The sequence below is a fragment of the Oncorhynchus tshawytscha genome, linkage group LG18 (assembly GCF_018296145.1).
Source record: "Oncorhynchus tshawytscha isolate Ot180627B linkage group LG18, Otsh_v2.0, whole genome shotgun sequence".
Taxonomy (NCBI): Eukaryota; Metazoa; Chordata; class Actinopteri; order Salmoniformes; family Salmonidae; genus Oncorhynchus; species Oncorhynchus tshawytscha.
The window spans coordinates 22,480,709-22,624,887 of record NC_056446.1 but is presented as its reverse complement, the minus strand read 5'-3'; the positions used below and the strand labels follow the sequence as shown (position 1 = coordinate 22,624,887).

Here is a 144,179-nt window from a genome sequence, read left to right as displayed (position 1 = left end):
CTTAAGTGGAACTGACCCTCATTCTACACAGAAGGAAACACCTGTAGTCTGAGAGTCCAACTCAAACAAATAGAAACCTCCACCGAGGCAGAAAGAGGGACAAACTGCTGAAATAAAAAAGAGCCAGCTGACTCAGAGAAAAGCTTTTTTTATTTTTAGTCAAACCCATTCTCATCCCACAGAATCAACCAAGGGGATGAAACATCTGAGAGACACAGAAAGTCTGGCCAAGTTCAACAGACACACACACACACCCACACACAGCTGGTCATATCTCAAAGCTACGTGAGTCAACTACTATACTTAAACCACCAAAAATGAGACACGCCCACTTTCACATATTGTCTAGCCTGGGTTTTGGTGGAAACACTTGTTGGTTACTTATTCTTGTTTTAACAAGCAACTCTTGCTTGCACTGAACACACCTCTCAAAATCAACAAATAGGAGCCGTCACCCTAGAGCAACAGCACTTCACCACAGCACTTTTCCACAGGTAAAGAATGAAAGCCCATTCTAATGCCTCTGTGCCATGCCATCCTCAGCAACATGCTGTAACAGGACTTGTACCAGGGCTTAAGTCCTGGAGATCAACAATACTCTGCTCTATAGAATCATATTCATAATTCCATCCACTGGCTCTGAAAATCCCCACTTAAGGCCTGGAAGGGCCCAGCTAAAGGATCTCACATATGGCCTACAAAAAAAACCAAGCTGTAGGGTAGCGCTGTGTGATTGACTTTGTAGACCCAACCTTCAGTGCACAATGAGGGAAAACATTTCCATTGTAGAGAAAGAACCATTTCGCTCCTGCCTATTATGAATATGAACCAGCTAGCAGCATACACTTAACGGGTTATTATGATACAATAGACTTGAGACATTTTGGGAGTTATGACATGGATCGCTGCATATGCAATGTGAGTTATTACGACGCGGTCCTGCTCTGTAAACGCTGTGTGTGTGTGTGTGTGTGTGTGTGTGTGTGTGTGTGTGTGCGCGCGCGTTAGCCACGTCAGTTCAGTATTATAACCACTATTTTCTCCTCTGCGGTTCTAAGCCTACACGGTCCTTTATGGTCCCTTCATGTTTAATAAACTGCATCACAACCATAAACGTTCTCCGCTTACATCCTATAAAGTCCTGTTTCTGTGTGTCGTTGGCATTACAGGGAGCAGCAGGTGGTTTGGATTTTCCTCTTTCTCTCCACACTCATCAACGACGTGTTGCTCGGTAGAGTTACGCGCCAGACACCAGGGCCTTAGCGGCAGAGAAGAGATTCACAGTGAGTATGTTACACACTCAGTAATTAGAGAAACTTCTAAACAAATACATTCAGTCATCTTCTAGCCATTTGGGCATGCAAGTAAAGGCAGAACGAAGAGTTCTCTCTCTCTCGTGTGGTTGTTGTAAAGAACAGGACAGGGGAAGCCTGAGAATAACGGAAGAAATGAAAGAAGAGAGACAACGAGAGCGAGCAAGAAAGAGAGAGGATAGTGAACATCTGGTTGCAGTAAAGAGCAGTGCTTGGATAGGGCGGACTGACAGACATCTGCTTTCATCGTCACGTCACTCAGTCAGTAAACCCCTGCAGAGGAATGACCACTGATCTGGGGCCAGTTATGACAGCCAGACCTGCCAGAGACATGACATAACCATGGTCACAGACCAGCTCCTACAGACACACATGCCAAACATAATGTAACACACTGGTCAATCCTGCCAGATTGTTAGGAGCTCAACAAGTCAAGCACATGGAAATCAAAACAAATCTCCAGATTTAATCAGACCGTTTTCTCTCTATTGTTGAGGTCAAGCTGTTTCTGGCTAAACATGCCAACAGGTCACAATCATTCCTCTAGGTTTAAGCAGACTTCTTTTCGGTGCGTCGATGGGTTAGCTGCCAACGTCACGAAAGCAATGTGCATGCTTCCATGGGGCAGAAGTCGGAGTGTTGTTGTGATTCTTGATGGCCAGATTACTAGCAAGATGGTATCAAGAACAAGATGAAACAATGTCTTCTTTTCAGTTGTTGACCTTGTTTTCAGGTGTTCTTGTCAATGCTAAAATGGCTCAAAATCACTAGCTAGCTAACCAACAACAGTAACAATCTACTCATTGTGCAAATGTATTTTTGTTGTCAATGAAAAAATTGGAGACAAAATATAGTTTACATGTCAACAATTTAAGCCAACCCCGTCTGTTTAGCCCCATAGCTGCGCACGCCTCGGTTTTGTTGCTAAACAACCAACCCGTCTATGAGCAAGGTACAGATTTGGCATTGACAGAATGGTGCACTGTGTCAGTGGAGTTGTAGAGAGAGACAGAGAGCTGGGTATGATACATGGGAAACAGACAAGAAGCAGAGATTCCTGTGTAGAGTATGTCATATAGCCCTATTCTCTCAGCAGAGATACGAGGTAATACACACTGGAGCGCACAGAGTTCTCAGTGTTCTGGGGGGGGCATGATGGACGACAGGGACAGTTTCTGCCTCAGGCCAAGGAATTATCAACAAAAGAGTTGGAAACAAGTAGTGTTTGACTCTATAGAGTGCAGTCAAAGCATACTGCAAACGGGATGGTTCGAGCCCTCAATGCCGATTGGCTGACAGCCATGGTATATATTTTTTTTACATTACATTTTTTATGTTCACCTTTATTTAACTAGGTAAGTCAGTTAAGAAAATACACCGGCCAAACCCGGATGACGCTGGGCCAATTGTGCACCGCCCTATGGGATTCCCAATCACGGCCGGTTGTGATACAGCCTGGATTCGAACTAGGGTGTCTGTAGGTACGCCTCTAGCACTGAGATGCAGTGCCTTAGACCGCTGCGCCACTCGGGAGCCCAGTTTAATAAACCCTATACCACGGGTAATGAAGTGTGCCTGTGAGATCTTGTGGTTTAACTTCAACTATTGATTAGCAGCACTTTAACATAGCAGCTTAATCTATCCTGTTCTATATTGTCACCAATTTTACTGTTCCATCCTCTCCTAGGCCACAACAGCATCCAGCTGCAGTCAAAGAGCTCCAAACAAAACACACTCCTCAACCCCTCCAGTACAACACACAGGCAATGAAAAAGAGAGGGGCCAGTGAGATGGAAGAGAGAGAGAACAGAGGGAAACACTCACATAAAACAACACAGCAGAGAGAGAGAGAGAGGGAAACAGAGGACAAGCTAGTATTTTATTTTTAGTCCAACCCATCCTGATCCCATAGAATAGAAAGCAAGGGAATAAAAAGGTCAGAGACAGAAAGACAGGAACTGGCCAACAGAAATGCTGAAAGGGATCTCTCAAACGTTATCTCGCTCAAAACACACACACACACACACAGCTGTCTTCTGTGTCAGAGAGGACCTCCGGAGGACGTTTTCCAGGAAGGCTTGATAGTCAGTGAAGATGCGTTGCAGAGCTGCCAATACAAACCTATTACAATCCCTTTTAGTTCCACTCACTCCAGTCCTCCTCAGCCCTATAACACATTACTAACCCCATTGTATAACATTACAATTAATACAATTACATCTACATTACAATGCGTTACTGCTCAAATGACCCAGTCCATGACGACACGATAGCCTACTCATCACTTTAGTGAATGAGAATTCATGACATGCACTGTTAACACAAAAGCAGGATCCCATAAAGCTCTAGAGCCCTCAGCCCAATGCTGGTTTATGGTGTGAGGGCTGGCCTACTACTCTTCCTAACATCATGGCTGACCTGGAGAAGTGAAGGCATTCAGATCACACTGGGTGTTGTCCTGGTTGACACACAACCGTTTGGTGTGGGGACTGTTTAACACACACACAGGTCTGGGAGAACACTCCACAACTAATAACCCCCTGGCACTGACTCATCATGTCATGTCACTACACGGGGAAAAGGAGGAGGTTATAATGGTACCCTCTCCCTCTGTGGCCAAAGGGACCCATCTGACCCACTCATTGACAAGTCAGCGAGAGCTCAAATACCGAAGTTACGAGAGGTGGAAAAACATACATTTTCAACCAGGAAGTTGATCACAGCTGAACCAATTCAGTAATACCAACCGAACACTGGAGCTCAAGCTCCAATGAAGTGAAGACTGAAGACTAAAGCATCGTTCAATAACGTGTACTAGAGGAGGAAGTGGCCTTACAGCCTGTCCATAGACTGTGGTGTATGTAATGGTATTTCCTCTGACAGAGCACAGTAGGACGAGGCCCACTACAGTGTGTTTATACAGGCTCGAATGCAAATCATGAGGATATGTCTCTCTGTGTGTGTGTGTGTGTGTGTGTCAGAGTTTGAGGGAAAAAGGGAAGGAGGGGTCATAGCACTAGAGACAGATGTGGCAGAAAATCCCTGTTTATTTATCCTGAGCCAGTCCTCATTGAGCAGTGTGTGTGGATTGTCACGATACCAGTGTCCCGATACTACAATCCCAGATTTTCCTTGGCAAAGCAGACTTAACTTTATGATCCTTTGAAAACCTACTTTATGTCAAATATTGTAGAGTTATACCTTGCAAAGGTAGCCTAGCGGTTAGAGGCGAGCCAGAAACCGAAGGGCTGCCTGCTCAAATCCCGGGTCTGATGGGAAAGATCTGGTGTTGCTGCTATCAAATCCTAGATGCCATTGCGCCCTTGAACAAGGCACTTAATCCCCCACAACTACGGCTCCACAGGCGCCCTGTGTGGCAGCCCACTGCTCCAACCTGTACATGTGGGCGTGTCTTTCAGAGGGGTTGGGACAAAGCTGTAGTCAAACTTCAGTTGGACCTTGTTTACAATTGAAGAATAAAGTGATCTTAAATAAGGCCCAAAGCAGACATTTTTATATCAATATAAAAATATTTTATGGGTAACAATTAAGTACCTTACTGTAATACGTTTCATTAAAATGGGCAAAAACAGTTTTTTAGCTCAAATAAACTTTCTCAAGCAAGAATTTAGCTAGGACTGTTTGGGAGTGGTCAGAGGGGCGAAGGGAAAACTGAAAATGAGCTGTTATTGGCAGAGAGGTTTGGAACTCTTTGTTTTTGGTCTATTAACCAATTGACTGCATGGAGATATCGCCATGGAAAGCCCAAACTCCCACCCATGCAAACCTGCTGATCTGATCAGGTCCTGTGTAGATTGTATTATTTTATACCAGCAACTATCAGGAAATAACACTGATCAAATGTTTTCACACTTTTACAGTGTTGTTTCATGAGCGGTTGTACAATATCCCACAAAAGACAAGGATAGGGAATTGCCTGCACTGGGCCTGAAATCTGAATAATAAACTAAATGTGACCACAGAAGGACTGTTTAGGACCTTCCTTACATCTCAATACTGGTATTGTGCCAACCCTAGTGTGTGTGGGGTGTACAGTAAGTTCCCTTGTACATAAAAGCTGTAAAGTATAGAAGCTGGATGACAACAATAAGATTTGTGTTTCTGTAAAATGAGTTTCCACCTGTGTGTGTGTGTGTGTGAGAGAGAGAGAGAGATCAATCACAGCAGGGTGTGGTCAGAGTCGAACCGTGTTTGCTCTTATGTAAAGGGTAACTTTATTAATAGCAGGGTAAGCACTTAGAGAGATAACACACAGACAGGACTACAGGTGCCAGTGTTTGGACTTCTGAGAGCACCGTTCACCTCCATGTGGTCAGCCTCTAACATGAACACAGGGAAACCCTGGAGAAATGAGCTCCATCAGCAGTAGTGGGTATGGACAGAGGCACACGCAAGATGAAATGTCACAACACGACAACGCTGTGTGGTCACTAATGGAGCAGCAATCCTCTGCGTGATCCCATTATCAGCTGTCAGTCTTGTTGTGGCTCTCTGTTTAATGTCAAATGTTATTATTCATGTGACTGAACATGTTGTCGAGGAAACAGTACTTCTGTTATTTAGCTGCTTAGCAACAAAATAATGAAATTCCTATTTTCTGAACAGAGTAGTTGGCAGGACAATAATGTTTTCTGTACAAACCAATGATACATATACACACACACACACACACACACACACACACAGAGACTTGTTGCTTTATCAGTGTATCATTTCCCTGATCCACTTGTCTATTCAAGGGTGACAATCCTTTATCATACCTCATGTATTATGTACAGACCCTGGCCGTGACCCTACTCTCCGACGGTGTCTCTGGGGGAGTTGGGACATGCAAGAAACACATTTCCAATTCACACATGCTTTTTAATACCTACTTGTACATGTGTAAAATCGGACAAATACTATACCAAGAAGTGGCCTTCTCTGCGAGCCAGTGGAAAACCTCCCTGGTCTTTGTGGTTAAACCTGTGTTTGCAATTCACTGCTCGACTGAGGGACCTTTTAGATAATTGTGTGGGGCACAGAGATGGGTAAGTCATTTAAGAATCCTGTTAAAACCCCATTAAATAAACACAGAGTGAGTCCATGTAAGTTGTGACTTAAGCATATTCTTACTCCTGAACTTATTTAGGCTTGCCATAACAAAGGGGTTGAACAGGTACTGACTCAAGCCCTTTCAGCTTTTCATTTTTTATTACATTTGTAAAAATGTCTAAAAACATGACAATATGGGTTATTGTGTGTAGGCCAATGATACAACATCTACATGTAATCCATTTTAAATACAGGCTGTAACACAACACAATGTGGAAAAAGTCCAGGTGTGTGAATACTTCCTGGAGGTACCGTTACAGAGCACAATAATGAATGAGTGAGCCCTGAGTCTAGGCACCAATCAGCATCCCTCAACACCTTGAGACAGGTCGCTGGTCCAGAAGAGAGCTCAGGGTCACAGCTATGGAAAAACCCACTCGTGTTGTCTTTGAGGGGAAATAAAAAAATGGAGGAACGTGGGCGAGTTTCAGCTGTAAAACAGTCGGTCACAATAGCCAGGGTTAAGAGGTGCTGAAACACATGCTGGTGGAGACAGGCAAACACACACACACACCTATAGAACCTTTCCTGCTACCAAACGTCCACACCTGACAAACAAACAGCACCTGGCACAGAGAGAAAGAGAGAGGAAGAGAGAGAAAGAGGGAGAAACAGTACATTCAGTGCCTGAACAGATGAAGGGGGGGAAAGAGTGTCCTGTTGTTGTGTCTTTGTAGTGGCCAGAGTGGCTGTACCAGTTCTGACGTCAACGCTGCAGGCAGAGGGAGGGATGGACAGACAAAGCTGAGACAGGCCTGGAAGCCATATGAAAAAACAGGGTGAGGGGAAGAGAGGCTTCAAAACAGATCTGGATAGAGTAGAGAATAAATTAGAGTTATTGAGGATTGATGCACTTAAAAAAAAAAAAAAGGACACCACTGAAGAAAAGGAGAGTGTGTTACACACATTATACACTGTTGACGAACAACAGTCAAAATAATGTATTTACGGGAACAGCAGAGCAGTTGTGTAATACAGCCAGCTATACACTTGAAACAATGTTCTTTCTACATTCTGGTATTTGTTTGTTTGTTTCTGTCTTCATCCCAAATGGTATCAATTTGAACATCTGGACATTTAGGTTTTTCTACTTGTGTCTTTCACGAAAAGACAATAGAGTTCTAGAAAAGCGATAAGAGAACAAAGTAGCCTGAACCCTTGCTGAACTAACACAAACCCTTCAATGAGCGGTGTGTGTGTGTGACAGTGAGTATGATAAACAAGAGAGAGAACAGTGACACTGTAGTGATTGTGGAGACATCAACATGTTAATCATTTAGCAGACGCTCTTATCCAGAGTGACTTACAGTAATGAGTTCATACATTTTCATACTGGTCCCCCGTGGGAATTGAACCCACAACCCTGGTGTTGCAAGCTCCATGCTCTACCAACTGAGCTACACGGGACTAGATGGAAGTAGACCGACTCCCTCACTGGCTCCTACCCCAGGGACAGGCCATCCTAGAGGGGATTAAATCGTGCTCATCTCCCCTGGGCTGGGTAAAGCCCCAGATTACACACTGGTCAGCATCCCTTCTAGGTCTGTCAGCCTGGCTCTGGTACTCCAACCACGGATAGAACCAGGGATGAGTGAGTGTGCGTGTGTGTGTCCCTGCCGGATGATGACACAATGTTGGTGTGCCCGCATCTGGACTGGATGATGGCAGAACACTTTGTTAAACCTTGTGTATTATCCATACAATGTGTGTAGGTACTACGTAGTCTCACCGTAAAAGACCATCTCCCCACTGACAGAGTTTGACAAGACAGACATGGATTCAGAAAAGACACAGGGGAGAGAATGTTCACGAGAGAGAATGTTCAGGAGAGAGAATGTTCAGGAGAGAGAATGTTCAGGAGAGAGAATGTTCAGGAGAGAGAATGTTCAGGAGAGAGAATGTTCAGGAGAGAGAATGTTCAGGAGAGAGAATGTTCAGGAGAGAGAATGTTCAGGAGAGAGAATGTTCAGGAGAGAGAATGTTCAGGAGAGAGAATGTTCAGGAGAGAGAATGTTCAGGAGAGAGAATGTTCAGGAGAGAGAATGTTCAGGAGAGAGAATGTTCAGGAGAGAGAATGTTCAGGAGAGAGAATGTTCAGGAGAATGTTCAGGAGAATGTTCAGGAGAGAGAATGTTCAGGAGAGAGAATGTTCAGGAGAAACAGGGATAGAAAGACATAGGCAAGGCACCCTCACTCTCTACAACTATACATGTTTAGATCCAACCCTTAATCCTACAGCTCTCACAGGCTTATACCACTAGACTGGTTCTACTGGACTGTCTCCAAACACACACACACACTAGGATTTAATACTTACATCAATAGAAAAGGGGGGAAACGGCTTTCCGTTTACTTTAAGTCTTACAATACAGTACAGCGTCACGGTTCAGCCATCCTACGTCAGCTTAAAATCAATTTCCGATGAGACAGATTAGGAGTTTTTTCCCGTTAGGAACAGGAAATGTCACATGACAAAGTCAAAAGATTAGCATGGAAGTGAGAGAAAAAGTCATTGGGGTCACTTCTCCCTTTTACCAGTGGTGACGGTTGGGTTTCTTTTCCACATTGTGACCCATTGTACACACACACACACACACACACACACACACACACACACACACACACACAGCTCTTTCTAACTCCATGTCTCCTGGCCTCACTTCACTCCATGCTGTCATTGCCATCTCTAAAGGGACAAAAGACAGTCAGGACGTTTTGAGAATACACAAATCCTTTCCCACCAATGGAAGCAGCCCGACGGGGTTCTAATATGCAACCAGGGTCCAATGACAGAATGGAGGGAGCAGCAGAGCCATGGATCTGGGGGGCAATGGGAGAAAGAGTCCATGTGGGCATCTCACACTACCTCAGACCCCCCAGGGTGGGTGAGAGGGGGATCCAGAACATGCCTGGGCACAGAGGGGTGAGAGGGGCATCCAGGCCATGCCAGGGTACAGAGGGGTCCAGCCCATGCCAGGGCACAGAGGGGTGAGAGGGGGATCCAGGCCATGCCAGGGTACAGAGGGGTGAGAGGGGGATCCAGGCCATGCCAGGGTACAGAGGGATCCAGGCCATGCCAGAGTACAGAGGGGTGAGAGGGGGATCCAGGCCATGCCAGGGTACAGAGGGATCCAGGCCATGCCAGGGTACAGAGGGGTGAGAGGGGGATCCAGGCCATGCCAGGGTACAGAGGGATGAGAGGGGGATCCAGGCCATGCCAGGGTACAGAGGGATCCAGGCCATGCCAGGGTACAGAGGGATCCAGGACATGCCAGGGTACAGAGGGGTGAGAGGGGGATCCAGGCCATGCCAGGGTACAGAGGGATCCAGGCCATGCCAGGGTACAGAGGGGTGAGAGGGGGATCCAGGCCATGCCAGGGTACAGAGGGATCCAGGCCATGCCAGGGTACAGAGGGGTGAGAGGGGGATCCAGGCCATGCCAGGGTACAGAGGGATCCAGGCCATGCCAGGGTACAGAGGGGTGAAAGAGGGATAACACCACGTTACCTCGTTTTCCCACTACTGTAGGTCAACAGGACGAGAGAAGGAGCCCCTTAACCCTCGTTCTGGTCCGTGTGTGTGTGCGTGTGTCGTTGGAATGTGAAACCAGTTGGACAGATGGGCGTACAGGACTAAGAAAACAAAGGTTCACAACATGAACAACAAATTAGAGCCACATCAGTGTTCCTCCCTACTATGTTATAACCATTACTTTAGAGAGCACTTTCATCTCAATCTATCAAAAACACTTAAGTTATCATTACCATTAGGCAGGTTTGTGTGTACTATAGGCCACAGTGTGCACACAGTAGAGACGCAGTACAGTAGCTGTCTAAACTTAGACTGAACCCAGACCTGCTGTCATGTCCTTCAGCAAGAGTGATTCCATGACAAGAATCAGACACACAAAGGTCCTTGAGAAGCACACAGGCAGAGACACGCACTCCACATGACAGCGTGTGAGAGATGAGAGGGGCGAACAGGCAAAGACATACACATCTATAAATATCAGAGAGGGATAAGGGGAGGAATGTGACCGCTTTGGTGTGTGTGTGTGTGTGTGTGTGTGTGAGAGAGAGAGATAGTGGCGATCAGCAGGGCATCTGAATGTGTGTGTGTGTGTCTAGGCAGTCTTGTAGTGTGTGTGTGTCCTAAGCTTTCTGAAAAGGGAGGCCCCAACACTGCCTACACTCCAATTAACCTTCAATACGGTTTGACACACTTTCCATATTAAAATAGCCCACACAACTCCCTACTCAAAGACAAATCCTCTACATCCGTTTCTAACAAATGACAGAAATTGGCTTATTATGTGGTAGACTTAAAGGAGCTAGATGTAGCATTTTTGCATTGTAATTTCAGAAAACAACCATAATATATCTGGAGTCATAGTAGAATTATTTTCTCACAAACAAAAAATATTTTGGACCAATGCACAATCACAATCTGAAAATTAAGACTTTTGATTTGACAACAAAGGCCATGCCAGCTTCTGTTACCAAGATGGGAAAACTGCACCCCCCCTCTATAACATGGGCTTCACTAAAAGGCCTGGTCATGTCCTAATCGAGCACACCGAACAATGGCAGACCGGCGCAAGCGGCCAATGTAGATATCGCGCTGTCATTTCCTGGTTGCTAAAATTCTACACGCCTCGCTCAATTTCACTTTATGTGAGAAAACATGCACGGAATAGTGTTGGGAATAATTGCACCATCTAAATCGATGCGAAATAACAATAACAACAAATATTGTTTATATTCAACTTAAGTGTTCTTCAAATTTCCCTAGCTCCCACATGGGTGAGACATTCTACATGTAGCGCCTTGAAAGAAATAGTTCTCCCTTAAATCACACTCAGAAGTCTCCATAAAAAGTAGTCTACGGTTAAGAGGAGTCCATTTCCCACGCCATCTGTGGTGTCGTTGATCTAGCTAGATGCATGAGGAGAATGAATGGGAAAGATAGGCACTATTTAATTCCATCTAATTACATGGTGCCAATTTCAGCATAGCTCCAAAATAATTCCATGTTCATTAAGCAGATTATTTTATCTTTACCCAACTTGGGCCTATAGACAACACATCATTGAATATAGCCCATGTGGGAATTAATCCAACAACTCTGGTATTGACAGCATCCTGTTCCATGCCTACTGAGCCATCAGAAGCGACAGACGTTGTTATTGAGTTGGTTGAAGTTCAGGCGTGGCAGTGACCTGTTTTTGAGGGCTGAAGTGCTAACAGGGATAAACTACTTGACTTTGCTTCAACCTAACTCTTGATTCACTCGGGTGTTTCCCTCCAGAAAGAGAGAAAGGCTGACCACTGACCATGCCACTACAATGAACTCTGACCCTCAGACAAACTCAGGAGCATGTGTCCGCACGCACATACAAACACACCTGCCCTTCCCTAAATGTCAAGCACCAAGCAGCTAGGGGCTCCTCTTGTTGCCATTCTATTGCGCCTGACGAGTAACATGATTCATTCCCCATACAGAGATTCTGTACGCAGACCTGCACCCAGAGCAGGGTATGGGCTAGCTTTAGCATAGCAACAGTGGCTTTGTGTCTTTACAAAATCATTCTCGTAGCATAAATGCCTACCTCAGCACTAAATGACCCTAGACTTGCTTAGTGAGAGCACAGAATATGCTCAACTTTATTCAGTCTAATATGTCAATAATAAGAACTGTCATAACGAGCCTATTTTAATATATGATCAAAGTGTTTGTATATGTATGTATGTGTGTGTGTGTGTGTGTGGGGGGGGTTATAGAACCTAAGGCAGGCATTTAAAACATGCCAGTGCTTCTCTTGGACACTAAAGCTCCCCTGTGTAACCACATTCCAGTCTTCTCTATCACAGCTTGTCTGGAACTTCCTGGCTCAAACTAGAAAAGACCTGCACTGGCTTCACTAACCTCTTAGTTGGGCTTAAACACCACCACAGATAGACTGATGTAGGGCCAGGTGTTTTCCCATTAGGAGCGGCAGGTAGCTTTGACTAGTGTTTCCTAACTCCAGACCTCCAGTGCCCCCAACAACACACGTTGTTGATGTAGCTCTGGACAAGCTCAGCTGATTCACTGCAGGACCGGAGTTGGGAAACAATAGACTGAGGGATGGAAATGGAGAGGCTGGCCAGCAACTGGAGGTGTTGCCAGACCCGGTTGGAATCCCAGGTTCTATGGGAAAATCTGTTGGGGACTATAAGCCTCCACCCTGGGAGAATGAGGTTGGGTTATAACTATAAGCCTCCACCCTGGGAGAATGAGGTTGGGTTATAACTATAAGCCTCCACCCTGGGAGAATGAGGTTGTGTTATAACTATAAGCCTCCACCCTGGGAGAATGAGGTTGGGTAATAACAGTTTGGGCTACACGGTGGTATTTAGTATCATGTGGTATCTGAGGTTTATTAAAACTGTCTCTCTGGTGTATTGCCTCAACCAGTGAGTAGAGTATGTGGCATCACAGGCTGTGTAAAGAGTTAATAAGGTGGGGTATCCGATAGAGGTTTAATTAAGCGGGCTTTCTGATAACAAGTTGAATCTGGTCTTTGGTATTAGGGAGTGAATTTGCTTTATGTCAAGTAGCAGACCTATACCAGCTGGAGCACTTGCCTTTCAGTATCATTATGATGACTGATTCCATCAAGGTCAGTATGAAACCTACTGTCTGTTACTCATCATACATACTCTATATACTGTCTAACTCGTGTGTGGTGTATGTGTGTTACACTGGGGCGCAGGACACAGCAGAGAATTTTGAGGGGAAGAACTAGGCTACAGTCATTCTACAGCTGTTGGTGAATAAGTCCTCCTCAAAAGGAACGTGGTCATGATGTCTGGTGTTTTAGTAGATGAAGTCAGACAAAGAAAAGATTGTTAAACTGTACTTCCTCTTGACTAAGTTTTACACTGCTGGGAGGAAATTGAATTAGGATTCACCCGGGATTTTGGCATGGGATGTAGATTCAAACAAAAAGAGTTGTGTGGTGTGTAAAAGCCAGGAGGAAATTCATCAACCTGACAAGGAATGTTTCCTGAAGTGGTCAACTCTGTTTCCCCAACAAGCTGCTGAAGAAATGTAAATTAATCCAAATATTTGCCTTTTGGTAAAATAATATCAATACAAAACGGGGATACAGTTCCCTGGCAGATTCTAAAACATTGACACACTACTAGTAGGCAAACAATAAGGTAGTTTGCTGTGATTAAAAAGTTAGTGTTATAGCAGTTTGTTTACTCAGTGGATTTCCTCCATATCGGTGCAGCAGGAGGGCAAGTATCTTTGCAATCGTGACGTAGCTGCCTGGCTGGCACAAGGCAGCAAAACATGCCAAAGTGAAAGACAAGCATCAGCACGAAAAGGTACAAACATGTATGCATGCACTCACTCAGTACCCTAAAAGTCGCTCTGGATACGAGCATATGCTATTTAAAAAATAAATAATCGAAGATACAATTGTCAGCTTCAACATACATCCCTACCCTCAAAATAAGATAGTGTGTGGGTTGTGGAGAGTCAACAATTAGGCTATCAAAAAGGGAATTGATTTCACGTTCATCTTTGAGGACTAGAGACAGAAGGATTCGGCTTGTGTGAAGGTTAGTCGTTGCCGCTCCAGCCCCGAGGTCCAAATGTCGTTATGAAGCATGCTTTGAAGCCCCCACGCCACAGACGCCACAGGCGCCCCAGCTCGCGCAGATGGTCAGTGCGTTGCTGGAAATCGATCACATATGACAGGACTCACGCCCGTAGAATAACCGTATTAGCATAACTTCAAACCTAACTCAAACACACGCCATGTGTTTACTCGACAGTGGCTCCTCTTGTTTTTACCAATACTATGTGACAATCTGTTATGAATTAATTCAAATATGAACAAACCCGTTAGCTATCTTCAAGTAGCTTACTGCGTTGAGTTTAAAGTAACACTTTCTCATGATTAATTAAAATACCTCGTTTTATTAATGGCTGCATTTTGTTACAAAACTTATGATGATGCTGTACACACAGCATAAGGATACACGTATTACTTTTGAACAATTAACCTAACTACTATATACAAAGACTGACCAACGATTTATAAACATCATTAGGACTGACTGGGGAGACAAAACAAATAAATGCTTCAACGAAAATGCCAAATCAAAGTAGTGTCAAATGCACGACAACCAAAAAAAAACATCACAATCACAACTTACGGATTTTGATTTTCTTGTGATCGAACTTGATGACAGCATTGTGTAAAGTTTCCAGGCGCACTTGAATCCTGCAGGATCTTTGAAATACCATTCCAGCCTCCATCTCAATCCCCAGAAATATGTCGCTTGCATTTCGTGATAGGTCAGAAAGTTGATGAAGTATGTTTATCATTGTATGAGAGCAAACCTCATCCAAGGCTGTAAATAAAACAGGCTTCCGAAGTTTGCGTCCATCCACCACTATGAAAGACCCATCTTCTTCACCCAAAGTTTTGCCATCCCTCCTGGGCAACCGAGACAAATGCCGCGGCTCCACTATTCTTTGGTGGAACGGCATTTTTTACGAATTCCAGGGAAGACAAAACAATAAAACTTCGGTCACAAGGTCTCTACATTAAACCTCAAGAAACAGATGCAATGCCGCTATTGTTTGTGAAGCTACATGATCCTGACATCCCGCCATATTTTTCAAAGATGCGAAATTCCGCTGTACTGAGACGTTGCTCCCAAAGTCTATTCAAATCCAACGAGAACCAGCATAGAAAAACAACTCGCGGAGCAAAGTAGGGGGAAAGTACGAGTAAAACACGGAAAAGTACAACCACCTGTGGCAACTGGAGTCTGATTTCTGTATCTGGAAGATGTGGAAGAAACGTTTACCTGCCTCCCCTGCTGCCAAGGCAGAACGGAATATCCGGACTGGATTCCCTGTACAATGTGAAGTACAACAGTATTTATTTTCCACGGAAATGTGCATAGGTTTTTGCCCGTTTCAAAGATGAATGTGAAGATCGACATTGGACACTATAAAAACTGTAAACATTCTCGGAACATTGTTTCACTCACATACTGTATGTCCAGGGCTATTGTAGGCAATATTCCTACCATTGCACAATCTGGTTTCCCTAGAAGGTTGGACCGCAAACTCACATCCAACAATAATTCCAAGGCTATTGTTGATAAGAGTCATTCAGATTTGTCTGAGTCCACAGAAGAAGTCAAATATCTGGGCTGACTTTAGACAGGCAGCCCATTTCTGATATTTTTTTCCCACTAATTGGTCTTTAAACCAATCATATCAGATTTTCTTCATATCAGATTTTTTTCAGTGCAGATCTGATTGGTCAAAAGACCAATTAGTGGGAAAAAAAATCATAATTGGGCTTCCGGAGTAAACGCAGCCTATACTGAGGAGCGCAATGTCCAGTTGGCAGTTGGCAATCATTCCTATCACTATTTAAACTTGAGTTGTGTCCACCTCATCCGCCCCCTTGTGGTTTCAAGCAAACATAACAGCATAGTGAACCATCTTATTTTTGACTGGCACTATGGTAGATCAAGTTGCCATACTTGTTCATGGTATATTGCCAAATGTCGACTTTAATTCTAAATCAACCAACAAACAATGTTCAATGCTATGTATTCAACATCAACATGACTAATTGTGCAAAAGTTGCCAACCCAACAAGACAGGATTTCACAGGAGGCTTACTCTGCACTTCTCTTTCCTGGTGACATTTCTATCTATGTAGCAATTTCCTAGTTGAATATGGAAAGAATGCCTGAATGGCTCTAATGTTAGTCACTTCCCCTCCTGTATCCTCCCTACGGTAAAGGAGGTTTAGCTGGAATACAGAATGTGGATGACGCATCTGTCACCAGACCAGAAACATGCTCCAAGGCCAAATCCAATGAGCGCCATAAAATACCAATGTACTGGGTGACAATAACACAACTCCGGTGTCCTCGTTTATACCCAATGAGTAAATTTAATACAACATATCTGCGTGCGCCATTTCTGTAAAAAAAACTGCGCAACCACAAAATACCCATGTTTACCATTATAAATCAGAGCTGTCGTAAAACTGCGCGAGTGAACGAGCATTATAACTCTGCCTGATAAAAGTTGAATGATCGGCGTTTATGGTGACAATAACGCCCTTATTTGCTGTATACTTTGGAAGTATTGGAATTAGGCCAAGACAGTATCTAAAGGATGGTGAACTTGATCAAATATCTGTGGAGGTGTTTGGGAGAATGTTCTTTTGCAGTGACATTTGCTGTATCTGAAAGACAAAATCAATTGCAGATTGTCGTTGGACCTGTGAACAGATCGATTGAATGCAATGTTTTGCATTCACTTTTTCCAGAACCTAAATATGCTGCACAATCTGAAACATTGTCTACTAATATATAAATTTAAATCAGAAAATAAACAGAAATGGCATTGACAAAATTATTGGCACCCTAGACTTAATATTTGGTAGCAGTCTTTGGTCAAAATAACTGCAATCCAGTGCTTCCTATAGCCATTGATGGGCTTTCTGCACCTCTTTACTGGCATTTTGGCCCACTCCTCTTGTGCAAACTGCTCCAGTTCTCCTATTTTTGAAGGGTGCCTTCTCCCAACTGCCGTTCTCAGATCTCTCCACAAATTTTCAATGGGATTTGGATCTGGACTCACTGCTGGCTACTTCAGAACAGTCCAGCATTTTATCTTGAACCATTCCTGGGTGCTTTTTGAAGTGTGTTTGGGGTCATTGACCTGCTGAAAGACCCATGACCATCGATGGAGAACAAGCTTTCCAACATTGTGCTCCTAAAATCTAATTACAAAATCAAATGTATTTATATAGCCCTTCTTACATCAGCTGATATATCAAAGTGCTGTACCGAAACCCAGCCTAAAACCCCAAACAGCAAGCAATGCAGGTGTAGAAGCACGGTGGCTAGGAGAAACTCCCTAGAAAGGCCTAAACCTAGGAAGAAACCTAGGGAGGAACCAGGCTATGAGGGGTGGCCAGTCCTCTTCTGGCTGTGCCGAGTGGAGGTTATAACAGAACATGGCCAAGATGTTCAAATGTTCATAAATGACCAGCATGGTCAAATAGTAATAATCACAGTAGTTGTCGAGGGTGCAACAAGTCAGCACCTCAGGAGTAAATGTCAGTTGGCTTTTCATAGCCAATCATTCAGAGTATCTCTACCACTCCTGCGGGCTCTAGAGAGTTGAAAACAGCAGGTCTGGGACAGGTAGCACATCCGGTGAACAGGTCATGGTTCCATAGCCGCAGGCAGAACAGTTGAAACTGGAGCAGCAACACAGCCAGGTGGACTGGGGACAGCAAGGAGTCATCATGCCAGGTAGTCCTGAGGCATGGTCCTAGGGCTCAGGTCCTCAGAGAGAACGAAAGAGAGAATTAGAGAGAGCATACTGTAACGGTTTTGACTTGAGGTTATTATTTATAGGGGTGCCAGGTAGGTTGTGCCTACCAGAGAAAACATTGGTTTCTCCTTTTAGTTTGGGTGGGAATGAGTCCCATCTGGTCCGTCAAGTCTACACCAATACAAAGGACTTATGTAAAAGTCAGGATGGAAATAAACTTTTCATAAACCCTTAAAACATTGGAAATAACTTCAAAAACAACTATATTCTTTTGCGTGGGTTGTATTAGCAACAACAATGATTACACACATATAATAATATCACAATGAGTTCTGGTTCCTCCAGAAATGTCCTGTACCTCGGGCCTAAAAAGAGTCCAGCCCGGTAAAGGAGTTCAGTGAACTCAAGTGACTTTTGTCACGCAATGTTTGTCCGTTCATTCCGTGTAGCGTAAACCCAGTATTAAACATACAATCAATATAACAATTATTTTACCACAGAACTTTAAAGCGTATCAACTCTTACTAAGTCCTCAACTACAACTAACTACATAAATCACAGTATACATCAAAACAAATGAAATACCGTATACAAAAAGGTGGTAGTCAGTCGGTCAGTCAGACAATCCAATCCGCCAATAGATCTCCAGCGGAGAAAGGCCACGAAGAACGGAGAGGTGTAGTCCACGGACGCAAAGAGTGGATCCGATCCTGGGTAAACTCTATTAGGCTACAAAACACACGTTTAACGGCAACAAAACAAACGGAATAGAGAAGCTCCGGAACTGAGGGTTGAACACGTCCTCATTCACGTCTCCATCACAACCCCCCTTTTGCTCAGCTGATGCTGGCTATTTAATTGGGAATTAAAGGGAAAGCGCCCTATTGGAAGGAGCTGCACTGAGACGGTTCAGAATAATTCAGGGCCGTCACAATACTTAAATTCACACAGGACACCGGATAAGACAGGAGAAATACTCCAGATATAACAGACTGGCCCTAGCCCCCCAACACATAAACTACTGCAGCATAAATACTGGAGGCTGAGACAGGAGGGGTCAGGAGAGAATGTGTCCCCATCCGATGATACCCCCAGACAGGGCCAAACAGGCAGGATATAACCCCACCCACTTTGCCAAAGCACAGCCCCCACACCACTAGAGGGGTATCTTCAACCACCAACTTACCATCCTGAGACAAGGCCGAGTATAGCCCACAAAGATCTCCTCCACGGCACAACCCAAGGGGGGGTGCCAACCCCCTTGGTATTCCCCTGATTTCATGATGCCATTCACACTTTCAAGGCACCCAGTGACAGAGGAAGCAAAGCAACTCCAAAACATCACTGAACTGCCTCCATGTTTGACTGTAGGGAAGGTGTTCTTTTCTTTACAGAAAACCAAATGAAGCCTTTAAACATAGAGATGGTGTGCTTTACAAAAAGCTCTATTTTGGTCTCATCTGTCCACAGGAAATTCTCCCAGAAGGATTTTGGTATGTTCAAGTGTGTTTTGGCAAATTGCAGTCAGGCTTTCTTATGTCTCTCTCTCTGCAGTGGGGTCCTCCTGGGTCTCCTACCATATAACTCCCTTTCATTGAGTTGGCAACGGATGGTGCGAGTTGAAACGATCATACCTTCTGTCTGAAGGGCAGCTTGAATCTGTGTGGTAGTTGATCGCGGTGCTTTCTCCACCATTCCAACGATCCTTCGGTACAATCTTCCATCAAGTTCTCTCTTGCGGCCACGTCCAGTGCGGCTGGCTACAGCAGCTTGGGCCTTAAACTTCTTGATAACATTACGTACGGTGGAAACAGGAACACCAAGGTCTCTGGTGATGGACTTGTTGCCTTGAGATTGTCCAGGCTTGGCTACAATCTTGTGTCTGACCTCCTCAGATAATCCTCGAGTTTTCTTTCTTCCTCCATGCTCATTGAAGTACACAGTGACACAAAACAGGAGAAGGAGTCCTTTTCTCTGTTCAAATGAGTGATGTTTATATTGCAGGCACCAACTCACAATAAGTGAGTTCAATTCCAAAGTAAAGAAGAATCACCTGCTTAAAATCTAATTATTTCTAACTACTTCTAGAAGGTGCCAATAATATTGTCTGGGCCGTTTTAGGATTTCTTTGTGGAATAAGCTAACATTTAGTCAGTTATTCCTATTTGTTTTGTTTAACTGCAAATCTAAGGCATGTTTAATTTCAAGCAGGCTTTCAATTTCAACAGTTCTGGAAGAAATGGGGCATTTATTTGAAAAAAAGTGCAAGGGTGTCAATATTGTTGGCCACGACTATGTATTTATGCATATAAATGAAGAAATGTCACATTACGTTACTCAGATGTAGCCTACAAATGTCAATGGAAAAGCTGAACCGTCTGTTCTACCATTAAACTGCACATAGAGCAAAAAACCTTTTTAAAAGCCTGCTTGTAATAGCTCATCTATTTACTGTGAAGTGGGTCACTTAAATGAGAGATCGGATACCATTTTTCCGAACTTGTAGACTATTTTCTAAAGTAGCCTATGAAACCATCTCAGTCAGAAAAGGTGAGGAATTTATTCTGCAACGATCATGGAAATTAGGAAATAATTCGAATTATTTTTGAATGCAAAGATAACTCCACTCTTCTCACTGATAGCATGTTATTATATTTAGCTAGGCCTGCCTGTTCTTTTATTATGAAAAGGAGTTTCATCCTGAATTCCCCATTTGCACAAGACTACTTTTGCCTTGTTGCAATGCAAGACTTTGGGAGGGAGGATAAGCACATTCTCAACTCAGATTTCATTTTTATAAATGACACATTTTGCATGAAAACTGGCACACATGTTTTGGGACAGTGTACACAACGTTTATAAAATGATAATTCTAAAAGATTGCAAAAGAAACATCTGTAATGAGACTGATGAAGGTCTACTACATAATCTTACCACCTGGACTGTAACAAAAAGTAGAACAACATTTACCTCAATTTAACATTTACATTGTAAAAATAAAAACACATAAGAAATTCAGGTAATAGAGAGGAGCATAAATGTAATCGAGGTTAAATATATGCCATGATTCTTCAAACTCATACAAATCATACAGTCAAAGCAATACAAACATGGATGAGCATTTTTCCACATTTCATTGTCTTTCAGTTTACACTTGAGTTAGACTTTTTGGGGTAACAATATACATAATCTCATTCACCATACTACAGTGCATCACTTCTCAACCAACCCCCCGCATCTCTCGAACCCAGACTTAAAATCCATTTATAATTATTTACATACAAGGCTTGAACAATCTGTATCATTAGGCTACTAGTTGGTGAGCAAAAGTACTTTAAACAAATGAACAAAACAACAAGGAGGAACATCCAACTGGGAGAGGAGTCGTGATTAGAATCAGGCCTACCGATAAGCCAAAGTCTGACCCGTGTTGACACTGTACAACTCATTTGAAAGGAGACTTGGTCATCCATCAGAAACCAAACAGTAGGATTCATCGAAAAGTCTTTCAAAAGAAGAACAACTCATCAACAAACCCTGGTGGCCATCTGACTTCAAGTGAAACACAAAGCATGCAGATGTAAGGTAGGTGAACAGTCTGAACAATACCAAATAATGCCAGCAAAATAAACTCAGAAATCATGAGTTAAACACTGAGCTCAGTCTGAGCTCAATAACCGATTACTCTCAGAGACATGAACGACCAGAGAGCATTACTCTCAACCAGAGACATGAACGACCAGAGAGCATTACTCTCAACCAGAGACATGAACGACCAGAGAGCATTACTCTCAACCAGAGACATGAACGACCAGAGAGCATTACTCTCAACCAGAGACATGAACGACCAGAGAGCATTACTCTCAACCAGAGACATGAACGACCAGAGAGCATTACTCTCAACCAGAGACATGAACGACCAGAGAGCATTACTCTCAACCAGAGACATGAACGACCAGAGAGCATTACTCTCAACCAGAGACATGAGACGACCAGAGAGCATTATTCTTACAACCAGAGACATGAACGACCAGAGAGCATTACTCTCAACCAGAGACATGAACGACCAGAGAGCATTACTCTCAACCAGAGACATGAACGACCAGAGAGCATTACTCTCAACCAGAGACATGAACGACAAGAGAGTATTACTCTCAACCAGAGACATGAACGACCAGAGAGCATTACTCTCAACCAGAGACATGAACGACAAGAGAGTATTACTGTCAACCAGAGACATGAACGACCAGAGAGCTAGACGAGAGTAATGCTCTCTGGTCACAACCAGAGACATGAACGACCAGAGAGTATTACTGTCAACCAGAGACATGAACAACCAGAGAGCATTACTCTCAACCAGAGACATGAACGACAAGAGAGTATTACTGTCAACCAGAGACATGAACGACAAGAGAGCTAGACGAGAGTAATGCTCTCTGGTCACAACCAGAGACATGAACGACCAGAGAGCTAGATGTGACCAGAGAGCATTACTGTCAACCAGAGACATGAACGACCAGAGAGCTAGATGTGACCAGAGAGCATTACTGTCAACCAGAGACATGAATGACCAGTTTATTAGCGATAGTTCAAAGCCATATTTGAGATGACAAATCTGAATCAATCCATCAAATGATGACATAAATACAGCCAATATTGTGCTTGGCTGTGGACTTCTGAAAGATAAAATGCTATCGAGATGTAACAGTGAAATGACGAAAACAAAAGGCAAAAATCTTCTTGGATTGTTAGCTGTCAACGCGTATGTATGAGTCAAATCAAATTAGTGACAAACTCAACACACAATTGCCAATAGAGGACAGTGTCCAGTCTCCCTCTGAACAGACATGTGGTATGTCCCAATACTCTTTACTGGCTTGCTTTCCTTGCCCTCTTATAGGGATAGACCGATAGGTGAAAACGATAAGGATAGAAACCTGTCATGTCCTGAGACCAGCGGCCATAAAGAAAAGCAAGCATCTAAAGCAGGGTCCATTACATTCAGCCATGTGACCAGTTCTCCTTGAGCGGATAGTCGGGAGGCCGAACAATTATAATTTGTACACTGCAAATTGACTGCAAGAATCCAAAACAGATAAAGCATTTGACAAAAACAGAATAATTTTAAACCTTGATTACATTGGCATATGTGATCGTATCCCTTTTTATTTCTGTGTGGGAATACTTGGCAACAGATTTCCTAAATTAAAAATCACTTTGAGCTGATTTCCTGTTGATTTTAGTCTTCTGTCCTACACCAGAAAAACTTAGGGGACCAAATTTTTTTTTTTTTTTTTTTTTTTTTTAAATCACCTGCAGGCCACCGATTTGGGAACCCTGATCTAACGACGAAAGAGACATGTCTCCTGAAGCAGGGAGGCCACTGGAGATGAAATACACCCAAATATTATAGACACAAAAATGATCCTACTCTACAAGGGCAAATAAATATTTATTAAATCCTTTTTAGACAATCACCTTTTTTCAGCATTCCATTTCGAGATGCCCAAATTTACAAGGCCTCAACCATACTTTCCAATGTACATGTCATATCCCCTCTTTCACCACCAATAACCCTTCCCCACTTCTCAAGTGTGTTACTCAGTGTTGGTCTATAAGGGACTCCTGCTATAGTACAAAGGCATGGTGCTGTAGTGTAGTGTGTCACTCTGTTTGGACTCTGTCCAGGATTTCTCTCATTGGACAAAACCCTGTATGAACTTCAGCTCTGTGTTGACCCATGGTGGGCTTGAAAAATGTAAACTCCGGTTAAGAAGCGTCTCAGTCAGATAGAAGCACAGCCATAACAATGACATGACATGACAGAACATAGACTGTGGGTTAGATGACCTTTGTGCAGGGAAGAAAGACATTAATACAACAGAGTCCTAGAGGTGGTCTCAGAGAGAAAATACAGGTCGGCGAATAGACTACAGCGTTAACTTCCCCCCCAACTCCGACGAGGTGTATGCACACACACAAACAGATAGAAGTTCCCATCTCCAAACTGAGTCTGACATTTCTGTCACCCTCTGGTGGTCTTGTCCAGAACAGATCCTCTCACCCCCCCTCCCCCTCTCTTAACGTACAGACACAAGCCACCCTCCCCCAGTCCATCTCCAGGCTTATCTGGTGTAGTAGACTCTGTAGTAGACGCTCTTGGACCTCCAGAGAGAGTAGGAGTTGTCGAACTTGAGCAGGTAGACTCCACGGCCAGGGTATTGGTGACTGCCAGCGTAGACCTCCTCGTGACAGTCCCGCCGGTACACCGGCACTATCTCATCCACCTGGGGCTTCCCTGCCCCCTTCTTAAGCTTCACCCCCTCCCTGGGAGGTTCCCCTGAAGATGGAGGGAACACAGACCGTCAGGAGGGCTGTCTGTAGCTACTGAATATTCATCATGTCTGAGGTAGCATTCAAGATGTGTGAAAGGACCGTACACATCAACAGTAAGGAGGAAATATGCAAAAAGAACATCAGCCGTAACAAACAAGCAGGAATAACCCCATTAAGGTGAGGACTAACTAAATGGTTAAATTAAGCTAGGACAGTCATCTCAGTAGAAATGCATCCTGGGTCTCACTAAACAACACGTGACATCCTATTAGAACACAAGCAGCCTATCTAACAGTGCTCCACCTCACCTTCCTCATCATCGTCTTCGTCGCTTGACTCGCTGACGTGCACGCTGACCGAGGCGTTGGTGGCATCAGTCCACTCGAAGAGGACCCCGAAGCCGATGTCGTAGTGGTCCGTGGCGAACTCCCAGAAAAGGTAGGAGCCCTCCTCGTGGGTGGGCACGCGCACCGTCACCACCTCGCCACGCCCCACCGTGATCACACTGTCCACGTCCTGTCGGATCTTCTCCTTGAAGTCCTTGATCTGGGGCCGCGTCCACATGGAGGGAGCCGCGATGACCGGGGAAGAGTCTGCTGGACGGAGAAGGGAAAGTGGGGGGAGGAAAGTATCAGAGGGGTGTGTAACTTTAACAGGCAGATTGGGCACCACGTACATAATTTCTACCTGAGAAATGTTTCAGAAAAAGACAAATCTGATTCAGTGAGGATAAAAACATATTTAGTTTGAAAATACTGCTTTTGAGTACTTTCAAATAAAACTTCCTTTCTCAATTAGAGTGGCATCTTAAGAAACTCGATGAGGCAGTAATGGCTTTCGGGCAACACTGGCATACTGTCTCCTTGTTCTATCCCGCATGAACAGAATAGAAAGAGATACTCTGCTGTTACAGATTAATGAATTCCATGGCTTGATTCCAAACCAGAAATTGGCCTCCTCTGTCCTTGAGAACTCCCTCATCAGAGACCTGAAAGAACTGTATCAATGAGTGCACAATGGGCAGGAACTCCTCTTAGCCAATCGGAGGGTTAGGGTGGAGTCATTCACCTATCACTTACACCTATGCATCCCTTTCTGACACCCAAGGCCAGAGTGTAAGGTATCACACATTCACAGGTTGAATGCAGCTATACCAGTTGGAATGCAGCTATACCGGTTGGTCTGTGGGTTGTGAGTGCTATGCAAGGACAACACCAGGAAGTTCCAACCACACCTCACCCCTATCCACACTGCACCAAAATATGTGGCTTCCGCATCGGCCTTTACAGCCATCTGAAGAACCACAAATAGAAAAACGCATTGAGGACAATCATACTCGACTCGAGTGATCGCTGATGATACCTGGCCGGTGTGTGTGTGCACGTGTGTGTTGGTACCTGGTCGATGCGTGCGTGTACCCATGGGTCCATTTTCAGTGGCCTCGTCGGCAGGCTCGAGGGGTTCTGGCTCTTTGTCCATGCTCTCAGAGTGGGAGTCTGACTGGCCGTTGAGCATGGGGACCTCCTCTCTAGCCGGGGGCACTGCAGCTGAAGGCTCAGTTGTGACCTCCAGGGTAGTCTGCACCACCGCATCCTCCTGCTGCTTCTGTAAGGCTGCCTGGAGGGGAAGGATGACGGTCAATGACTTGGAAGACAACATGATTAATACATTTCTGTATAATCGCCACATTGTATTCTCCTCATGAAAATAAAAAAGGTACGCCCTGGTTGACATCTCTAATGAGAGACTTAAAGGAGCAACAACTTAATGAACATTTAAAATGGCTTAGTACTGCTTATTACCTTATATCTGAAAAAGATGTGTTGAGTGCATAGGACATTGTGGGGGGTGTGTACCTGTTGCTGAGCCAGCTGGACTTGGTAGAGCTGCTGCATGTACTGTTGGTAGTGTTGTTCCTGCAGCTGGCGTATGAGACCCAGCTGCTGCTCAGGGCTCTCTGGATACTGTTGGGCAGCATATTGCTGAAACTGCACCGCTGTCTGGGCATTCAATGCTGCCATGATCTGCTGTCTGCAGACAGGGAGGGGGAGGATGGAGGAGACCGTCAATGCAGCACCATTCTATGAATACTGGGATACCATAAAAAGCTTCCTACACACAGTAGATAGAGGTAAAGCTGAAGCTAGAGATCTAGATCATGAGACTTATCACACACAGTACTCACTTATGCTGCTCCACCCGTAGCCTCTCCTCATCCAACTGTCTCCTTTCCTCCTCCTCCCTCTTCAGCCTCTCCTCCTCCTCAAGCCTCCGCCTCTCCTCCTCCTGTCTCTGTCGTTCCCGCTCTTCATCCTCCCGGTGCTGTCGTTCCTCCTCCTCCCTCCTGAGGTGAGATGGAAGGAAAGAGACAAAAACAAGAAACTTGAGAATTCCCTAAATCCTAAACTAGGGTAAAGTTCCCATCATGTTGCTCTAATGGGCAGAAATGTCTGTCTGTTTGTCCTCCTGGGCATCTTACCGTTTCCTTTCCTGCTCCTTCTTCTCTATTTGGTGGGAGGTGACGTAAGGAGCGAATAAATTACAGCATTTGTTCAACAGCTTGACAAACTCCACCATGGCCTCCTCCTTCTCCATGTTACCCAGAGCAGCCCACTCTTTCCTACAGAAGGAAGAGAGGTGGCGGCAATAGGACAATGACTTAGGACAAATAACAAGAACAAAAGTTCAGTCCAAGGTTTGCTTACGTGGTCTGCAGTAAGGGGTAAAGAGTTCAACCACTGAGCATCAGCATGGGCCATCAATTGGTGCACATTTAAGGTAAAGGCAGTAGATAAGTGTGTGTTGAGCTGTGAAAAACCTTGATAAACTGTTGGGAGGAAAAGCTCTGTTCCACAATCTGTTCCCTCATATTTCCTGTTTACTGGAACACAGCAGCAGCACTAGGGCTGGAGCTGCTGCTGGAGTTCAAAGGTCATATACACACAATGGTGAGGGGGAGGTTGGGGGTTACCTGCGGTCATTGCCCAGGACGTCAAAGAAGCCCACCTCTGGAGAGGCGTCGAGGTTGTATGGCCCCAGTAACACCTGCTTGTGGAGGGCCACCAGACGAAGCTTCTCCTCATAGGTGGGGTGAAAGGCCTTCCCATCCTTATCTGAGAACAAACTAAGAGTCTAGATTCCATACTGCAATACACTAGCAAGGCAAATACGTCATCTGTTGATCATTTAACCAATTATTCATTGCTAGACACTTAGGCCTATATTGGAAATGGCACTCTATAAAATGGGTCATTAAAAATGAATGTTCTGTTTTCCTCGTTCCAGAATAGATTGTTGCTTGGTGTGTTGCTGGCGAATGATGACTGACATAAATGTCCCTTTTATTGTGTACAGTCAGCGAAGGAGCTACTTAGCCATGTCTGGGCTTGGTCATAAAGCATGTTTCTCCCTTCTCAGCCCCTTATATTGCAAATGCATGGAGAAATCAACAATGCATGCAATGCACAACTTCATGGAAGAATAGGAGTCGTCCCATTTTAGAACCAGTTTGCACAATGCCCAGTCACCTGGAGGGCTCTCACAATAATCCAGCTGTAAAAATGGATTGGATGTTTGAAGTGGTGGATGCAAAAATGTTTACTTAGCGAACACACCCATGTGTGAGAAATAAACTACTCCTTCAATGTTTCCTTATTCTCTCTCTTCCCTCTACATATCTAGGCTGAATTTCATTCCAGAAATGTATCCCATCCTCTCTGCCATTGTTCACTCCACAAGCGTAGATCTGAGATGATTGAGTAGGTGTGTACCTTGTCACCTTGTTTCAGCCACACTTCTTTTAGCTATTCAGTCCTGTCAGAGGAGCAGTGATTCAGGGCAGAATGCATTCATGTGTGCTTTAAAAATGTCAAGTTAGTGTTACTCTATTGAAGGTGTACATCTGAAGTGATGGTGATGGCATTTGCACAGACTCATTTCCAAGCTAATCCATTGGCTGTGAAATGCGTGTGTAGTCCGCATTCAATGGCCCATTAAAGGAAACCTAAGCACTTTATTTTGATGGAGCCAAGTGCAGTTAATGCATGTGAATTCTGAAGATTGGAAGGCAGTCATCCTACAATTAAGCAGTACAAGTAAGTAAACTGCTTGCAAGCTGTCTACTTTAGCTGATGCCTGAATGACTAGTCTTGTCTGCTTTAGTTCAGTAATCAATAATTCAAGATCTCAGAAATGACAGGTGTCAACATGTGTGTATGCTGATCGCAATGTTTATTTAGTATGAATCACTAGCATTATGTAGTATTTTAACGTCTACAAATCTGTGTCTATGAGCTGTATGCAAATCTGACTCCCTGCACGTAGCGAGAATATATGTATTAATAACAGGGTGTGTGCCACATACCAGTCAAACTAGCTAGTTACTGGGTTGTCATTCACTAGAGTAACGTTAAACTGGCAGTTAGTAGCTACGTGGAGGAACCACATGATCACATCGACACATGACATGTCAAGTTAAATGTCGCCTCATCTAAACTAGATATAGCTACGCCGTTATTCTTTCGATGTCTGAATAACTATTCTGCCAACGAGAGACAACCTGAAAGAACATCCAGCAATCATGCAGATACATTATTCCGAGATTCTGTTGAAAAATCTTCAAGTTGCTGTGGCATTTTGACAGCTAGCTAGGCATCATAGTTAAGCAAGTGGCTAGCGTGCTAATGTACAGCACACACAAAAATAAACTGGGATGAAACAGCTAGCTAGCCACATCATGTAATTCCAAATCACAATTTCAATTCCATTGTTAGCATCAAATACGAATAAATACAAAATACCTTTGAAGAATTTCAATGCTAGTCCGTATAGCTCCAGCAAACCAAAGCCCCATTTCCTCTCTATCGTGGTTTTGGCAGACTCGCCTTCCTGCCCATCGTCGGTGGCTTCGGCGGTGCTCTGGTCCCCGGTCTCCTGCTCCGCGGGCACGGGGTCCGGTTCAAAGACTTGCTCCTGCTCGCCCTCGGGATCCGGGCTAAGGGTGAGGCCATCGATTGAGACTTCGAGCCGGCTAGAACTGCCATTGTTGAGGTCGCCGCTCTGAACCTCTGTCGCCATCATGCAGAATATGAGCTGCCTGAAGCGGCCACGTACTTACTTCCGATTTAATTTAGCGGAAGTTCCGGGAGATTCTGGGTCGTCACTAGTTACCACAGACACAAAGTTATAAACCCCGCCCATTTCTTCAATTTCTCTTCTTAAAATGTGATTTTAAACATAACCCTAAAATTAACCACACTGCTAACCTTATGCCTTACCTTAAAGTAAGACCAAAAAGCTCATTTTTGTTTTCAGGAATGTTTACTATATAGCCATGTTTTACTTTGTGGCTGTGGTAAATGGTGGAAAGAGATTCTCCCTTACGAAAAAAATATTGCAGAAAGAGTGCAGTGTAACTGCAGTATGCTGCAAATATTGCGTCCAATATTTGGACGGGGGATTCGTAGGACTGGAAATATATATTATATATATTATATATATATATATATATATATATATATATATATATAAAACTGCAATCTTTTTGTAAGGGCTTTTAGAAGATTTCTACCTGGGAACCTTGGGGCTATGAATTCGATTTCCCGCAACCAGACCTCCCAAATGTCCATCTCCATTCAAACTGGAAAGCGTAAACGACACAACACACACTTCCAGTCCTACGAATCCCCCGCCCCCCTACCCCAAAAAGCAATAGGCATCCAAATTAACCCCATTCAAGAACTTTTGGATAAAATTACATCAACTGTCCTCTTTTGGTTGTACTGTTTTAGATCAAGAATTGCAGTGGCTACGAATCCTATCATCCTATGTCATCACCCACAGGTTTACAGGCCTAAATAGAATAGACAACAGAACATCAAGATGCTTGACATTTCCTTGTAAATCTCTGTGGTCCATTTCCCAGTCTGTCTGATGACAGGGTGTTAATGGGTCTATCAACAAAGGCTGCCTCCTATCACAGCTCAGCTGATCACTGCCTTGAGCATGATGCTCTGACCAGCCAGCCGCTCTCTGCTGTTTGATGTTTGAAAGAAAAAAGAGTTAATCAACTTTCTCCAGCCTTTAATCTAATTTAACAGATCTTATCAGCAGTAGGGTCAGTGTCAGTCTTTGACTATGCTAGACATACAGTCAACAAGAAAGAACACAATGTTATATCTCCCTTCATGGTCCTCCTTTTTTTTCTCATTACGAAACACTTTCACAACCTAATTAATGTATGACAGTTAGGTCTGTTGTGAATAGTTAGCCTACATACGGCTGTGTGGTCTACATCTGCATCAAAAGCAGACAAAGTATTCTAGCCTTGGGGTGTCTGACTCTTGCATGATGCAGAACACCAATTTTGTAATGTCTTGTGTAGGTAAATTTTTGGGTATCTGAAATTTGAATTATTCAAAGATTTGCAAGCAAAAGAAACATGATCTGAGATGTTTTGAAACATCTGAGATATGTCCCTCACGAAGACTTTAGGTTATGCACAAGAAGAAGCCTGAGAACATTGACCCAGGCCATTACACAAGATCAGGAACCTCAACAGCCCAATGTTAGCATAACACTCTAGAGGCTCACAGACAGACAGTAACCAAATGGAGTTGTAAACTCTCAGACAAAGCCTGGCTTGTGAAGTGCCGCAATATATATAGGACTCGATCACAAGCACATTTGAATCCAATGTCAAATCAATGTCTTGTCTGGGGGCCCAAGTGAAATGGATCGATAAATACATTTCAGAATTCATGCAGAATTATTTCAGATTTAGGGTAACTGCATTTGTAACAAAGTTGTTAAAAACGTTCAATCATCTATTTCTGTACTGGTACACATACATGGATGAGTGTGAGTTTGATGTTGACTTGACCTCCTATTGCCCATGTGGAGGCAGGCCATTCACCTCAAACATACCCTCATGACCACCTTTGATCTGGGTTTGTGTATTGACATGCTCTTTGTTGATAGTTAGAGGTATGATTCATCATTATCATTCATAAGACCCACTGGGTCAACAAAAAGTAGGCCTACACATTTTACTATAGTGTATATTTCCATGTAGGTCTGGTTTGAAACTGCCTCCATCACCATATCTCAATCTCTTCATTCAAAGACTCAATCATGGACATTCTTTGCGTGATGTATTGTCTCTACCTTTGTGCTGTTGTCTGTGCTCAATAATGTTTGTACCCTGTTTTGTGCTGCTACCATGTTGTCTTGTTGCTACCATTCTGTGTTCTCATGTGTTGCTGCAATGCTGTTGTCTTAGGTCTCTCTTTATGTAGTGTTGTGTTGTCTCTCTTGTCATGTGTGTATTGTCCTATAATTTTATTTTTCATTTGTTCTTAACTGACTTGCCTAGTTAAATGAAGGTAAAATATATTTTTCTGAAATTCTATGTAATTCTCAGCATGGTGGAAGCCTTTCACATCCTCTCTTTGGTGACTACTGCTTCAGAAGGGGACCACCATTTCTTCAAAAAGCATATAAATGCTTTCTCAAGTTGTGTATTGGACATGTAGAACTTTTCAAGCGACCTTGTGCACACTACCGTTCAGGGTGTCGCAGATTCACACCTTTCTCCAGCCATCAGACGCGCTAGGAACAATGTTCGTCTCCAGTGCCAGCCGCCGCTAACTGCCCGCGTAGTTCACACATTCCGACGTCACCTTTGATCACAAGGAGATGAGGGCGGATATAAAACCGGGGATCAGGCGGTTGTGGTCAGTCAGATTCTGGGAATAGAGTAGTAATATGTCAGCCGTCCACGGAAAACTGAGGGTAGGAGACCTAACTCAATTCCCGATGTACCCGGAAGGACACATGGAGAGGAATAGCATGCCGCATTCAGGTTGGTTACAGTGTAATTACGCACAGGTTAAGCGCAATCTCTCTGTAAATCTTACTGTCTACCTTCGTTACATTTTACATTCATTGCATCGCTCTTGTTTTTGACAGATTATGGTGCTGCGGATAGGGCAAACTACTTCAACTCCCCAAACGCCACCTTACAGAGAGCGGACAGCATGACCCATCGAAGGAAGAGAACCAACTTCACCCAGCAGCAGATTGGGGTGCTGGAGAAAGTATACTCCGACACCAAATACCCTGACATATTCCTTCGCGAGAGACTTGAGGCTCTCACCGGCCTACCAGAGTCCAGAATTCAGGTAAGGCACCAGATTTACAAGTTGGCTAAGACACAAAACGGAGTTTCCATGATAAATCTTGGCAAACTGCTATGGGCAAAATGTTCTAGGCCTACCCATAAAAAAATAACTTGAAATGCGAAGAAAACGTTAAAGAACGTTATCTCCCACAGGTGTGGTTCCAGAACCGACGCGCAAAATCCCGTCGCCTGGAAGGGTCGTCCATGTCTATGAAGCTCAATGGTGTTGCCGCCAGCGCCCCCGTGACCCCGTTCGCGCAACTCCATCACCGAATGCCCAACTTCAGACCACCACTCCACAGCCGGACGGAAGAAACGCAAGCCAAGACTACACTACCCACGAAAACTGGTAACTACGAACACTCAACTATCCCGTATGTTGACGATGCATCCATAAATGGGAATACAAGAAAAATTGAGCAAATCGAACGAGATGAGTTGAGCGTTGCGGTTCCGTGCAACGTTCATCCGTATCACAAGGGAAATGGACTTTACATCAAGTCCCAGAGCAACATAAGCGGTAGTGAAGGTACAAAACATGTCCTGGTTGAATATGACAACTTTCCCCCAAACAAGACCATAGGTCCCGAGATGAAAGTTGTTATCCCTCCTATTCCTTCACAGAACAATTTAGGCAGGTCCTCTCCAAAGCATATCGCATGCCAGGTACAGCATCCTCAGGTTAAGACCAGACCTGATAACTTTGGCCACTTCTCTCCCATTCGTGCCAGCAAGGCTCAAGAGTTTTCTGATTCGGATTCAGAGTGGGAAAACGGTGCCATGTCTGGCTTTGGTGACTTCATGTGAATTTTCTGTCAATGTGAAATTGACTGATGGGTTCATCACTTCAAAATTAACAGATGTAAGTTTGTTATAAAGATACTTATTTATTGTATATTATTTTGATTGTCTTCGTTTTCAAACAGGCTACCAAATAAAATATTATATTTAATCTACCCCCGCTGTGTCATTTTTCCTCCCACTGATCCGTATCAATTGTCACAAAATCATGAGTTTTCTTGGCTATATGTTTAATATAAAATGAGAGCAAGGAATATGTACAAATTCCCATATACAGATTTACAAAACAAAAAGTGAACTGGAGAAATTCTGGAAACAAACATTTATCACCTTAGTATTGTTTGAATTTGGGTTACATGTCAGTCTGATGCATCAACAATGCCTTATTCGAGGCTGCCAATCAATTTGAGTCAACTGCATCAAAAACCAGAGTTCTCATTTTACAAAAATACAAAAAAATCTCTTCAGTGCACACAATTACAAAAGCCATCTCTGAGTAGGTTACAGAAATGTTAACGATAAATCAGAGTACTCAAAGGTATTGTACAAATATCTACAATAAACAATTTCACAAAACATTCTTTAGCCTACCCTGTGCTTACTACCAGTGGAGTAAAGGAACACAAAACATTGACTCACAAAGGGAAGCTCCAAATGGTAAATCTTGTTTTATCACCAACTCTTAAAAATAAATATGGATTATAATAGAAACTGCTTTAAGTACTGTTTGGCACATGAGACCATAGAATAAATCTACAACAGAAATTGTGTTGTGAATTCTTGCAGTGACCAAAGTCTAGTCTATAGACCAGGGTAGGTTTGACATGACATTTTGTCTGTGTTCATTACAGTAAACAAGTCATTTTCAAAGACATATATACAATAAAATCAAACGTGGATGACAGACAGCTGTGAGAAAAGTAAGGATATTTCCCCACAACCTCAGAAACAGCCTACATGTTGAGCCAGATCATTTCAGTTGGGGCTTTTTGTTTGAAAGTCAGGGGAGCCACAAACCGACCTCTTCTTTCACAGTCACTCGAGATAGTGTGCATGTTCCACTTAGTTGATGCTGACCAGGCCGCTCTCTTTGTGTGTGTTCAGACTGTGTTGGTGTTGTTGGCTGCAAAGGCGTGTAGGTTTCCCAGCTGACTCAGACCACTCTGGATATGGGCTACGTGAATCTCTACGTTGTTCTGGAAGCAACTGCACAGGCAAGACAAACATTAAGACGAGGTGAACATGCACCCACCATCTTCTATCCCTTCCTCTGAAGTCTTTCACCACAGTCATCCATCTCCTCGCATAGCGCTAAATAGGATGAAATATTGGGCAGATTGGATGTGAACTGTAGAGGCACTCACCTGAGGTTGGAGGGGTCGATTGAGCTCTTTATGTCATTCAGAGAGTCAGTGAGTGATTTAAATTCAAAGGAGTTCAGATCTCCTCCCTCAGCCAGACACTGAAACAAACAAACAAATACATGCTCAGGCAAACAAATAGAGTAGTGCTGTGATGCTGTGTGCGTGCACCATACACTAACCTTGATCTGCAGCAGTAAGGCAGTGAGGCCTGAGATGAGGTGAGTGAGGCTGGCGTTGGAGACGCACTGCTGGTCGTCACGGAGGGTGTTGGTCTGTTGCACCATCTCCTTGGCCTCCTCCTCACAGCGCTGACGCAGCTCTGTGGGCCGGTCCGCAGGAGCCATGCCCTGATCTGGGGCCAGCTGGAGAGGACAGAGGGACATGTGTCTATTCATATTCTTGTATAAACTGTTCTGGGACCAGCCAAAGATAAAGATGCTCATTTAAGCTTTGGAAACAAATATGCAATTTATCAGTATATCGTCATTAGACACCCTTCATTGATGATAATCTAAAAATGACTATTGGTGATGTTTTGCTCGTCTCATGCCTTCTTGCTAAATACACTCGGAGGTAAGGCGATCTGTTACACGTCTAGCTGCAAGACAATCAAATATAGCCCCTTTACTGAGATTAGACCGAAAGATGTGCCAGTGTGTCGTCACCTCGTAGCAGAACTGCTGGACCTCGTGCAGCACCTTGTTCAGGTCTTTATTGAGCTGCTCCAGCTCCAGTACTGTGGTGGCATAACGCTTCTGGAACTCTAGGCCTATAGGCATCGAGCACGACTTCTACAAAACACACAGCACAATTTAATGTTAAGTTGTATATATTTACCATTTCTACGATGGAATAAACTGTTAGGAACATATTCTGTCATAATACGGATTTAGTCTTTTCTGAGACTCTACCAGTTTTTCAGCTTCTGCGTTCATATCCTTCAAGTGCTTGACGTGTTCTTTCTTGATCATGAGGATCTTGGAGAGCCTCGTCTAGGAGGGAGAGATTCTTAGTGGGACATTTACCTTCACATTATGCTATATTATCCTAGAAGCAGAGTCAAGATAGGAAGACTGACCACTTGGACGAGGAACTTGACAGGGAACCCTCCAAGCGTGTCCCCATCCGCTCCAGGGAGTTTGTTTTTCCATGGAGACTGGCTGATGAGGGGATCATTGTCCTGTCACAGGAATATGTGTAAATTCCAATGGCAAATAAGCAAAGCAATATTGAATTAAATTGAGAGACAAAGGGTCAGTCATAAACATGTTATAGCAATAAAAGTACATGTAACATTCACAGTGATCTCAAATTATCACAAATAACACTGTAAAGATAATACCTAACCAGTATCCCAGATGACATCATTCAGAAATGAATGATTAGAAGTGATGAAACTACAGTACCAGTCAAAAGTTTGGACACACCTACTCATCCAAGGGTTTTTCTTTATTTTTACTATTTTCTACATTGTAGAATAATAGTGAAGACATCGAACTATGAAATAACACATGTGGAATCATGTAGTAACCAAAAAAAAGTATTTAACAAAATCAAAAGTATTAAAAAATGTTTTTATTTCACCTTTATTTAAACCAGGTAGGCTAGTTGAGAACAAGTTCTCATTTGCAACTGCGACCTGGCCAAGATAAAGCAAAGCAGTTCGGACACATACAGAGTTACATATGGAATAAACAAACATACAATCAATAATACAGTGGAAAAGGTCTATATACAGCATGTGCAAATGAGGTAGGATAAGGGAGGTAAGGCAATAAATAGGCCATGGTGGCGAAGTAATTACAATTTAGCAATTAAACACAAATGGTAAGAAGTGCAGAAGATGAATGTGCAAGTAGAGATACTGGGGTGCAAACGAGCAAGATAAATAAATATAGTATTGGGATGAGGTAGTTGGAAGGGCTATTTACAGATGAGCTATGTACAGGTGCAGTGATCTGTGAGCTGCTCTGACCGCTGGTGCTTAAAGCTAGTGAGGGAGATATGAGTCTCCAGCCTCAGTGTTTTTTTGCAGTTCGTTCCAGTCATTGGCAGCAGAGAACTGGAAGGAAAGGCGGCCAAAGGAAGAATTGGCTTTGGGGGTGACCAGTGGGATACACCTGCTGGAGCGCATGCTACGGGTGGGTGCTGCTATGGTGACCAGTGATGTTAGATAAGGCAGGGCTTTCCCTAGCATAGACTGGTAGATAAACTGGAGCCAGTGGGTTTGGTGACGAGTATGAAGCGAGGGCCTGCCAACGAGAGCATACAGGTCGCAGTGGTGGGTAGTATATGGGGCTTTGGTGACAAAACGGATGGCACTGCGATAACAAACTGGATGCAGTCTGAGTAGAGTGTTGGAGGCTATTTTGTAAATGACATCGCCAAAGTCTAGGATCGTCAGTTTTACCAGGGTGTTTGGCAGCATGAGTGAAGGATGCTTTGTTGCGAAATAGGAAGCGGATTCTAGATTTAATTTTGGATTGGAGATGTTTAATGTGAATCTGGAAGGAGAGTTCAGTCTTAACCAGACACCTAGGTATTTGTAGTTGTCCACATAATCTAAGTCAGAACTGTCCAGAGTAGTGATGCTGGACGGATGGGCAGCGATCGGTTGAAGAAGAGCATGCATTTAGTTTTACTTGCATTTAAGAGCAGCTGGAGGCCACGGAAGGAGAGTTGTATGGCATTGAAGTTCGTCTGGAGGTTAGTTAACACAGTGTCCAAAGAAGGGCCAGAGGTATACAGAATTGTGTCATCTGCGTAGAGGTGGATTAAAGAATCACCAGCAGCAAGAGCGACATCATTGATGTATACAGAGAAGAGTCGGCCCGAGAAATGAACCCTGTGGCACCCCCATAGAGACTGCCAGAGGTCCGGACAACAGGCCCTCCGATGTGACACACTGAACTCTGTCTGCAAAGTAGTTGGTGAACCAGGCAAGGCAATCATTTGAGTAAACAAGGCATTTAAACAATCATTTGAGTCTGCCAATAAGAATGTTGTGATTGACAGAGTCGAAAGCCTTAGGCAGGTTGATGAATACTGCTGCACAGTAAGGTCTCTTATCGATGGCGTTTATATAGTTTAGGACCTTGAGCGTGGCTGAGGTTCACCCATGACCAAATCAAAATATATTTTATATTCTTCAAAGTAGCCACCCTTTTCCTTGATGACTGCATTGCATTCTCTCAACCAGCCTCATGAGGAATGCTTTTCCAACAGTCTTGAAGGAATTCCCACATATGCTGAGCACTTGTTGGCTGCTTTTCCTTCACTCTGCATTCCAACTCATCACATTTTGGTTGAGGCCAGGTGATTGTGGAGGCCATGTCATATGATGCAGCACTCCATCACCCTCATTCTTGGTCAAATAGCCCTTACATTGCCTGGAGGTGTGTTGGGTCATTGTCCTGTTGAAAAACAAATGATAGTCCCACTGAGTGCAAACCAGATGGGATGGCGTATTGCTGCAGAATGCTTTGGAGCCATGGTGGTTAAGTGTGCCTTGAATTCTAAATTAAATCAGTGTCACCAGCAAAGCACCCCACACCATAACATCTCCTCCTCTATGCTTTACGGTGGGAAATACACATGAGATCTGTTCACCCACACCACATCTCACGAAGAAACGTGGATTCCAGACCCAAGGATAATTTTTTACCTGTCTAATGTCAATTGCTCGTGTTTCTTGGACCAAGCAAGTATCTTCTTATTGCTGTCCTTCAGTGGTGATTTCTCTGCAGCAATTCCACCACAAAGGCCTGATTCACAGTCTCCTCTGAACAGTTGATGTTGAGATCTCTCTGTTACTTGAACTCTCAAGCATTTATTTGGGCTGCAATTTCTGAGGCTAGTAACTAATGAACGTATCCTCTGCAGCAAAGGTAACTCAGGGTCTTCCTTTCCTGTGGCGGTCCTCATGCAAGTCAGTTTTCATCACAGCGCTTGGTTTTTGTGACTGCACTTGAAGAAACTTTTAAAAGTTTTTGACATTTTCCGGATTGACTGATCTTCACGTCTTAAGGTAATGATGGACTGTCGTTTCTCTTTGCTTATTTGAACTGTTCTTGCCATAATATGGATTTGGTATTTACCAAATAGGGCTATCTTATGTATACCACCCCTACCTTGTCACAACAACTGATTGGGTCAAACGCATTAAGGGAAGAAATTCCACAAATTAACTTTTATATGGCACACCTGTTAATTGAAAAGCATTCCAGGTGACAACCTCATGAACAGGGATGCAAACTGGTGAGGGCCCAAAAAAGCAACTTTTTTTGTTGTACTGAAACTTGCAAAAAAAAGAAAATCCCTGCTAAGGGGAAACGCAGGTTTTAACTAATTAAACAACCAAGAATAGGATCTACATGATCAGTCTCTGTGTGTAAAATAAAGTGGTTAACGTGAACCTAACTCACAGCTACATTTTTTTTTTAGAAAGCAATCCAATGTTATTTGTTGCGTAGACTGCAAATGACACTCAAGTCTTGAGAAAAAAAACTATACACTAATATTGCAGTTAGCCATGACAGTCTTTATAATAGAACGCTTGTGACCACACACACCTAAATATTGCACTTGTTTTTTCCCACATCTTAATCTGTTTAGGATAGGGGGCAGCATTTTCACTTTTGGATGAAAAGCATGCCCAGAGTAAACTTCCTCCAACTCAGTTCCAGATGCTAATATATGCATATTATTAGAAGTATTGGATAGAAAACACTGACGTTTCTAAAACTGTTTGAATGATGTCTAAGTATAACAGAACTCATATGGCAGGCGAAAACCTGAGAAAAATCCAACCAGGAAGTGGAAAATCTGAGGTTTGTAGTTTTTCAAAGCTTGGCCTACCGAATACAGTGTCTATGAGGTCAAATTGCACTTCCTAAGGCTTCCACTAGATGTCAACTGTCTTTAGAAACTTGTTTCAGGCATCTACTGTAAAGGAGGGGCTCATAAGGGCTCTTTGAGTCAGTGGTCGGGCAGAGTGCCACAGGCTCGTGATGCTCGTTCATGTGAGAGGTAGCTCTCATTCCATTGCTTTTCTACAGACAATGGAATTCTCCGGTTGGAACATTATTGAAGTTATGTTAAAAACATCCTAAACATCCATACGTCATTTGACATGTTTCTACGAACTGTAACGGAACTTTTCGACTTTGTCTGGACCTAGTGCTCGCGTCTCATGAAGATGGATTACTGGGCTGAACGCGCGAACAAGTGGCTATTTAGACATAAATTATGGACTTTATGTAACAAATCAAACATTTGTCGAACTGGGATTCCTGGGAGTGCAATCTGATGAAGATCAAAGGTAAGTGAATATTTATAATGCCATTTCTGACTTTGTTGACTCCAACATGGCGGATATTTCTTTGGCTGGATTGGGCTCTGAGCGCCATGCTCAGATTATGCTTTTTCCGTAAAGTTCTTGAAATCTGACACAGCGGTTGCATTAAGGAGAAGTATATCTTTAATTCTGTGAATAACAATTGTATCTTTTATCAATGTTTATTATGAGTATTTCTGGGATTTGATGTGGCTATCTGCAAAATCACCAGATGTTTTGGAAGAAAAACATTACTGCACGTAATGCGCCAACGTAAACAGATTTTTTGATATAAATATGCACATTATAGAACAAAACATACATGTATTGTGTAACATGATGTCCTATGAGTGTCCTCTGATGAAGATCATCAAAAGGTTAGTGATTCATTTGATCTATATTTATTTTTGTGACTCCTATCTTTGGCTGGAAAAATGGCTGTGTGTGTTTTTGTGACTTGGCTCTGACCTAACAATCATATGTTGTGCTTTCGCTGTAAAGCCTTTTTGAAATCGGACACGATGGGTAGATTAACAAGAAGTTTCTTTCATTTGGTGTATTGGACTTGTTAATGTGTGAAAGTTATATATTTCTAAAAATATATTTTAGAATTTTGCGCGCTGCCTTTTCAGCAGAATGTTGTTGAGACCTAGCCATAAGAAGTTAAGGTGGGAATAGAATGGAATTCTATTTTTGCTCTATTATAGTTGCAACTATAGTAGATGTCGATCAAGTGCACAAGGCTACATGTGTGCAAAAATAATGTTCACTGAGTAAAACATTTAATCATCCCCCCTCACTCACGTGTTACTGCTAAGTTCAACACAACAAAAACATATTTGGGCTACAATGCACATTACGTCATACACTTTCTGCCTTTGGACATTATTCTACAATGTGCCAGAAGAGCAAGATACCCTTTGTTGGCATAATTGACATCTTTCAGGCAGAGTACACCTGGCATACCCCTTTTAATCCACTGTATTGAAAAAGTGAGAAAGAGGGAAAGTGTTTGGGGTTCCTTTCAACTCTATAGTGGCATCCAGCTTAAGCCAGTCCCAGCTCCACTTCATCAGTGAATCCACTTGTTTAACAAGCAACGCCTCATTTTCAACTAATTCTCTAATTCTGAAAATTAACCACATACTGTAGAGGGAAAAACAGTTTACAGATAGTTCGCTGACATGACCAAGTTTCATACAGATTGCCAGGGTCCAGTATGCAACTAACACGTTATGAAGGTGTTGGGCCGAAAATCTCCCCCAGCCTACATTTTACTCCCTCCTCTGTTTAATATAACACACACATTAGTTATTAATTTTGGTTGCCTATCCTGACGTGAAGTTTGTTCTATAGAAAGTATTTGACTCTGATGTGTGCCACAGAACTGTGGTTAGAAAATTAAGGAAATTAGAAGGGGGGGGGACTTCGGCAAGGCTATTTTCTTGCATGCCGAAATCCCCCCTTTCCATCTTGGGACTGCAAGGCACACTTCATTACCATTTTGGTAGCTGAAATGACAACGGAGTGAAGAGCAGAATTCTCAACTAGCAAGCAAGTCGCAGCAATGAAGAGGGGGGGTTCGGCACATCGGCAAGGGGTTGTATACCAGTTAATACTATAGCGAATGGTTAGGTTACAACATCAGACAAGCTAACGTTAGCTGCCCTGACCTTATTAGCCAGCTAATTTTCACACCATAAACTCAATTATGTGACCAGTTGAGTTGGCTAATATTGCTCAACATTTCTCTGAATAGCCAACGTCAACTTCGATCGAGCTACTGTAGCAATATACATAACAATACTTGTCCCAAAACGAGACCTTTTTCAAGGTCAGTCTCGCAAAAACAAACTACCCGCTATTCAAAGTGCTCTGAACAAACATTGGCACACTCTAAGATCCGATGATGGTCTGAAAACACATTACCGATACTTTCCCTTGGTCGTATTCTCACGGGGCAGAAATCTCACAATTGGTAAACTCTGATTTACCACCCCAAGATATCTCTGCACAATGTCTATTTGCGCCCCTAATGGACGGAAACTACAAGTGTAATGGCTGTGCTCAATGTAATGACACTTATAAATGTAGATCCTTCAAACACCCCCCAAACAGGGAAACAGATCCCAATCAAAGGTGTCATCACGTGCTCCACTAAGGGTGCTATTTATCTTATAACTTGTCCTTGTGGTAAACATTGTGTGGATAAAACAAAGCGCAAATTAAAAGTACGTATCTCGGAGCATCGTAGCACCATTAGCTGCAAAAACTCAACTTACCCAGTTGTGGCCAACCTTTTGGAAGAAAACCACTCGATTTTGTCTCTACGTTATATTGGCACCGAACATGTCCCCCTCCGTAGAAGGGGGTGACCTCGACAAGTTATTGTTAAAACGGGAGGCTGCTTGGATCTTTAATTTAAAGACCCTTTCTCCTTTCGGTCTCATTGTAGACTTTGATCTGTAGTCATTCTTGTGATTTTGCTATTGTAAATGTTTGTAGGCGTATGTAGCCAAATTGTATCTATGATCGTACGCTATCCATTTATGTTTTTTGTATGTTATTTTAATATGAGGATGAACCAATGATATCAGACCACACCCGGCCATGATTACGGGCACCTGTGTGTCTTGACACTATATAAATGAGTCATCCCGCAGTGTTTGTCATTATACCCCGATGATGACAGCTTGTCTGTCGAAACGCTGGGCATAAATATTTTTGCACCTGAGCTCCTAGAGTGTGCGGCTCTCCTTTATTTTTGTAAGCATTCCCCTCCGCTAGCCAGCACCTCGCCTAAATAGGTGTTTCTTTCACCTCTAAACACTACTTGTTCCGCCACACTTTCTCCCCCAGCTCAAACTTTCCAAATGCCAGGTGTTTTTCGGTTACAGCACATGAAGTGCGGTTCATCACCTTTTCACCCCCATCTTGGTGGTCAGGCTTCACTCCTACCTCTTATCTTTCAGGGGACACCCTGCTGTAATTGGTAAATTGCCATTCCACTCTCCACTCTTTCAGCATACGCTGATGCCGTAACTAGCACATTGGTTGTCGTGTCTCTCTTCAGTAGCGTGCTACATTCTATTGTTATGTGAACGATTGGCTGAACCTTGGATACAGCCAGTATTGCTCCAAAGGCGCATCACTCGTTCACTTACAGCCAGTAGTGATCCAAAGCACCTCTGCACAAACCTTTCTCATCGGATCTACACGAATCACGTAGGTCACCTATTTTGAGGCGAATTTCACCGAAAGGTAACTAGTTTGCATCCCTGCATGAAGCAAGTTGAGAGAATGCCAAGAGTGTGAAAATCTGTCATGAAGGCAAAGGGTGGCAATTTGAATTCTCTCAAATAAAATGTTTTGATTTGTTAAACACCTTTTGGTTAGTACAGTATTCCATATGTATTATTTGATCGTTTTGATGTCTTCACTATTCTATAATGTAGAAAATAGTAAAAATGAAGAAAAACCCTGTATTGAGTAGGTGTGTCAAATTTTGACTGGTACTGTACAATGTGCACCGTTTCCTTCTTACCATGAGGACTGGTGTGGTGGCGGAGGCGTAGGTCACTCTGGGAGGGGTCATGAAGTTTTGGAAGCGGGAGGGTCTCAGTTTCTGTGCGAAGGTTGAGATGGGCATGGTCTCGTTGGGCTCATTACTCTGGAGGGGGGAAAAACAACAGATTTAAATCAACCATATCGTTGGTAATACAGCAGGAAGTAATTTATTGCATCATCTTTTTCTTGTTCCCTTGTGATTTCCATGTAGCGTGTGTGATTGAAGGATTTTTCTAAATGTTTTGCTTTTTAAGTTGACAACAGCACTGCTGGTAATGGACAGACTCCGGTTTCTCTGTGTGTTTGATGTTTGCCGAGGTCAGAATCTCTCATTCTAACATGTCAATGCTGAATGAGTAATGAAGACCAGGCGTACCAGCACTTCGTAATCAGGCACGGTGTGTGTGCCCAGCCCATTCCGGTCAAAGGTCACACGGTAAGTGGCAGCGCCCGTATCCACGGCATCGATCTGCCCAGTGAACAGGCCGTCATGGACTCCCCTAAGACGAGCTGGAACACACAGAATCCATCTAATCTGGAGATTTAAAGGGGACTTTGGGTGCTATGACTACAGGTTTGCTGATAGCTACTTTTAAGGTAGGGGCTGCTGGTATTTAACAAGTCATTTTGGTTGCCATCACTACAGTGTTTTACCGGTGACTTTGGTTCCTATGACGAGCGGCAAGGGGATCTCGTCGGGGAGGTCTTTGCAGTGTGCCACGTCGAAAAACTTCCTCTGCTGCAGCATACGCATCTTCTGCCTCTTCTGCCTCAGCGCAGTCCGCTCCTCAGCAAAGAACGCAGACGAACACCTAAAGGGGAACATTTAACTAAGTCAATTATACACAAACAGTTGGTATTCTTGGTGTGCGTGAAAGAAAACCAAGGAAGGTTTCTTTAATTAACATTCCAGGATATTTCCCTGAAAATCCATGGTGTCCATAAGATGTATCATTGGCTATTCGAAAAAACAAAAAAAACAAAGGGATATTCATGGGGACAATCTACTTACTTCAAAAGGAAACAGAAAAATAAATAAATGCAAACCAGATTTGGAAGGTCAGTCTTTAAAAAGAGAATGTGCTGTAATAATGAACAATACCGTCTGGGTTTCCCCATCAGTCTCCTGATTGTACCCCACTCCACACGGGTCAACTTCCTGGTCTTCAGGTTGGGGAAGGATTCTTTCAGGCACAGGCAGAAGTCATTGTCACCTTCAAATAAAGGTCTGGGTGGACGAAAAGGTGTCAGAGGTCAAAGGAATTACACACTGGGTGTGTGTTTAAGTTATACAGCTGTCGTGGTAGTGTAGCTTACCCATCTATGTTAGAATAGAACCACTCGTAGATGCACCATTTGTGTGCTTTAGGAAGTTTGAGAAGGTTTCTCAACCTCAGCCCGATTCTCTGAGACACTTTCTTATCTGGGGTCGTCACATTAGCAAACTTCTGAAAGAAAACAATCAAAACAAATGAACAATAATGAAGTCACCAAATAGTTTACAAAAGCACATCTGGGTTATCCTGAGCTATAGTAGTTGATCTATAGGAGGCAATGCTGTCACCTCTGAGTTGAAAGAAGGTAGTGTATTTGCAAAGAGGGGGACAGGACAACGATGCTGGCCAAAAGCAAGGCATTTATTTTACAGAAGCAACAGGGTTTTCTTTGCCCAGCTGTGTGAGCCGGAGCTATACCTGGGGTACAGAGGTGACCCTCTGGCTCCTTCTAGGGGATCTGGATGGGAGGCGCTGCTCCTCCTCCTCTCTGAACAGTCTACTCCTCTTGGAGCTCCGTGTGGGCTAGACACAGGGACAGGAGGGTCAGCATATCAGTGAGAATAATGTCAATGCTTAATAAAAATGTTTTTCAAATGTGCAGATAGTATTGCTTATGGCACACGCCTACCCCATCTATGATGAAACAGGGGCACTGATTTGTTGAGAACAAAAATGAAGTTTCAAGGTAGAACTGATCGTGCAAATCAGAACATTGAGGGTAACTTGGACAAACTGCTAATGGGAAGTGCTGATAAGACTATCAGTGTCCACTTAATTAACAGTGATTAAGTCACCAGATAAAACAATAGGAGACCTAGAGTTTCAAAGGATAGATGTGATGAAGTGCTAGATTGGCCATCTCACCGTTTCCATGGACACCAAGGTGTGTCTTCCTCTTGTGTTGTGAGCTTTTGTTTGCTTCTCGTTCAAAGTATTTGACAGACTGCCCTCTGGAGATGCACAAAATGTGGCGTTATCAAAAATAGATTAAACTTGCATCTTACAACTCACCACTGCTCTCTCAATGTCTGTTTCACAAAACTCTGAAATGTCTTCCTTTCCTAGTATCCTTACTTCATGACCATACAGGGCTCAAAATTACACTAGTCCCCTTGCCCAGGAAAAGTGATTAAATTGTCAGACAAAAAGAATGCAATAAGGTTGTCCAAATGGACAAGTAAAAAATCCAAAAATTAGAAAAAAAAATCTAATGTGGCTACTTCAATCAGAATTGGATCCGTATCCTCTGGATGCAATGTGTTGCACACTGTCCTCCCAATCTCTGCAAATTGCATCGGAGTATGATTACTGTAGGCCTGCCTACATTGACAGGCATGGGCGGTCTTTCAATCATGCAGTCGCGAAATGCATTTTTGAGATCAAAGCGAGCCACGTGTGCACATTTGTTGATATTCATTGCTAATTAGTGAGTTATTTGCCCAGTTATAGCACATTTTTGGTCAGCAATGAAAATCCTGGTTGCGCCAGCAGGCAGTTGCCAGAGGAGAGGGAGATACATTTGTGCAGCAGGTAAAATAATGACATATAGACTAACTAGATGGCCAATTCAAAACATATTGTATAGTTGGTTCTCACTAGTTAACTATTAGCATGCATTAATGTCATTGTCATGTCCGATATCCTAAAATAACTTTCCTCCGGCACTCGTGTATATCCGCAAACGGCAGACAGACAGTTGATGAAACCATTGCTTCTTACTCCAGTTGTAAAACTGCCCCTCAAGCACTCAAAATTGGCAATGATTCTCCTCTATTCAATACCGACCATGTAATTCTGGAAAAGTATTGTTCGTGGCTTAAAATGCCCCACATTTATTCTTAAGTCCTCTCTGGACTTCAATATTTACCAAGCATCCGCTATGGGGATTCCTTAGTAACGTTACTTGTTAGCATTTTGTAAAATTTCTGTTAAGTTACATTTTTGGGTCTTTATTTACATTTTCAAAAATATTTTCAAAATAGCACCCCTATGGTGTTACTACCATTAATACCGTATATCCCAGGGTGGCAACAGGCACAGTATGAAGGTATGGATAGTGCCCAACCCTATTGACAAGTAACTCATTTTATAAAATACATAAAAAGTAATGTTGCAGGGTGACCAACCATCCTCCAAGAGATTCCAGGAGAGCTACTGGGTGTGCAGGCTTTTACGCCAAATGTTTTAAATCAGCTGCTCAACAGGACTTTGATAAGCTGACTGGTGTGTTTTGAGTAGGGTTGGAGCCAAAGCCTGCACACCTGGTAGCTCTCCAGATGGAGGGTTGACAGCTTATCAGTGCAGTATCTTATGGGGGGAGGAGGTTACGCGCTTTGCTCAAGGACACATAACCAGGAGATACTGTATTATATATGGGATCAGTGACCAGCAGCCTTCCATTGTCAATAATAATGAATGTTATTGTGAAGTGGTTCCTTGTATCATACAACACAATTTTCTGTCACCTGTTTGACCCATGGTGTGACTTGAGGTTTCGGACAAGTAAAAAACAAAATCAGTCATATTTGTCCAAAGGACAAGTGGCAAAAAAAAGTTAATGTCAAGCCCTGCCATAGCTGAAAGGACTGGTTTCCACGTTATTTATTTCTCCTATTAAGTATTCTGCAATCAGTAGTCTTACAGGAAAGGAGAGTTAACTACTTAGAACTACATACTTACCACATCAGACAATGACATCAGTGAATAAAGCACATTGATGGTCTAAGACTATAACAATTGACAAGTTAAGAGTTCAAATGGGCTTAGTTCCAAGTCTGACATCACCTGTGTGTTGCATTTTTAAGCTTGTAATTAGAGACTTTGAAAGACTAATCCAACGAGGGACTGACATCTCCAACCTTTTGGGAAAAACAGTCAACGTGGGCACGCAGTATATGCAATACATAGGTTACATACACAGACAGGGATAATAAATGCAATGTGTTAAGCTACAGTACCTTTCAGACTGACTAGCGCCTCTGCTGAAGAGCCTGCAATCAAGAGAAGAGGGGAATGATCCAAGACTGACATGGAATTTGTCTTCCACTTAAACAAAATCCTGCATTCTTATTCATCCTTTCTCTCATTTGATGGTGTTTGAGGATTGAGTGACTTTACTCATGATTTTGGATTTACATACTCAGTGGCCATTCACAAAAATGGTTCACTCCTACAGACAGTGAGTCAGGTGGCCATGGCTTGCTATATACAGCAGGCAGACAGGCATCCAGTTACTGTTTGGTTGAACGTTACAAATGGGCTAAACGAGTGACTTAGACTGAGCGTGTAGTGGTCAGTTGCAGGTTCCAGTACATCAGAAATGGCTGGCCTCTGGGCTTTTCACGCACGACAGTGTCTAGGGTTTACAGAGAATGGTGCGACAATCAAAAAACCTCCAGTCAGCGGCAGTCTTGTGGACGAAAACAGCATGTTGATGAGCAAGGTCGAAGAAGGGCAAGAATCTTGCAAGCTAACAGGCGGGCGACAAACAGGCATATAACGGCGCAGTATGGCATCTCAGAACGCACAACTCACCGTTCCTTGTCTCGGATGGCTATTGCAGCTGAAACCCACACCGGGTTCCATTCCTATCAGCTAAAAAGTAGAAGCAGCTCAAGTGGGCACATGAGCAACACAATTGAGTGGAAAAACATTGCCTGGTCCAACAAATCCCATTGTGGCATGATGATGGCAGGATTTGGCGTAAGCAGCATGAGTCCACGGCCCCATCCTAAATGGTGTCGACAGTACAGGCTGGTAGCGATGGTGTAATCATGTGGGAAAAATGTCTGCCACACGTTAGGTCCCTTGATACCAACTGAGAAACATTTGAACGTCATACTTTGTAGAATCCATTCCCAGAAGAATTCTAGCTGATCTGGAGGCAACGAGGGGTCCGACCCAGCACTAGATGGGTGTTCCCAATAAACCGAATGTACAGTGCCTATGGAAAGTCTAAACCCCTTGAACTTGACATTTTTTTCTGTCAGTGCCTAGATTTGGCGATATTTGACTATTCTTTACAAAACGGTTCAAGCTCTGTCAAGTTCATTAGGACAGCAATCGAAGTCATGCCACACATTTTCGATTGGATTTAGGTCCGGACTCTGACTGGGACATTTACCTTTTTATTCCACTATAGCTTTGGCTGTGTGAATCAGGTCATTGTGATGTCATGCTGAAAAGGTGAACTTCCATCCCAGTTTCAACTTTCTTGCAGAGGGCAGCAGGTTTTCCCTCAAGGACTTTTCTGTACATTGCTCGATTAATTTTCCCTTTCATACTGATAAACGTAACACTTTGCATTTCAATTGTAGTTTCATCAGACCACAACACTTTGACACATGGCTTTTTAAAATATTTTTTATATATACTTCAAAACAGGATTCAAGGTGGGTTTTCTTGAGTAATGGCTTCCTTCTTGCCACCCCGCACCTCTCTGATTCAGAGGAGTTTAAATTGTGTTCGACACATTTCGGTTGAATGCATTATGCAACTGACGAGGGTATCCCCTTCCCCACCCCCCCTTTTTTTACAGACTTTGACCAGTCTTGGCCATAAAAGCCTGTAGCTCTTTCAAAGTTGCCTTTGGACTCTTGTCAGCCTCTCTGATCAGTCTCCTACTTGCTCAGTCATCCAGTTTAGAAGGAAAGCCTGATCTAGGTCGGGTCTTGGCGATGCCATACACCTTCCACTTAATAAAATCATATTGACCATGCTCCAAGGGATATTTTAGGACTTTTAAAAATATTTTTATACCTATCCCCTGATCTGTGCCTTTCAACAACTCTGTCCTGGAGTTCTTTTCAAAGCTTATTGGTTCTCATGGTTAAGTGTTTGCTCTGCAATGTCCAACCCAGCAGAGGGAACATACAGGAACTGCTGAATTTATCCTGAAATCATCATGAAATCACATGAATAACTACACAGGTGGAGGCTAAATAACCTGGTGTGTGATTTTTAAGGTGATTGGTTACACCTGAGCTAATTTAAGATTTATATTAAAAGGGGGTGGACACCTATCCAACCCCTTTGATTTTCTAAAACATTACAGGATATTTCTCACTTGGAAGTTGCGTGGTAGGATGTGTAGATCAATGGGGGTGGAAATGTATTTATTCCGGCTATAAATCAACAAAAGGTATACATTTTATTTTGAAAGGGAGGGGAGGGGTAGGCTTTCTACAGGCACTATATAAAGAAAACCCATAGGTCAATAAAATGTCATATTTATGAGAATCCAAAATGTGGTGTCATAGTGAGGAGGAGATGAGCTCCAGTCAGCAGTCCCCATATAGCCCAGGGGCATCTGTATATGCAAATACTAAGTGTTGTGACAAAATAATGCTTTTTAGAGAGAATGTATCTTTATTAACCCAATAACCCAAGGTCAATTATTGACAAAGGTAGTTAGCTAGGTACAAATAGAAAGAATAGCAGGTGGTCTGACTGTAGAGATAAAATATAAACTATCGATGTTTGTTAAATACCGAGGAAATTGGCAGTTTGTGGCTAGAACAGTTACTAGACATATGACAACTAGCCAGCAGTATGACCCCTCACATCACCCCTTAGAGGGCTGTTCTGTCAGTGTCTTGACAGATAAAACTGCTGAATAGGGGATTTGTTTTTAGATATTTAAACAGCAAGACACTTATACGAATGATTTATTTTAGGGAACAGTGTTTAATGTATGTAACTCGTTAACAGTTAGCTAAATGTAGCTAAGTAAGTTAGATACAAATACTCAAATCAAGTAAGCAAACAAAGCTCAGCTAACTAACGTTAGATTTCTGGGTTGTTAGCTAACGGGCAACAAACAAGCCTGCAAACCTTTAGTTAGCCATAATGACAATCGCCTAATTATTTTTAGAGCAGCTAGCTAGCGTACTAATGTGAGCTAACGCTTGTTAGCTCGGTAAGCAGCTAGCTTCCCAAGCTAACTTGCTAACAAGCGTTAGCTCACTAGCTTTTGCGTCTAGAAAACTAGTTTACAAACGCTTCAGGAAAAAAGTGCGACAAGTATTCAGTTAATAACAGTTAGACATACAAGGTTCTAAAGTAAACATTTCCTCACATAATTATATTGGTAGTTTAAAAGTCTTGTTAAATTCGTGTTATTACTTACTCTCGTCTAGCTGGTCCATCTCCGCCATCTTGAATTAGCCGCGCTGCTTTTTTCAAAGACCATATTGTCAAGATGCATTCTGGGACAGTGTGTCTGCAGGGCAATTTTTTATGGACTGAATTTATGTTCACACCTAGATAAACAGTAACATTATTATTATCATGTAAACTGTTTATGTAAAGGGGTGCTTAAATTGGGTAGCAATCAAATACATGCATTTAGTTATCTAAGCCAATATGGCATGGAAATGGTAGAGGGTGAGGGTAGGAAACAACACATCCAATCATGCTGACCCTCAACACTGGTGCCCTCAGGGGTGCGTGCTTAGTCCCCTCCTGTACTCCCTGTTCACCCACAACTGCGTGGCAGCACATGACTAACACTCATTCCACATAGCTATTATGCTGCATGAGGCAAGTGCCTGGCCCTGGCCAAATGCTCTGTTTAAATGCAAATCCATCTCACATGAGCAATATATATATATATTTTAATACAAAATATACACTTACTGTATGCAGTTTATCAAAGTTGCACCAGGAAATATTGAATGGAATGGTAGAATGGAAATGCAAGGGCAAGATGAGGATGTATCGTAGCTGTTTCAAAACAAATCCTGGTGCAACTTTGCTAAACTGTGTACAAGTACACTAAGTTTGTCTTTGTATTTGAAATATTTGTTCCCACTTCTATAAAAGTAACATTCCAAAGGTTTCCAAAACTGTATCGCAAGTGATGATTAATAACGTTTCTAAATGTTAAACAGAGCGTCAAGATTGTAGTTCACATGGAGCCAGCTGTGGTCCATACCTTCAGCTGAGAACCCAAGAGGGGACCTGGCTGTAAGCCCCCTTGGAGTTCTCCAAAGCTAACCTTAAACATGCTGTCCGAAGGAAGAAAAAAACTCCATAGATATACCTTGACAAGACAACGATACATTGCTGAGAGGGCTTCATGAGTTACTGGACCATGCAGAAGCTCATCAACCATAGCTGCGGGAAGTAGGGATGCTTAGGGTGCTGCAGCACCCTGAAAAATCAGAATAAAAAAATACAAATGTAAAAAAATATATATTTTTCACAAAAGTAGTGCACTGTGCCTTTACTAGTATTGGCCAGTGGTGTAAAGTACTTAAGTAAAACATACTTTAAAGTACTACTTAAGCAGTTTTTTGGGGTATCTGTACATTACTATTTATATTTTGGGCAACATTTACTTTACTTTATTCCTAAAAAAAAGAACACACTTTTCACTCCCTACATTTTCCGACACCCAAAAGTTACATTTTGAATGCTTAGCAGGACAGGAAAATGGTCCATTTCACACATCAAAATAAAATCCCTTGTCAGCCCTACTGCCTCTGAACTGACAGACATGTCTGAGTGTTGGAGTGTGCCCCTAGCTATCTGTACATTTTAAAAACAAGAAAATGGTGCCATCTGCTTTGCTTAATTGAAGTAATTTGAAATAACTTTTACTTTTGATACTTAAGTATATTTAGAAACAAATTCTTTGACTTTTACTCAAGTAGTATTTTACTGGTTGACTTACCTTAATAGAAAATGACTCAAGTAAAAGTGTATCTATACTTTTACTCAAGTATGACAACTGGGTACTTTTTCCACCACTGGTATTAGCGGACCAATATAGAAGTCAGTAGTGCAGGCCAAAAAAATCTTCAGCATCTCAGCTTTGACTGAGTTAGTTGTATAATTAAGAACAGTATCTTGCAGAATTCAGTAGTTGGAATTGAAAGAGTTGTCCCACCCCTTTCTCTGCAATTGTCATTCTAATGGAATACAGAAATAACAAAACCCTGTACTCAAACATTTACATCAAAAGGTGCAAATCTATGGTCAAAGACACAAAACATGCACATCAAAATATATTTTTTAAATCAAATAACATGGAAAACACTTTGTGCAGTATTCATTTTCCATCCTTACAAACCACTTTATGTAATACATTGCTGTATTATACATTGGCTGGTCATCTAGGTTTGTACCTGTAGGCTTTCCATCACTGAAAAAAACCTATGCAAAACCAGTAATTGATCAAATGGTTTGTGATGTGGCTCAGTCGGTAGAGCATGGTGCTTGCAAAGCTAAGGTTGTAGGTTTGATTCCAAGGGGGGACCATTATGAAAAAGTATGACATTATGCATTCACTACTGTAAATTGCTCTGGATAAAAGTATCTACTAAAATGGAAAATGAACAGACCATTTCAGTTTTCACATAGAAATAAGTTGCATTTGCAAACTATTTCAAGACACTTGAAAATATAAAGCAAGTATTTTTATATTCCTCAATTATCAGATTAACTGTTTTGTACAGATAATTATCAGACAAGTTACAAATGCACAAAAGTAGTGCACTGGGCCTTTACTAGTCCTTTATTAGCAGCAGAGCAACAAGCAGAAGAAAACAAATCTGCCCCCCTTGTAACACAAGGCTCAGAGGACACACCCAAATGAAGTAAGTGGGCCAACTGGGGGTGTTTTATGACAAATTAGTTCCCAACATGAATTCTCCAGACATCATAAAGCAAGTAATGACAAGAATGTCTGCCATGGGTTGAATTTGCACAAGGGCAAGAAACAATATTTGTAATTTAGACAATGGAAATACAGGAGTTCAAAGTTGCCATTTGTAAGAGGGTAAGATTTACAAAATGCTCTATTCTGAGTGGTGGGAAAAAAAATACAGTGGATAGAACAAAACCAAGTCTCTCACCACTCCAAGTCAAACATTTATTTATAGAATACATGGACTAAACGCTGTCAGCACAAACCTATTTTTTACAGGGTCAACCTTGACAAAGAGATTGAGAGACAAAGCATATTATACAGGTCAAACTTAGTATTGACTCCTTACGAACAGTCTACAAAGTATTTATCTTAACAGTTCTATTACTAGTAAGTTCTAGTAAAGTGTCATCCATGGTTTGTATGTGTTCACAGGGTGTGCCGATTTACCAACTACTACCTTTTGGCTGGAATGGAGTGGACTGGGTGAAGAGAAATGACTCATTGGGAAACATCTCATTATGCCCGTTGAAACCCTTGAAACTGACCATAGATGAAAAATTGCAGTTTTAAGAGTAATATTTTTTTTTTACACTTTAAAAAACAGCTTTGCATTTACCTGAAATACTACCTTGGACTATGGGTACACAAGTAAACAAAAAAAAAACTAAGATTTAACAGACCAGTGTTGGTTATATTATCGCTTTTCTTGTCTTGCAATGACAATCTCTTTCCACAGGTGCCTTAATTCAGCCATTCTGATTGTTGAACTCTGACCTTACGATCCACAGTCTTAATAACCAATACCAACCTAGTATAGTAAAACAGGTACTAAGGTGCATAAAACAAGGTCAATACATCTATCCTATTTAAGGCTATCCGCTATTGCAATAAGCCATGTGTATAGTGGCTAAGATTTTAAACTACAAAATGAAAACAGAACACTGCATTAGGATGGGAAGGTTAAAAATGTCTCTTGTTGTGGGGTGGGAACTGGAAGCGGTGGGTTGTCGGCTGGATCCTTCTGGAGAGAGTGTGGTGGTCAACTACAACCCCGTTCACCACATGGACATCTGGTAGTTGAACTTGATCTTCAGCAGGTACTTCAGGTTCACCTGTGCCACATCATACACAATGTATCTGGAGGAGGCAAGGTTAAGCGAAATAGGAACTAGGGAACAGTGTGGGGGCATGGCATATTATTCGATGCAAGTTACATTCCTCAAACAGAAATACAACAAAAGGTTGTAAACTCGTCTTGATAACAGGACACATCTCTCTCTCAACCTCGTACATGTGTAATAACAATGTAGTAGAGATGGTTTTAAATTCTATTGACAAGGCAGTGCACAAACCCACTTGGATGAAAATAGGCAAAAGTATAAGACTCAGATTCAGAAGACAGGCAGAGGCCCTCAGAGGAAGCAAAGGATACTCGTTGTACAGCAGACTCGTGTCGTCAATGTTGGTGTTGGTTCCTTTTCCCAGAGGCACTTGCACCCCATCTAAAGTGACAGTGGCACTAGGATCTGGGGCGTTTCGACCCAAACCTAACAGGGAGAGAAGGAAGAAAATAATGAGTTAAGTGCCAAGTAAGTTACAGTAATATAAATGTGTCTACATATTGCATTATTGTATACAGCCTTTTCAATGACTTAAATATGATTTAAAATCACCTTACCTTTCACACTGTGTTTACCCTTGGGGAGTTTTGTGATGTGTGAGGCCTTCTTCAGTTCATGCCTGTACAAAAGATAAACACATATCAATAACGATAGTTGGCATTGCAGAGAATATGGAATATTAAAAGGATTCTATGAACCTGAGCCGTCACTCACATGTTTCCGAGGGCGACCTCTCCCAGTAGAAGTAGGCCAGTTGGGTCGGACTGGGAGGTGTGGCAGTAGTTGGCCGACTTGGACACCATGTCGGCAAAGTACACACCTTTGCCAAACATGTAACCCGTCTGGAATGTATCAGGACAACATCATGAGCGTTTTTCAAATGTCTCAACGTAGTAAAGCTGAATTTGAACCGGTGCTGTTGCCATAGAATGATAAATATGGACTGCATACAAGACCATGTCACCAGGTACTAAAAATAATCCCATGTTGATCAGCTATAATAAAAACAAAAAAAGGAGGATATTCCGCTATGCATCCCAAGCATTAGCTGGCGCTGTAGTGCGAGGTGGACACTCACCACGGGGGCTTCAGGAGGGGCGATACGCAGACCCTGAGAAAGGATACCAGCGTAGTTGGTGGCACGAGAACCGTGCCACAGAAGCTGTCGATTGGGCAGATCCTGGAAGGGGCGGTACTTCTGGTACTCTCCCTCCCTAACGATCTTGAAGATCTGAGAGGGCGGAAGCGAGACACCACAGAAGTTTTATTAGTCGTATGTAAGGGATACACATCGTATACACCGTCCATAGAAATGCTTACTTGAAGGTTCCTTCTCAACAATGCAACAGTAAGAAATAATAAAATATAAGAATAGGAACATAGAGTAAATGGCTCAGTAGAATAGAATATACATTTGATCACAGGTATAATACAGGAAGGCACAACTTAATAATAGTCCAATATTTATGTGTTTTGGGGAAGGGGATATTAGGGGGCAAGTGTTTAATTATGCAGTATTTAGCAGTCATAAGAGTCTGGTAGAAGCAGTTGTGAAGTGTGTGTATGTGAGCTTCTCAGGAAAATCTTACCTCCTCAACTTCCAGTGTGTAGGTGTTGTGTGTAGCAGCGTGTGTGTTCTTGACATACTGCAGAATGATCTCTGCCTCCTTTGTGGTCTTGTCAACAACCTGCAAGGTGGATGACAAATACAACACAATTCATAACTTTTAGAGCACTGTATTCACAAGAGAGAGTAGCATTGAAAAACCACCAGGCCCTACTGTACCTCAATCTTGGTTTTGAGTTTCTCATAGTTGATGTCGATAGGGTCCTTCTTGTTATCCTCGGCCCCTCCTTTCAGCAGACTGTAGGCCACTTCAATGTCCAGTAGGTTGTCCAACATCTGGACCTTAGCCTGGTTTGTAGTGGGACACAAAGGGTTAAAAACAGCTACCATTACTTACTGAAGAGTTTAGAAATAAAGTCAACTAGACTCCTTTGGTTCAAGACTGTGTAGGCTTAGAGCTGGAGGTCTGACAAATGTATGACTCAAGTTAAGGAAAATCTGGCATTAATAACCACGTACTCTTAAAATCTCTACCCGGCACAGCCAGAAGATGCCTGGCCACCCCTCAACTGTGCTTCTACATCTGCCTTGCTCGCTCTCCAGGGTTTTAGGCTCAGTTTCTGTAGTAGCACTTTGTGACAATTGGTAATAAATACATTTGATTGAGAGGATGAGCGTGAGAGAGAGAACACAGGTGTCCTCACCTGAATGTAGTCAAGGTTGCTGAGCAGCGGTGGTTTCTTCATGCCAAAGTCATGAGGTATGAGGGTGTAGAAGCGATTGGACAGGTCCAGAATGTGGGACTCTGAGGAACTGTCCGACACAGCCTGCTGCACCTCACTGAGGAGGGCGTAGGCACTCTGAATCTGCCTCTTACTCAGCTTCCCCAGCGGCATCTTCTGGAGGTCAATCTGACAGGAAAGACAAAAGATTAATGACTCATTCTCAATTAAGAGAAATCAAAAGGGGGAAATGGGGGTCACATTTGGACAAAAATACACATTGAGAAAAACCAACACACACACACACACACTCTCCAACTCAGTACCCACCTCAAACTCTACCATGGCCTTCTTCATGCTCTCCACATCAAAGATGGTCCTGATGAGTTCCTGGACAGGCTTGGCCAGCAGAGAGTTTGTGCCAGCACTGGCTGTCAGCCTCTTCACCGCCTCCTCATCCTGGTGGAGAAAACAACTAATCAGATATGGGACCGAGATAGGATGGGCCAATCGGTGAAGGCCACAGTATACATTTCTCAATTAAAAGTTGGCCTGTCAAGTCAAATGCACAACAGGTTTCTTAAATTTGAACACAAACGGTCCTGTGTGTGTCTGTGTGTTCTAGCTGTACCTGACCGTAGTCGATCTCCAGAGGGTAGAACCTGTTGGGATACTTGGTGAAGTGGGAAGAGCCCCAGGCGTTTCCTGTCTTCTCTTCGTACACACCCAGGAAGTTGTCCATGGCAGAGTTCTTATCATGAAACTTATCCAGCTTATTTCCCCCGATGGTGGTGCCCACTCTGCCCCAGGAGCGGAACACCCAGTACCTACACACAGAGAAGACAGACAGAGGGAGAGGAAAGAAGGGTGAGATGAGCTGGAATAGGGACAAGAAAGAGGAAGGAGAAAGAGGAAGAGAAATACAGGGAAAGCAGAGAGAGTAGCACAGGGGAGAGAGGAGTGGTGAATGGGGAGGATAAAGAGAGAGGGATGAGAGGAAGTGGCCCCCTTTCACCCGGAGGATAGACTAACCGTTTATGCACATCGTCCTCCAGCAGCTGCAGTTTGTAGTAGGAGTTGGTTCCCCTGACGATGTCCACCAGACCTAGCGTAGCGCTGAAGATCTTGCCATTCTGATCCAGGACATGAGCACTGTTCTCTAGACATGAGTCTGGGTCCACTGCTGCCCCTCCTTTCACAGTCAGCTTCATCTTCTTACTGGCCTTGCTAACACCTGACAAAGCAGAAATTAGATTGTTACAACTGTAAAAGTGGAATTGACCCAACTGCCATACACTCTAGCATAGCAGCCTGTAAAAACAAAATACTCCACGATAACAGTCAGTTAAGTTACTCAATGTTACTTCCGATTCCGTACCTTCCTCCTCCTTCACCCTCTTGGTGCTCTTGCCAGCCATGGCTCCAGACCTGGAGGCTGCTGACTGAGCCTGGGTCTCTAGTTTGACCTCGGCCCCCCAGGGGGAGATGGCGTGCAGGGAGACCAGCTCCTGCAGGGCCTTGCCCGAGGACTTGATGTCAGTAAGGAAGTCCTCTGAGACCACGCGCACGCCCGCCTCCTCTGCCTCCTCCATCTTCTTACTCATCTTCTCTACCTCCTCTGTGAGAAAGAGAGCACACCAAAGATGTCAAACTAGGGAAAACAAAGATATCCAACCTATCCTTCTGAAAATCTGTTTAATTTGTTACTGTAAGGGTGAACAAAAGTTGAATCCAACAGCCCCCTCTGATTGATTGGCTACTCACTCTTGGTGCTGAGGCAGAGAGTAGCCTTATTGGCTGTGCCGGTGATCTTCCCGCCCAGCTCCTCCACGGCAGCCTTCAGCTCGTCCTTGTTCTGTCTCAGCTTGCCCACAGTCAGCAACTTCATCCCTGTCAGAGGCTTATCTACAGGGGAGAGGGGAGAGGAACCGATATAGACAGAATTAGAATGAGTAGAATGGCCATTCCAATACTATGAATGGGGCTGGTCATGTTCTAGCATCGCACTTAGGAACAAGACAATATATTCACTGTAGAATAGAGAAGCAAAAATAGAGTGAAATCATTGTTGTTTTACTCTAAAAGAGGCATCTCCATTTCGGCCAGATTCCTCAGCACAATGAGAAGTTAATGACTCAAGTCATTCCAACAAGTTGGCCCACTACACCACATTCTCCTACTGGTTTCTGCTTACCTGCAGGGGCTCCCTCTGGGAGGGGTATACTGGGAGCACTGGAGGCACTGGGGACGGGAGCGGATGCAGAAGAGGCTGGGGGAGGGGCCACCTTGGGGAACACCCGGTCCTGTCTCTTAAACTTGAACTTCTTGAGGAAGGGAAGCTCATGGAACTCCTGCAGGGGAATAGATTGGAGGAGGAGATGTTCGAGTTTGACATTCACAAGAGCATAGTGAGTTATATCTGAGATCTTTGTCGAATTCATTAGGCACGACACCGAAGAAAACAGTCCTAAACAAGCAGGTACTATGTGAACTTGTCCAATAAGAAATGGCTTTTTCATTTTCTGTTGCAAAACTTTTTGCTTACCGGTAGTTTCCCCTACAACCCAGATAAATGAAATTCTATTTGTTTCATGCACGAAATACGGTGAAATGCTTACTTACAAGCCCTTAACCAACAATGCAGTTAAGAAAATAGAGTTAGGAAAATATTTACTAAATAAACAATACCAAGGCTATATGCAGGGGGTACCGGTACTGAGTCAATGTGCGGGGGTACAGGTCAGTCAAGGTCATTTGTACATGTAGGTACAGGTAAAGTGACTATGCATAGATCATAAACAGCGAGTAGCAGCAGCGTACATGAACATCAAACTCTACAGACGCTCTGAACCCAAAGAAGGGGGCCTACCTTGGGGATGACCCAGCCCTTGCGGTTGGGCAGCTGGGTCTTGAACACACACTTGGTCCAGGCGGAGAGGTCTCCAGTGCAGTAGTAGGCGTCGCTCTTGAACACCAGCTGGCCCTGGCACTCCTCGCAGGGCTTCAGTGCGCCAAAGGCCATGCAGTCTCCTAGGCTGTCCACCACCTGTCAATTAAACACACTATTTGACTGGCTGTTTGACCCATCACAGACACACAAACCACACAAGTTTACACAGTTAAACGAGACAGACCGCAGAAATGGACAGATAGAGAGAAAGACAACTACTGAGACAGATACAGTGAGCCTCCTTACATTGGACTCTCCAGAGGGCACTTCCTGTCCGTTGGCGATGAGCAGCTCCTTCATGTCATTGGTGGAACAGAACTGCCTGAGCTTGTCCTTGATGCCCCAGATCAGCTGGCTCTGCTCCTGTATACACACAACCACACAAGAGGGGGTTTGGAAAACATCACCCGCAAAGCACATGGGCATATAGTTGCATACACACATACAAAATGACAACAATGACATTATGTTACTAATTTGATGAAGTAAAGAAATATTCATGTTAAAGGCATTTCCGCAATTTTCAGGAGTGAACCTTCATCTGCAAGTCCACTTTCTTCTTCTCCTCCTCATCCTTCTTCTTCTTCGATGCCCCTTCTCCATCTACCTCATCAGTCTCTCTCTTTCTGAGGGAAAAACAGGGAAAATAAATTGTTTACATTCTCTATGCATGAACCAATTTATCTACCAAGCAAAACATTTACAAGCAACAATTCAAATCACACTATTCTGTAATTCATCCTCCAAGAGAAAGTTTTGCTGTTGAAAACTTCCTGAAGGAACTTGACAGTCACAGACTTCCCCTTAACTTTGTAAATGAGGCCTGTTGGGAGCAGAGCCTTATCCAAGGTTAGTCAAACAGGCCTGACACCTTCATTAATCAGGGAGATTCATTAGTGTCCTGACACCCGGTGGAGACGCACATCACCCAGTCTCTGAAGATGATTCAAGTTACTACACGTCCCTGTGACTCCGTGGGTGACTAGGATGTCACCCTCTTCCCCTCCCTCTGGTCAACCTCTCCCCTTCAGGAGGGAAATTAATTAGCTTCCCAGAGGCCTATCCTGTCCCTCTAAACATCTGTCAATCACTGCCCCTTGTCACACACATTGTCCCATAGTGGTCACCACCTGACTCACAGGACAGGAAACAAACACCAAAAAACATCCACCTCCTATGATAGAATCTATAAAAACGACCCATCTCTGCCTTGTGCACACACTCAGCCTGTGTGTGGTCATAGCAGTAGCAGTGGTTGGGAGAGAGGTGGTACTTTGTAGAGATGGCAGCAGATCAATACTAATGCATTCCCTTTCTCACAAGTCCTCCTGACAAACACTGCTCTTCATTAGAGAGAGGGAGAGTCAGGCACAGAACAAGACGGACATTCTTCATTTTAAGCATCATTATTCTGACTAGCTACCGTTTGGTAAGTAGCCCTTTCTTTACCAAAACTGCATTTTTATGTAGTAAATCAATAAGGAATAATTTAAATCAGAATCACTTTAAGACAATTTTCACAATGTTACAGTAAGCAAGTCTGACTTCCCTTTCAATTTCAGGAAAATGACAGAGATCACAGCATCACTGAATCGCTCAACCTCCCTTCTCTTCGACAACTCAACCTTCCCCCCATACCTTCAACCCCTCTGGACCTCCTCCTCCTCCCCCTCTTCCACCCCTCCTCCCCCTGACCTGGTGGTATCCCCCAACGTTGTGTACATGGTGGCTGAACTCATCATAGCAACCCTCTCCACCGTGGGTAACCTGCTGGTGTGTGCTGCCGTTGGCCTCAACAGGAAGCTACGTACTGTCACCAACTACTTCCTAGTGTCGCTGGCCGTAGCCGACATCTGCGTGGGTGCATTGGCCATCCCTTGTGCCATCCTCACTGGCGTTGGCGTGCCCCGCCACAACCTCTACCTGTGTCTGCTGATGCTAAGTGTGCTCATCATGCTAACCCAGAGCTCCATCTTCAGCCTGCTAGCTGTAGCTGTGGAGCGCTACGTGGCCATCTTCCTGCCCTTCCGCTACCACACGCTCATGACGCCACGCAACGCTATCCTAGTTATCCTGGTGACCTGGGTGCTGGCTTTCCTCATTGGCCTGGTGCCACTCATGGGCTGGCACAAAACACCGCCCGACTCGGGCTACTGCTTCTTCGTGTTCGTGGTGGACATGACCTATATGGTCTACTTCAACTTCTTTGCCTGTGTGCTAGCGCCCCTGGTGGTCATGTTCCTCATCTATGCCAAGATCTTTGTGACAGTCAAGCGGCAGGTACGGCGCATCGCAGCAGAGCGCGGGGGCAGCGTGGGGGGTGCGGAGGGGCAGGCGGCCCGGGCGGCCAGCATGAAGAAGGAGATAAAGACGGCCACGTCGCTGTTCCTCGTCCTCTTCCTCTTCACTGCCTGCTGGATACCACTGCACGTCATCAACTGCTTCCTGCTGCTCTGCCCTGGCTGCCCTGTGCCTTTGGAGCTCCTCCTCACCGCCATTATCCTATCACACGCAAACTCTGCCGTTAACCCCTTTCTGTACGCGTACAAGATGAAGACCTTCCGGAACACCTTCAAGGCCATCTTCCTCTGCTGTAGAGCTCTAGGGGACTGGGAAGAGGCAGCCGATGGTGGGGGGACCACCACCCACAGGACCTGACCGAAGACCCGTTGGTACCGTCTTGACTCGCCATTCCTTAATGTTCAACTGGTGAGGATTATGTACCATTTGGTGGTCGTTATGCCCAGAGAACTGTCTTTTACAATAAACAGAACTGCTAGAATATCAGGGACACATCTCCTAACTAACGTTAATATACCACTATGTACATTCCAGTAAAGTGAAAGTTTGTGGACACCAGACTACTTTATTTGCTTCATTAGAGAAAGCCTCACCCTTTAGATTTGACGGCGGACAGCCTTCTCTTCAGCTCCTCCTTGTCCTCCACCCTGAGTGTGTTAAAGCCTTTGAGCTGAGCGGCGCTGTACTCTGGTTTGAAGACCAGCTCCTCCCTGCGGCCCACAAAGCAGGCGGTATGGTACCAGCGGTCTATCAACCCCAGCTGGGGCTTCTCTGGGTCAATCGTCTTCTTAGATACACGGATCTGGTCCTGGAGCACAGAGGAGAGGAGTTTGGGCTGTTATGATAGTGTATATTTGGGTTTATGTAAGATACCTATTCAAGTATTTATGGACATTGACAATCTATTCTAAAACTTTCTATTTTTTACACTGAACAGATGTTGAGGAATAGCTGTACTGTAATTACTCATTTTACAGCCATGTGTATCAGATCATCTCTATGTACAAAATAAACAGATCTAAATATTGACTCCTCACCTTTTCAATTTTCTGCTCACACCCTTTACATGTGCTGCGATTGGACTTGGCATACTCCACTGCAAAGTCATTCAGAGTCTTCTCCCCTTTGGCCCCACCCTTCACATCACCTTTTCCTGTGAGGAAGAGAGAAGCCATATTTGAAATCTGACCTCCAGTCAATGAGCATGACATTTTTTGGGGTTCCATTTCAATGACATCAAAGGGGTACACAGATGACTCCACGCTGGGAGAAAAGTTAATGGTTAAAGACTGACCTCCTGCAGCTCCCCCAGTCTCGATGGCTTTCTTGACCTTCTCCTGGTCCTCCCATCGCAGGTCAGAGAATCCAGCGATGTCTGCAGGAGACTGGGCAGACGCCCGCAGCCAGAAGCAGGAGAAGTGGTGCCAGTGGGGCACCTTACCGTCAAACATGGGCGACTGGGGAAAATAAAATAATGGGAGGGGCATGGTGGGTAAGGTAATCACACTGCATTGTACATATATAGTCCAGGTTGTAGGCTCATATGACTCAGGGTGACAAAAAAAAATGGTCACCAGCAGGCACACTTGCCATCTTATCTAGCAAGCTATGTCACTTATTTCACTTGTGAAGTGTAAACATTGGTTCATGTGAAGTTCTTGGCACAATTCACACAACTCTCAAAAGTGTTATGACAAATGACTGCACTGGCGATGTTGCTGATGTTTTCCCTGAGCTAATTTGGAAATGGGTCAAACTGACATATGCTGCATTCAAAACTACTGAACTCGGAAAAAACTTGGTCAAATCATGACGTAAGTGATCTTGTGGTCGGAAAGGCAGAGTTCTAGAAAGCTGCCCCGAGTTCCCAGCTTGGCATTCCGAGTTGGACCTTGGATGACAATTCAAAACGATTTTCTACAGTAGGAGCGTGGTTTTTTTTATTTTTTACAAGTTGTTATGAACGCGCTAAATTCAAATATTTCCAAGTTCCGAATTGTTTTGAAAGCGGCAGATGCTACCGCAGGTCGTTGAATTGAACTAATGAATTATTGGAAATCAAGGGCATAACGCTAGCTGTAGCAGAGATGCGGTAAAGAGGTGTAACGCGACCTTTTTATTTATTTTAACCAGGTAGGCTAGTTGAGAACAAGTTCTCATTTACAACTACGACCTGGCCAAAATAAAGCATAGCAGTGTGACCTAATGGAGATTTGCCAAGGAAACGCGTTGGGAAAGATGCCGTTGGGGACAGACACGAAACTCCTCAATGACCCCAGCAAAATTAGCCCGTTATTGATGTGTATTTGACGCTTGAGGTAAGTATAATTCTTATACAGATGTTAACCCCAATACATGTTCATGGCATCGTCACCAATCAACTGCAATACAGACAAAAACGAATTTGACTAGCACAACAGAGTTCTGTGTGATGCTACCAGTTTATACGAAGCGAAATTAGTTAGCAGTCAATTATATTAAAAAAAGAAAAGGGAAAACTTGTTATGTAGCGAAAACTGCCAATTATATCCTAATCGGATATTAGTAGCCACATTGCGGGCCTGTTACAATACCAAAATCACGATGGGTTGTACGAATATCCACTGTTAGAACAGATGTGTTTAACCTGCGACAATTCTACTTCCTTCTCCCTACCATCTGCATTCCATTTACTTCGATCACATCTATGCATGCCCGAGACATATCATCCAAAAAAGAATGCCCTGCTGGTGCGAAGGAATCAAAGCCCGTTCTCATTTAAGCCTTCGGAAGCCATTTAAACGCAAATTAGTTCTATCAAGACAACACAAACATGCTGTATTCGTAAAGGAAATCCACAACATATCAATAATGGGCTGTTTAGTGCAGAAACAACAACCGTATAAGTGATTCTTAATGATTCTGAGATTGTCCACACTTATACAGTTTTCTCGGAAATCCAAAGACGCTCTAGCTACATTACCTGCACCATGATAGCCATCCGCAGCGAATCCTTTGCTATGTTTTCCTTGCATTTCTTGCACGAAGCACGTCCACTTTTGGCATATTCAGCTTTGTAAAGCTTGTCCTCTTGTGCATCTGCCATTTTTGTTGAGTTTATACACAAAATTAGATTGATTTAATGTAAATCTTACGTGCTTGGCAGTAGCCACTACAATGTAGTTGCAGCCCGCGTGCAGAGTACCCGCGCAGATACGCAGACAAGAGCAATCGAGGAAGATGTTCTAAAAGACATAGAAAGTCAAATACAGAGTACGATAACCAACGCTCAAAAAAACATTTTTATTTCAAACGAATAACCTTTTATTAATGATAGTATTTGTACTTTTAGGTTTTATTTTAAAGATCTATTTTTTGGACTTAAATTAAGAATATATATATATACAGATTGATTGTTGAAGAAAGCTAGCTAAAATCTTACTTGTTGAAGAATTGATCCAACCAAAAGTGTTAAAAAACCATGAACAGATTGCTTTTTATAAATAATGTTTTGTTATTGCATTTAACTCCTGGAAAGGCTGTAATCGAGGTAATTTCCATAGAAGGTGACGTGATGTCAGAGGTCAGCATGCGGGAGAAGTGGGAGTTCATGATGATAGTTTCCGACTAGTAATTACCATTTGGATGGCCGTCCAATTGGATTTTTCTGGCCTCAAAACATGGTTAAAACTACAATTTGAATATAATGAATGGTCAGTCATTACATCCACAGGTCTGTTTAGCTCTGTTTATTGTTTGAATAAGGACTCTAGCTTTAAATTATGTTTGTTTGTACTGAATGGTGATGGCAGACATTAGAAACATAATTTGCCACTAGATGGCGCACTTTCCCAATATCTCATCTGGACCAACAGATAATAATAATAATAATTAATAATAATTGGACTGTCTGTGAATATCCTAAATTAGGCAGTGAAATATTTCTTAGCAAAATATTTCTTGGCATAAATCAACAGCTGATAAACTGTCAGAAACATATTATTACATTATATCAACACACACAATAAACATTGACGTGTAAATCATAAAAACAATATAAATCACAGACTAGAATATTCACTATCAACAGGAACAAATAACATAAGGGATATTATATAGGAGGCTGTTGCGTGTTGGTCATTGAGTAGCTCCAAAGGAAAGTGTTTCCCCTTTCATGAAAATTCAATTGATCTGGGCTCTTCAGGACATTGCTGACTGTGCTGAAATGGGGCAAAAACAGAACATTTCTGTGCCCAGAAATGCACTACAATGCTGAATACCGCACCCTTCTGCCCGCCCTAAATCAGCCAGAAGGAATCAGGATCTGCAGAATGGGGAAACTGGCCACAATGTTTCTGCTGCAACTTGCTGAGGTACAAAGGACAACTCTGTAGTAAAGAGTATGGTTAGTATAAGCTGTTCTATTCACACTATTTTTGAAAAGATAGCAATGTGACTTTAGCCTTCTAAATGAGAATTGTTCTTCTTGCAAACTTGTGCCCAGTCAGTAGCCACACCCAAGTGAGCTCAGAATTCGTGTCAACATGATGGAACCGCGTTTCAGGCCAGAGTGCTTCAAAGGACTTGCTGAGATTTTAAATACAGACCAGAGAACGTGAGGCCGTGGTCCACATGTTGAAATGGCTAAAACTACAAGACTAGAAAATGGTAAGACCCTCTGAAACTCTCGACGTGAGAAGAAGGTAAAGACCAAACATTCACAGTCTGCAGCTGGGTACCTAAAGTAGTCTAGGACAAAGACGAGAAGGAAGAACAGGTCCTGCTCACCACTGTGTGGAACACCTGAAGTATCCATTCTAAGAAGGACATTGTGACCTCTGGTGGACAACCAGAGACTAACATTGAACTACTCCCCATAGATGGATCGAATGGTTTCAACAGAGAGACGACAGAGAAAGATATCTACGCATAAATCTATATTGCATTTCTAATCCGAATGAGCAGTTGTTAGGGTGCTAAATGTTCATATTCCTGTGAGCGTAGCTTCCAAATGTATATACAATAAATTGAGTCTTTTTGTCTCCCCCTCTCCTTACCACCCCTCCCTTTCCATTGCGTAACCAAATGGTCATGCTTTTGATAATTCAATGAAAACAGGTCTCTAGTGGACTATGTTAGTAATCAATAACCTATACCGTGTGTGTGTGTGTTTATGTATTTCTGTGTGATTATTTAGTTAGTCAGTAAATAAATAATTAAGCCAATTTGTGTATCGCTGATTCATCACTTAAGTTAGGGTTTGTGCAGATATCCAAGGATTATGTGACGTTCAGAATGAGACTGATGAGGTAATGATTCATAATTGACTGTTATTGATCAAATCAAATCAAATTTATTTATATAGCCCTTCGTACATCAGCTGATATCTCAAAGTGCTGTACAGAAACCCAGCCTAAAACCCCAAACAGCAAGCAATGCAGGTGTAGAAGCACGGTGGCTAGGAAAAACTCCCTAGAAAGGCCAAAACCTAGGAAGAAACCTAGAGAGGAACCAGGCTATGTGGGGTGGCCAGTCCTCTTCTGGCTGTGCCGGGTGGAGATTATAACAGAACATGGCCAAGATGTTCAAATGTTCATAAATGACCAGCATGGTCGAATAATAATAAGGCAGAACAGTTGAAACTGGAGCAGCAGCACAGTCAGGTGGAAGTTGAAACTGGAGCAGCAGCATGGCCAGGTGGACTGGGGACAGCAAGGAGTCATCATGTCAGGTAGTCCTGGGGCATGGTCCTAGGGCTCAGGTCAGTTGAAACTGGAACAGCAGCATGGCCAGGTGGACTGGGGACAGCAAGGAGTCATCATGTCAGGTAGTCCTGGAGCTCAGGTCCTAGGGCTCAGGTCCTCCGAGAGAGAGAAAGAAAGAGAGAAGGAGAGAATCAGAGAACGCACACTTAGATTCACACAGGACACCGAACAGGACAGGAGAAGTACTCCAGATATAACAAACTGACCCCAGCCCCCCGACACATAAACTACTGCAGCATAAATACTGGAGGCTGAGACAGGAGGGGTCAGGAGACATTGATGTAAGAGATATTTAGATAATCTTTAGAGTTTAAATCGGGAGATAGTAACATGGTAAACAACTGTTCCCGTGGTGCCCCAAATTCCTAATGAGTTAATTGTTACATGATTAATTTAATCTAGTAATAATTAAACGTAGTATGTAATTATTCAATAAATAGCAGTCATCACATTAATGATAGTCAAGTCACGACAGAGGTAAAGGAAGCCCAATGAGGTAACACTCATTGACAGAACCAAATAGAATCAGCTTCAGGGCAATTACACACTAATAGAGTGATGTTGAGACTCTGATTTTTCACTTTAAAATGTATCCCAAACAAAAACAAACCATACAACTCTATGCACAAGTGAGACTTTTAACAATTTCCACTGAAAATGTGGTAACAGAATGACGATACCAACAGTACAAACCAGCATTCTGTTACTAAACTTTGCATCTGCACCGTTCTTCAGGTAAATGTATTTTTGTAAAAATGTCAGTGGAAATTGTTAAAAGTAGCCTTTTGCATAGATTTGTATGGTTTGTTTAGCTTTGCAATCATTGATTTTTGTTTGACATACATTTTAAAGGGACAAATCGGAGTCTCAGCATCACTCTGTTATTACTCTTCACCACAATGTGTAGCAAAATACACTTATTATTATCACTACACAGATCAAACAATGTATTTAAACAATATGTTCTCTCGATTAACAATGATATTATACATCGTAATAAAAACATTACAAAATTGTATATAATTTACAAAAATGAATGCACTGATTTACACTAAATTAATCCAGCGAATGAAAGTCTATGATACAAAATAGGTTGCACAGTTAGTCTTGGTACAGTGATGAAGGGAGGCATTTATTATCATGGCTTAGAGGTCTGGACTCTAATCGAACATGTAAACTGCAGGGTTTTTGACATCAGTAAGTAAATACAGTGCACTCCTCTTACAGTGAATTCTTATAGTAATCAAATTGTCTTGTACAGATGTGATGTCTATAAGAGTAGTGCACTGTGTTGGCCTCAGTCAGGTAAGAAATACACATGAAAACACATTTAACAAATATGTACTGCATATGTAGATATGGCAAAAAAAAATCTATTATCATCCTAACGGTGATTGTTAAAACTCAGTAAAACTAAGACTGACAGTGGATCCTCCTGTTCAAAACAAGATGGAGTCTTGTTGGCCAAAGAGAAAGTCCTCTGAATAATGTTTAATATGACACCCAATGTGTCCCTTGAACCGACCCAACAAAATACTTTAATCCCTTGGGGTACTTGGTCCCATGTTCTGTAGTTTTCTCTCACGAGAATCACTACATACAGTATCTCACACAGTATATCTTCTCTCTCTCTCTGAGGATCAACCAGCTAATCCACCACAGTGGTGTTTAGAGCCAGGGCTGGACGACTCACAACATAGGAAGTCATGACCCCCTAAACAGGAAGTGCCTTTGGTGTTCTCTCTAGAATCCTCTGCTAGCACTGTCCGCTGTTAGAGGCCAAGCTGAACAACACTCTGTTGGACTCTCTGCTTCTCCTTCTTCCTGGACTGTACCAGGCCAAACACCACCACTGCCAGGGTGTTCCTGCCCTCCGATTGCCCCCCTGACCGCCCCCCCAGTCCCGTTACTGACCTTTTGGGTGTGACTGCTGTAGATGAAGTAAGTCTGGACATTCCCCTGCCGCTCACTCACTTACAATAACACAAATAAAAGGAATAGAAAGCAATACCCTAATTTGCTGAATTCCTCTTAAAGTGTACAGTACTATATACTATATCCTCATATGGCTCTGGACAATAGTAGTGCACAATGTGGGGTATAGGGTGGGGACAGAGCTACACCCCCTCGATGTAGATCTGTCCCCTCAGCTCCAGGACGAAGCCCCAGGCAGCCAGGATCCCTTGTGTGGCCTCAGGCACCTGGATGCAGCCGCTCATGCCTGTGCTGTCCATGCGGCTCGCCAGGTTCACCGTTGTCCCCAGATGTCATACTGAGGCTTGGTTGCGCTGATCACCCTGGCAACCACAGGCCCATGAGCGATGCCTGAGTGGTGGTTAGAAATAAACGTGGAGAGGCTTGATTGGATGAGTATTGACTTAGTAAAAGTTACGCTTATTACACAGTAATCATTATTTACCCAGCTAGCACATTTGGTTCCTTGGAAGTTGTGGGAACATATGTTTTTGGTTTCACATTGGTTGTGGGAATGAAGCAAAATGTTTCCTGACTGGTAAAACTGATTTTTTTAAAACTTTCTGAGAACAGAAGTGGAAATTTAAGCCTGTTCTGGGAACTTTTATTTTGAGGTTGTAAGGAGGTTCTAGGAAAATGTTACACTGTTTCCTTGAAAATGTTCCTCTGAAGTTTTATTAACACTTTGAGTAACTTCCTTAAAACTTTCAATAAGACTTTTAATTACACTGTCAGCTTATTTGGGGTTCACTTTCTTGAACTACAAGCACAGATAGGACACATGGAAAATCAATTGCTTAGTCATTAATCATGCAAACACATACATTTTTTATTATGACACAGCATTAGTGAGATTTGAATCTATAATCGTTTGTTCTCTATTCATGGAATTAATCCACTGCACCACCAGGATGGAACTAGCATGCCATGTTTTTTTACGCATACAAAGCTGTTCATTTTCAAATCCATTTCAAAGGAAACAAGCACTCATTAAGATCAGTTGTGACCAATTAGTGGGCGTGGACAACACACCTGAACACACTTAAGATATAAACTGGACAATTTTGCAGATTGCTTAGCTTGATTTTGAACGACTCTTTAATCGCCTGATAGAATAGTCTACTAGGAATTATGTTGTAATTGAAATCCCTGAATCAAATATTAATGATATGGTTATGAACTGAATATTTGCTTGTTAAAAATTGCATGTGTTCGTTTTATTACCTGTAGCCTAATCAGAAGGGACAGTTACTACATCTAATTAATTCTAATGATGGCGGATAGACAATTGCGATAGATCTGTGACCATGATCATAGTTGATAACTAAGTATGGGTATTAATTATTGCATGATAATACAAGACTACAACAGCAATGGATTAATGTTGTGGACAGAAAGAGGCTCATTGTGAACTATTAGCTCCCATCGAAATGTATTTTTTCTTTATGAATTGATGGATGTATTTTATTTGGCGCAATACATGTTCATTTTAAAGTTATGGACATTTAATTAATAAGTGTGAAGCAGAGGTTGGTATTAAAAATATAGACTAATATTGTTTGGGTAGACTGAAATGAAAACAAATGCCTTTGTAACAGTATAGCTTCCGTCCCTCTCCTCGCCCCAACCTGGGCTCGAACCAGGGACCCTCTGCACACAGACAACAGTCACTCTCGAAGCATCATTACCCACATCGTTACCCATCGCTCCACAAAAGCCACGGCCCTTGCAGAGCAAGGGGAACCACTACTTCAAGGTCTCAGAGCAAGTGACGTCACCGATTGAAACGCTATTAGTGCGCACCACCGCTAACTAGCTAGCCATTTCGCATCGGTTACACCTAATAATTTGAATAGAAATATGTTGTTAGTTATTGGTGGTTTTTGGATAGACAACTAATGCCATGTTTAGTCTGCTGGTGAAAGTTAGTCGTATTCACTGGACTACATCGATCTGTAAGGGATGCAGAGGTCTGAATAGTTGAATCGGAAACATTCTTTGATAGTTTCTGATTACTGTTGATGGGTTTTAAAGTTTGGGTAACACCATTGAATTTCAGCAAGAAATTAATGTATTCTTAAACGATAATCTATTCCCATTGCGGGGAACAGTGTTTATGCTGTTTGTTAAACAGGTTCATATTTTTACTAAATCAATGTAACAGATTAAAATGATAACATTAACTGAAAGGGGCACATTCTAAGGCGATACAGCTATTACCAACAACCACACGTGAGGCCTTCCTGCGGATCTGGTGGTTGATCTCATCAATGTAGATGTCGGTGGCGAAGATCTTACGGACTGGCTCCACCCCTACCTATCAACACTTATTGTACACTTACAATATCAATCAATTGTTGTTCTGATCCCATTTTCATGACTTCTAATCTGAGATGAGTTTCTGAAAATGTGAGAGTACCATGATGTAAAGGCATCAAGTCCCACCTGCCCCTTTGGTTAAAATAATGATGACTACTAGACACACTACTTTCATTGTACCTATTAGTGGTCAAGAGGGAAATGAGACAAAGGAAGGAAACAAGGAATGTGAACTCTTAGAAAAAAGTGTTCCGAAAGGGTTCTTCGGCTGTCCCCCTTTTTGGTTCCAGGTAGAACCGTTTTGGGTTCCATTGGTTCTACCTGGAACCAAAAGGGTTATCCTATGGCAACAGCTGAAGAACCATTTTAGGTCCTAGATAGCACCTTTTATTCTAAGAGTGTATAGTTAAGACATGGCCAACTATACTCATAGTGTAGGAGGAGAGATGATTTGTACGTGTCATGTAAGTTCACATGCTCATTTATCTCCTGTTAGCTAATGATGTGTTTGACGGCATTTTTCCACATCAGCTGTTTACGCCGCAGCCCAGGGGACAGATGTGTGGTGATGCATGACGACTCCCGAAGCATGGGCTGCACCCCCGACGTCTCTGCAAAGGTCCCCATGATGACCTCCAAGTGACCCGACCTCCACCATCGGAGTTGTCAGGAGGTCTGGGGTGTTCCTCCTCTCAGCTCACGAGGGGTTAGGAGTCAGGGAAGGGTGGGGCGGCATCGCCTGAGAAGAGTAGAGAGGAAAGAAGGTGGGAGGGGATAGGGGATGAAGTGTGGTGAAGTTAATAAGGTGGAGCCAATTCCATTTCAGAAAATGAATCAAAGTGTCGGTGCAGGGACAATCTAATCTGGTCATTCATGTGATATTTTATTGCAAAACAATGTTCTTTCAGTCCTGAAAAAACGAGAGTATGATGCCCAAGAAAACAAATACTGTCCAAAGCTCTAGACTCATACTAATCTGGATCATCTGCTGACTGCTGCTTCCATCTACCAAAGTTCCAACAGTCACAACTCAACATGGTGTGTGCCCTGACATCGAGGCTTGGACCACACGTTAGAGACAGGTACTGTCTGGGGGCAGGTTCTCAGCTGTGACTGAGCTGGTTGCCAGATTTAGACCTGAGCTTGTTAGTAATGAAGATATGCTATAAACTCCTGCCTGGGCTCCTTCTGGCATGTGGCTGCTCTCCCACGGCCCACTGTCACCACTCTGATCCCCACGGTGAGGGTAGAAATATAACACATAGAACAGATACAACACTCTGTGGCATAGGAAACATCATACAAACACTGGGATCAATGTTTGGTTGATGATTCATTCTTTTGAATTCATCTATACGTTATTTCCCCATGCATCTTGCCTAGCTCTTTGATTTGTACCCTCGCTGTGTGCCTGTCTGACCTGTGCAACATGTTGCAATACATTTTTTGATCTCCACTGTGCCTTGCGTATGAAAGTGACAAGACTGACAGCTTCTCTGGGCACGGCAAAATAATTTATTAGGATCATTATATTAGATATATTAAAAGAAAGGACAATATATTAAAACAAAGGTAAAACATAAAAACAAAGGTAAAACAAATGAAAATGCACATACTGTAGTTTTATTTAATTTCAGCTGCTTGACGTGATTGTGGGTTAGATATAACTTTAGTTGGCTAGCTAACTAGCAAAGCCAAGTAACATTAGCCTAGCCATTCTCCATAACTTTATCAACTTGACAATCAGCTGGTTTTTGCCAATTTATACATTATTTATCAAATCATTATTTGTTGATGTTTTTGTTGCCTATTTATAAATTATTTATTTAATCATCATTATTTGAAGTTTTTGTCTCTTGTCATCATTGAAACTTTGCTTGCTAGCTAGCTAGATACCAATGATTTGTTTAGCATACCAACGTGGAATGAATAGATTGAACGACTGTGTAAAAACATCAAAAAATATTTAAATACTAGGCTGTTTGGTTAGAGACTTCAAAACCTAAGAACTAACAACTGGCTTTTGCCTGGACTATTTTGCCTGGACTATATCATCTGGTGGAAAGAGGAAATAAAACAAATGTACTAATTCAAATAAAACAATACGAAGAAGTATTCAAGACTTGAAAACAGCATCTGCTAAAGAGCAAGTGTCACACCCTGATCTATTTCACCTGTCTTTGTGATTGTCTCCACCCCCCTCCAGGTGTCGCCCATCTTCCCAATTATCCCCTGTGCATTTATACCTGTGTTCTCTGTGTGTCTGTTTGTCAAGTCAACCAGTGTTTTTGTCCCTGCTTTTTCCCAGTCTCTCTTGTCTCACCCTCCTGGTTTTGACCCTTGCCTGTCCTGACTCTGAGCCTGCCTGCCTGACCACTCCACCTGCCCCTGACCCGGAGCCTACCTGCCGTCCTGTACATTTGCCCAACCTCTGGATTATTAACCTCTGCCTGCCTCGACCTGTATATTACCTTCCCCCTGTTGGATTATTGAACCATTGTTAATTGGACATTTGACCTTCATACCTGATAGCAAGTGGCTTGCCCAGTACGACACAGAGATGGAGCTGAGATGCATCTCCAAATGGAGTAGGAGCCGTCATCTCACATGTTCTACCATCAGATGAAGAACACCCTGCTGCATTTGCATCACGGACTCTGTCACCAAGTTAGAAAAATTATGCTGATGCACTATCAAGACTACCAAGCAAAAGTGACACCAACAGTGAAGATGATAGAGCAGTCTTCCAGATCTCTCTCATCGGCTAACTGCCCATATCTGTTTCAGACATATCAGAGGAAACAAGGAATGACCCAGTGCTTTCAAAAGTCTTGGAATTAACATTGGCAGGCTGGCCAACCTTCATAAACAAAACCTTTATCCATTCATCGACAAGAAAGACCAGTTGTCTACTGATCAAGTATGTGTTCTGTGGGGATCAAGGGTGGTGGTACCTCACAAATTCAAGAGGAGACTGCTATCTGACCTGCATGAGGGACATCCAGTGATCACTCGAATGAAAACACTCGACCGCAGTTATCTGTGGTGACTTGGAATGAATCAGGACATTCAGCGGCATATAGGCCACTGCTCACCCTGTGAAGCTGTTCGCAACAAGCCTGCTACTGCACCTCTCCATCCATGGTCCTGGGCTGCTACACCATGGGAACGCACCCATGTGTGAGAAGATCATCAATCTTCTCAGACACCTGTTCGCATACTTTGGACTAGTCAAGGAGCTTGTCTCGGACGAAGGCCCACCTTTCACAGCGAAATATTTCAAAATGTTTCTCAAGAACAACAGAGTAAGGCACATCCTGTCACCACCTTACCATCTGGCATCAAACGGGGCAGCGGAAAGAGTCGTGCAAACCTTTAAGAAGGCCTGGACTAGACTCGGGGATCAGTCTGTGCCCACCCACCAAAGACTTCCCCATTTCCTGTTTACTTACTGTAACACACCAGACAAAGTAACAGAACGTACACCAGCTGAACTCTTTCTGAAACTTCAACCACGTATCCGTCTGACATTGTTGAACCCAGACTCGTCAAACAGTGTGGCAAAGCACCAGATATAGCAGAAGAAAGCTCATGACAGACACAAAGACAGTCAGAGATTTCAAAGAGGGAGAGAGGGTGATGGTATGTGACTTAAGACGCACGCCTCCAACTCAATCATCAAGTTTGCGGACGACACAACAGTGGTAGGCTTGATTACCAACAACGACGAGACGGCCTACAGGGAGGAGGTGAGGGCCCTCGGAGTGTGGTGTCAGGAAAATAACCTCACACTCAACGTCAACAAAACTAAGGAGATGATTGTGGACTTCAGGAAACAGCAGAGGGAACACCCCCCCATCCACATCGATGGAACAGTAGTGGAGAGGGTAGCAAGTTTTAAGTTCCTCGGCATACACATCACAGACAAACTGAATTGGTCCACTCACACAGACAGCATCGTGAGGAAGGCGCAGCAGCGCCTCTTCAACCTCAGGAGGCTGAAGAAATTCGGCTTGTCACCAAAAGCACTCACAAACTTCTACAGATGCACAATCGAGAGCATCCTGGCGGGCTGTATCACCGCCTGGTATGGCAACTGCACCGCCCTCAACCGTAAGGCTCTCCAGAGGGTAGTGAGGTCTGCACAACGCATCACCGGGGGCAAACTACCTGCCCTCCAGGACACCTACACCACCCGATGCTACAGGAAGGCCATAAAGATCATCAAGGACATCAACCACCCGAGCCACTGCCTGTTCACCCCGCTGTCATCCAGAAGGCGAGGTCAGTACAGGTGCATCAAAGCCGGGACCGAGAGACTGAAAAACAGCTTCTATCTCAAGGCCATCAGACTGTTAAACAGCCACCACTAACATTGAGTGGCTACTGCCAACACACTGTCAATGACACTGACTCTACTCCAGCCACTTTAATCATGGGAATTGATGGGAAATGATGTAAATATATCACTAGCCACTTTAAACAATGCTACCTTATATAATGTTACTTACCCTACATTATTCATCTCATATGCATACGTAGATACTGTACTCTATATCATCGACTGCATCCTTATGTAATACATGTATCACTAGCCACTTTAACTATGCCACTTGGTTTACATACTCATCTCATATGTATATACTGTACTCGATATCATCTACTGTATCTTGCCTATGCTGCTCTGTACCATCACTCATTCATATATCCTTATGTACATATTCTTTATCCCCTTACACTGTGTATAAGACTAGTTTTTTTTTGGAATTGTTAGTTAGATTACTTGTTCGTTATTACTGCATTGTCGGAACTAGAAGCACAAGCATTTCGCTACACTCGCATTAACATCTGCTAACCATGTGTATGTGACAAATAAAATTTGATTTGATTTGATTTGGAGTGCCTGTGGAATCTTGCAACGCAGAGGACCCTTGACTTACCAAGTCCAAGTTGATCATCGCCATGTCAACGTTCATGTGGATCATCTGCTATGGTCCATCGCCCTAGCAGAGACATGCCGAGAGAACAAGAACAACAATGACCCCCCAGGACTATTCTCCTGACTGTGGACATACGGGGGAGACAGAGCCTGACCTTCCACCCGAACCTGGCCCACCACCGGAAGCCCAGGAGGAGCGGAGATATCCTGTTCGACAGTGAAGGGCACCTCAAAAGCTTGACCTGTGAATTGAGCTATTTCAGGAGGTAACGAACAGTAAAACAAACAAACACTTTTAATTTTTTTTAAATTGAACCTTCATTTTAATAAAATGAAAGAAAAAGGACATTACCTGGGCTAGTTATTAGTACACAATCCATCTTCCGGGTAGAATAATCCCCTGGATTTGTGCTGGGCTCTGGAAAATCTGCTTCAACCCAGTAGTTGAGAAATGCTTATGAATGCATTGTTCAGATATTGCATTAGTATTTCCCTAATGTATTTCCCTTGTTCTCTGGAAGTTAAAAGCTATGGGGGAGGAGTGTAGTATTGGTTATCTACATCTGTTATATTAGTTACTATGCTGTTACTAAGCAGTAATGTATTAAGGCAGTATTATGTTACAACGCCTAATAGAAGTGCACATGCGCGCTATTGGCCCGGGAGCTGTAGGGCAAGAAATGTTCTTACTAAACGACAATAAACTGTACTCCCGTCTCCAGGTAATTACTCCCTGTAATTTTCTCCAAAACACAAACATTACACCCGCCATCCCAGGATCCTGAGCCTGTGTAGGGACCTGATTAAAACTGAAAAGCAGGCTGATTTAGATGAATTAACATTTCGTTACTGATAGTTTGTATGGACTTTTAAAAAATGTATTCGATATTTTTACCCCGCATTTTTTTCCTTTTTGGATCCTTATTATCCACCTGTACTGCAGGTATAATTGTTGCAAACGCTATTAAGCGAAAGAAGAAGAAGCAGAGGGCAGTAGCAGCAGTAGCAGCAGATGAACCCACTTCTGCCCCCAGCTGGAATAACAATCAAGGTACCGTTAGTGAGGTGGTGCATCATCCAAGGTCCAGTGAAGATACAGTACTTCAGTATTCATTCCATAGTCAGACATATACACATTTTATTGGTTCAGCCCAAATACATATTAGATTAACTAAAGCAATTGCATGTTTCTTATCCTAAATATTATGATAGACAATTATAGAAGTTCAAGAAAAAGCTAACGAATAATATGCTTAGTTAGGCTGCAGGATAATACAGCTAGCTAAATATCTACATTATTATCAATGTAGCTTACACTTTTGTTGTAAAAAGCCATTTATGGCTTCAAAACATCTGTCAAGAATGTCGAGGATACTGCTCCAATAAGTGCACGTTGTTCTTGCACAGTAAGCTCGAGCGTGCGTAGCGTTTTGGGGAAAGGACGGGACAGAATCCGACTGAACACTTTGACACGATGAACTGGGTGGACCCTTCTTCAAATTCAGGCTACGGGGGGTTTAAGACGGTAGCTAGCTAGCAAGATAGACAACGCAGCTGGACAGCAAGTTAGGGATACTTTTCGGAATACTTTTCGAATCATCAATTTCATGATCTCAAGTCAACCCACGGTAAGAGCGTTTTTTACGACCACTTCTTCATTCACAATTGTAGTTGTCTTTGAGTGATTCAATGAGCCAGCTCGAGCTAACGTTATTAACTAGCTAACCAAATGTGTGAATGCTGTTGTTGTGGCAAGCTAAGCAAACTACTGCTAAAATAACGTGGTGCTTGCAAATTGACGTTAACAATATTAGCAGAGTTTCCAAACCTACTGTACTGTCTTTGATATTAACTAGTTACTTGGTGTTAAGAGGGGAAATTATTAGCTAACTGACAAATGATGGCTAGCAGCAGCATCTAGCTAGCGTATGTGTCAATATATGTTAGCTATCTCACGTTGAATTGTTTTGCAAGCGAATATGCTGTCAGATAGCTAGCCAATAAAGTGGTTGGTTATAGTTAATCATAATCTAGATAGCTGGCCAGCCTACTTGTTAAAATGCTAGCTAGCTACACATGGGTTAACGTTACCAGTTAGCTAGCTTAGCTGACAGTTCATCAGTGAGAATTTGCATGTATAAACAGCCTATGAACAGACAGAGAAGGCAGATTGTCATCTAGCCAATGTTTAACAATAATTTCCTTCCAGTAGTTGCCTAATGTGCCAACTGTACAACCTAGCTACAAGCTAACCTAACAACATTTTTCACAGGCCTAAGGATATCCTGCGGTTTTCCTTTTGTGTCTGCCCCCGGAAAAGCATTACTTTGGGGGTCTCTCCCAACTAAACCTCTACACTGGATTAGACAGAACCAGCTCGTAGAGAACAACGACGCCTGGTGACGAATATTGAATATGACAGGTAAGCAATATCTGCAATTTCCCCAATAGCTTTAATACTGTAGTACACAAGAGGGTTATGCATACTGAATGCAGTGGAGGTCATTTCTAAGCTGAACTGCTGCAGAGGCTGAAAAGTCCCTGAGCTGCTTAATCAAAGTCTTCAGTGAATCACTCAAGGAGGTGCCCCTGTCCCTCTTATGTGATAGGTTGTCTGTGTACTAGTGTGTATGTATTTGTGTCTTGAGTGTGTCCAGGTTCAGTGTATGAAAATATACGTTTCCAGACGTTTCCCCAGCGTTGGTGTCTGCTGGCAAACCTCTCGCCAAGTAGCTGAAAGGCTGCCTCTCTGATCAGTCAATCAAATGTATTTATTAGAGGGGCGGCAGGTAGCCCAGTGGTTAGAGCATTGGGCCAACCAAAAGGTTGCTAGTTCGAATCCCCAAGCTGACAAGGTAAAAATTATGTCGTTCTGTCCCTGAACAAGGCAGTTAACCCACTTTTCCCCTGTAGGCCGTCATTGTAAATAATAATTTGTTCTTAACTGACTTGCCTAGTTAAATGTAAAAAGGGCCTCATTTTTTTTTAATCAGCAGATGTCACAGTGCTGTACAGAAACCCATCCTAAAACTCCAAATAGCAAGCAATGCAGCTTGTTCTCTCTCTCCCTCCCTCTCTCTCTTTCTCACACAGAGAGACAGAGGGTGGATAGTGAAGCCCATTGTGTTAGTGAGATGTTTATTAATGAGAGAGGGATAGAAAGGGAGGCAGAGCAGCTATAGAAGGGGCTAATCGCTAATCTCATAGTGCACTGAAAGCCAAGGCACCCAGGCTGTTCTCTGTTAGCTCCTCCACTAGCTGAAGAAGAAACACAGGACAGAGACTCTGAGGGAGACACAAGTTGTCTTCGGCAGAGGCCATAAGGGCTGTGTGAGTGTGTGTCTGTGAAATTCTTCACATTGGTTGGAGCTGTATGGAGGGTGTGTGTGTGTGGTGTTTTGTTGCTGAGGTTTAAGCTGGTGCGTATGTGTGAAGGGCGTGTTAGTGGTCAATCCATGTGTTAAGGATTTGACAAGGTGGGTTATGGATATGTGTGTTTCTGTGTTAAGAAATGAACAGTCTTTAGTTAGTGTTGTCAGTGACACTACAGGCTTGTTTGAGGCTCTGAGCGGTTGTGTAGATTTACGACAGAACTGATTTGTATGCAAGACTAGAGAGTAATTTTTTTGTCTTGTCATTGGAACTTGATTTTATATAGCCTAGCCTATGTGTTTGTATGTGTTCCAGCGTATCAGTGTGTGTTTTTGTGCGAGAATTTGCTTCTGTGTGTGAGAGACTAGCTGTGTGCTTGAGTGTGTGTGAGCCGGTGTGTGTGTGTGTACCCACCATGCCCCTGCCTGTGCCCGATGTCCCGGCCTCTCGGAGGCTGACACTGGACTGTCGTTTCCTCCTGGATCATCGCGTTGGCAGGGGTAAGAGGTCCCATCTCCACCTCTCACTCTCTGTGTCTGTTTCTCTGTTCCTCTAGTTTCTTCCCACTTCTCTCTTCCTACAACTGTCTTTTTGTTTCACTGTGGCTCAGCATTTTTCCACACTCACACTTGTTTACCTGTGCAGTTAAAAAAAAAGATCAAGTACAATATTAATATCTCAATTACCCGTTTTGAATCTGTTCATCTTAAGACGTATTGTTTGGAACAGTATACTCTACAAGTACATCACATTTCCATAGTGGGTGCTCTGCCAATTTTGAAGTTCTGATCCATTTTATGAGCACCACCAACACAGTGAATGGTAAATGGATTCAAAGGGAACTCCCTGTGCTGGTGGTTTGCTGAATGTACAATCCTAAAGCAGGGCTGTGATTGGTTTATAACCTATAATATACATTTCTATGTAAAAGAAAAATGGGTCATATCATTAAAAGAACCAGAGAGCAACTCTGGAAATGTTGTGTGTCTGAAGAGTATATTGTTTCAAACAATATAATGTAAAAAAAATATCAAAAAGGGTCGTTTTGAGACATTCATACAAATGTATTTGAAAATTAGTATTTCAGAATCTAGACACTCCATATTTGAGGGCACACTATAAGGACTATGCTGTAGGTCTTCAAAGGCTTAAAATGGCCACTTTCATCATGTTGATTTTTAAAAAAATGGTTTGTGATATAAATGTAAAAAGCATGTTAATCGGTTAACCGCCCAAAATACATTTTGATTGGTCATGCTTATCGGTCTATAGGTTAATTTTCATAATTTAGTGGAATTAAATTGGCGAATGTGTATTTTCATTAGTCCTCATTAGTGATGCACCAATATGACGTTTTTGACCGATAGCCTTGCCAAAAAAAACGATACCGCTATTCACAATTTGAATGGCCTTTTAAGCATTCTAGTATAGTTAACACACACACACGGACCCAGCGGTCTAAGGCACTGCATCTCAGTGCAAGAGGCGTCACTACAGTCCCTGGTTTGAATCCAGGCTGTATCACATCCGGCCGTGATTGGGAGTCCCATAGTGCGGCGCACAATTGGCCCAGCTTCGTCCGGGCCATCATTGTAAATAGGAATTTGTTCTTAACTGACTTGCCTAGTTAAATTAAGGTTACACCACACTGACGAAAAAGTCATTTTGTTGGTATTTACGTATTCCTAAATCATTGCAGGATTCTTAAATCATTGCTAAGAATAATGAAAATGACTGCAGGTTCTACTGGTCATTGTTTTCAGGCTGGTTATATTGGTGCTAGCTAGGTACCAAGCTAAAGCTAGCTACCCCAGGAGTTGCGGTCAAACAAATTATGCTTTTTTACCAACGCAGTATTATAAACACATCGTTTGTGGCCGGTGTTGCTTTTTTGCAGACTTTTTTTGTACAGCTTTGACAGTGCTACTGTTTATTTTTTGACACGCAAAAACCCAAATGGAATTCCTTAGTATGTACAGTGGGGCAAAAAAGTATTTAGTCAGCCACCAATTGCAAGTTCTCCCACTTAAAAAGATGAGGCATGTAATTTTCATCATAGGTACACTTCAACTATGACAGACAAAATGAGAAAAAAAATCCTGAAAATCACATTGTAGGATTTTTTAAATGAATTTTATTTGCAAATTATGGTGGAAAATAAGTATTTGGTCACCTACAAACAAGCAAGATTTCTGGCTCTCACAGACCTATAACTTCTTCTTTAAGAGGCTCCTCTGTCCTCCACTCATTACCTGTATAAATGGCACTTGTTTGAACTTGTTATCAGTATAAAAGACACCTGTCCATAACCTCAAACAGTCACACTCCAAACTCCACTATGGCCAAGACCAAAGAGCTGTCAAAGGACACCAGAAACAAAATTGTAGACCTGCACCAGGCTGGGAAGACTGAATCTGCAATAGGTAAGCAGCTTGGTTTGAAGGAATCAACTGTGGGAGCAATTATTAGGAAATGGAAGACATACAAGACCACTGATAATCTCCCTCGATCTGGGGCTCCACGCAAGATCTCACCCCGTGGGGTCAAAATGATCACAAGAACGGTGAGCAAAAATCCCAGAACCACATGGGGGGGACCTAGTGAATGACCTGCAGAGAGCTGGGACCAAAGTAACAAAGCCTACCATCAGTAACACACTACGCCGCCAGGGACTCAGTTGGGGAGTTGGGGCAGTGGGGCAGTGCCAGACGTGTCCCCCTGCTTAAGCCAGTACATGTCCAGGCCCGTCTGAAGTTTGCTAGAGAGCATTTGGATGATCCAGACGAAGATTGGGAGAATGTCATATGGCCAGATGAAACCAAAATATAACTTTTTGGTAAAAACTCAACTCGTCGTGTTTGGAGGACAAAGAATGCTGAGTTGCATCCAAAGAGCACCATACCTACTGTGAAGCATGGGGGTGGAAACATCATGCTTTGGGGCTGTTTTTCTGCAAAGGGACCAGGATGACTGATCCGTGTAAAGGAAAGAATGAATGGGGCCATGTATCGTGAGATTTGAGTGAAAACCTCCTTCCATCAGCAAGGGCATTGAAGATGAACCGTGGCTGGGTCATTCAGCATGACAATGATCCCAAACACACTGCCCGGGCAACGAAGGAGTGGCTTCATAAGAAGCATTGTACTTCCGGCGCCGACAGAGATGGCCGCCTCGCTTCGCGTTCCTAGGAAACTATGCAGTTTTTTTACGTGTTATTTCTTACATTAGTACCCCGGGTCATCTTAGGTTTCTTTACATACAGCCGAGAAGAACTACTGAATATAAGATCAGCGTCAACTCACCATCAGTACGACCAAGAATATGTTTTTCGCGATGCGGATCCTGTGTTCTGCCTTACAACCAGTGTAACCGAGTGGATCACATGCAGCGACCAAAAAAAAAACGACTCAGAAAAAGAGGGAAACGAAGCGGTCTTCTGGTCAGACTCCGGAGACGGGCACATCGTGCACCACTCCCTAGCATTCTTCTTGCCAATGTCCAGTCTCTTGACAACAAGGTTGATGAAATCCGAGCAAGGGTAGCATTCCAGAGGGACATCAGAGACTGTAACGTTCTTTGCTTCACGGAAACATGGCTAACTGGAGAGACGCAATCCGAAGCGGTGCAGCCAGCGGGTTTCTCCACGCATCGCGCCGACAGAAACAAACATCTTTCTGGTAAGAAGACGGGCGGGGGCGTATGCCTTATGGCCAACGTGACATGGTGTGATGAAAGAAACATACAGGAACTCAAATCCTTCTGTTCACCTGATTTAGAATTCCTCACAATCAAATGTAGACCGCATTATCTACCAAGAGAATTCTCTTCGATTATAATCACAGCCGTATATATCCCCCCCCAAGCAGACACATCGATGGCTCTGAACGAACTTTATTTAACTCTCTGCAAACTGGAAACGATTTATCCGGAGGCTGCATTCATTGTAGCTGGGGATTTTAACAAGGCTAATCTGAAAACAAGACTCCCTAAATTTTATCAGCATATCGATTGCGCAACCAGGGGTGGAAAGACCCTGGATCATTGTTACTCTAACTTCCGTGACGCATATAAGGCCCTGCCCCGCCCCCCTTTCGGAAAAGCTGACCACGACTCCATTTTGTTGATCCCTGCCTACAGACAGAAACTAAAACAAGAAGCTCCCACGCTGAGGTCTGTCCAACGCTGGTCCGACCAAGCTGACTCCACACTCCAAGACTGCTTCCATCACGTGGACTGGGAGATGTTTCGTATTGCGTCAGACAACAACATTGACGAATACGCTGATACGGTGTGCAAGTTCATTAGAACGTGCGTTGAAGATGTCGTTCCCATAGCAACGGTTAAAACATTCCCTAACCAGAAACCGTGGATTGATGGCAGCATTCGTGTGAAACTGAAGGCACGAACCACTGCTTTTAATCAGGGCAAGGTGTCTGGTAACATGACTGAATACAAACAGTGCAGCTATTCCCTCCGCAAGGCTATCAAACAAGCTAAGCGCCAGTACAGAGACAAAGTAGAATCTCAATTCAACGGCTCAGACACAAGAGGTATGTGGCAGGGTCTACAGTCAATCACGGACTACAGGAAGAAACCCAGCCCAGTCACGGACCAGGATGTCTTGCTCCCAGGCAGACTAAATAACTTTTTTGCCCGCTTTGAGGACAATACAGTGCCACTGACACGGCCTGCAACGGAAACATGCGGTCTCTCCTTCACTGCAGCCGAAGTGAGTAAGACATTTAAACGTGTTAACCCTCGCAAGGCTGCAGACCCAGACGGCATCCCCAGCCGCGCCCTCAGAGCATGCGCAGACCAGCTGGCCGGTGTGTTTACGGACATATTCAATCAATCCCTATACCAGTCTGCTGTTCCCACATGCTTCAAGAGGGCCACCATTGTTCCTGTTCCCAAGAAAGCTAAGGTAACTGAGCTAAACGACTACCGCCCCGTAGCACTCACATCCGTCATCATGAAGTGCTTTGAGAGACTAGTCAAGGACCATATCACCTCCACCCTACCTGACACCCTTGACCCACTCCAATTTGCTTACCGCCCAAATAGGTCCACAGACGATGCAATCTCAACCACACTGCACACTGCCCTAACCCATCTGGACAAGAGGAATACCTATGTGAGAATGCTGTTCATCGACTACAGCTCGGCATTCAACACCATAGTACCCTCCAAGCTCGTCATCAAGCTCGAGACCCTGGGTCTCGACCCCGCCCTGTGCAACTGGGTATGGACTTCCTGACGGGCCGCCCCCAGGTGGTGAGGGTAGGCAACAACATCTCCTCCCCGCTGATCCTCAACACTGGGGCCCCACAAGGGTGCGTTCTGAGCCCTCTCCTGTACTCCCTGTTCACCCACGACTGCGTGGCCATGCACGCCTCCAACTCAATCATCAAGTTTGCGGACGACACAAGAGTGGTAGGCTTGATTACCAACAACGACGAGACGGCCTACAGGGAGGAGGTGAGGGCCCTCGGAGTGTGGTGTCAGGAAAATAACCTCACACTCAACGTCAACAAAACTAAGGAGATGATTGTGGACTTCAGGAAACAGCAGAGGGAACACCCCCATCCACATCGATGGAACAGTAGTGGAGAGGGTAGCAAGTTTTAAGTTCCTCGGCATACACATCACAGACAAACTGAATTGGTCCACTCACACAGACAGCATCGTGAGGAAGGCGCAGCAGCGCCTCTTCAACCTCAGGAGGCTGAAGAAATTCGGCTTGTCACCAAAAGCACTCACAAACTTCTACAGATGCACAATCGAGAGCATCCTGGCGGGCTGTATCACCGCCTGGTATGGCAACTGCACCGCCCTCAACCGTAAGGCTCTCCAGAGGGTAGTGAGGTCTGCACAACGCATCACCGGGGGCAAACTACCTGCCCTCCAGGACACCTACACCACCCGATGCTACAGGAAGGCCATAAAGATCATCAAGGACATCAACCACCCGAGCCACTGCCTGTTCACCCCGCTGCCATCCAGAAGGCGAGGTCAGTACAGGTGCATCAAAGCTGGGACCGAGAGACTGAAAAACAGCTTCTATCTCAAGGCCATCAGACTGTTAAACAGCCACCACTAACATTGAGTGGCTACTGCCAACACACTGTCAATGACACTGACTCTACTCCAGCCACTTTAATCATGGGAATTGATGGGAAATGATGTAAATATATCACTAGCCACTTTAAACAATGCTACCTTATATAATGTTACTTACCCTACATTGTTCATCTCATATGCATACGTTGATACTGTACTCTATATCATCGACTGCATCCTTATGTAATACATGTATCACTAGCCACTTTAACTATGCCACTTGGTTTACATACTTATCTCATATGTATATACTGTACTCGATATCATCTACTGTATCTTGCCTATGCTGCTCTGTACCATCACTCATTCATATATCCTTATGTACATATTCTTTATCCCCTTACACTGTGTATGACAGTAGTTTTTTTTGGAATTGTTAGTTAGATTACTTGCTCGTTATTACTGCATTGTCGGAACTAGAAGCACAAGCATTTCGCTACACTCGCATTAACATCTGCTAACCATGTGTATGTGACAAATAAAATTTGATTTGATTTGATTTTGAGTGGCCCTAGCCAGTCTCCAGATCTCAACCCCATAGAAAATCTTTGGAGTGAGTTGAAAGTCTGTGTTGCCCAGCAACAGCCCCAAAACATCACTGCTCTAGAGGAGATCTGCATGGAGGAATGGGCCAAAATACCAGCAACAGTGTGTGAAAACCTTGTGAAGATTTACAGAAAACGTTTGACCTCTGTCATTGCCAACAAAGGGTATATAACAAAGTATTGAGAAACTTTTATTATTGACCAAATACTTATTTTCCACCATAATTTGCAAATAAATTCATTAAAAATCCTACAATGTGATTTTCTGGATTTTTTTTCTCATTTTGTCTGTCATAGTTGAAGTGTACCTATGATGATAATTACAGGCCTCTCATCTTTTTAAGTGGGAGAACTTGCACAATTGGTGGCTGACTAAATACTTTCCCACCCCACCGTATGTCATGAAGCTAATAGCAGTGATGCTATTACTGTGTAACTCCGGTAGGGCAACATCTGAAACAGCGCACTTGGTGGTGTGTACCGGTGCTCGACCAGTCGGTGAAAGCCAACATCACCCACGACAGAGAACGGTAGATTGTCAAGCGCAATGTATTCCATTATCTTGGCTTTAATCGATTTCACCAAATTGTGTTCCTCTTTCAAATGACCCCTCGACTTGTTGACTGCTCGATCCACACAGCAGACATTGTGGGCTAGGTTAGGAATGCTGTGTTGCACACACAGCGCAAAATTTTATGTGCCGTTATATAGGTATGCACGTCAGCTTTGACATTGGTTTTGCACATCGGGGCATTAAACTTGACATCGGCCGATACTGATGTTGGCATTTTTAGCTAATATCATCCGATTTCGACATTTTCACCGATATATCGTGCATCCCTAGTCTTCATGTATTTTGTTAATCACACACGCACAGCATGCAGAGCCTAGTTTGAGGAGCGGAATAGCCTACCACATGTCAGACAGCGTGAGAGTAGCTCCTCAAAAAGCTGGTAATTGAGTGAAACGTGCTTTTATAAGCCCAGTCAATGCGCAACAAATAACAATTCTAAATGCAATCCTGTGTTTACTGTTTTGATGGCCACAATTTAAAAAGTGCTACTATTTTTATTTCTCTATCTGAACTCCTAATTAAAGAGCGCCATGGGTTATAGACAATGATAGGCAGGCAGTCAGCGCATCACCAACCACTACAATGTCAGCTTGAGGCAGTATAATTGTCTGAAACCTGAACTCTTTACTTTACTTCAAATTATGAGGCCTGTCTTACCTTGCTTCAAAGTAGTCTAGTCAAAATCCAACCATAGAAACATGGAAGCAATTATTCTAAAAATAGAATTGATTGGTTTTCATATAAACGTTCTTACGTTGTCAAGAAGCCAAAGGCACAATCCTAGTCATATTAGCAACCCATCCTAATTGTTGCTATGAGATCCCTAAGGGATTTTCTAATGGAGATGTTCATCTCTATCCCAGAACTGCTCGCATTAGGTGTACTGTTTACAACTGTGTTTTCCTGAGATTTGCGTTTTGGTAAATATTTGAAAAGGACGTTTTATTAGCGGCATCATTACAGGAGTTGCATGTTCAATAATAGACTATCTGCGTTGCTTCTACATTTGCATTGCTTGCTCTTTGGGGTTTTATGCTGGGTTTCTGTAAATGAGGAAATGGGAAGACTGATGGTGGATTGGGGGGTGATGCAGGCAGAGGGTGGAGAGCGGGAGCGAGGGAGAGCAAGGGAGCTGAAGAGTGAGTGGGTGGAGGGTTTCTTCCTCACAGCCCCTGTAGGTGCAGAGCTGTCCCCCCCACCCCTCTCTCTCTCTTTCCCTCTCTTGTGTGTGAGTTGTGATTGGATGGGAGGTGCGTGTGTGTGTGTGTGTGTGTGTGTGTGAATCAGCGTCATTCTCTTGAGACTGAGCGATTGGGAGCGCAAACGGGAAAATCCAAGGTCATCGCAACATGCTTCTCGCTGATGCTGTCTGTCAGCCTTCTCGTACATGCGTGCGTATGTGTGTGTGTGCATTTTTATTGCAGGGAGCAAGCTTGTGTGCCTACAAGACTGTGTGTGTATATGACCGTGCACATATGTATTAATCCCAAAGAACACTGTGTGTGTGTATTTTTCGGTGTCTTGTTTGCACAGCAGTGTGTGTGTGTGTGTGTGCGTGTGACTATCCGTGACCGCATCAGAGAAGCTGCAGGCAGATAGTGAAACGCGTCAGCATCGTGATCGATGTATGGTAAGAATGCTAAGTATCCTTTTCTCTCTCTGTGTGTGTGTGTGTGTGCTCCTGCGCAATGTAAATCATCCTCCATTGAGCCAGTTTTCCTACATTCTCTAAAATCCATGGTTTCTTATCTTCACAGTGATGGTCACTGCTCTGGACAGTCTGTATGATATTTTATGAATGTAGACTAGTATGTATATGGAACCGTATAAAATATGGTACTCTAATAGCGTTAACTGTAGTGTTGTGGTGGTACTGAAGAGGTGTCCAGCTGTGTCTGATCATGTACGTTCTAGGTGAACTATGTAAGTTGCTGCTTATCGTCGTCTTCTTATACTGTCCCTGAAGTTGTATACGTCTGCTGGTCCTCTATGGTATATTGACATGTTTGTGTGGGCACATCAATATGTGTGTGTAATACACACTCTTATTGCATTAGCCTAATACATGTGTGTGATACACACTCTTATTGCTCTAGACTAATACATGTGTGTGATACACACTCTTAATGCACTAGCCTAATACATGTGTGTGATACACACTCTTAATGCACTAGCCTAATACGTGTGTGTGTAATAGCCTAACACAGTCAACCCTGTTGAACGATCAGGGAAAAAATGCATAGTTACCTATCGCAATATTCTTTTTGGACAATATTATATTGGTACTTTGACTCCAAGTATTGATTTTAAAAAATCAAATAAAAAAATATTTAAATATATATGTATATTAGTGCTAGTCTGCTGTATCTGCGCCAAAACTCTGGTATTATTCATCCTAGAGCTTGTTCTCCATCTTCTTTTTAAATAGTTTGCACTTTTATGTATTTCCCTGACTGATGAATACAACTTGTTTTCTCATGCTCTCTTGTCCCTTGGCAACAGACATGGTGAGCAATGTGTTTGGAACATCGAATCGCAATAAAATCGCAGTACCGAATTGCGATACATATCGTATCATGATAATATCGAATCTTTAGGTCCCTGGCAATTTCCATGCCCTACTAGCTGTACTGCTAATATATCATTTTGCCGTTCAACCACACACACTGGCTATTGACGTGTGTGTGGAGGTTGTTATGTTCCAGGAGGCTGTTGTTTATTGAGATAAATCACTGTATTGATGTTGGTCCATTAGCTAAATGAATGGCTATCCACTGTTAATTTAGCTAATACAGGATGTTTTTCATTCTTTCCAATAGTGCTTCAATATGCTGCCATTCATTCAGCTGTGGTATTAATGCCACATGCCGAGTCTGAGCTCACATTCAGTTCAGTGCATTACTGTACACTATAGATCTGTATGGATCATGTTCATGTAGGTCCGAAGGTACATAGTTTAACTGAGGTATGATGAATGACGTACATATAGCCTAATGATATTGTGTCGTGTTTAGCTGTGCTCATCCAGCATGTTTTCTCTCACCCACACAGCATTTGACACGTTCAATGAATTGGAGGTGTGCAGTATGTTCCGTGATCTTCTTTACGATCGGGGTGGGTGTGTGTTTGGCTGTGGAAATGTCTGCTAGTGATAGTATGTTGCATTTATTATGGATCCCCATTAGCTGCTACCAAAGCAGCAGCTACTCTTACTGGGGTCCAGCACAATTAAGGCAGTTTATACCATTTTAAAAACATTACAATGCGTTCACAGATTTCACAACACACTGGGTGCCCTCAGGCCCCTACTCCACCACATCTACAGCACTAAACCCATGTGTGCGTGTGTGTGTGCTCCAATGTTTGTGTTGCTTCACAGTCCCCTCTGTTCCATTAGGTTTTTTAAAATATCTAAATGTACTGCTTGCGTCAGTTACTTGATGTGGAATAGAGTTCCATGTAGTCCTGTGTGCCTCCCATAGTCTGTTCTGGACTTGGGGACTGTGAAAAGACCTCTTGTTGGGTATGCATGGTGTCCGAGTTGTGTGCCAGTAGTTTAGACAGACAGCTCGGCCCATTCAACATGTCAATACCTCTCATAAATAAAAGTAGTGATGAAGATTCTCTCCGCAACATTCAGCCAGGAGAGATTGACATGCATATTATTATTAGCTCTCTGTGAACATCCAAGGGCCAGCCGTGCTGCCCTGTTCTGAGCCAATTGCAATTGGCTAAGTCCTTTTTTTGTGTCACCTGTCCACACGACTGAACAGTAGGCAAGGTGCGACAAATCTAGGGCCTGTAGGACCTGCCTTGTTGATAGTGTTGTTAAGAAGGTAGAGTAGCACTTTATTATAGACAGACTTATCCCTATCTTAGCTACTACTGCATCAATATATTTTGACCATAACAGTTTACAATCTAGGGTTACTCCAAGCAGTGTAGTCATCTGAACTTGCTCAATTTCCACATTTATTTATTTGAGGTATAAGGGTTTAGTGAGGTTTGTTCCAAATACAATGCTTTCAGTTTTAGAAATATTTAGGGCTAACTTATTCCTTGCCACCCACTCTGAAACTAACTGCAGCTCTTTGAGTGTTGCAGTCATTTCAGTCGCTGTAGTAGCTGACGTGTATAGTGTTGAGTCATCCGCATACATAGAAACTCTGGCTTTACTCAAAGTCAGTGGCATGTCATTAGTAAAAATTGAAAAAAGAAAGGGACATAAACAGCTGCCCCGGGGAATTCCCAATTCTAACTGGATTATATTTGAGACTTCCATTAACGAACACCCTCTGTGTTCTGTTAGACAAGTAACTCTTTATCCACAATATAGCAGTGGGTGTAACGCCATAACACAAGTTTTTCCAGCAGCAGACTTTGATCGATTAATGTCAAAATTCACACGGAAGTCTATGTCAAACGGTGACGGAGGCTCTCGTGTTTCTGTGTCTGTGTGTGGCCTGAGTGGCACTCAATGGTACTCTGTCTCTATTTCCTATTAATGACTTTAACAGAGACTGGAGCTACAGACCATTATACTCTCCTCTACTTGGTCTGTGTCTGGGTGGGGCTGTAGATTTAGTGACGTTTGGTTGCTCTCTGTGCTGATAAAAATAGCAAGAAGTGGTGTGTGTCTCTCTCTCTCTCTCTCTCTCTCTCCCCTCCCCTACCCCCCCCTCCCCTTATGTAATGGCCCTGAAGGCTCCCTGCTTTTAACCATCATGGTGAGCAGAGTACAGAGTGTGTATATGATTGCTGTGCATGTAGCATACAATAATGTGCTGGATTATCTTTGCAGTATGCACTGGTTACAGTGAAGCGTGCTGAGCACAGTAGGTAGGGAGTGTGTGATGTCATTTGGTCACGATACTTCTCAGGACATGGGCCTGCCACACACACACACACACAATTACTTCACACCAGACCATGTGAGCATTTTTAAGAAGCAAACATCATTTCAAATTGGCTACATGTCATATTAAACCGCATATAAACACTCTAAATTGGTCAGGAGCCAGACAGGGAGCCTAAAGAACGAAAATAAATAGTCTGTCTATTCTTTCAAGGCTATAGCCTGCAAACAAATACATTGAAGCATTTGCGAGTGCGACACAATAGGCTGGTAGGGACCTAAAGCGCACAGCATTTAAACAACATTTCATTGTATTAAATAATTCTATAAATTGTGCATATACTGTACGCTGTGACTTAGAATTAAATACAAGTTAAACAAAAAAATGACTTAGTGCCTTTTTTGAATTCATCTTTAGAAACATGAGTTTGGCCAGTCTGTGGCATCATGCTCATGCAATGGTGTCTGGAGAGCAGGCAAGCAGTGGAGAATATCCTCTCTACACTGGCAGAGCTACTGGGGATGCTAAACACCCTTTTTCTGGGCAGAGATGCGGAGGAAGGAAAAAAATATATAATAATTATACGTAGGCCTAAAGGTTTTTAGGCAAAACCTAATCAAAACGGAAAGCTCCTTGAACGTGGGAATGGGCCAGGCCTATTGGACCAAAATATATTATGTTATACAGATAATAGAACAAAAATGAACTAAACATTTCAGAAATCAATTTTTTTGGGCCACCCTCGAAGCAGCGTTACCCATGCAGAGCAAGGGGAACAACTACTCCAAGTCTGAGCTGACACGGTAAAAATCTGTCGTTCTGCCCCTGAACAAGGCAGTTAACCCACCATTCCTAGGCCGTCATTGAAAATAAGAATGTGTTGTTAACTGACTTGCCTAGTTAAATAAAGGTGGTAAAAATATATATATCTCGGCAAAGTCGCCGTCCAAAAGTACAGATTTCCGACGGTTATGAAAACTTGAAATCGGCCCTAATTAATCAGCCATTCTGATTAATCGGTCGACCTCTAGTCTACACCAGTTGCATTCGGCGCTTGTGACAAATAACATTTGATTTGATGAGTGTCTTTTCAGATTCCACAATGATTCTTTAGTTGTGGACACTACACCACTGCACTCCCTCTCTTGCTCTTGGTCCTCATCTTTGTACGTCACCTTGATTTAGCACCTGTGTGTTTTATCAGTTTCTTTATGAAAATATTTAGCGAACTCCATGACAGTAGCTAAAGCAAGGGGCCATAGCAGCACACAACTAGACTACAAATGCGTGCTGGGGTGGGCATGCCTGAGCTCGTGAAGTGAGCACTACTGGAGTGAAATTGGAGCGGCCTTGAGGCTCCATCCTTTGGGAATCTCGCTCCACGCTCCAGTCAAATTGGGCACGCTCCGCTCCAGCTCCACTCCAGTTCACATGGTCGACTTCAGACACACACACATTTTAAAGATGTACACATAGCAGAGGGCAATCAATCTCACGCAGGGGAGTGAGTAGCAGTTCTGTTGAAGTAGCAGATGGATAAGGCTTTGGGAGACCATACACGCACACGCACAGCCATGGAAAGATTTAAAAGCTCTCTATTTCCTGATATTGATAGCAGGATAAAGTGCTGATGGGGACTAGGGTATACTTGCTCACATTTGCAGGCCACGTGTCTTTGGAAAAACACAGAGCAGCTTTGTGACAGCAGGTGCAGATAAGACAACGAGAAGAGCTGTTGATGACATTCCCTCCCTGTCTGTCTGTACTAAGTCCATGTATTTCTCTTTAGGTTAGGTTTGTCTCTCTCTTTCTCTTCTTCCATTTGTCTATTTTTGTCTCCTTCGTTCCTGCTCACTCTCTATCCTTCTTTCAACCCCCCTCCAGCTCTCTCTACCCCCCTCTTCCTCTCTACCTCCCCTCTCTTTCTCACACGAATGAGAAAAGTATGAGGAGTATGCATAACTACCAGCACAACAACATATCAGAATGCACTGAGATATATATATATATATATATATACACACGCACACAGTGCCTTGCGAAAGTATTCGGCCCCCTTGAACTTTGCGACCTTTTGCCACATTTCAAGCTTCAAACATAAAGATATAAAACTGTATTTTTTTGTGAAGAATCAACAACAAGTGGGACACAATCATGAAGTGGAACGACATTTATTGGATATTTCAAACTTTTTTAACAAATCAAAAACTGAAAAATTGGGCGTGCAAAATTATTCAGCCCCTTTACTTTCAGTGCAGCAAACTCTCTCCAGACGTTCAGTGAGGATCTCTGAATGATCCAATGTTGACCTAAATGACTAATGATGATAAATACAATCCACCTGTGTGTAATCAAGTCTCCGTATAAATGCACCTGCACTGTGATAGTCTCAGAGGTCCGTTAAAAGCGCAGAGAGCATCATGAAGAACAAGGAACACACTTTAGTCGGGTTTGTAGGCCTTTGTGCTCGCACAAGCTTTTTCAGTTCTGCCCACAAATTTTCTATAGGATTGAGGTCAGGGCTTTGTGATGGCCACTCCAATACCTTGACTTTGTTGTCCTTAAGCCATTTTGCCACAACTTTAGAAGTATGCTTGGGGTCCATTTGGAAGACCCATTTGTCACCAAGCTTTAACTTCCTGACTGATGTCTTGAGATGTTGCTTCAATATATCCACATAATGTGAAGTGCACCAGTCCCTCCTGTGGTAAACCACCCCCACAACATGATGATGCCACCCCCGAGCTTCACGGTTGGGATGGTGTTCTTCGGCTTGAAGCCTCCTCCATTTTCCTCCAAACATAACAAAGGTCATTATGGCCAAATAGTTCTATTTTTTGTTTCATCAGACCAGAGGACATTTCTCCAAAAAGTATGATCTTTGTCCTCATGTGCAGTTGCAAACCGTAGTCTGGCTTTTTTATGGTGGTTTTGGAGCAGTGGCTTCTCCCTTGCTGAGCGGCCTTTCAGGTTATGTCGATATAGGACTTGTTTTACTGTGGATATAGATACTTTTGTACCTGTTTCCTTCAGCATCTTCACAAGGTCTTTTGCTGTTGTTCTGGGATTGATTTGCACTTTTCGCAGCAAAGTACGTTCATCTCTAGGAGACAGACCGTGTCTCCTTCCTGAGCGGTATGACGGCTGCGTGGTCCCATGGTGTTTATACTTGCGTACTATTGTTTTTACAGATGAACATGGTACATTCAGGCATTTGGAAATTGCTCCCAAGGATGAACCAGAATTGTGGAGGTCTACAATTTTTTTTCTGAGGTCTTGGCTGATTTCTTTTGATTTTCCCATGATGTCAAGTATAGAGGCAATGAGTTTGAAGGTATGCCTTGAAGTACATCCACAGATACACCTCCAATTGACTCAAATGATGTCAATTAGCCTATCAGAAGCTTCTAAAGCCATGACATGATTTTCTGGAATTTTCCAAGCTGTTTAAAGACACAGTCAACTTAGTGTATGTAAATTTCTGACCCACTGGAATTGTGATAGATTATTTCACTGTGTCTGTAAACAATTGTTGGAAAAATTACTTGTGTCATGCACATAGTAGATATCCTAACCGACTTGCCAAAACTATAGTTTGTTAATAACCTCTCTAGGGTATGTGGGACGCTAGCGTCCCATCTGGCCAACATCCAGTGAGATTGCAGAGCGCCAAATTCAAATACAGAAATACTAATTTATAAAAATTCAGAAAACAAAACATATTTTACATCATCTTTAAACCTAACTTCTTGTGAATCCAACCACGGTGACAGATTTTTAAAATGCTTTACGGCGAAAGCATACCGTACGATTATTTGAGAACATAGCCCAGTTGACAAATTATTACAAACAGTAACCAGCCAAGCAGAAGCGTTACAAAACTCAGAAATAGAGAGAAAATTAATCCCTTACCTTTGATGATCTTCATATGGTGGCACTCAGAAGATGTTCATTTACTCAATAAATGTTCCTTTTGTTTGATAGTCTCTTTATATCCAAAAACCTCAGTTTTGTTCGTACGTTTTCTTCAGTAATCCACAGGCTCAAACGCAGTCAAAACAGAAGTTCATAGAAACATGTCAAACAATGTTTATATTCAATACTCAGGTTGTTTTTAGCCTAAATGATCTATAATATTTCAACTGGACAATAACGTCGTCAATATAAAAGGTAAACGAAAATGCACTCTCTCGGGATTGCGCATGAAAAAGCTATGTGACACGTCAGGGTCCACTCATTCAGACTGGTCTTACTCCCTCATTTATAAGAATACAAGCCTGAAACAATTTCTAAAGACTGTTGACATCTAGTGGAAGGCATAGGAACTGCACATTGAGTCCTAAGTCAATGGATACTGTAATGGCATTGAATAGAAAACTACAAAAACAAAACAACTTCCTGAATGTGTTTTTCTCAGGTTTTCGCCTGCCAAATCAGTTCTGTTATACTCGGACACTATTTTAACAGTTTTGGAAACTTTTTGGAGTTTTCTATCCAAATCTACCAGTTCTATGCGTATCATATGTTCTGGGCCCGAGTAGCAGGCCGTTTAATTTGGGCATGCTTTTCATCCAAAATTTCGAATGCTGCCCCCTACCCTAGAGAGGTTAACAAGACATTTGTGGAGTGGTTGAAAAACGAGTTTTAATCACTTTAACCTAAATGTATGTAAACTTCCCACTTCAACTATATATATATATATATATATATATATATTACTCAAAAAAAATAAAGGGAACACTTAAACAACACAATGTAACTCCAAGTCAATCACACTTCTGTGAAATCAAACTGTCCATTTAGGACGCAACACTGATTGATCACTTGTGAGGCACAGCTACGTGAGCATAATTGGCTCTTTGTTTTTTTACTGGACTGATGACGTGCGTCTGGTGGGGTTAACATATGGAATTGTTTTAAGATGGTCATATCAAATAGCTTATGATACTTGGTGTATAATTTTTAAGACCCCTTAAGGTATTACTTTTTTTTTGTTTTAAATTTGGCATTACTGCTATTAGCCCGTAGAAATGTATTGAATAACAGATTCACGACATGGAACAGAAAATGTAAAGGACGGTTGTTCTGAAGTGTCTGTCCTATATCTGAGAGATATACACGGATGATCAGGAAACTATTTGTGTTCTTTTTTTTCTTTTTTTGCATATACAGCTCATTCAGAAAGTATTAAGATGCCCTTTTTCCTAATTTTGTTACGTTATACAGCCTTATTCTAAAATGTATTAAATAATTGTATTCCCTCAGGAATATACAATACCCCATAATACCCCACAATACCCCACAACAAGTTTTTTGACATTTTTGCTAATTAATAAAAACATTTAAATATATCACATTTTAAATAAGTATTCAGTCCCTTTTTACTGAGTACTTTTGTTGAAGCAGTGATTACAGCCTCGAGTCTTCTTGGGTATTGATGCTATAAGCTTGACACGCTGTATTTGAGGAGTTTCTCCCATTCTTCTAGAGCTCCGACTTTCTGACCTGAAGATCACTGACGTCATGGTTTGACCTTATATTTTTCAGAGTTCCCAGTTGTCTTGAAAGCACCATCGTCTGCGTTAAAACCAAATATCGATCCAGGTTGGATGTGACAGCAGGGATGATGTGCGACCTCGCCATCTGACTTTGAAAAGCTCCTCGCGATATGCATCAAGCACACCCAACTCATTCGTGGTGGTGAGCTATATTAAGTCAGACTAATTTGCAATTGACTGTCATAGCCCCACATTAAAAGTATGTGATGGTGAGATGAGAAGACCATCAGAAAGACTTCCATAGCCCCAAATAAAAAAGTAAACATTGGCTGTAATTACCAAATAAAATTCACATGGTTGGGGTCACGAGAATTTTCAGATATCAAACGGGGGTCGCGGGCCTAGACTCACTGGCTGCTGTACAGTTGTGGAGTTTGCTGTGCACTTTCCACCCCTTTCTTGCTTCTCTTTTGTCTCGCTGTGTGTGTGTTATTGTGTGTTGGTGTAGGAGAGCAGAGGAACATGACGTACGCACAGCTGTAATAAACCTGTTTACTGTGAGGGTGAATGGACAGCCAGAGACCCCTCGCTGTGCTGCAATGTCACAACTACCATCTAGCATCCACCCCCTATACTCTCCTGACGATTCTACCATTCCTAGTTCCCTCTTCCGTACTGCCTCCAACCAGCCCACACCTTTTATAGGCTAGTTCAGTACAGCACCCACCATTATGCTGCACTGCTGTCAAGAGAATTGTTATTCACCACATTTTTATTCACCCCCCTCAACAACAAAACAGAAGTCCCCAATGTGCAACCCTTTCCCAATGTGCAACCCTTTCCCCCAACCAAACTATGAACCTCCACACATACACCCTTACACACAGTTAGGGCTGGGCGGTATACCGTATTTTTCTATATACCGGTATTGATGCACGGACTGGTTTGGGTTTTTACTTTATCTTCTGTAACGGTATTCGACTGTTTGGTCTGTTAAATGCGATACAAAGTGTGTAACGTCCATTTTTGTAGTATACTCTGCTACTTGAGTCCTCTCTCTCTGCTCTCTCTCTCTGCTGTCTCTCTCTCCAAGCCACTTTCCACACAGACCTAGCCCCTCCTCCTGTCACTCAAGGAGTGCATTTGTTGTTCCTCGATCACGAGACACTTGTGTTCAGTCTGCATGGTCAATGCAGCTACAATCTAGGCCTTATTGTTTACCAAATGTTGCAATTGTGATTTGACTTGCGATTTAGAGCAAAACATTTGGGTAAACTGTTGGAATCATGGAAATAGATTGATTATTCTAATTCTATAGAATAGTGGGCTCTTTGAATACAGTTGTTTGGCATGACAACGAATTAAAATGCCAGGGAGTAGTTATTGTGTCAGGGTAGGAAAAAAAAGTGTAACTAGTGATTAGCATTAGCGGCTAACACAAATTAGGTCCAACTTGATAAGAAAAGACAAACTAACCATTTTCAGATGTAAAAAAACACAAACCAATAGTGTAATTACAGAGCACTAGTGGATTTATATTAAGAAGCAAAGTGAAAAAAGCATTGTTGTCATCAACATTGTTGCTTGCCCATATCGTGCAGCCCTACATGGCAGTTTGGAAATTCTCAAATAAGTGCAGGAAATGCAGAAAGTGATAAACGCAGAAATGTACTTTTGCTTAAAGTTAAATTGAAGAGTTTAAAACAATCAGAATGGAGAAACATTCTAAGTGATTTCAATGAGTCTATGTGTTGATACCCTGGGATCACTCACTACTCATAAAGCAAATGTCCAACTTTTATTATTCAAAAACATATATTATTTACGTTATGACGTTTTTTAAAGTTTTTTTAAAATACCGTGATATTATATTTTGGTAATATCACTGTGTGTGTGTGTGTGTGTGTGTGTGTGTTCTTCGGGTGACAGACTTGCAGTATGTACAGTAGCACTTCTCAGTGACTCACTCACAGGACCCACCCATCCCTCAATCGTCCCTGCTTTCTTCACAGGGGACCCTGATGCAGTCATTAATTCAGTGGTGACTCCTACTCCAGGGCCCCCAGCCAAGACCGGTGAGGAAGGGATGGAGGGTGTAAAGGAGAGGAGAAGAGTCATTTAGAGTTGGAAGTGATGGAGGGGAGGAGGAAAGCTAAGAATAGCAGCAGGGAGGGCGGATAGAGAGCTGGAGATAGCGGCTGCTTGCAGCTAGCAGAGCCTTACGGGGGCGTTTAACACCACGATGACAGAAACTTTACTGACAGACGCACAGACAGAGGCCCTAAGCCTAAATCTTATCTTAACTCCCAAGGCTAGGATGACTGAGGATACCACCTCAGAGATGTGACAGAGGGATAGACAGACACAGAACAGTTGCCTAGTGAGAGTCATTTTGAAATGCATCCTTCCTCCTTTCTACTATGAGGTGATCGCTGATGATGATTGACAACCATTAATTGATAATGATTGGGTAGCCTAGGTGAAAGCAATATGGTGGAAAGTTCAAGGAGATCTTCATGAAAGGAAGAAAATAAACTAGGAAGGATAGAATGAGGGAAGGGAAGGAAGGATCTGTATACAGCCTGACTGTCTTCAAATTGTTGGGAGCTATCTTTTTCTCATTCAGTTAGGCAAGCCTATTTGAAATTGTTAAAAGCTTATTTCAAGGTTGTCTATTGCTTCCCCAGAAGTCTTCCTATGTAGAGTTCACTGCAGATTCTCAAAAAAATGAATTAGAAAGGCTATTTATTTGACAGCGTATATATTAACCAGTGGTAATGCTTTGAATGAATTCCAGGCGATTTGTCAGCCAGCTGTGTTTATCCAGGTGGACTGGAATGTTCCTTCCTGTAGTTTTTTTTTTTGGGGGGGGGGGCACTCACCAGGAATTCAGCTAGGAATTAGTTAAATTTAGGAAATCTGTGCACAAATATTCCCACAAATAAAAAATAAATGAGATCTTGTCTCAATGTAATCAAGGTATGATATTTATTTTTGGGATTAATTATGTTCCGGCCCCCCGACCATCCACTCTGAAAAAAATCTCCCTGCGGCTGAATCTAGTTGCCTGCCCCTGCCCTATGACTCATCACTGCCGAGTTCTCTGCTCCAATCAGCTCCCAGCGCGTTCTCTCTCTCTTTCTCTCTCTCTCTCTCGCTCTCACAGCTTTCTTCCCTCCGCAGTGTTACACAACTTTCCTCAAGGTTGTCAATTGTGAGACTGTGATGTATAGATTGTGTGTGTGGGCACCTGAGTGACTGTCTTTTCGAGAGAAAAAAAATGTGTGTGTACAATGTCTTTAAAAAAAAAATGTGGGTGAGTCTTTCTCGTCTCAGTGTGTCTTTGTGCTCCAATGCCTTTGTGGCCACATTCTTCAGATGTCTGACCTCTTTTAAAGGGAGCTTAGAACAAAGGCATCTATTTCTCAGCCTGTGTGAAAAAACTGGTATTGAAGAACTGTGCAAGGACAGGCTTTCTAGTCTCCGCTGCTGTGTAGTTCTTTCTAAGCTTTTTTTTTCTCTCTCTCGTTCTCTCTCTCTCTCGCCCCCCCCCCCAAGCCCTGGGTAGATGGATGTCTAAATTTGATTCATCTTTGAGCTGTGCAAGGCTTATTTAACTTTGTCAATAATAACGGTGTTCTTCAGTCAACATGAGGTGGATGCTGCTGACACTAAGGTGTACTAGGTGACAGACTTGATGTAGCACTGCAACAACCTGAGCTTTCACTGTAGTCTCACTAACTCTCTTTGAAGGAGGACTTATTTTATTGGTGGTTTATCATGGTCAGGTATCTGCAGTTGCAAACGTGATTTATTAATTCATACGTCTTTCTGTCATCTCTCACCCGCTCACTCACCCACTCTCCGTATCTCCTTCCCTCTCTCCTTTAGGGGTGTGTGGTTGCTGTGGGGCTCTGAGGCCCCGCTACAAGAGACTGGTGGACAACATTTTCCCAGAGGACCCAGAGGTGAGAGTTCAACTGACACTTCCTGTTTCCTGTGGTAATGCGCTCTACATCCTGTGACCTTTTTGCCATTTCAATATTTCTAGTGGTCTCCTCATCTTCACTGATCTGAAAAGACTAGACAGACAGAAGTGAATTCCTGGCAGGCAACCTCTGAATTACCTTCACTGGTCCTGTCACAATGAGAGAATATGAAGGACAAAGAAGAAAGTCACTATTGAAGATATTCTACATTATATCACCATATCTGTGAAGGAGAATGACTTGATTGAATTCATTTATTTGTGAACGTTATAAAAATAGCCCAGTCTACCTGTCAGATCTGTTGCCAGCAACACATCTGATTTCAGAACGCAGAGACCTAATTTCTCTGCTGTGTGTGCATGTCAATTGTGAGCTGCATGCCCCAAAAACAAGTCTGTTTCTAATTTTGGGTTCTACGCTCCCATCACAGAGACTGTAACTAATCTAATCCCCTCACCCAGGGACTGACCCACAACCCTCTATCATTCACTCATTCACACTAACAGTGTGTCTGGAATGTGTGTATGAGACTAACCAGAGCTCTCCGATAACATTCACACGGCTGCAGGGGAGATAAAAAGTGTCTTCAGATAACGTTGAGTCAGACTCTAAATCCAGAGTCAGGGAGAATAGACCAAAGTCAGGTTCATGTGTTTATCATATAGAGTTATGTATAGCTCTGTCTGGTAATGACTTTTAATTCTATCTTTGTATTATTTTCTATGCTTTACCACACATTTTATAGTTCAGGCCTTATAAAAAGTATGTCATTCTGTTCTTGTCTATTGACATTATGTTTTGTCGACCCCAGGAAGTGTAGCTGCTTTTGCAACAGCTAATGGGGATCCTAATAAAATACCAAAATACAATATACAATGGAGGCAATTCCTGTGAGCAAAGTTCATTATATTTTATTGGATCATTACTAGTCTAAATGTAAATGAGAGGCTATCTCACCAGACTCTGTGGAGTGGACGATTTTAGTCCTTGAGCCCAGACTGTTTGACCTGGAGGGGGTGTGTGTTGGTGTGACCGAGAGTTTGGGCATGGCCGCATGCTTGTGTTGTGTTGTCCTCTTTTTTTATTTTTTTCTGTCACCCTTGGTGAACATAACTCTGAGAAAATGCATATCACATGTGGCGTTCCACAAGGTTCCATTTTGGGTCTGGTACTATTCAGTTTATTTATGTTATCCCTTGGCAGCGTTATCAGAAAGCACAGCATTGATTTTCACTGATATGCAGACAATACACAACTTTACATTTGTGACACCAGACTATTTTAGCTCCCCTGATAAATTATTAGTCTGTATTAGTGATGTAAATACTTGAATGGCCCTCAACTTCCTCCATCTAAATCAAGACATGACTGAGGTACTTATTGTTGGAGTCACATTTTAATTCACTGGCAATAAAGATAAAACACCAGGTAAAAACCTAGGTGTTATTATAGATTCTGAACAAAATTTCATTAGCAATATAATCGAAATAGCTTTTTACCAGATGAGGAACATTGCCAAGTTGCAGCTGTTTCTCTCTCAGGTTGATACAGAGACACTCTTCCATGCTTTTATTATAAGCAGGCTTGACTACTGTAATGGTCTCCTGTCTGGTCTACCCAAGAAAGCCATTGGTCAACTGCAAAACATACAGAATGCTGCAGCACGGGTACTGACCAAGACCAGAGCGCACTCATTACATCGCTTTTAAGGTCTCTGCACTGGCTGCCTGTAAGTTTTAGAATTAATTTAAAAAATATTCTATTGGTTTATAATCAATCCACGATTGTACACCCCAATACATGTCAGACATGCTTTTAAGTTATGTACCCAGTAGGTCCCTCAGGTCTTCTGGCACTGACCTTTTTAACTACCCCAAAGCCTTGGACCAAGAGGCATGGAGAGGCAGCCTTTAGTTATTATGACCCCAGCCTCTGGAATAGCCTGCCAGAGAACCTGAGGGGGACCAAGAGGCATGGAGAGACAGCCTTTAGTTATTATGACCCCAGCCTCTGGAATAGCCTGCCAGAGAACCTGAGGGGGACCAAGAGGCATGGAGAGACAGCCTTTAGTTATTATGACCCCAGCCTCTGGAATAGCCTGCCAGAGAACCTGAGGTGGGCTGAAACGGGTGGACATATTTAAAAGAGAACTTAAAACATACATTTTTAGCTTTGCATTTTATTAGGGTGCTTTTTAGTCATTCAGTTTGTCATTCTTTAAAAAAAAATCTTATGTTTATTGTGTAGTAAATGTTTAATCTTTTTTTAATTTTTTTCCTGTAAAGCGCATTGCATTCCATGTCTGAAACGTGCTGTATAAATAAAGCTTGATTTTGATTTGAGTATATTCCTGTCCTGTGGAGACAGTGAACCAAGAACCCAAACCTAACCCTTTTCCACCTTCATCCTCCACCTTTCTCTTGTCTTTCCCTCTCCCCCCCCACACCCTCGATCTCTCGGTCTGTCTGTAGGACGGGTTGGTGAAGGCTAACATGGAGAAGTTGACGTTCTATGCCCTGTCAGCTCCAGAGAAGCTGGACCGTATCGGGGCCTACCTGTCAGAGAGGCTCTCCAGGGACGTGGCTAGGCACCGCTACGGGTGAGCAACACCACAGTTACACCGGAGCCATGAATATACTGCACAGATATCTGTCAACTGTCATCCATGTCAGCTCAAAATGCACCATGGCTATTACTTTCTCATTTGCATTCTAGTTGAATGTAATGGTCTTAAGACATATGGTGTGTGGCATAACTACCGTGTGTGTGTGTGTGTTCAGGTATGTGTGTATAGCTATGGAGGCTCTGGATCAGTTGCTGATGGCGTGCCACTGTCAGAGCATCAACCTGTTTGTGGAGAGTTTCCTTAAGATGGTCCGTAAACTGCTGGAGGCCGACAAACCCAACCTACAGATCCTGGGAACCAACTCTGTGAGTAGAATAGAAGACGCCCACCTTGATAAACAGCCTGGTTTTATCAGACAATACTAGCAGCTAGCTGCAATGAATCACAAAGAAATATAATTGCAGGTCTATTCTGTAGGAAATGTAATGTAGCAACGGCCATGTAAATAGAAGATGCCAGACTGTGATCTAAACATAAATGTACATTTTTACCAGGGAGGGAGGAGGTGGAGAGCGTGGGTATGCATAGAGAGAGAATGGTTATCTGGTTGATGTGTAATAGCAGCCAGCAGCAGCTATCGGTGTTATCAGACAGGGCTGTCAGAGCAGCAGGGTCAGGAGGGAACAGGAAGTATCAAGGAAATAAGATTACCCATAGAGACAGACTTACCACACTGGCAACACTGTCTAGTGATACCATGGATTACACACACACTGATACTCATACACACACTAGTGTTCGACGATTTTACGATTACATTATCTATCGACAATGTTTGACAGCAATCGTCGATGGTGACGACATTGTGATTTCACAAACGATGGTTTAGCATATTTGAATTTGACTGCACCTTTAGAGTCTGGTAGTGCACAGCAGCGCAGTGAGCACGCAGCAGGGCGCCATGCCAAATGGCCTTTTCCACATTTGCCATAGCCTAAATGTTCAATACACATGAGGTAGTTAGACTAACACATTGCAAGAGAACAATGTAGATTGTAGAAAGAGCGGAGAGCACCAAAGCAGTGCAAAAATTCAGATGGGACCTATCATGTTTTGTTTTAAGTTTATTCCCTGTTTATTGTTTTAAGATCTTGATTTTCCCCTTTTCTCCCCAATCCTCATTCGATTTGAATGTGACTTGTTGTTATAGGCATAGCCTACTATTTTATGATCAACCATTGAATGAATCTATAGGTCTCAGAGTTCCATCTCAAAAGGTTTTTTGTAAATAGCCAAAATTAAAACAATAATAAGAGAGAAAACAAACATCTGCAAGATAAACTAATCAAATAGAAAGTTTGTTTTAAACCTGGTTTGTTTAAACCTGGTATGTTTCTGCTTTACTTCACCAAAATGTAGGCTAAATATATTGTGCCGTCGGAAAATCCCTCCTTGCAAACCAAACAGACAATATTATAGGCCTACACATAGGTTACTGTCAATACAAGTTATACATTTTATATTTATAATATTTTCAAAGTATTTATTGATATCCTTGAATTGCACAACGGCAATCGTGGCATAAGCTCCCGCAGCAGCACTTTCAGTAAGTGGAAACAAACATCTATAAATGATGAATTGTTGTCATACTTGTCTCACAAACTACTTTATTTTGAATTGCTTTCGAAATTGTGCGTTCATATAAATGTCAACAATCAAATAAAACAAATGATTTATGTAGCTTATAAGTCTTTATAGCTTGACTACATTGGCTTAGATTAAAAACAAATAGGCCTGTTATCCTGTCTGTCTTGTGCCTATTGAACTGTACAAATCCTAATTATACAATCAGATAAAACTAATGATTACTTATAATATTCTTTATAACACTTAAACGAATTAACAATGGCTAATTCTAAAATGAATAGACCTATTAGGATATTGAACTGTAAAAATCCTAAATATATGCCTAGACGTTACAAAATTTAAAAAAGTAGCCTAAACAAAATAAGTATGAAAATGACCTAAATTACAGCAAAAGAAAGTGTGAATAAGTCTCAAGGTTTGGCACAATATTTGAGCCTATCCTATAGGATATGTCTTTCCAATAAGATGCATCTGTATTTTAATCATAGTGCAATTTATTTATTTTTATTTTTCACACCTTGTCTTAGGCCTACCTAAAGGTTTTTGTTCAGGAAAACCAGCATGTTCAGAGTAGCAAACTCCGCAGGATAATGGACTTGTAAATGTTGGAGGTTTGTTGTCCGTCCATCCTTTGCATTGATAATCTTTTTGCAAATTCTGCAAGTGACTTCAGTCAGGTCTGCTGGCTCACCTTTATCATACAGCCTGAAACCGAAGACCTGTTTTTCTTTCCCAAGTCAGCCATCATTTTGAAAATTATTTAGCGCAAGGCAGGCTATACTGTAGTTACTACGGCAGTAGTTACTAAGGCAGGCTATACTGTAGTTACTAAGGCAGGCTATACTGTAGTTACTAAGACTGTAGTTACTAAGGCAGGCTATACTGTAGTTACTAAGACGGTAGTTACTAAGGCAGGCTATACTGTAGTTACTAAGGCGGTAGTTACTAAGGCAGGCTATACTGTAGTTACTAAGGCAGGCTATACTGTAGTTACTAAGGCAGGCTATACTATAGTGAAATCCTTTTTACAGTCTGAAACTGTCAGAAAGTAGCCTAATGGAAGAATGTTGCATAAGCACTTACCCAGATGATCAAGATGAAATAACAATAGAATACACTTGATACAGCTATAATATCCCTTTTTAAAAGGTAGGCTTATATAACTGATATCTGAGTATTTTTATGGACAACAGAAACATAGCCCTACAAATTTGAAAATCAATGCAGCCTAGACTAGATAAAAAAAGAACTAGGCCTAACACTGTTTAGGCCTAGCAATGTGTCCTTTATATCAACGTTGTTTGGACAGGACGAGGGGACGTCGCCTAATACACTGATACATACACAGAAGCACAGACCCCAAAGTAATGTGTTTATGTATGATTGCTAAATACACCAGCCAGCACATCAGTCTTTGCCTCATGCTGTGGTGTTTAATTGGGAGAGTCAGAGGGAGAGCCTGGGGGGGATTAGAAAGAGATTATTACCACAGTCACAGTGGTCCAGGACAGCTACTGAAGGTCTCCTGTTCTCTTTAGGACTCACCTAAAATGACTCAATACACGGAGCCTAAATCAGTTCAATTCAAATATCCTGTCTATGTATGCAGATTCCTTGTATTTATCTCTGTTTAAATTAACACTACACATTAGTCTAGACTACATTGCATTGTCATACTTGAAATAACAGTGGTACCAGATATCCTAGAGCCCTGGGTACATCACAACCACGGTGCTGTTTTTAGCCTCTGTGTCTGGTCTGGTCCGGTCAAGGTCACCTGCAGTTGTTTATCCTGGTTTGTCCATTAGAATGGGTTTAATCAGGCATCTAATTAAAAAGTCATCACCACAGGTTGGCTTCAGGAAGGCTTCCCTCTGTTCCATTCCCAAGAGGAGCACATTGTTTAGTTGTTAATTGGGGAGGGGTGTGAAACGAAATGCTAAAGTGTTAAAGTTGAAATGGTGACATTTCAGCGGCAGTCAGAATCTGTTCTTTGCCTGGCAGTTCAATCAATACGAGGCTTTTGTGCTACTCTTTTCCCAGAAACTAATTGCAAAATTCGATTTGGGATTATATTAGACAAAGAAAGCGGAAGAATATGACCGTTAGAGAGACAGATTTATTGCGTTCTTCTCCAGTTGATGGAGATTAATGTTAATTTACCTCTCTCTCTCCCTCTCTCCCCCTCCCTCAGTTTGTGAAGTTTGCCAACATTGAGGAGGACACTGCTTCTTATCATCGCAGCTATGACTTCTTTGTTTCGCGCTTCAGCGAGATGTGTCACTCCAGCTACGAGGACCCAGACATCCGCACCAAGTGAGTGGACGTTATATGGATGATCAATTGATGTTGCAGATTAGGGCTGTCCCTGACAAAAAAATCTTAGTCGACCGAGAGTTGTCTTTTCTTTCGACCAATTGATTGGTAGAAATTTTAAAACTTATATTTTTCCTTATAGACACACCCTATGTGTTTTAATAAAATCAACAATATGTACTGAATTGTCTGATGCTTAACCTTTTCTCATGTGAGTTCCAAATATCTCTAACGGTCGCCCCAGCCTGAGATTGTTTTATGCGCATGATGTCAGAATGCACTCACTTCAAAAATGGGATTGTTATGAAACAGGACTAATAACCCACACTGCCCTCAATCCAAGACACACGCCACCTGCTAATTATCTATAGGCTATATTTCAACATGTTCATTTTAAATTTTTTCATAACAAGTTGTATTAATTCACATAGAAGTAGCCCATTTCATTGTTGCGGCCAATTTATGTTTGAGGCTTTACTGAACTGGACAAACTTCTCCCTTTGAGAGCCCAAGCACCTCACCAGTTGTTCCCCAGATCAAGTATGCAGACATTTGCGCAGTCTAGCACAAACCTTTTCCCCCTGGCACATTTTCTGGCTGGTGCTTGCATTGCCTTCACTGTTGTTTTCCTTACAAATAATAACTTTGGACATGTGTGCGTTCCAATCAAAGGTAGTGTGTTATTTTCTGTATATCGTGTTGTCGTTTCTACTGTAGCATAATGTATTTACAGTAAAAAAAAAAAAAACATGTTTTCAAGTTCTGGTGACAAATCATGCATTCTGATTCTTGCGTAGATTGTAATGGACACATTCAGTGCATTGGGAAAGTATTCTGACCCCTTGACTTTTTACACCTTTTTGTTGTTAGTCTTATTCTAAAAATGGATTCAATTGTTTTTTCCCCTCATGAACCTACACACAATACCCAATAATGACAAAGCAAAAACTGTTTTTTCGACATTTTTGCAAATGTATTAAAAAACTGATATCACATTTACAAAAGTTTTCAGACCCTTTACTCAGTACTTTGTTGAAGCACTTTTGGGAGCGATCGAGTCTTCTTGAGTATGACGCTACAAGCTTTACACACCTGTATTTGGGGAGTTTCACCTATGTGTCACGTTCTGACCTTAGTTCTTTTTGTTATGTCTTTGTTTTAGTATGGTCAGGGCGTGAGTTGGGTGGGTAGTGTATGTTGTGGTTTTGTGTTTGGCCTGGTATGGTTTTCAATCAGAGGCAGGTGTCGTTCGTTGTCTCTGATTGAGAATCATACTTAGGTAGCCTTTTCCCACCTGTGTGGTGTGGGTGATTGTTTTCTGTCTTTGTGTATGTCACCAGACAGGACTGTTTCGTTTCATTCTCTTTATTTTTGTTTTAGTGTTCTGTGTTTAATAAATTTATCATGAACACATACCACGCTGCGCATTGGTCCCCCGATTCTTGCTACTACTCCTCAGAAGAGGAGGAAGACAAACGTTACACTATGCTTCTCTGTAGATCCTCTCAAGCTCTGTCAGGTTGGATGGGGAGCATCGCTGCACAGCTATTTTCAGGTCTCTCCAGAGATGTTCGATCAGGTTCAAGTCCGGGCTCTGGCTGGGCCACTCAAGGACATTCAGAGACTTGTCCCAAAGCCACTCCTGCGTTGTCTTGGCTGTGTACTTAGGGTCGTTGTCCTGTTGGAAGGTGAACCTTCACCCCAGTTTGAGGTCCTGTGCGCTCTGAAGCAGGTTTTCATCAAGGATCTCGCAGTACTTTGCTCCATTCATCTTTCCCTCGATCCTGACTATTCTCCCAGTCCCTGCCTCTGAAAAACATCCCCACAGCATGATGCTACCACCACCATGCTTCACTGTAGGGATGGTGCCAGGTTTCCTCCAGACGTGATAATTGGCATTCAGGCCAAAGAGTTCAATCTCGGTTTCATCAGACCAGAGAATCTTGTTTCTCATGGTCTGAGAGTCCTTTAGGTGCCTTTTGGCAAACTCCATGCAGGCTGTCATGCACCTTTTACTGAGGAGTGGCTAACATAAAGGCCTGATTGGTGGAGTGCTGCAGAGATGGTTGTCCTTCTGGAAGGTTCTCCCATCTCAACAGAGGAACTCTAGAGCTCTGTCAGTGACCATTGGGTTCTTGGTCACTTCCCTGACCAAGGCCCTTCTCCACATGATTGCTCAGTTTGGCCAGGTGGCCAGCTCTAGGAAGAGTCTTGGTGGTTCCAAACATTTTCCATTTAAGAATGATGGAGGCCACTGTGTTCTTGGGGACCTTCAATGCTGCAGACATATTTTGGTACCCTTCCCCAGATCTGTGCCTCGACACAATCCTGTCTCGGCGCTCTACGGACAATTCCATCGACCTCATGGCATGGTTTTTGCTCTGACATCCATTGTCAACTGTGGGACCTTTTTATATAGACAGGTGTGTGCCTTTCCAAATCATATCCAATCAATTGTCTCCAATCAAGTTGTAGAAACATCTCAAGGATGATCAATGGAAACAGGATGCACCTGACCTAAATTGAGTGTCATTGCAAATATGTACACTTATTTACATAAGTATTCAGACCATTTGCTAATATTTCTAAGAAACGGTTTTAACTTTGTCACTATGGGGTACTGTGTGTAGATTGAGGATTTGTTTTACATGTATTTTTAAAATTTTTAGAATAAGGCTGTAACGTAACAAAATGTGGAAATAGTCAAGGGGTCTGAATACTTTCTGACTGCACTTTATGATGTGTGGAAAATACTTTTCTGAATGTTGTACTGATTATGATAAACTTCCGGATGTGAATGATTGTAGTAGACACACCCTCTTCAACATTCATTCTGCAAACAGATTAAACTAATCTTGTTTTCTCTTCTTATAAATGGTTGACTCAAAAAAACAAACCTGGCAGCTCGCACAAACTAACCATCGTCGGATTACTTTCATTTTTAGAAATTGTTTTGCTCAATTATTTAGATCAATGGGGAGCTCACCCGTAACGTGATGAATTGTAAATAATAATTTCTATTGACTAATTCATATTATGGTTTATTTCAGCCAAGAGTTAGCTAAATATGGCCGCTTGTGTTAGGTCAATCTTCCATCTGTTAGTGCTAGGACTAATGTAGCCTACATTTCCTGTTTGGATGATTGTGTTATGCTGTCGCCACTTCTGTGGATGTCCGAACATTGCATCCAAATATTAACTGGTCACATTTAGGACATAATGTTGTAATGACTGTTTGTCCAAACTGTTTTCTGTGAGGGGAAAAAAAGTGTTGCCATCTCAAACACTGTTTTATCAATGGAAACTGGACATTCTAAATAAGCGTTCTAATCACACAGGCAGGGACCACTGTAGCATGATCACACCCGTGGGTTAAAGGGTTAAAGCACACGGTTTGATTAAATAATTAAGACACACATATGACTCGAGGGAGCCGGAGATCAAGATAGCTTAACCAGAAGGAAAAAAACCTGTTCCTGACTCTCCTCCCGCTGCTGGCCTTCACAGATTCTGCTGTTACGCTCCTGAACCTTTTCTATTTGAACCTTTTCCGAGTGCCAATTTATCTTAGAAATTCTGCCGATCTGCGTGCCAGTTATGATTTTCATATGTAAATTTTTGTGGGACAGTTTCATTTGATTTACAATAGTCTTTGTATCTCACAGTCATTGTCATGTGGTTAATCTAAATTCTAACTTCTATTGCCAACCATGTAAAAATAGCCTACATAAAGCAAACAAATAAAAACATTGCATCCTGCAGGAAGAAAGTATCTTATAAATCACATTGGCTACGCATGGCCTGTCAGCAATGAACTTAAAAATTGTAACTATCAACTGTGTCTGGCCTGAAGCTCCTGCTAGCAAACTTGCAACATTGTATAAAATATTCTGGGGCCTCAGTTTCCCGCACCAGTGAGCTCAGGACAGACACAGCTGTAGGTTATTTGTGCAAGGGATAAGAAGTAATGAGGCATTTTTTGACATTTCTGCATTGCATGTTTCCCTTTTATTGCTGCGTGATTATTGAAAATGTCCCAAACAGGTGTTGTTAGATTACAATATACTTTTCCTGACCATATGGGACAATGTAAACAACACAAAATAAAATATATTACAGCAAAGATTAAAAACAGTTGCATTCCTTTGTGAATGCAATTTCCGAAATGGAACGGTTTAGGCCTATTTATTTATGTTTACTGTTTCAAATCGTGAATGACTTGTATGCTGTGTGATGACATGAACAAATAAGTGATTGATTGATACAGAAGCCTACAGTTGAAGTCGGAAGTTTACACACACCTTAGCCAAATACATTTAAACTCAATTCCTGACATTTAATCCTTTAAATTTAAATTTGGGCAGTTAGGATCACCACTTTATTTTAAGAATGTGAAATGTCAGAATAATAGTAGAGAGAATGATTGATTTATTTCAGCTTTTACTTCTTTCATCACATTCCCAGTGGGTCAGAAGTTTACATGCACTCAATTAGTATTTGGTAGTATTGCCTTTAAATTGTTTAACTTGGGTCAAATGTTTCAGGTAGCCTTCCACAAGCTTCCCACAATAAGTTGGGTGAATTTTGGCCCATGCCCTCTGACAGAGCTGGTGTAACTGAGTCAAGTTTGTAGGCCTCCTTGCTTGCACACACTTTCAGTTCTGCCCACAAATGTTCTATGGGATTGAGGTCAGGGCTTTGTGATGGCCAATCCAATACCTTGACTTTGTTGTCCTTAAGCCATTTTGCCACAATTTTGGAAGTATGTTTGGGGGTCATTGTCCATTTGGAAGACCCATTTGCGACCAAGCTTTAACTTCCTGACATGATGCTGCCACCCCTGTGCTTCACGGTTGGAATGGTGTTCTTCGGCTTGCAAGCGTACCCCTTTTCCCTCCAAACATAACAATGGTCATTATGGCCAAACAGTTATATTTTTGTTTCATCAGACCAGAGGACATTTCTCCAAAAAGCACAATCTTTGTCCCCATGTGCAGTTGCAAACCGTAGTCTGGCTTTTTTATGGAGGTTTTGGAGCAGTGGCTTCTTCCTTGCTGAGCGGCCTTTCAGGATATGTCGATATGGGACTCGTTTTGCTGTGGATATAGATACTTTTGTACCTGTTTCTTCACGTGGTCCTTTGCTGATGTTCTGGGATTGATTTGCACTTTTCGCAGCAAAGTACGTTCATCTCTAGAAGACAGACCGTGTCTCCTTCCTGAGCGGTATGACGGCTGCGTGGTCCCATGGTGTTTGGAAATTGCTCCCAAGGATGAACCAGACTTGTGGAGGTCTACAATTATTTTTCTGAGGTCTTGGCTGATTTCTTTTGATTTTCCCATGATGTCAAGCAAAGAGGCACTAAGTTTGAAGGTAGGCCTTGAAGTACATCCACCGGTACACCTCCAATTGACTCAAATGATGTCAATTAGCCTATCAGAAGCTTCTAAAGCCATGACATCATTTTCTGGAATTTCTCAAGCTGTTTTACGTACACTAAGTTAACTTTGCCTTTTAAACTTCTGACCCACTGGAATGGTGATATAGTGATTTATAAGTGAAATAATCTGTCTGTAAACAATTGTTGGAAAAATTACTTGTGTCATGCACAAAGTAGATGTCCTAACCGACTTGCCAAAACTATAGTTTGTTAACAAGAAATTTGTGGAGTGGTTGAAAAAGAGTTTTAATGACTCTAACCTAAATGTATTTAATCTTCCGACTTCAACTGTATATAAGTATTGAAATATATGCCTAAGTAAGGTACGGTATTAATACTCAACAGAATCACTCTTAGGTCTATAGCTCGGTGGTGGTTATACAAGGCTGCTGTACTAAGCATACTAATGATAATGACATTTCTTATTATTATATGATGATGATTTTTTTTAAATAAGGAGATCAAGGAAAAGGAGGGTTATTTATTATTATAAACAATGTCTGGCAATTTGGAACCGTGTAAACACTAAATAAATAATAAATAATACCAGAGAGGCTGTTCTAATGATAAGTGTAAAGCCTTTATTACAGTATAGCAAATTTTGTGAAATGTATTAACTTTATTGCCTATTGGTATTTTGAGAATATCAATGAGGTGCAAACTAGGGTAATTCAAAGATGTAAAAAAATATGTAAAACTCAAGATGGGTTAAAATGGGGAGAGAATCACTTGAGATACCCAGTCCGCTCTGGTTGGGGGCATGGCGGACTCTCTAAAAATACTGAACCAGGTTTTACCGTAGACAACCACAAACTGCCATGTAGAAAATTCAGTTCTAGATATTTTTCTGAAACATTTCAGAAAATTGTTGGACAATAAAATCTAAACATGGCTGAACAGAAAAGTATTGTGTTGTCCCAGTTAGGCAACCTCAATATTGGCCTATAGTTCATGCGGTGCAGGAACTGTTTAAGCTATACTATAGGCCTGCTCTGGTGACAGTGCAGTCAGTCTATAATAAAGCGGAATAACCAACAGGACCTCACGCTCGGAATAACAGCAACATACATTGGCCTCTTCTCTTTTATAATTCAGAAAGGCTGAGGGGTGCATTATTTCCTTTCCTCTTTGGGTATAGAAGAATGTCACGAGCCTCCTGGGAACATCATGCACACGCTGTTTAGATTCACCGAGAGGGCTACATCAGCCTGCCTCATTTAATTCTAAAACAAAGTTATTATAATGGTCCAGGGGTGCTTTAAACCTTTATGGGAATGGAAGCCGATACGGTCGGGTACATCCTCCTGAATTTACAGTAGGCCTACCTACCGAAAGGGACGTTAGTCTGCCTTATAAGGGCACATATAAACAACTCCAAGATCAGTCCTGTGTTTGGCTCAACCAACCCGAACAGCGCATCAGATGTCCACTGCTTGTTACGTTTTTCTCATCAAAATATCAGAATAGGTCAAACAGAAAGAGAACTTGTAGGCTATTTGGTCTATTGATTGCACAGTGCAAGTAAAACGAGGCGTATTTATTTATTTATTTATTTATTTATTTTAGGCTTACATCTGGCTATCTGATGCACTCAAACTATTTTATTAGAAATACTGATCTTAGCATAGGTATACCCCTAAATTAAATCAATATGTTGAATAATTCTTACATGTAGCCTAGGAACATAACATTATTTTATTTATTTATTTCACCTTTATTTAACCAGGTAGGCTAGTTGAGAACAAGTTCTCATTTGCAACTGCGTCCTGGCCAAGATAAAGCGTAGCAATTCGACACATACAACAACACAGAGTTACACATGGAATTATCAAAACATACAGTCAATAATACAGTAGAACAAAATAAAACAAAAAGTCTATATACAGTGTGTGCAAATGAGGTGAGTTAAGGAAATAAATAGGCCATGGTGGCGAAGTAAGTACAATATAGCAATTAAACACTGGAATGGTAGATCGGCAGAAGATGAATGTGCAGGTAGAGATACTGGGGTGCAAAATAAATAAATACCAGTATGGGGATGAGGTAGGTAGATAGCCTATCTGTAAACAGCCCATCTAAGTACAGGTGCAGTGATCTGTAAAATGCTCTGACAGCTGGTGCTTAAAGCTAGTGAGGGAGATGTGAGTCTCCAGCTTCAGAGATTTTTGCAATTCGTTCCAGTCATGGGCAGCAGAGAGCTGGAAGGAAAGACGACCAAAGGAGGAATTGGCTTTGGGGGTGACCAGTGAGATATACCAGTTGTAGCGCGTGCTACGAGTGGGTGCTGCCTTGCTGACGAGTGTGCTGAGATAAGGCGGGGCTTTACCTAGCAGAGACTTGTAGATTGGGTTTGGCGACGAGTATGAAGCGAGGGCCAACCAACGAGAGCGTACAGGTCGCAATGGTGGGTAGTGTATGGGGCTTTGGTGACCAAACCGATGGCACTGTGATAGACTGCATCCAGTTTGTTGAGTAGAGTGTTGGAGGCTATTTTATAGATGACATCACCGAAGTCGAGGATCGGTAGCATGGTCAGTTTTACGAGGGTATGTTTGGCAGCATGAGTGAAGGATGCTTTGTTGCGATATAGGATGCCGATTCTAGATTTAATTTTGGATTTGAGATGCTTAATGTGAGTCTGGAAGGAGAGTTTACAGTCTAACCAGACACCCAAGTATTTGTAGTTGTCCACGTATTCTAAGTCAGAGCCGTCCAGAGTAGTGATGCTGGACGGGCGAGCAGGTGCGGGCAGCGATCGATTGAAAAGCATGCATTTAGTTTTACTTGCGTTTAAGAGCAGTTGGAGGCCACGGAAGGAGAGTTTTATGGCATTGAAGCTCGTCTGGAGGTTAGTTAACACAGTGTCCAAGGAGGGGCCAGAAGTATGCAGAATGGTGTCGTCTGCGTAGAGGTGGTTATCACCACGCAGCCAAAATGTCAGCAAGCGTGCCAAATGATGAGAACCCCCGTGAATAAATCGCAGTTAAATAAATCACAGCTTAGAGCTCACGGAATCAGTAGGATATTAAACAAACACTCAAACAGGCTAGTTTCTGTAGATACACCGTACCAGTCAATAGTTTGGACACACCTACTCATTCCAGGATTTTTCTTTATTTTTACTATTTTCTACATTGTAGCATAATAGTGAAGAAATCAAAAGTATGAAATAACAATCATGGAATCATGTAGCAACCAAAAAAGTGTTAAACAAATCAAATATATTTCAGATTCTTCAAAGTAGCCACCCTTTGCCTTTTTTGACAGCTTTGCACACTCAACCAGCTTCTTGAGGTAGTCACCTGGAATGCATTTCAATTAACAGGTGTGCCTTGTTAAAAGTTCATTTGTGGAATTTCTTTCCTTCTTAATGCATTTGAGCCAATCAGTTGTGTTGTGACATGGTAGGGGTGGTTTACAGACAATAGCCCTATTTGGTAAAAGATCAATACATATGGCAAGAACAGCTCAAATAAGCAAAGAGAAACGACAGTCCATCATTACTTTAAGACATGGAGGTCAGTCAATACGGAAAATGTCAAGTGCAGCTGCAAAAACCATCAAGCGCTATGTTGAAACTGGCTCTCATGAGGACCACCACAGGAAAGGAAGACCCAGAGTTACCTCTGCTGCAGAGGATAAATTCATTATAGTTACCAGCCTCAGAAATTGCAGCCCAAATAAATGCTTTACAGGGTTCAAGTCACAGACACATCTCAACATCAACTGTTCAGAGGAGACTGCATGAATCAGGCCTTCATGGTTGAATTGCTGTGAAGAAACCACTAGTAAAGGACAGAAATAAGGAGACACTTGCTTGGGCCAAGAAACACAAGCAATGGACATTAGACCGGTTGAAATCTGTCCTTTGATCTGATGAGTCAAAATTGTAGATGTTAAGTTCCAACCGCCGTGTCTTTGTGAGACACAGAGTAGGTAAACAGATGATCTCTGCATGTGTGGTTCCCACCGTGATGCATGGAGGAGGCGGTGTGATGGTGTGGGGGTGCTTTGCTGGTGACACTGTCTGATTTATTTAGAATTCAAGGCACACTTAACCAGCATGGCTCCAAAGCATTCTGCAGCAATAGGACATCTCATCTGGTTTGCGCTTAGTGGGACTATCATTTGTTTTTCAACAGGACAATGATAAACACACCTACAGGCTGTGTAAGGGCTATTTGACCAAGAAGGAGATTGATGAAGTGCTGCATCAGATTACCTAGCTTCCACGAATACTTGATCTCAACCTAATTGAGATGGTTTGGGTTGAGTTGGGCTGCAGAGTGAAGGAAAAGCAGCTCAGTGCTCAGAATATGTGGGAACTCCTTCAAGACTGTTGGAAAAGCATTCCAGGTGAAGCTGGTTGAGAGAATGTGTGCAATGCTGTCAAGGCAAAGGGTGGCTACTATGAAGAATCTAACATCTAAAATATATATTTCTTTGGTTACTACATGATTCCCGTATGTGTTGTTTCATAGTTTTGATGTCTTCACTATTATTCTACTATGTAGAAAATAGTCAAAATAAAGAAAAACCCTTGAATGAGTAGATGTGTCCAAACTTTTGACTGCTACTGTGCTATGTGTGTGTGTGTGTGTGTGTGTGTGTGTGTACAGGACAAAAATAAAACGCAACATGTAAAGTGTTGAGCCCATCTTTAATGAGCTGAAATAAAGATTGCATACATTTTCCATATGCACAAAAAGCTTATTTCTCAAGTTTTGTTCACAAATTTGTTTACATCCCTGTTAGTGAGCATTTATCCTTTGCCAAGATAATCCATCCACCTGATTGGTGTGGCGTATAAAGAAGCTGAATAGCATTATCATTACACAGGTGCCCCTTGTGCTGGGGACAATAAAAGATGACTCTTAAATGTGCAGTTTTGTCACAACACAATGCCACAGATGCCTACATTTTGAGGGAACGCGCAATTGGCATGCTAACTACAGGAATGTCCACCAGAGCTGTTGCTAGAGAATTTTATGTTAATTTCTCTACCATAAGCCAAAAATTTGGTAGTACGTGCAATCGGCCTCACAACCGCAGACCACGTGTAACCACACCAGCCCAGGACCTCCACATCTGGCTTCTTCACCTGCGGGATGATCCGAGACCAACCACCCCGGACAGCTGATGAAACTGGATTATTTCTGTCTGTAATAAAGCCCTTTTGTGGGTAAAAACGAATTCTGATTGGCTGGGTCTGCTCCCCAGTTGGTGGACCTGGTTCTCAAGTGCCCACCCACCCATGGCTTCTTAGACTGATGGACTGTGCCATCCCCACAGCCTCCACAATGGATCAGTCCGCTCAGACATGCACGAATCAGACAGGTTTCTTGTACACTGTGATGATGATGATTATAATAATTTTTTGCTACTGCTCGACTAATGAGATCTCGGTCAACCAACAGCCTATCAACCAAACAATCGACCAGTCGACTAAATGGGGTCAGCCCTAGAGGAACTATTGACATTCTAAAAACAGTTTGTTTACTTGCTAATTGAGGTGAAGAAAAAATTACTTTGAGAAGCTCCACAACTGATTTAGTGGTGGTGAGTTAAGACCATCAGAAATACTATCAGACATCCCCAAATGGGCACATTTATAGACTTACATTTGCGCACAGGCCAGGTTGTCTAGGCATACTTCTATATGTGTAATCGGGTGCTTGTCGTTACAGTATGAAAAAGTACAACAACAAAAAAATGTGTGCACTCACTATTGTCAGTCGCTCTGGATAAGAACTTTCTCACCAGTGTAGCATAGGTTGTGAGCTCTGCAAACAACGTGTCCACTCCGACAATGAGAACGGGAAACTCCTCTTCTTCTTGGACCATGGCCGCCTCAATGGATTAGTCCACTGAGAAGGGCGTGAATCAGACCGGTGTCTCGTGTGCCATGAAAAACTGCTCGACTAAAGAAATCTCGGTTGACCAACAGCCTATCGACCGAACAATCGACCAGTCGACTAAATGGGGTCAGCCCTATTGTAGATATTGATCTATGTACCTGTACTGTCTCATACTTGATTACTCTGTTACAAATCTTCCTGATGGGAGAGTGATTTTAAGATGAAATTGTCCTCAATTAATATCAAGAGACTGACTAATTGGTTGGTTGATTCATTAATTTGTCCCCTTTCTCTTCTCTATAGGATCCGTATGGCTGGGATAAATGGTCTACAGGGGGTTGTGAGGAAGACGGTGAATGATGACCTACAGTCTAACATCTGGGACCCCCAGCACATGGACAAGATCGTCCCCTCACTGCTCTTCAACCTGCAGAGTGGAGAGGGCACTGAGAGGTGAGGGGTCAATGTAAGGGGTTATCAAGAGGCTAGCGGTCAGGGGCAGGGTCATTAGTAACAGTTTCCTTGGTAGTTAATTATATTAGAAAACTACGAAGGGGTTGTAGAGTAGTGACAGCCTGACAGGAAGACATATGTCTATGTTCAAATAGCCCATCCATGTTGAGAATGAGAGGTTTGAAAGTCCAGGCCTACAAGGACTGGAGGGTGGAGTTGCTGTGGATGGGTCATTGTAGCTGTGGGTGGGTGGTTGCACATGCCTGCTCTAGTACAGGTCAGTTGGTGTTTGTGTTGACACTGCCAGCCAGCTGTTATCCACTCATCTGTGATTGATGTCACTGACAGTCCAGTTAACCTCAAGGCCATGTCTTCAGCACTGCATCCAAGGACAAACAGAGTGAACGTGGGAGGGGGGGGGGATGGAGGGATGAAGAGATGGGGCGGGAGAGGAATGGAGGAAGAGAAGATGAGAGAAAGTCAGATGTAGGTAATGATTGACTCAAAGTGATTAAGAAAGATGGAGACAAATCATTAAATGCATCTACAATACTGAGTGACCAAATGAGTTCTGGAGAGGAAAGAGGGGGCAATGTGGCAGAGATGCTGAGAGAGGGAGAGGGGGGTGGAGAGGGTAGTGGAGAGCCAGACTGCCTCTATCCACTTTTTGGCAGGTCTCCACATGCACTGAATCACACTGACGCCAATAAATCAGAGAGAGAGAGAGAGAGAGAGCGAGTCCTAATATTTATGTTGATTTATTTTCCCTTTTCACATCATTACAACACTGTATATAGACATAATATGACATTTGAAATGTCTTTTATTCTTTTGGAACTTTTGTGAGTGTAATGTTTGCTGTTAAATTGTATTGTTTATTTCACTTTTGTTTATTATCTACTTCACTTGCTTTGGCAATGTTAACATATGTTTCCCATGCCAATAAAGCCCCTTAAATTGAAATTGAATTGAGAGAGAGAGAGAGCCTCAGATTTTTTGAGAAAGAATGAAAGATGGTCAGCAAAGGAAAGATGGAGCAAACAGTTAACCTTGAAAGAGCCTAGGCCACATCCTTCTGTTCCTTAGGCCTCAGTAGGTCAGTCAGTCCCCTGTCTGGTCCTGCTGTGTCCTCCTATAGCTCTCCTGCTGAACTCTCCATATTATCACTGGCCACAGACAACAGCAGTAGTACTGGGACTATGATACTGGCTAATAACTATTATTACTGGCCACAGACAACAGCAGTAATACTGGGACTATGATACTGGCTAATAACTATTATTACTGGCCACAGATAGCAGTAGTACTGGGACTATGATACTGGCCAATAACTATTATTACTGGCCACAGACAACAGCAGTAGTACTGGGACTATGATACTGGCTAATAACTACTATTACTGGCCACAGACAACAGCAGTAGGCCTTAGAGCTTGGACTATAAACCAAAAATGATCAATACCAACAGAACCGACCGTTTATCGCAGGGATTTTACTGATATCGATAATCACGATAAATACAATTGAATTGTATTTGTCACATGCACTGAATACAACAACTGTAGACTTTACTTTGAAATATTTACTCATGAGCCTTTTCCCAGCAATGCAGTTCTTTTTACAAATAGATCAAAAGAAAATAGAAACACAATAACGAGGCTATATACAAGGAGTACCGGCACTGAGCGGGTGATTGAGATAATATGTAGGTTTGGTTAGGTGATTGATTGATGTCCATGTAGGTAGGGGGTGAAAAGCAGAACGTCCGGGTAGCCATTTAGCAGTCTCATGGCTTCTGGCGCTAGCAGAGAGAATAGACTGACTTGGGTGGCTGGAGTCTTTTACCATTTTTTGGGCCTTCCTCTGGCACAGCCTGGTATAGAGGTTCTGGATGGCAGGGTGCTTGGTCCCAGTGATGTACTGGGCCGTACGCACTACCCTCTGTAGCGCCTTGCGGTCAAATACTGAGCAGTTGCTGTACCAAGCGGTGATGCAGCCAGTCAAGATGCTCTCAATGGTGCAGCTGTAGAACTTTATGAGGATCTGATGACCCATACCAAACCTTCTCCGCCTCCTGAGGGGGAAGAGGCGCTGTCGTGCTCTCTTCACGACGGTGTATTTGCACCATGATAGGTCTTTAGTGATTTGGACAACGAGGAACATGAAGCTCTCGACCGTCTCCACTACAGCTCGGTGGATGTGAATGGGGGCGTGCTCAGCCCTCCAGTTTCTGTAGTGTTCCTTTTGACCCGGAGGGACAGAGCAGTGTGGAGCGCACTAGCGATTGTCATCTGTGTAGCCTTTATTAGAGGACTGTGACGTTAGAAAGGAAAGACGTCTGCTCATATGGACTATTGCTAACAGGACAATTGAAAGCACATCATTCAAAGTAGCCAGTAGTAGTAGTTTTAAGGAAGTTACCGGTGCACATTTCATGTTATACATTTATCGTAAAAATTCTGTCAGTTTATTGTGATAACTTTTTTTAATCCTTATTGGCCAACTCTAGTAGGACTGCAGGGGCTAGCACACTAGCTAATTAACTTCTACAATGTGGTTATGTCTTCCTTTGATTATGTAATTCAAAGGACATTCAAACTAGAAATCTTCATTTATTGTAAGGCTGGAAAATAGGTCTCCCACAAGAAAGAGATTGTCCTCTCAGCGGACCTGCAGAATGAATAAATAAATACAGGTAAACGTGAGGACATAATTAGAGACATTTATCTCGTCCCTCACTGATTGTTTTTAACTTGTTGTTAAGGAAATGCTAGGCTTATTGAAAGGTCGCTGATACCAATCTGCTGTGCACCTTCTCTTGGTGTATCCATTGTTTCATTAAGGAACATATCATTTTCTTTTCTCTACCTTCATACAGCATTACCCACATGTTGAATAGATGAAAATGCTGCTATCCATGTGTTGTGGCAGATTTAGTTTTGTTTTGAATCATTTCCAAGTGTATGTTTATCTAATATTTTCTGGGGCGTTTACAGTAAGAGCATGGCTGCTAATGAGAGAGTTCTACAGAGACGGGACCCATACAGAGACGGGAAGTCCCATGACCTCTTCTTCAGTGGTGCTGGTGGTGGGGGGGCGAGAAGAAAGGCGTATGTGGTTAATAAATGATGTTATTGGAGGACCACCTGATGCCAGGCGTGGTAGAGAGTAGAACAGAGAAGACTTCCGATCAGCTGAGAACGCTTTAACTATGTATAAGACAGGAAAGCCTGGGCCCGAGAGAGAGGGAGAAGAGGGCTTCCATGCACATTTTACAAACATACTGTTGCACAAGCACATTCACACTTTATGCTCACACACACTCTCACTCTCTTTCACATTCAAGTGTACACGCATACACGATAACCATTTGTGCAGTCACCACAAACACACCACAACAGAGAGGGAGAAGTGCCTCAGGCAGGTATACACCAGCAAGGACACAACACCCTTGTTTGTGTGATTTTTATGTGTGTCGAAAGCGTGTGTTTGTGTGTTTTCGTTGACTCAAATATATTTCTGCTCCTCTTTTACTCCTTCACTCCCTACCTCCTCTCTCTCCCTCTCTCCGTCATTCGTCCTTCTTCACCCTCGGTCTCTCTCTCACCTTTCTGTCACCCTCCCTTCCTCTCTCTCGGTCTCTCCAGCCGCTCCCCCTCTCCCCTGCAGGCGTCGGAGAAAGAGAAGGAGAGTCCGGCAGAGCTGACAGAGCGCTGCTTCAGAGAGCTGCTGGGACGGGCCGCCTACGGCAACATCAAGAACGCTGTCACACCAGTACTCATGTAAGACTTGGTCTCCTCTGTTTTAGGGGACTAGGGCTGTGGACTAGGGCTGTGGACCAGTGGACTAGTGCTGTGGACTAGTGCTGCGCGTTGGTGGACTAGTGCTGCGCGTTGGTGGACTAGTGCTGTGGACTAGGTTTGTGGACCAGGGGACTAGTGCTGTGCGTTGGTGGACTGGTGCTGTGGACTAGGTTTGTGGACCAGTGGACTAGTGCTGTGGACTAGGTTTGTGGACCTGTGGACTAGTGCTGCGCGTTGGTGGACTAGTGCTGGGCGATGGTGGACTAGTGCTGGGCGATGGTGGACTAGTGCTGGGCGTTGGTGGACTAGTGTTGTGGATTAGTTCTGTATTAGTGGACTAGTGCTGGGCATTGGTGGACTAGTGTTGTGGATTAGTTCTGTATTAGTGGACTAGTGCTGTGTATTAGTGGACTAGTGCTGTGTATTAGTGGATTAGTTATGTGTATTAGTGGACTAGTGCTGTGTATTAGTGGATTAGTTCTGTTTTAGTGGACTAGTGCTGTGTTAGTGGACTAGTGTTGTGGACTAGTGCTGTGTATTAGTGGATTAGTTCTGTTTTAGTGGACTAGTGCTGTGTTAGTGGACTAGTGTTGTGGACTAGTGCTGTGGATTAGTTCAGTTTTAGTGGACTAGTGCTGTGTTAGTGGACTAGTGTTGTGGATTAGTTCTGTATTAGTGGACTAGTGCTGTGTATTAGTGGATTAGTTATGTGTATTAGTGGATTAGTTATGTGTATTAGTGGACTAGTGCTGTGTATTAGTGGATTAGTGGACTAGAGCTGTGTATTGTGACTAAGATGCAACATGGTTCTGTGGGGAATGTTCTGTATCAGCAAGTTCTCTCTCTGTCTGTCTTCCTCTTGTCTGTACTTTGTAACTTTCACGTTTACACTTTCTGTCTCTTCTCTGTCTCTCACACTCATTCTCTCACTCCAGGCACTTAGATAACCACTCTCTGTGGGAGGGGAAGACCTTTGCAGTCCGCTGCTTTAAGATCATCATGTACTCTATCCAGGTGAGTCACCTCTACTCCCTCTATTCCTCACTCTCTCTGTTCCTTCCTTCCTTCTGTCCTCCCTCCCTCCCTCCCTCCCTCCCTCCCTCCCTCCCTCCCTCCCTCCCTCCCTCCCTCCCTCCCTCCCTCCCTCCCTCCCTCCCTCCCCCTCCCTCCCTCCCTCCCTCCCTCCCTCCCTCCCTCCCTCCCTGTTCCCTCCCTCCCTCCCTCCCTCCTCTCTCTCTCTCTCTCTCTCTCTCTCTCTCTCTCTCTCTCTCTCTCTCTCTCTCTCTCTCTCTCTCTCTCTCTCTCTCTCTCTCTCTCTCTCTCTCTCTCTCTCTCTCTCTCTCTGGCAGCTGTTACCTGGGGATGATCAAATAGCAGAAAAGTCAGTCAACCTAAAGTGCTTTTTGTATCCTCCCCCGTCTCTCAGAACAACCTCGTACTTTCACCCCAATTCAACTGAAATCCTAGTTACTTCTCACTCCTACTCTCTGTGTTGCTTTGATGTACGGCTGTTTTTATATTGACCCAATAAAGTGGTTTGAAATTAATTCTCTCTCTTGCTCTTTTGCCCTGTTTCGCTCCCTCTCTCCTCCTCCTCCAGTCGCAGCACTCTCACCTGGTCATCCAGCAGCTGCTAGGTCACCTGGATGCCAACAGTAAGAATTCAGCCACAGTGCGTGCTGGGATAGTGGAAGTCCTCCTGGAGGCTGCAGCCATTGCTTCCAGCGGCTCTGTAGGTGGGTAGAAAGAGGTCTGCCACACACACACACCTTGTCCTGGCTTGCCTGTCCAGATCACATTTTCTTCACACTTTCTTCATTCAGTATTATAATCTCTCTACCAGAGAGAGGTGAGTTATCATTGAAAGTGTCTATCTACTGAAGTAGGGGTTCTTTCTCTAATGACGTGTGTGTGTGTCAGGTCCCACTGTGTTGGAGGTGTTTAACACTCTGCTAAGGCAGCTGCGTCTCAGTGTGGACTACGAGCTGACCGGCTCCTACGACGCCAGCGGAAACATTGGCATCAAGATCATCAAAACACATGAGGAGAGACAGCTACAGGAAGCCGTCATCAGGACTATTGGTCAGTGTGTGTGTGTGTTCTTTAAGGAGAGACTGGCTGCAAATCTAGTGTGTGTGTGGACAATCACACACATCATCTCTCTCCACCTTCCTCACTCTGATATAGTCCCAAAATGTTTTGCATGTCAGCAGTCAAGTTTTCAAGATCTATAACTACCAAAATATTGACTTTCATTTGAACTGTTTGTATCTCTCCAGGGTCGTTTGCGAACACCCTCCCTACATACCAGCGCTCCGAGGTCATGCTCTTCATCATGGGCAAGATTCCTGTACCAGGGGTACACCCCGCACTCACAAACGCAGGCTCAGGGTGAGGACACACACACACGCACTCACACGCACATTCTCACACTTTCCTGACAACTTTTTTTTATTTGAAGGGGTTGTGAAGGGACCAGGATGATCCAGATCATGCTGCTGAAGTCACTGGTTCAGGTGAGACATTAACAGTAGAGACTTCTCAGTAGTCACCAAACTCTATGTGCAGGTTTCTGTCAACTGGCCCACATCAATCTTCCTCTTTCTTTCTGTAAATCTTTCTTCCTCCTCCTCCCTCCCCTCACCACGCTCTCTCCTCCCTCTCCCCAGGTGACGACAGGGTTCCAGACCACCAACATGCTGACGGCGCTACCCAACTCATTCCTGGAGCCGCTGCTGTCCTTCTCTCTGATGGAGGACCCGGAGGTCAGACTGCTGGTGCTCACCATCCTCCTCAGTGTTATAGACAGACACGACAACACACCCAAGTTCTCTAGCATCAGGTCAGAACACTCCTTAGGTCTAGCTCTTTGTGTGACTCTCACTTTTTCTCTCATTCGCTTCCCCCCAATCTGTCTGTATTTCTGCCCCTCAGACATACCTTCTCTCTATCCCTCTGTCCTTATCTTTCACTGTCAGGCTTTTGTCTCCCCTGTCAGGCTTATTGTCATCCCTTCTCTGTCTGTCACTATCATTCTTTCCTCAGGCTTGCACTTGTCATTTTGAGGCATCTTGTCTTCTTGACCTGTCTTTACAGAAGCACTGCACTATGCTTTCACTCTCTCTGTATCTGTCCATATAATAATGCTAGTCTCCTGTCTCCTCCTATAGCATTATATCAGATATCTCTGTTCTCAAACTGAAAGTGGATAAGTGCTCTCGACAGGACAACCTTTTCATGAAAAAGGTAAACCTCTCTATCACCAGCTTGCTCTCTCTATCACCATCTCACCTTCCTCACTCTCTCTCTCTCTCCCTCTCTCCATCTGCCACCCCCTCCTGCCTCACTCTCCTCTCTTTCTCTATTTTCCAGCATGCACAGCAGTTGTACCGCCACATCTACTTGGCGTGTAAGGAGCAGAGCAGTGGTCCACAGCACTTTGAGACGCTCTACACCCTGCTGGCCCTCATCAGCATGGAACTGGCCAACGAAGAGGTGGTGGTGGACCTCATCAGACTGGCCCTGGCCCTGCAGGTACACACACACACACACTCATAACTATACACACACACACACACACACACACATAACTACACACACGCACACATAACTACACACACACACACATACATACTCATAACTACACACACACGCATTTAAGTCTCCCAGAACCAAGGTTATCAGTGTCATCTCTCTCTCTCCTGTAGGAGTTGGCTCAAACCAACGAGGAGTCTCTGTCAGTCTATAACCGCTGTGCTGTCCATGCCCTCTCTGCTGCCTACCTCAACCTCATCTGTCAACTCACCACCGTCCCCACCTTCTGTCAGCACATACACGAGGTACCTGTGTGCATCAGACCACTCTCTGCCTGCAATGTGCAGATGTAGGACTCCTCTAATGAATGACTTGTGTGTCGCTCACTCCCTCCCAGGTGATTGAGATGAGACAGAAGGAGGTACCCTTCCTTCTCCCTGAGGATGTCTTCATAGAAAACCCCAAGTAGGTTTACATCACTTTGGTATTTGTTAAGATTGGTATAGGTAAAGCTGTGTTTCCCCTAGGTTTTTTGACAGCAGTGGTGACAAGAGTAGTCGGGGGCGGGGGTAATAGCGTTTGCACAATGACATGCTAGCTTTTCCCACAGACTTCCAGTCATTGGGCCAATGACAATCCAATTAAAACGCTTCTCGGCAGAAATATGTAATAATATATATATATTCAAAAGTTTGGACACACCTACCCATTCCAGGGTTTTTCTTTATTTTTACTATTTTCTACATTGTAGAATAATAGTGAAGACATCAACACTATGAAATAACACATATGGGATCATGTAGTGACCAAAAAAGTGTTAAACAAATCCGAGAGAATGCCAAGAGTGTGCATAGGGCCCTAATCTATGGATTTCATATGACTGGGCAGGGGTGCTGCCATGGGTGAGCCTGGGAGGGCATAGGCCCACCCACTGGGGAGCATAGCCCAGCCAATTAGAATACGTTTTTCCCCAGAAAAAGAAAAAGTCCTCAGTTTCATTAGCTGTCCGGGTGGTTGGTCTCAGATCATCCCGCAGGTGAAGAAGCCAGATGTGGAGGTCCTGGGCTGGTGTGGTTACACGTGGTCTACGGTTGTGAGGCCAGTTGCACGTACTGACAAATTCTCTAAAATGACATTGGAGGCAGCTTATGGTAGGGAAATTAACATTACATTCTCTGGCAACAGCTCTGGTAGACATCTGTGGCATTGTGTTGTTTGACAAAACTGCACATTTTTAGAGTGGCCTTTTATTGTCCTCAGCACAAGGTGCACCTGTGTAATTATCATGCCTTTTAATCAGCTTCTTCATATGCCACACCTGTCAGGTGGATGGATTGTCTTGGCAAAGGAGAAATGCTCAATAACAGGGATGTAAACAAATTTGTGAACAAAATCTGAGAGAGATAAGCTTTTTTTTTGCATATGGAACATTTCTGGGATCTTTTATTTCAGCTCATGAAACATGGGACCAGCACATGTTGTGTTTATATTTTTGTATATGTAGATATGGTTTGTTCTACTACGAGTGCCTCTGGCGTCCCTTCGATATTTTAAGTAGAAATGTTTCCCCAATATTGCACCCTGTGTAACTTCTAGGAAGATTTTAACCCATTTAAACCCACAATTTCTCCCTAGTTTTCACCATCATTGTCAAGCCCTAGTTATTTTCAAATCAAATTGTATTTTTCACATACGCCAAATACAACAGTTAGAACTTAACGTGAATCGCTTACTTACAAGCCCTTTACCAACAATGCAGTTTAAAAAAAATAAGAGTTAAGAAAATGACTTAAAGTTTTAAAAAGTAACACAATAAAATAACCATAACGAGGCTATAAACGGGGTACCGATTTAATGTGCAGTGGTACAGGTTAGTTGAGATAATATGTATATGTAGGTAGGGTACAAGTGACTGCATACATAATAAACAGCGAGTAGCTACAGTGTAAAAAAATAATAATAATAATCAAATGTGTGGGGGCCAGTGCAAATAGTTTGGGTAGTCAGTTGATTTACTGTTCAGCAGTCTTATCTGAGGCCTTTTGGACCTGGTCTTGGCGCCCCGGTACCACCTGCCGTGCGCTAGCAGAGTGAACAGTCTGACTTGGGTGGCTGGAGTCTTTGACAATTTTTTTCAGCCTTCCTCTGACACTGCCTAGTGTAAAGGTCCTGGATGGCAGGAAGCTTGGACCCAGTGATGTACTGGGCCGTACGCATTACCCTCTGTAACACCTTACGGATGCCAAGCAGTGATGTACTGGGCCGTACGCATTACCCTCTAACACCTTACGGATGCCAAGCGGTGATGCAACTGGTTAGGATGCTCTCGATGGTGCAACTGTAGAACATTTTGAGGATCTGGGGACCCATGCCAAATCTTTTCAGTCTCCTGAGGGGGAATAGGCGTTGTCGCGCCCTCTTCACGACTGTCTTGGTGTGTTTGGACCATCATAGTTTGTTGGTGATGTGGCCCCCATGAACTTGAAGCTCTCGACCTGCTCCACTCCGGCCCCGTCAATGTGAATGGGGGCGTGTTCGGTGCTCTTTTTCCTGTTACCTACGATCAGCTCCTTTTTCTTGCTCACGTTTGTTGTGTTGACAGTCTGAAGTGTATTATTTATTTTGTGTGATTAGTGATTCATTTGTGTCTACAGTGCCTTCAGAAAGTATTCACACCCTACGACTTTACCCTCATTTTGTTTTGTTACAGCCTGAATTTTGCAATTTAATTGCAATTTTCTATCACTGGCATACACACAACACCCCATAATGTCAAAGTGGAATATGTTTTTAGAAATGTTTACAAATTAATAAAAATGTAAAGCTGAAATGTTCTTAGTCAAGTTTTCAACCCCTTTTGTTATAGCAAATCTGAAAGCAGACATTGAATATCCCTTTGAGTATGGTCAAGTTAATAATGACACTGGATGGTATCAGTACACCCAGACTTTATGAAGATACAGGTGTCCTTCCTAACGCAGTGGCCGGACAGGAAGGAAACCGTTCAGCGATTTCACCTCGAGGCAAATGGTGACTTTAAAACAGTTCCAGAGTTTAATGGTTGTGACAGGAGACAACTGAGGATGGATCAACAACGTTGTAGTTACTCCACATTACTAACCTAAATGACAGTGAAAAGAAGGAAGCTAAGAAGAAAAATATCCCATATGCATTCTGTTTGCAAAAAGGCACTAAAGCAAAACTGCAGAAGATGTGGCAAAGTAATGGACTTCATTTCCTGAATACAAAGCGTAATGTTTGGGGCAAATTCAACACAACACAGAGTACTAGTCAAGCATGGTGGTGGACATCTAGGCAACATCCTAGAGGAAAACCTGGTTGTCTTCTTTCCAACAGGCACTGTGAGACAAATTCACCTTTCAGCAGGACAATAACCTAGAACACAAGGCCAAATATACAATGGATTTGCTTACCAAGACAATATTGAACGTTCCTGAATGGCCTAGTTAGTTTTGACTTAAATTGGCTTGAAAATCTATGGCGAGACTTGAAAATTGCTTTAGGAATTTTTTAAAGAATAATGTGCAAATATTGTACAATCCAGGTGTGCAAAGCTCTTAGACTTACCCAGAAAGACTCATCGCTGTAATCGCTGCCAAAGGTGCTTGTAAAAAGTATTGGGTGTGACTACTTATGTTGATTATATATTTCTGCATTTCATTTTCAATAAATTTGCCAAAAAATATATATGTTTCGACTTTGTAATTATGGGGTATTATGTGTAGATGGGTGAGAATTATTATGATTTGTGGAATAAGTCAAGGGGTATGAATACTTTCTGAAGGCACTGTATGATATTATATTATAGGTCTGTGGTAGTTCTGAGCGATTAACCGAAATGATGGTTTTATTTTTTTAAACAACTAATTGACCGACATTGGTTAAATTATTTTGAATTCCATTTTGTTCTTTGTTTTCTGCAAGCTTAATTCACACATTGCACAGTTTCTCTAGAGATAAATCAGATCCAGCCCGAACTGTGCGATGGGAGTTTCCAACAGGCCAATATTCTACATAGTTTATCGCATAAAATGTGGTAATTAACTACAATGAGCATAATCTATTGTGCATCTACTTGTCTGGTCTGTGTTTCTTTTATGCCTCCTACGGAAGAAACAGAAGAATAGAGCAGCTGTTGCTCCGCGAGGTATCTACCTGAAAATACATGATCATAAAAGTATGCCTTATTTACTTTGAAGAACTACTAAAATAATGATTTTGTCAGTCAGCATAGGCAACAGCTCTATAGAGATGAGATGAAGACTTGGAATGAAATAATAGTCATCACTTAAAACAAATGTAATATACACAACTGAAATATTTTCGTAAAGTAATGTGAATAAATTATGGTTAATTAGTGATAAGCAGTAATGGGCTGTCACTACCATCATGGGACTTTTATTCATTGTTTTATTCTGTGTTACAGCGTTCAACCCAAATCAAATCAATTTTGAATCGAACCGACCTCGAAGTTCACTAATGGCTCAGCACTCCTCAGTGAATAGGAGTAGTAGTCTGGGTTCTTGTTCTTCCCACAGCCCTCTTGTATTCTTTCCATTAGAAAGACATTTCACTTAAGATTCATGAAGCATTCAGCCACAGTCAACACAGCTTTTAACAGACCTTCCTTCCTTTTCGTGTCAACCCGAAAATCCTATTAGTGATGCATTTAAAGAGAGCTATTCTAAGTTTGTGTGTGTGTGTGTGTATCTGTGTGCTCTTTGCTGTTTGTCGCTCTGTGAACTTCCTCAAGGCTTTTGTGAACTCTACAGATGAAAGCGGTGCAGCTTATGGATGCAGGGTTACTTTCCTCCATATATTGCTTTCATACTTCATCTCCCCAGTCTTTTAAGATGTGGAGTAAATAAGATCTGGAGTAAATGGAGAAGTTTCCTCCCGTTTATTCCTTCTCTGATCTTCCTTCTGTCTTTCCATGTCTTCTGTCGCCGTCCTGTCCCCCTCTTCTTCCCCATCTCTCTTACCGTTTGTCTTCGGTCTCTGCGCTCTCCGTCTCTTCTTTCCCGTCTCCCAGGCTCCCTGCCTCTCTGGAGAAGTTGGAGGGGGATGTTCTGTTCCAGCAGTCTAAGATCACAGAAGTCTTGGGGGGCAGCGGCTACAACACAGACAGGCTGGCCACACCCTACATCCCTCAGTTCACAGGTAACACACACCTTTCAACATGCACGAGAACATGTGCTCAACTCTTACTAAGATCAGTAGCTTCAATAAGGATGGGTGATGAGGAGTAATCCAACTGAAATGGTTAACCTTTGGAACAGCAATGCACGTAGCCTGTGTTTTGATCCATGCCTGTAGAGTGAATGGAAATAGAAGAGAGGTGAATTGCACCTCTTTTACAACTGAGTTAATAGTGTGTTCTGTACCTTCGTCACTGGGTGAGCACTTTGTTGTTGATTGAATCCCAGATTGCCTCTTTAATCCCAAGCCATTGTACTCATCGTGGGTCATTTTTCAGCTAAATTGTTGTGTTCTCTCTAGACGAGGACCGTCTGTCCAAGAGGAAGAGCATTGGAGAGACCATCTCACTACAGGTGGAGGTGGAGTCTAGGAACAGCCCAGAGAAAGAGGAGGTAAGGAGAAACACAAACACATGCACACCAAAAATGTCCCCCGTCTCTTCTGTCCCTCACTCTCTCTCTCATTCTGCAGAGGACTCCAGCAGAGGAGATCACATTTGAAACTCTGAAAAACGCCATTGGTAAGTACCCATCAGCACTATATCACTCATGAGTCATTTGGTCAGGCAGCAGGATATTGAGTTAGCTGACAGTAAAGTGTTCTATTGGACCGTTATCAATCTGTCCCTCCAAGGACATTGTGATTGTATCAGCAGTACAACAATACCGAAGTGTGTGTGTCTCCTCAGTGGACAGTGTAGGGATGGAGGAGCAGGAGAGAGAGCGCAGGAGGCAGGTGGTGGAGAAGTTCCAGAAGGCCCCCTTCGAGGAGATAGCTGCCCACTGCGGTGCCAGGGTAAAAATATATATATAATTCTACCCCCATGTTTAAAGAACCTAAATTCTGCCGTTGCATGATTTGAATATCACTGTTGAGTTTTTCAATCCATTATCTTACTTCTGTATTTTTTATTTTGTGGCTTCATTCTATTTCTGACTCTGATGCTCTTCTCTGCTTGTTCTTTAAAGGCCACGTTGCTGCAGAGCAAACTCAATCAGATCTTTGAGATCACAATCCGGTAAGAAACAAGAAGAAAAGAAAGAATAGTCCAAACAGAAGCTATGATGATGAAATTCCCACTTTAGAAGTGCTCAGAAACGTCCACTCACTCAGTATATTTCTTCAGTTATCATTCACCATTCAGTTCATTGTGTTCAGTGTACATTGTAGACATGATGAGTGTGTTTGTGTGGGTGGAGGGGGGATGGTGTTGCTCAGGAGCCAGATATTTAACAGAGGTTAGCGTTTATTGGCAGGGTCTCGCCCTGGAGGCAAAATTGAGCTGTTTCAAAATTGGCTTTATCGTAAATGTGCTTTTTGGTCTTAATTGAAGGTTAGGGCTAAGTATTAGGGTTAGGTTTAAAGCTGGCACGGTGGCTGTGCCAGCTATTGAACAGTACAGTGCAGCCTCTGGTAGACTACTCATCTGAATAAATGCTAACCTGCACATTTTTAACAGGCCAGGTTGGAGGGTACAATTATATCATAATGTTAGGTGCATTCTGAAGTTATTTTGGCTCTTGGTATGGGCACAAGTACGCACACTATGACTTGAACAGCATAAATTGGAATGAATAGCTTCACCCCCTCCCCACCCACATAAACACATACATACTTCTCACCACTGTAATGTATGCCAGTCCACATGCCAAAAGAACAGAGGATTCCCGTAGGCACTTAGTATGATATAATTGTACCCGCCAATCTGTCCTGGTAAATATCTGGCACACTCTATGACTTGAGCAACATAATTTGGAATGTTTTAGAACACCTTCCCCATGTTCTCTCTCTCTGCCCTCCCCAGACCCCCTCCCAGCCCGTCTGGCACCATCTCATCAGGCTACGGCCAGACCCAGAGCCGCTCGGTGCCCGTCTACGAGATGAAGTTCCCTGACCTCTGTGTCTACTAGCCCTAAAGGTCAGGGGTCACCCTAGGAGGAGAGGGGAACAGGGGGTGTGGAGCTACAGCAGCCCTCGGTGTTAAAACAACTACAGACACTGTGACCTGTTCCCCCTGCTCCCCATTCTCATTCTGTCAAGAGCTACTGACATGACTGACCATGTGTTTTTTGCACTGTGATCGCAGACTAAACAAAGACAAACAAAAAGGCAGCAGTGTGAGATATCGACCCTTCAGCCTTTGCTCGACCCCTCCCCCCATCCTAAAAATTCCCATATGACTGTCACCGGCTTGGGTTAGACTGTAGCCAGAAAGACCGTGGAGAAGAACAATGGATGGACTGAGGATGGATAGAACAGGGAGGAGAGAACAGAGTGATCCCCAGTTTTAACCTTATTTTCTCCCTGATTAACTTGCTGCATGCCCACCACTCTAAACACCACCCTTGAGCCCATTACTAGTGTCTAGTCGTTGTCCTAGTTTATCCCTCACTGGATGCATTACTACCCAAAGTGCACCAACAACAAAATGGCTAATTGCCAAATGTAACAAAATCAAATGTTCTCATTAGTTTTATTGTATTGCAATTATTTTGATTTTCAGTACTGGAAAGGGACAACGTTAAATACCTGACAATGGAAGCTGTAATGAAAAATGTATGGAATCTAGTGTTTTAGTTTTCAGTGGGATGACTACTTCTGAAACACTATCCCCACTCCCTGCTCAGACCATTCAGTTCTAAGTCAACGGTGCATTGTGTTTGCTTGGTGCTTTTCATGTCTTTTTAGGTTTTTATTTTAAGTCTCTGGGGTGAGAACTCCAGAGTATTTTTTTGTGTCGCTGCATGTTAGCCGGGTGTGCTTTTGATGCTGACCCAAATTATCTTCATTTTGTATTTTTTACCCCCTTGCTTTTTAAATGTATATTGTAATCCATGATTTGACTGCAAAGGTTAAAGTGTGTGACGTGTGTGCTGTCCTCCGAAATGTGAGAGTGCCCTACAGATGACAGCAGAACTAGATTCAACCAGTCCAACCGTTCATAAAATCAGTCATAGCTTTCCCACTTTGTAAGGATCTGAAGAGTGTACACTTATGTTTACATGCTCAAACACTAGCATATGGGTCGTTCCATCAATACGGTGCCTTTTGAGATGTGGAACTTGGTTAAAAGAAACTTCTGATTTCACCTCATTTTAACATTGTTGTAAAGAGTAAGATATACAAATAATATTATATATAGTAACAGGATTGACGATTTCATTTTAAATCAGCCACAAATCCCGTTACAAGGGAATTGTAAGCTTGTTGTGTGCAACAGGGAGGGGCAATTGCATGGATTTGTTAAAACATTTCTAGCCTGTCCATATGGGTCACAGGCTTGACGTGTTATGCTTGACCCACTCAGTTTTCACCACAAAACACCAGAAAATGGCCAAAAAGAGTGGAACCAGCTCACCTGCTCTTACATTACGATTTGACTATTAGATGGTTAACATTTCTTGAAGTTTTTTTTTTTTTCAAAGGAATAGTTTCACCATATTCAGTTCACATAACAGGGTTAACCATAAAATGAGGAACATGTTGTTTTTTTACCTTAAAATGAATCACTAATCAAATGAAATAAATGATCATCTTCAGAAATGACTTTGTCAAAGCAACAAGGGCTTTGATGGTGAAAACTTTTGTGGGGTTAAGTATGTTAAAATCTTCCTGGAAGTCAGAGGGTGCAAGGAAGGACATGTCAAAATGCTGAATTTTGGCACATTAGCAAGTCTTTATTCATATACAAAAATATGTATTTAGTTCTCCATATGGTCTATAATAAAGGGCACTTCTTTGACTATAACAGGCTTTTAAAATTGAATATTGATGCACAATTTCAAAAGGTGCTCATTTTGTTGAACGACCCATATAGACTAATTAACCAACCCACATTTATTATTTGTCATATACAGATCTGCTATCTTAATTTTATCTCTCGGTTGTCGCAGGAAATGGTAATTTTAGTGTATTCAAGGTTTAAAAAGGCTTCTAAAGTTTGTAATTTCCACTTAAAAACGTGACTTGATTTGACCTAACGAAAAATGTATCAACACCTACAAAAGTGTCCAATAATTATAATCCACATAATTCACATTTCCTGTTGCTGTTGGATTATTTTCCTGCTGTGAGAAGCAGGGTCAAATTAAGATTGTGTACGTGTATACAGAGTACGTTACATATCTAGCTATAACCATGATGTAAATTAGTTAATTTTGTTTGTGTATAGATCTATAAATATCATTTTAGATTGCACTGACTAGCCATAGTTAAGGGAAATATCTACTAATATGTTTAAGAGTGTATGTATGTATGTATGTATGTATGTATGTATGTATGTATGTATGTGTATGTATGTATGTATGTATGTATGTATGTATGTATGTATGTATGTATGTATGTATGTATGTATGTATGTATGTATGTATGTATGTATGTATGTATGTATGTATGTATGTATGTATGTATGTATGTATGTATGTATGTATGTATGTATGTATGTATGTATGTATGTATGTATGTGCGTATGTATGTATGTATGTATGTATGTATGTATGTATGTATGCGTGCGTGTATGTGTATGTGTATGTGTATGTATGTATGTATGTATGTATGTATGTATGTATGTATGTATGTATGTATGTATGTATGTATGTATGTATGTATGTATTATTATATATATATGTATGTATAGCCCACTGAGAACTAACCAGCATGGCATCAAATCAGGACGGACTGTGTCTGGAACAGGGATGGCCTGTAAAGAGACTGCAATATTATGTTTAGAGTTACTGCCAGACAGAGAGCAGTGGAGGAGAGTGATGAGGATCTAGGGAGTAGTTCCCTCAGACATATTAAAAGTGCGATTGCACTTCCTGATGTAGCCTCATTTTGACGATTGCTCATTAAGAAATGCCAGTGGCCATGGCTGAAGTCAAATGAGAGTTGTCTTAGGAGTGTGGATTGATGTGGGTGTGTTGTGTTCACTTAATCGTACCCTGACAGGTACTGTTGTTTGTCCCTCCTGAGTCACTGTACAATAACACAGCCACTTCTTCAAAATAGTCCGATTTAATTTAAGGTCAATAAAAACATCTGTAATTAATTTAGTTGTGCAATTTTAGATCTAGCTAAGGTGTTTGGTGCAGTATATCTCAAGTAAATAAATGTGCATGAAAAACTAGTCTGTGCACTGCATACAGTCTATCGAGTCGGGAAAGTCTGGCTGCTCGCTCAGGACTGATTTCTGAGAACAATAACTTGTCTACAACTTCATCATCTGCAAGCTGTTATCAGTGCCCAAAATCACTTTCCAGCTAAATTACAACTCTGTTTGTCAATGAAGCTAGCAAGTAGTAGCTAGAAGGCGTATTGAGCACTACCAGGCCACAATCAGCTTATCAAGTCACTCAAAATTGAGTTGCAGATGGGATACAAGTGCGATATAAAATCATCTCAATTTTCATTTGGCCCCCAAAAAGTGGCAGACTCGGGGGTTTGACACTTTCAAACACATCCGCATGTGGCCAGTCCTTAAAGGGCTTAGGGCCAATGGTTATTTCAACATAACATTGGTGACGGGTTGTCTTATGTAAACAAGTCTGAGGCGCTGCGTAATTGGCAAGTCTGTTTCACTGTCTGGAGGTTCTGGCTGCTAGTGGGCATGATCCTAATCCCTACCCAACGCTTCAGGAAGTCATGACCTATTCACTTCATAAACTAGGTTTTATCCTATTTCACTTTGTTATCAATTTTGACACTAGAATGAATGTTTATGACTCATATCGATGCCACACAGGCCGTTTTAAAACCAGAGACGTTAGAGATGATCTAGTGTGTAGTTCCCTCAGACATCTTAACGTCTGTAATACACCAGAGAGATGTTGCAGGAGGGAAAGCTAGTTAGCAACATACCCCCCTCCCTGTAACCATACTGCCATTATTGTCCTTTATTACAACTAGAGTCAGTGTGTTTTGTCCAATGATAGTGCCACGTTATTATATCAGATCCTCCTCATCCTTTCCCTACTGATGACGTCATCGTTATGATTGTTTGCCCTTTGTATGTGAGTGGAGAGAGACGAGCCTGGACTGGACAGTAGATACTGGTCACAGAAGTAGCTTCTTAAGAATGTCTCTGCCGGTGTGTCTGGGGCTCGTACTTTCAGCTCATGCTCTTACAGATTGTCGCAAAACAAAGTACAATGGCAATAATTATAAGTCTTATGATGGTTTGAGGTTTTCTGAACTAGCCAGATCAGGCAGTCTAGAGTCCAGTTTAGCCACCTCCGAAACAGACTGGCCTTCCAGGCTGAAATAGAATAGCCCCATCTGAAGATAGTCCATATTCTGTGTTTTAATAAATGACTTCTGTACCTGGACGGTGCTGTGACACCTTCTGTACCCGTGACATTGTGAGACTCCTTCCTTCCTGTGCTAGTGTAAACTGTGCTAGTGTAAACTGGGCGTGCTCTATATCTGTCACTGTCATAACCAGTTGATGTCTGTCACTGACAAAATGTCATATTGTGATTTAGTGTTAACTGCCCATTATGCAGTGTTCTGTAGGTTTTGTTTCTACTGTGTATTGTCTCTGTCAAGTCAACCCATGCCAGTAGTTTACCGGATTGTCCATTGACCTTTCAATTTTTACAAGGTTCATGTTTACTGAGTAACTTTGTCATTGTGTGTGTTCGTCCGTGCATTCGTGTGTGCTTGTCTATTCAGTCATCACCCCAGACCAAACTAATGATCAGACCCAGTTTACAACCCAGTCCATTAACTCCTCTTCCTCCTTCTCATGAAGAACAATGTAATCAGCATCACGCAGCTCTCTATCCTTCCAACGAAGCCAATAACAAGTCACAGTAACAGATGAACACTACAGTGTTTTTTTGGCGGATAATACTGTAGTATTTACTATAGAGTACTTCAATATTCCATAGTAAGTACTACACATGATCGGGGGATACTACATTGTGTAGTATAGTAAGTACTGTAGTATTCTATAGTAAACTTATGTTTTTCATGTGGGTACATTTATTTTGAACTAAACAACAACAGTTCTGCTTGGTGTAAATCTAATGCTTATTAGATCTGTTACACCTTTCTGTCCACTCATCTCCTTTTCCTTGTATAGTAAATGTAGCTCTTTACATTGTAGTGCTGTAGGTCAAACTATCTAATCTGTGAACTTTGCACTTTAAACTGGATTCCCTAGTGACAGAGGCAGCTTGTACATGGAGAAAATGCCTTATGATGAGTGCTGGACCTGACTTTGCATGCTAGTGATGTAGCTACGTACAGTTCAATGACCATCTAGCTGAATTTATGTATGTTACTGTTTCTTCCTGATCAAATTTCCATGAAACATATAAGTTTGTCTTTGCCAATTGCACTGAAGATGTTCTGTTTCAAAGAAATCTTTATTGCTGAAATTATAAGAAAAACACATACTTTTTAATTGAACTGTATGTAGTATGGCTGTTGTAGAAGCACCATGTCTCTCAGTACCAATGTCGTAAGATGTAGACATATTGTCAAATACAGTCGGCCGCCCACACAGTTGGTGTACATACAGCAACATTTTAACAGACAGAGCTACGTAGTAGAAATCAGCATAGTTCATTGCCAATTAGTAAAAGAAGAGACCGTCTTAGCATTGGCAGTGACGTTGAGGGCTTCCACCATTTTTGAATGTAGTCAACTGGGTGGAACTTCCAAATTCATTGGTGGATCCCTCCTGGTGACTCTTGGAGTCATTTCCAACCAGGTGATCAGGAGGGATCAGACAACCATGAAGAAAATTGACTACTTCACAATGGTGCTGCCCATGCTGTCACAGATGCTACAATGCCACAGATACAAAGATAAGTCCTCTATCTATCTCTGAGTAAAGCTCATCTCAGAAGTGAGACTGGACTGTGGTAGAATGTCCCCCTGTGATTTCACCTAGCTTTTCCAGGTGAAATTGAATTATTTCTGTATAATAGGCTCCAGTGTTTCAAACAGTCGTAGGTTTTTCCATCACAATACAACAGCATGCGGTTGTGTGTGACTGATTGTCAGACTATAGGTGAGGTGTTCTCTCTCCCATAGTTTGATAGACTGCCGTATGTGATGTTTGTATTGTTATTAAAACACTACTGTGCAGCACTAACTGACTGACTGTATCCTCCTGATCCTGAATGTTTGTCCTGCTCAGCTGTTTTTTTTCATCCTGATTGTCATTTGATTGGTTGTCAAATAAATTAACTTTACGAATGTTGGCGTCGCCAAAATATGCTGGTATGGTGTTTCTTTCTGAATCTGTAAAGGTAATCCTGATGGCAGCAGCTCTAATGCATATTGTAGCATTAAAGGGTGTTACCATACCCACTGAGGGTAGGACAGTGCTCTATTGGGTAGCCTGCTGTATATCTGACAGCTGAGTGAAGCATGACTTTTAAGACTAAGGATTTAAGAATATAATTACGAATGTGTCTCTGAGGAATGAGAGACTGTCCACCAGTACAGCACACGGTCTACTCACCTCATTAGTGAAAATGTACTCTGCTTCAGAGAAAAAGAGAAATACAGTGCCTGATGAAAGTCTACACAACTCTTGCAGCACAGTCTTCACATTTTGCTGCCTTAAAATGAAATCAAAACATTTGTTAAATTTGATTTTTTTTTTGATGTACACAACGTAATTCACATCTTCAAAGTGAAAGAACAATTATAGAGAATGTTAAACATTTAAAAAAAATAATAATTCAAACAAATTTCTCGATTGCGTATTTCTTCACACCCCAGAGTAAATACTTAGTGTAATCCCTTTCAGCAACCATTACAGCTGTGAATCATTTTGAATAAGATTTGACCAACTTGGCACAACTCTTAGGGCAACATATACCTATTGTTTTTGTAAAAATTACTCCGTAAATTTGGTTGGGAGTCATTGATGGAAAGCAATATTGGAACACTCAACACCTATTGGAAAGCCATTCTGGTACGTCTTTGGCATACATTTTTTTGTAATTTTCTCTGAAAAATAAAACTATACCAGGGTTAATTATTTAAAAGACAGAGGTGGGGTTTCCTCAAACTCCTGATCCTGAGTTGTGCCAAGTTGGTGGTAATGCCAGCCAAAGGTGTTTTCGCTAAGAATTATCTTAGGTGTGAGGCTTACACAACATTCTGAGAACCATATGTTTCTTAGGTGTGAGGCTTACACAACATTCTGAGAACCATATGTTTCTTAGGTGTGAGGCTTACACATAACATTCTGAGAACCATATGTTTCTTAGGTGTGAGGCTTACACATAACATTCTGAGAACCATATGTTTCTTAGCTGTGAGGCTTACACATAACATTCTGAGAACCATATGTTTCTTAGGTGTGAGGCTTACACATAACATTCTGAGAACCATATGTTTCTTAGGTGTGAGGCTTACACATAACATTCTGAGAACCATGTGTTTCTTAGGTGTGAGGCTTACACATAACATTCTGAGAACCATATGTTTCTTAGGTGTGATTTTTTTTCTGCAGGCATAATGTTTTCTGCAGGTTTCTTCATGTTTCTATTTAATGTCATGTTCTCAGAACATTAAGCAAATGTTCAATAAAAACCACAAGAAAACAGTAAAGTTCAAAGGACAGTCTTAATGTTATTTACAAAATACTTTTGCTTATATAGTGTATGTTGACACCCCTTCAAATTAGTGGATTCGGCTATTTCAGCTACACCTGTTGTTAACAGGTGTATAAAATCGAACACACAGCCATGCAATCTCCATAGACAAACATTGGCAGTATAATAGCCTTACTGAAGAACGTGACATTCAACATAGCATTGTCATAGGATGCCACCTTTCCAACATGTCAGTTTGTCAAGTTTCTGCCCTACTAGTGCTGCCCCGGTCAACTGTAAGTGCTGTTATTGTGAAGTGGAAACGTCTAGGAGCAACAACGGCTCAGCCACGAAGTGGTAGGCCACACAAGCTCAGAACGGGACTGCTGAGTGCTGAATGTGTGTGTCGTCTGTCCTCGGATGCAACACTCACTACCGAGTTCCAAACTGCCTCTGTAAGCAACGTCAGCACAATAACTGTTTGTCGGGAGCTTCATGAAATGGGCTTCCATGGCCAAGCTGCCGCACACAAGCCTAAGGTGACCATGCACAATGCCAAGCGTTGACTGGAGTGGTATAAAGCTCGCGGCCATTGAATCACGCTTCACCATCTGGCAGTCCGACTGATGAATCTGGGTTTGGCGGATACCAAAGTTTTGTGGAGAAGGAATAATGGTCTGGGACTGTTTTTCATGCTTTGGGCTAGGCCTCTTAGTTCCACAGAAGGGAAATCTTAACGCGACAGCATACAATGACAGTCAAGACGATTCTGTGCTTCCAACTTTGTGGCAACGGTTTGGGGGAAGGCCCTTTCTTGTTTCAGCATTTCAATGCCCCTGTGCACAAAGCGAGGTCCTTACAGAAACGGTTTGTCAAGATTTTGTGGAAGAACTTGACTGGCATGCACAGAGCCATGACCTCAACCTCATCAAACACCTTTGGGATGAATTGGAACGCTGACTGTGAGCCAGGCCTAATCGCCCAACATCAGTGCCAGACTTCACTAATGCTCTTGTGGATAAATTGAAGCAAGTCCCTGCAACAATGTTCCAACATCTAGTGGAAAGCCTTCCCAGAAGAGTTGAGGCTGTTATAATAGCAAAGGGGTGGAGTGTTGGCCGTGCCCACTAATTGGCCACACCTGATCTTAATGAGTGCTTGTTTCCTTCACTTCCTCACTGATGCCATGCCACAATAAAAAATACATGTGTTTGCATGATTAATGCCTAAGCAAATTAATTTCCTTTGCCGCGTTTATACAGACAGCCCATTCTGATATTTTTTCAACTAATTGGTCTTTTGACCAATCCCATCAGATCTTTTCACATCAGATCTTTTTTTTAGAGCTGATCTGATTGGTCATAAGACCAATTAGTGAAATAATATCAGAATTGGGATGCCTGTGTAAACGCAGCCCATGTGTCCTACAGTATATGTGCTTGGAGTTCAAACCTAAATTAAGCTAGCAGTGTTATTAAAAGTATTATTGAAACATGTTCTCAGAATTACCTTCAAATAACCTATCATTTCTGTTCCCTTAACGTTAATTAAACCTCCCAGGAAAACTTTCAGAAGACCATAGTAAAACATGTTTCAAACACTTCCCTGCAACCAAAACATTTATGTTTCCAGAACTGGCGACATGTTCACTTCCGTTCTCATAACGTCTAAAAAACATTCCGTTTTACCGGTCAGGAAACGTATGCAGGGCTTGTGCAAAACCTCAAGTCACTTGTTCCCAATTTAAAGTCTGTAACAGCATGGGCCAAAAATGTGATGGAAAATTGTGTTGTATGATGCAAGGAAACACTTCCCAAAATAACATTCATTATTATCACTGGTATTGACAATGGAAGGCTGCTAGTCTTGGATCCCA

The 144,179-nt window shown here is 42.6% G+C and overlaps 6 protein-coding genes across 10 annotated transcripts; 3 read left to right on the top strand and 3 right to left on the bottom strand.

Moving 5' to 3' along the window:
- Positions 1 to 23,240: 23,240 nt before the first annotated feature.
- Positions 23,241 to 29,272, bottom strand: LOC112236655 (Golgi resident protein GCP60). Of its 2 annotated transcripts, none has more exons than XM_024405248.2 (8): positions 28,943 to 29,272; positions 27,115 to 27,256; positions 26,623 to 26,763; positions 26,329 to 26,487; positions 26,000 to 26,174; positions 25,541 to 25,760; positions 24,452 to 24,739; positions 23,241 to 24,147 (listed from the first exon to the last, which is right to left on the bottom strand). In XM_024405248.2, the coding sequence occupies exons 1-8, from the start codon at positions 29,220 to 29,222 to the stop codon at positions 23,933 to 23,935; spliced, it is 1,620 nt and encodes a 539-aa protein (XP_024261016.1). In that variant the 5' UTR covers positions 29,223 to 29,272; the 3' UTR covers positions 23,241 to 23,932. The 2 variants fall into 2 exon arrangements, with proteins under 2 accessions (XP_024261016.1, XP_024261017.1); XM_024405249.2 differs by having other exon boundaries at positions 24,452 to 24,736.
- Positions 29,273 to 31,499: 2,227 nt separating this feature from the next.
- On the top strand, positions 31,500 to 33,272 carry mixl1 (Mix paired-like homeobox). The gene is made up of 3 exons (XM_024405250.2): positions 31,500 to 32,004; positions 32,112 to 32,323; positions 32,476 to 33,272. The coding sequence occupies exons 1-3, from the start codon at positions 31,908 to 31,910 to the stop codon at positions 33,127 to 33,129; spliced, it is 963 nt and encodes a 320-aa protein (XP_024261018.1). The 5' UTR covers positions 31,500 to 31,907; the 3' UTR covers positions 33,130 to 33,272.
- Positions 33,273 to 33,332: 60 nt separating this feature from the next.
- Positions 33,333 to 50,920, bottom strand: lin9 (lin-9 DREAM MuvB core complex component). 3 transcript variants are annotated; one of them, XM_024405244.2, is made up of 15 exons: positions 50,794 to 50,920; positions 47,624 to 47,656; positions 45,531 to 45,616; positions 45,084 to 45,188; positions 44,707 to 44,837; positions 44,492 to 44,617; positions 44,044 to 44,201; positions 43,766 to 43,899; positions 43,367 to 43,492; positions 35,566 to 35,667; positions 35,399 to 35,479; positions 35,153 to 35,278; positions 34,667 to 34,849; positions 34,488 to 34,585; positions 33,333 to 34,329 (listed from the first exon to the last, which is right to left on the bottom strand). In XM_024405244.2, the coding sequence occupies exons 1-15, from the start codon at positions 50,819 to 50,821 to the stop codon at positions 34,224 to 34,226; spliced, it is 1,623 nt and encodes a 540-aa protein (XP_024261012.1). In that variant the 5' UTR covers positions 50,822 to 50,920; the 3' UTR covers positions 33,333 to 34,223. The 3 variants fall into 3 exon arrangements, with proteins under 3 accessions (XP_024261012.1, XP_024261013.1, XP_024261014.1); XM_024405245.2 differs by having other exon boundaries at positions 44,707 to 44,834; XM_024405246.2 differs by lacking the exon at positions 47,624 to 47,656 and having other exon boundaries at positions 50,794 to 50,854.
- A 2,529-nt stretch (positions 50,921 to 53,449) lies between these two features.
- Positions 53,450 to 65,185, bottom strand: parp1 (poly (ADP-ribose) polymerase 1). The gene is made up of 21 exons (XM_024405238.2): positions 64,943 to 65,185; positions 63,275 to 63,437; positions 63,018 to 63,133; positions 62,574 to 62,788; positions 60,215 to 60,305; positions 59,926 to 60,042; positions 59,599 to 59,775; positions 58,924 to 59,080; positions 58,494 to 58,634; positions 58,108 to 58,347; positions 57,762 to 57,963; positions 57,361 to 57,556; positions 57,060 to 57,188; positions 56,712 to 56,918; positions 56,227 to 56,355; positions 56,030 to 56,128; positions 55,519 to 55,671; positions 55,155 to 55,282; positions 54,998 to 55,059; positions 54,752 to 54,866; positions 53,450 to 54,456 (listed from the first exon to the last, which is right to left on the bottom strand). The coding sequence occupies exons 1-21, from the start codon at positions 65,063 to 65,065 to the stop codon at positions 54,375 to 54,377; spliced, it is 3,042 nt and encodes a 1,013-aa protein (XP_024261006.1). The 5' UTR covers positions 65,066 to 65,185; the 3' UTR covers positions 53,450 to 54,374.
- On the top strand, positions 61,246 to 62,349 carry LOC112236650 (adenosine receptor A2b-like). The gene has a single exon (XM_042300562.1). The coding sequence runs from the start codon at positions 61,246 to 61,248 to the stop codon at positions 62,335 to 62,337; it is 1,092 nt and encodes a 363-aa protein (XP_042156496.1). The 3' UTR covers positions 62,338 to 62,349.
- A 13,159-nt stretch (positions 65,186 to 78,344) lies between the features above and the next one.
- On the top strand, positions 78,345 to 137,006 carry efr3bb (EFR3 homolog Bb (S. cerevisiae)). Of its 2 annotated transcripts, XM_024405239.2 has the most exons (24): positions 78,345 to 78,584; positions 79,229 to 79,378; positions 101,813 to 101,889; positions 104,382 to 104,509; positions 104,691 to 104,841; positions 108,318 to 108,439; positions 120,041 to 120,190; positions 123,837 to 123,971; positions 124,928 to 125,006; positions 125,593 to 125,728; positions 125,913 to 126,074; positions 126,272 to 126,383; positions 126,454 to 126,508; positions 126,662 to 126,834; positions 127,163 to 127,238; positions 127,365 to 127,526; positions 127,700 to 127,831; positions 127,924 to 127,991; positions 132,580 to 132,707; positions 133,047 to 133,138; positions 133,218 to 133,266; positions 133,435 to 133,541; positions 133,715 to 133,764; positions 134,551 to 137,006. In XM_024405239.2, the coding sequence occupies exons 2-24, from the start codon at positions 79,372 to 79,374 to the stop codon at positions 134,654 to 134,656; spliced, it is 2,457 nt and encodes an 818-aa protein (XP_024261007.1). In that variant the 5' UTR covers positions 78,345 to 78,584; positions 79,229 to 79,371; the 3' UTR covers positions 134,657 to 137,006. The 2 variants fall into 2 exon arrangements, with proteins under 2 accessions (XP_024261007.1, XP_024261008.1); XM_024405240.2 differs by lacking the exons at positions 78,345 to 78,584; positions 79,229 to 79,378 and adding an exon at positions 88,832 to 89,197.
- Positions 137,007 to 144,179: the final 7,173 nt, after the last annotated feature.

What these genes read in the sequence shown, in the direction of transcription:
- lin9 (XM_024405244.2), bottom strand. Translation starts at nt 50,821, where the DNA reads ATGGCGGAGATGGACCAGCTAGACGAGA. An exon ending in GGCGCTAGTCAGTCTGAAAG is followed by an intron (nt 45,617 to 47,623) that starts GTACTGTAGCTT and finishes GTGCATCTCCAG; the next exon opens with AGGGCAGTCTGTCAAATACT. An exon ending in TCAAGTTCCTCGTCCAAGTG is followed by an intron (nt 35,480 to 35,565) that starts GTCAGTCTTCCT and finishes TCTCCCTCCTAG; the next exon opens with ACGAGGCTCTCCAAGATCCT.
- mixl1 (XM_024405250.2), top strand. Translation starts at nt 31,908, where the DNA reads ATGTCAGCCGTCCACGGAAAACTGAGGGTAGGAGACCTAACTCAATTC. An exon ending in GAATAGCATGCCGCATTCAG is followed by an intron (nt 32,005 to 32,111) that starts GTTGGTTACAGT and finishes TGTTTTTGACAG; the next exon opens with ATTATGGTGCTGCGGATAGG. An exon ending in TACCAGAGTCCAGAATTCAG is followed by an intron (nt 32,324 to 32,475) that starts GTAAGGCACCAG and finishes TATCTCCCACAG; the next exon opens with GTGTGGTTCCAGAACCGACG.
- LOC112236655 (XM_024405248.2), bottom strand. Translation starts at nt 29,222, where the DNA reads ATGATGGCGACAGAGGTTCAGAGCGGCGACCTCAACAATGGCAGTTCT. An exon ending in AAGGAGCAGGAAAGGAAACG is followed by an intron (nt 26,488 to 26,622) that starts GTAAGATGCCCA and finishes ATCTCACCTCAG; the next exon opens with GAGGGAGGAGGAGGAACGAC. An exon ending in CTACGGGTGGAGCAGCATAA is followed by an intron (nt 26,175 to 26,328) that starts GTGAGTACTGTG and finishes CCCTGTCTGCAG; the next exon opens with ACAGCAGATCATGGCAGCAT.
- LOC112236650 (XM_042300562.1), top strand. Translation starts at nt 61,246, where the DNA reads ATGACAGAGATCACAGCATCACTGAATCGCTCAACCTCCCTTCTCTTC.
- parp1 (XM_024405238.2), bottom strand. Translation starts at nt 65,065, where the DNA reads ATGGCAGATGCACAAGAGGACAAGCTTTACAAAGCTGAATATGCCAAA. An exon ending in AGGCCATGGTAGAGTTTGAG is followed by an intron (nt 56,919 to 57,059) that starts GTGGGTACTGAG and finishes CTTTCCTGTCAG; the next exon opens with ATTGACCTCCAGAAGATGCC. An exon ending in ACACACTGGAAGTTGAGGAG is followed by an intron (nt 55,672 to 56,029) that starts GTAAGATTTTCC and finishes CCGCCCTCTCAG; the next exon opens with ATCTTCAAGATCGTTAGGGA.
- efr3bb (XM_024405239.2), top strand. An exon ending in GTGGCTAGGCACCGCTACGG is followed by an intron (nt 104,510 to 104,690) that starts GTGAGCAACACC and finishes GTGTGTGTTCAG; the next exon opens with GTATGTGTGTATAGCTATGG. An exon ending in GACCCAGACATCCGCACCAA is followed by an intron (nt 108,440 to 120,040) that starts GTGAGTGGACGT and finishes TCTTCTCTATAG; the next exon opens with GATCCGTATGGCTGGGATAA.